At 46.0% G+C, this 142,804-nt stretch overlaps 3 protein-coding genes across 10 annotated transcripts; 1 reads left to right on the top strand and 2 right to left on the bottom strand.

Annotated features, from left to right (window-relative positions):
* Window positions 1-7,876: 7,876 nt before the first annotated feature.
* Window positions 7,877-16,430, bottom strand: Anapc13 (anaphase promoting complex subunit 13). Of its 3 annotated transcripts, none has more exons than XM_038322398.1 (3): window positions 16,288-16,430; window positions 12,104-12,229; window positions 7,877-8,109 (listed from the first exon to the last, which is right to left on the bottom strand). In XM_038322398.1, exons 2-3 carry the CDS (start codon window positions 12,200-12,202, stop codon window positions 7,984-7,986), a joined length of 225 nt encoding a protein of 74 aa, XP_038178326.1. In that variant the 5' UTR covers window positions 12,203-12,229; window positions 16,288-16,430; the 3' UTR covers window positions 7,877-7,983. The 3 variants fall into 3 exon arrangements, with proteins under 3 accessions (XP_038178326.1, XP_038178323.1, XP_038178327.1); XM_038322395.1 differs by having other exon boundaries at window positions 16,195-16,330; XM_038322399.1 differs by having other exon boundaries at window positions 16,191-16,302.
* Cep63 (centrosomal protein 63) lies at window positions 16,087-62,670 on the top strand. Of its 4 annotated transcripts, XM_038322394.2 has the most exons (15): window positions 16,494-16,701; window positions 25,477-25,545; window positions 26,242-26,419; window positions 34,218-34,313; window positions 35,835-35,957; window positions 41,977-42,090; window positions 47,481-47,714; window positions 48,060-48,199; window positions 49,097-49,234; window positions 51,086-51,200; window positions 53,199-53,396; window positions 55,047-55,133; window positions 59,462-59,667; window positions 60,372-60,651; window positions 62,352-62,670. In XM_038322394.2, the coding sequence occupies exons 1-15, from the start codon at window positions 16,571-16,573 to the stop codon at window positions 62,508-62,510; spliced, it is 2,268 nt and encodes a 755-aa protein (XP_038178322.1). In that variant the 5' UTR covers window positions 16,494-16,570; the 3' UTR covers window positions 62,511-62,670. The 4 variants fall into 4 exon arrangements, with proteins under 4 accessions (XP_038178320.1, XP_038178321.1, XP_038178322.1 ...); XM_038322392.2 differs by lacking the exons at window positions 16,494-16,701; window positions 59,462-59,667; window positions 60,372-60,651 and adding exons at window positions 16,087-16,371; window positions 18,985-19,022; XM_038322391.2 differs by lacking the exons at window positions 59,462-59,667; window positions 60,372-60,651 and adding an exon at window positions 18,985-19,022 and having other exon boundaries at window positions 16,575-16,701.
* Window positions 62,671-101,590: 38,920 nt separating this feature from the next.
* On the bottom strand, window positions 101,591-136,405 carry Ky (kyphoscoliosis peptidase). Of its 3 annotated transcripts, XM_038323973.1 has the most exons (11): window positions 136,270-136,405; window positions 133,397-133,459; window positions 129,833-129,895; window positions 121,195-121,269; window positions 119,249-119,311; window positions 117,063-117,145; window positions 115,744-115,852; window positions 114,589-114,706; window positions 106,094-106,282; window positions 104,896-105,086; window positions 101,591-102,486 (listed from the first exon to the last, which is right to left on the bottom strand). In XM_038323973.1, exons 1-11 carry the CDS (start codon window positions 136,403-136,405, stop codon window positions 101,591-101,593), a joined length of 1,986 nt encoding a protein of 661 aa, XP_038179901.1. The 3 variants fall into 3 exon arrangements, with proteins under 3 accessions (XP_038179901.1, XP_038179903.1, XP_038179902.1); XM_038323975.1 differs by lacking the exon at window positions 129,833-129,895 and having other exon boundaries at window positions 121,180-121,269; XM_038323974.1 differs by lacking the exon at window positions 129,833-129,895.
* Window positions 136,406-142,804: the final 6,399 nt, after the last annotated feature.

Below are 142,804 nucleotides of genomic sequence, written 5' to 3'. Positions count from 1 at the left end.
AGGCAGAGCCCCAGCTTCAGATCTATACTTGCATTGCCCAGAATTCTTCGTGTATCTGCTGCTTGCTGCTAACTATTTAGCGGGATGGAAGTTCCTGAATACAGATAAGAGTTTTGACCCATGTCCCAGATCCTCATTCAAAAGCAGTGAGAAGAGTTTTTTTTTTTTTTTAAGAATAAACAACACTTTTCTAAGTTTTGTGGTATTTATATGATTGTCTGAAAAAATTATCCAAAGAGCTGCTACTTTTTCAGAAAGCTAACTGCGGAATTTCCTCCCTTGGCCTGTCAAACCTTGCTCCTAGATATGACCCTCGCCAGTAGTTTCCTTTCAAGACTGTATGTATAAAACACATTTATGTAGATTCATAGACAGCTATGCCCACGTAAGCATCTATCAAATTAGCATGCACACACACACTAAGAGCTGTTAAAACATGAATTTGAGAAAACCCTATGAATGCATGCAGGGAATAAAATCTGGATGAGTAACTTCAATGTTTATCATTCTTTAGGGTTACAAAGGAGTCCTGAATGCATTTTTACTCTTGGATCGTGGAAGGCTCAGAGAACTTAGCAGACAGACTCCTCTGGGTCCTTGGGTCAGTAAGGAGTCAACTAGAGCTTAAATGGAGGTCAGCCTTGGGATGGAGCTCAGTGGTATCGTGCTTGTCGAGTACAATGGAAGGTCAACACTATTTTCCTTAAAAGAGAACTCAAACCCAGGCTTTCTGCCTTCTGACTCATTGTTGTTTGAACCTTGCTGTCTCTGAAGGTCAGGAAATTATTTTTCGATTCTAGAGCTAAATATAGGATGCCTTTGAAATGCTTACCGCATTAGATTGATAAGAAGCGACGGCGCAGGTTTACAGGTGTTTGCCATGGGTCTCAAACTGTTCTTAGCACATCACCTCCACTGGCTCCCTGGACCTTCTGAGAGGCACATGATACAGGCAGTCCTGTTAACCTCGGCTCCAAGGAGACTTGAGCTCAGAAAGGTAATAACCCCCTAGGGGATACACAGCTGGAGTATTGCTTGGCTTCGGGTTTTGAACTCGTGTCCTTCTGTTTCAAGGTCTGTGCACTTAGTGTACAAAATGCATTTTATGCATACATAGTTAGATAAACAACTATTATGTGAGAAAAATAAGCTGTGAATTTGACACGAAGTCCACGTCAGAAATTTTGCAATATGAAGCCGGGCAGTGGTGGCGCACGCCTTTCATCCCAGCACTCGGGAGGCAGAGGCAGGCGGATCTCTGTGAGTTCGAGACCAGCCTGGTCTACAAGAGCTAGTTCCAGAACAGGCTCCAAAGCCACAGAGAAACTCTGTCTCGAAAAACCAAAAAAAAAAAAAATTTTGCAATATGAAAGCAGAGTGGGGAGAAGTGTAACTGCTTCTAGATAAGAGGATAATAAGAGTAAAAGTGGCAGAGAAAACGGGACCATGGGGAGATGGGCTGGCTGACTGAGAGAAAGCTACAGGGTGAAAAGTCCATGGGAAAAGAGGACTTTTCCTCTCCACTTCTACCAGGAGTCCTCTGAAGCCAGCCCAGGGCTCTGATACCTTGGTGCCTGTAGTCTTAAGACTCCCGAGTCCCTTGCCTCCTCAGCAGCCTGGGTAAGAGCAGGATGAGTGGAGAGGCATCTTCTAACATCGTCACAGCCATGAGAAGAGGGACTGGGAGGAGAGAGGCTGGGAAGGCAAGAGCCGTGCAGATGAACCCAGGGGTCTCAGTCAAGAGCACAGGTGTTAATGTACTGGTGAAGAGGTGGGGACACAGCTCCCTCTCTTTCCCCGCAGGAAGTCCTCTAGTACCAGCATGGGTGCCAGCTCCAGTGTGCAGCACCCGGTGGGAAGGACAGTGAGGGAAGGGCCACTGCTGAGAAGGCAGGTGGGGGTGGAAGCTGGGGGCAGAAGTGCCAAAAGGGCGAAGCAAGACCAGAGCAAGGGTGGAGGAAAGTCTTTTTAGCCCTTGGGTGGTGGCATCTCCACAAAGGGGATCTGAGTCACCAGGGAAGACATGGATAACAGGGATGGGTATTTACATCACCCTCCCTCACTTCCTCTCCAGTCATTTGGTATTTTTGAATTCTCCACCCTTTGTCCCCTTCCCCTGCCCCCAGCAAATCTGGTTTGTGTGTGTGTGTGTGTGTGTGTGTGTGTGTGTGTGTGTGTGTGTGTGTGTGCGTGCATATTTTTCTATATATGTACAATCAAGTCTCAGAATTATACCAGCTGAAAACAAAGGAAGCTCCTATGATTTGGCCAATCTTGAACTACAAAAATAGTTTTTGTATATGGTCAACCAACTGGGTAAACAACTAAAACAAAAAAAAGCACAGGCAAAACCTCTTTATACCACTGAGTAATGGACCAAGGAGTTGAACACTGTCCCCAGCTGTTGTGTGTTTCCTACCTTGTTTGGGTTAAAGGGTCTATTCTGAAACAGGGCTAGGAAGGTTACATAGTCAGTGGCTCTGAGCCAGGGCAAACCGCAGTAAGGACATGCCCTGGAGTGGGGCAATAGATAACCTGGCCTCAAGTATTCCTACCTATCCACACACCTGTCTTGCTGGGCTTACAGAATCTCTATTCTGCCGAGGGGCAGAATCACTTAGGCAAGGCTTCCCCAAGAGACCCTGATCAAGGGAGTTTAATGGCAACTCCCTCGGGAGATCTTGAGAGAAGCAAGAAGTCTCACAGGGCAGCAAGGATGCTCATCCCTGCCCTCTGCTCTGCTTCTCCTGGTCCTGCCTGGTTTTTTGGCACTTTAAAGTCTGCTCGTACAGGACCTTAAATGTTCACTCTTTCAATGTAGTGCCATTTGAGTTAATCTCTATCCAGCATGGAACGCCGACAGATGGCCGCCGTGGATTAACTACATAATGTTTGGAATCCTTTGCAAGATGAATACATGGGCCCTTAGTCAAAGGCTATTGAGAAATTCAAGACAAGAAGGATCAAGTATTAACTCAAATGCATGCTTCTGGGGATGCACATCTGTGGAGCCAGTCCTGGTTGGCTTAGGGTCAGAGGCTAGGGGCGTCTATCCTCTGGCTTCCAGCTGCCCTTCTGGGAGAGCCCCTCAGGCCTTGATGCTTTCCACTGGATTTATGGAAGGACTTCGGTACAGGAAGGAACTAAGACCTGGACACACTTTTTAAAAGGCGTTGGGCGACCCCTGCTGGGTACAAAGGGGTACTGACACTAGGCTATGAAAATAGACTGATTTTTTTTGTGACAATGACATTATTTTAGTAATTAAATAGGAATATCTAATGTTTCATGTATCTAAGATCCCTAATAAAAATTATCTTAATTCTGCTTCCATTCTAGAAATAAGACAAATGAGAAAATTCTAAAAAATCTGATGGGATTTTCTAGGGCACTGATGTGGCCTTTGGAAGGACATAGTTTAGGAATGTGATGGTCTGGGTTGGAAGTCACTTGTTATTTGCGTGACTTGCATAAGGTTTTTAACCTGCAACAAGCTGATTTTCACTTGAAATGACATCAAATTTTAAGCTGCCATTTTCTGTTCAAAGGGCAGTGACATCCAGCTAAAAAGAGAAGTCAAGGCTGAAGATCCTTGAGCCATGGAAGTGTTCCATCTATCCCAGCTGCCACTATTACTATACGGTGAAGGGGTGGGTCTAAGCTGGGCTTCAGATGATGGACAGCTCCTGCCACTGTTACTATACCATGAAGGGGTGGGTCTAAACTGAGTTTTGGATGACGGACAGCTCCAGGACTCTGTTGTTTTCTCAGGGACAGAGGTTGTAGCTGCAGGCTTGTGTTTTGCTTGGAGAATTCAGTCCTGGATTATAAAACAGGGCTCACACTGTGTGTAAGTCTCTTTAGAGCCATACAGCCACAAGACAGAGTTGTCACTGTAGGAAATACTGTGCAGTGGGCAAGCCTGGACAAGGTCTACCTGGAAGAGCTATCCCAAGCTTCTCTACTTCTACCTCCACCTTGCTGGTCCAAGGCACCAGAATCTCTTTCAGTGTAAAGCTCTTTTGTTTTTGCACTTCCTGTCTATGAAATCCACACATCAGGATGACTTATATTAAAAAGCAAACAAACAAAAACCAAAACTGGGTGATGATGTCCCACATCTTTAATCCCAGCATTTGGTGAGTTCAAGACCAGCCTGGTCTGCAGAGCTAGTTCCAGGATAACAAGGGTTGTACAGAGAAACCCTGTCTCGAAAAAACAAAGCAAAACAAAACAAAAAGACCAAGTAGTCCCCTAGCTCTGATCAAACCTTTCAGTGACTCAGGAAAATGTTGAGAAGCCTCTTGCCCACCCAGGCCCCTTGCTTGTACACTAGTTCCACTTCGGGGCTTTGGACAGTTTTCTCTCTATAGTCAGTAGTCACATCTCACGTGTGCCCTGTCCACTCGGCTCGTGCGTCACGTGTTCGTGCACAAACTTAAGGTGGGTATAAGAAATGTCACATTTTCTTTAAAGCAAATGAAATCTAGTTGAGTCTACTTTGCCTCAGCAATACCCTTTCCCTACTTTCCTTCACCCACTCTCTAGCCACTCGAGTGTAGGCTGTCGAAGGCACCCAGCTCATGTTCTCTGGAGTGCTGTGTTTGTACTGTCTCCGGGGATGGCTGGATGCTAACAACTGACAATTCACTGAACATTCATAGCAGTACATATGCCCCCAAAGTGAGACTCTGAGCGAAAGCATTTCTCTCTCTCTCTCTCTCTCTCTCTCTCTCTCTCTCTCTCTCTCTCTCTCTCTCTCTCTCTCTCTCTCTCTCCCCCTCTCTCTCTTTTTTGGATTTTCAAGACAGGGATTTTCTGTAGCTTTGGAACCTGCCCTTGAACTAGTTCTTGTAGACCAGGCTGACCTTGAACTCAGAGATCCACCTGCCTCCGCCTCCTGAGTGCTGGGATTAAAGGTGTGCACCACCATCGCCGGGTTACGGAAGCATTTCTTGCTTGGTTCTCTCTGGTCTGCCCCACTTCTTTGAGGCTTCTGGAAGCCTCTTGATTCATCACACTTGCACAGGAAACCTCACCCCAGGCTCTGCTTCTAGGGACCCAAACTCAGGCACACCCTTTATCCTTTCTAGGTAAGTCCGATTTGAATCTATAGTTTTTACAGCTATTAGTTTAATATTTATTTATCCCAAGTATCCCATGGAAACAACGGACCTCTTTTCATTCGTTGCACTGTGTAGCCCTGGGACTTGCTAGGTAGACCTGATTTGCTTCACACTCACACAGATCCACCGGCTTCTGCCTCCTGAGTGCTGGGATTAAAGATGCTTGGCTCCCTGCCTTTTTTTTTTTATTGCAATATTTCTAGCACTAAGTATAGAGAATAGGCCACTTCTTTCTCTTAGAGAGACTGAGGAGAGCCAGAGAGCTAGCATTGTGGTGTGCAGTATATACCAGGGAACTTAATGTCGGAATTGTGCTTCTTGGTGGCAGCAAGCCCAGGTGGATCCTGAAATTTGGGCGAGAAGATATGGTGGGGGCATATTCAGGCTTAGGATAAAACCACTTAGGATGAAAGCCAGGGCAGGAGTGTACATAGTTTTCTTAAGATGATATGCAAGGGTCAGGTCCATCCTGGGAGTCACGGTCTAGGTATAAAGCTCCAGATAACTAATGGTTTTTATCTAGTTATGGTTTGCTAGAAAGCCTTGCAGGAAAAACCAGCGAGGGTGCAGCCATGGTGGCTATGACTCAAGATGACTCCAGCAGTGTCAATCTGAACCCAGGAATACATTGGAGAAGGTGGCAGACACCGGGGGTCACAGAGCCTCTTAACCTCTCTAGCAATAGACACTTTCTCCTCTGGGTGTCTGGGAAAGAAAGCCGCCTACAGCCCCAGCTTGCCTTCTCTTGTTTATTCCCCTCAAATTCCAAAGTCAGAGTTAACAGTCTCTGGTCCTGTTCCACAATTCACTTAATTGGACACAATGAGTCAGAATTCTGTTTTTATCAGGTCAAGCTGGCCAGTCAGGACATTCCTGGGCATGGAGTCCCTACTTAGATGAGAGCCAGAAGCCAATCAGACAAATCAAAAGGGGTCTTATCGAGATTATATCCCATTTCAGTCAAAATCAAGGCAATACTCCAATTTTACTGATGCTCCAATATTCCCAAGAAAGGCTAGATGCCAGGTCCGAAAGGAACTCAGACAAATAGCTATCTAGAGTCCTATTAGCATCCCAAAGCATAAAGCATATGTGGACTTCCAGGCTCCTTTGTATCACAAGTGCCTGTGGCTCTTCCCACCCTGCCCCTACCCTAAACTTCAGCTCACAGGCTTCTTGTTCTTTAGAACCCTAGTATTTGGCCTATGCTTCTCTTTTGTCTCTCTCTCTCTGTCTCTCTCTCTCTCTCTCTCTCTCTCTCTCTCTCTCTCTCTCTCTCTTCCTCTCTCTCTCTGTTGTCTACTTCTCTTCCTCTTGCTTTCCCCTCTCTCCTCTTACAATCAATTACAGCTTCCAGACCATGATCAGGTTAATATTTTCTCTCTCTACCCTGGACTCTTCCAGGTGCCTCCAGCTCTTCTCTCCCTCACATCTACAGTAAAAATCTTCCCTTCAACCATATCTTGGAGCGGTCATGTCCTCAGTTTATATGCCTGATGTTGAAACCCTCAGTTTATACACTGGATTCTATTTATTTATTTTTTTCAAGATGACTCTCTTCTACTAGGTTGTCTCTAGTTATAAAAGGGGTATATGGTGCTGTGGGGTCTCACTTCTGATGATGACTCGCAGGCAGGGCAGGTGAGTCTGCATGCCTGTGGGGCACAGGAGAGTTCCTGCAACCAACCTTCCGGGTGACGTCGTACTGTTTCCTCTGAAACCACAAAGCCACAGGCTGGCGAGGGGTGAACAGAGATAAGTCTAGTGGCAAAATATGCACGAGTGTTTTGGCAAGTCACAGATTCTTTTTTTAGAATAAGATTTATTTTTATGTGTATGATTATCTTGTCTACGTGTGCATATGCACCTCACATGTGCAGCCCTCAGAGGCCAGAAGAGGGGAAGGGAACCCCAGGAACTGCGGTCACAGACAGGTGTGAGCTAATATGTGTACACCAGGAACTGAACCCAGGTCCTCTGCAAGAACATCAAGTGCTCTTAACTATTTGAGCTTCTCCAGCCTCTCTCCAGCCTCAAGTTCTTAGTAGGCAACAAGATAGTATTGGCTTCAGGATCCACAGCATTTTCTATTTGCAGGGTCTCTGAGATATGAGATACTATTCTGAATAAAAGGAGTACTCCATTCAAATAGAGACCCTTCCGGTGGCCCAATGGTAACAACCACAGACAGGGAGCAGAGGGAACTAACGGCTAACTGGAATTACAAGCACACACCACTGGGCAACCAAACCCAGTGTTCACTGGAGTTCTAGGGATCAAACTTAGGTGCTGACTAAACCATCCCCTAGCTCCTCAGAGGTAACTTTTTAGTCTGTACATTTAGGGAATGTCTGAAAATAGCCTGGGAACCTTAGGAAAGCCAGTCATCAGTGAGTGGGTATCTGCTTGAGGCGCACACACTTACAGGTTACCTCCACTCAGAACGCTGCTCAGGCATGGACATACAGTTCTGAGATTCCCTTCACGTCTGGCTTCCTCTTGGCCTTTCCCACTCGTATTGTTAACTTCCTGTGCTGGAGGACACATGGCAGTAGCTGGGAAGTGTTAAACGTTGACAGCAGCCACACTGGAGCTAAAGGCAGATGTTTAATGGAACGTGTTCAAGCCCTAGTGAGCGCATGACTAACTGCAGGACTCGAGGACCACAGTCTGCATTCCTGAGAAGTCTCCGCTTCTCATTCAGAACATTTTCACACTGTGTTTTGTTCCTAAAACATCAAGTGGGCGTATGTTTTTGAGAGTTGATTTATTACTCAAATATCTGAATTTGGAGACAGAAGAAACATGTTTTACCTACATATTTTTGAAAACTCTACTAAGAGAAAGAAACCCAGTGTCAGTTTCCAGCAGGTGGGACATTCTCGTGGAGACATTGCAAGGCCAGGTCTGTCCACTTCATCTCCTGTTCCTTCACAGACTCAGTGGTGCCACCGTTGTCCTGCTCAGGCTCTGGAAGCTCACTCTGAAAGGGAAAGACACCCACGGCAACCATCAGGAAATTTTCTTTCTGTTTAGTTTAGAGATGGGCCTCAAGCAGCCCAGGCTGACCTCAGACTCACTACGTCATCTTCTGTGTGGCTTCCACGCTAGTAGGGAGTGTGCTCAGGGGCCTCGCGCATGCTTCACAAGCATCTCACCACCACGCCACACTCTCAGCCAATCACCCTCAACTCCATCCTATCTCCCTTTGCCTCCCAGGAGCTGGAGTTACGGTGTGGACCTGGGGTCGAATACTTATTTCTGAAAATGCAAGAGCACTAGGAACAAAAGCCCGTGAGGGCTGACCTAAGAACAGCCTGCATAACCGATATGCACAGTCTAAAGAGAGTCAGAATAAACAGATGCATGGGAAATACCAGAGGTTCTGCTCAGCATGCCTCGCTTCCCCTTTCGGCATGGAATATGTGACTCTGGTTTTCTTACAAAAGGCAGTGTGGCTGAAGGGCTGAGGGCAGGGACTGGAAGAGTCCCAGACTGCCATTCATTCATTTGTTGGCTTATTTGGATGAGATAATTCAAACTCATGGGCCCTTTGTTCTCCATCTCACAAATGGAAGAAAAAATTAGCTTTTTTTCACGTCTCAGGCTTTGGTAGATAGAATGAGGACATTTAGATTCAGTGGTTGGCACTGCGTTGGGTGTCTGGTGTTCCACGACTCTCACTAGGATGAGTGGCTGAGAACACTGACAACAGCCAATGCTGAACCTTTTTGGAAATGCATTAAAGGCAAATCAGATTTGCTGGAATGTGTTTTTAAATACAGCAAATGTATCAACAGCAACAAAAATGCTGCACTCAAAATGCTTATGTGACAATTAACATGGGCTGGATGAGGGACACTGGCAATGTAACAGATCAGACTTCCCCCTAGTGGAAAAACACAGTAAAGACAAACTCACATCCCAATAGCTATTTTCTAAGTGATAAGCCATGGGACCACACTAGACAAAATTTGGTATCATTCCCTGATATATGTGAACCTATTACTGCTGAATCTTTGCTTGGCCCCAGGGTTCACCGACACCGTGTATTTCTGTGCAATCACCTCAAGTTACACTTTGTGTTGACAAACTGCTGCTTAATATTCAGTTAGGCTTTCCCACTGAATTCTTATTTATACTATACGGAGGTATTTTTCTCCTTAAAATTATGTTCAACATATAGTAAATGATATTTATCTACAATACATACAAATGTATTTGAATCGGGACCAGTAAGATGGCTCAGTGGTTCAGGGCATTTGCTGCTAAGGCTGATGACCTGAGTTCTACATGTGTGCCATAGCACACAGGTGCACACACATGCAAGAAAAACCCAAATGTGTTGGCATCACTTGCATCTATCTTACAAATGTAAACTGAGATTTAACATTCCATATACAGATCCAGAGAACTGTTACTCTCTAGTCAATTTAGAAATCTGACCTTAATAATTATCTACAGGTCACAAAGAAGAAACAGGCCCTTGGTCAAGAGGTAGGACACTGCTTTAATTTCATTTCCTCCAAGAGCGTGGCAGGCTTCCTAAAATGATGGATCCTTCACTTGGTGACTATTACTTCTTGTAATGAACGCACCATGTGAAACAGCACAATGCTGTGAACCTACTTCCTGCAAGACCAATCTGAACATGGCAGCCTCACACCGCAGACCTTTCTTTCATCCCTAGATCCCTAGAGAAGGCCTAAGGGGGGGGGGGCACAAACATCCTCTCAAAAGCTGTGCCCAACTTCCTGCCTCCTAACTACAAACGTAATTGCCGCCCACTGCTTCACCATCTTCCATCATGTTCAAAACCCTATGCCTGTCACACGCCTCTCCTCTCTGCGGTAGTATCCTATCTAGCACTAAACTTCTGGGTTCCAAAGCTACACAGAGAAAGCCTGTCTTGAAAAACCAAAAATATAAGCCGAATCAAACCAAACCAAACTTCTGGTTCTTTCTTAAGCATTACATCTTCTCTGAAGCATTTCTGCATGCCCAGGCCCCCAGCCATTCTCCACTTGGCCATTCATTCCCCCTGGTTGGTACTGTAGTTACTCAGCATCTTGCCTCTCTTGATCCCTGACCCCAAACAGGAACTTTACATTACGCTCAGATAATCTTAGGGCACACAGTACACTTTAGAGAAGTGATTGTTGGATGGATGGAAGGACAGACAGACTTGCAGACTGACGCATGAAGTCTGGCTTACTAGGTACTAGTCTTGGGTCAAGTGTGCCTCTCTGATCCTACTTTTTTCTTGCCAAATGGAGACACCACCACCTCCTCTGTGCGGACCGTCTTAAGGATTACGGATAATGGAAGCTTTAACTTCAGTCTATGGCTTAAAACAGACAATAAATAACAGCTACCATCCTTTTTTCTTATTTTATTGCCCTGAACTTGAATTAAGCTGTGACTTGAATATTCACTGAACATGTCACCACCTTTTATTCTTGAAGGAGAGTGCAGGTGAGCTGAGTATTTTCTTTGTAAAACAGCAGCGGCAGGCAGTGTCCCTGGAAGTCATTCTGTGATAGCTGCTCTTCTAGTGCATCTAGTATTCTGTGCAGAGAAAGTTCTCAGGCTCTGTTTTTCCTTGTTAAGCATCTGTGACATCAGTAAGAGTTTTTTTTTTAAAACATCTACATAGGGCGTTGGTGGTACACACCTTTAATCCCAACACTTGGGAGGCAGAGGCAGGCAGATCTCTGAGTTTAAGTCCATCCTGGTCTACAAAGTAAGTTCCAGGACAACCAGAGCTACAGACACAGACACAGACACACACACACACACACACACACACACACACACACACACACACAAACCCTGTCTCAGAAAACAAAAACATACATAAATAAAGTGAGGGGTCTCTTATCACATAAGGTTCAACAATCACTTTTCAAGGGAGTTTTCCAGAGACCAGCAAAGAAAAGGTATTTTGAGAGCTTGGATGTGTAAAGGCCAAAGAGGAAATGCTTGGTAGCTTCTAAGCACTTCTTGGAAGCTGGCACACTAGTTTCAGAATTGCCAACAGAGGGCCCAAGAGACAGCTCAGTGGTTAAGAGTTCATACTGGTCTTGCAGAGGAAAGAGTTTGGAAAGAGGAAAGAGTGTGAACTACCCTACTTTGGGTGGTTCACAACCGGCTCTAACTACAGCTCCATGGGGTCCAACATCTTCTTCTGGCCTCTGAGGGTATCTGTACATACATGTCTCTTCTTCCCCTCTCCCCAGATATCCAAACATACACCAATAGAAATAGGCGGGGGTGGGGGTGGGGGTGGGGAATGGCTCATCACCTACTGCTATACTGTCCTTCCAGAGGATCCAGGTTTGGTTCCCTGCACCTATGTCAGGTGACTTTTAACCTCCAGCTCAAGGGATTTGATGCCCTCTTCTGTCTTCCTTCCCACCTGCACATAGGGGCAGACATTCTCTCTCTCTCTCTCTCTCTCTCTCTCTCTCTCTCTCTCTCTCTCTCCCTCTCTCTCTCCTCCCTCTCTCTCTCTCTCACACACACACACACACACACACACACACACACATTCATAAATAAGAACAAAATAAATCTTAAAACCAAACCAAAGACCAACAAACCAGAAGGGAAGCAGGGACACACATGCTCCTCACTCCTCTGTGCGTGATTCACTGAACTCAGGAAGCGGGGACACACATGCTCCTTGCTCTTCTGTGTATGATGCACTGAACTCATGCTTGGCTCACCTTGGCTTCTGGAGACACAACATCGCTCTGAGAATATGGGCGTCAGCTCTGGAATGACCTCTAACTAAGGTGGTTACACCAGCCAGTTCTCTGAGCCATGAAGAGATGAACTGTTTTCCAGCGGCTTCTAGATTTAGAGGCTGCCACAGCACGGATTTCTGGGCCCTGGTACTTCACCTTCCAGTAGCGTCCACAAGGCCTCACCACATCACACCTGGCTCACTGTCCCGAGCGTGGATCACAACCTACCAGTGGGATCGCGACATCCTCGTATGGCAGCTTGTCTTCCCGCCAAGCGTCATCGATCAAATCCAGGATCCTTCCGTCTCGCTGCACCTCGCTGTCCATTTTCCTGCAGCTTCGGTCTCGTCAGTTCTGTAAGCCAAAGAGGTCACAATGAGGGCACAGTATAATCCAGGACCGGGGTCCCCCACACTTTAAAGCTTGAAATTGGTTTTGTTGTGGTTTGTTTTGTTTCTTAATACCATCCCAGGAACGGCCCATCTTATATGGGTCATGTGACAACACATGACCACAGCTCTTTCCTCACTTCACTGACAGATTCTTTTTTTTTTTAAACACCTGCACACAGGTTGTTAATACCAAAATCCATAGTAGCTAAAAGGTAAAAGTAGCCCAAATCAACGTTAACAGTAGAGAAGAGATGCTATCCAGTAAATCGCCACACAAAGTGTTGCTAGCTCAAGCACTCCTGGGTGGTGTTTCATCGTAGCTAGTCCGTTTTGTGGTGCTGGGAAAGGGTAACCCTAGTGTGAAGAGCACATCGGACTGTTAGGATGAACATGGCATATACTGCCGCTGCCATAAACTACTCTTTCATATTCAGGCAACCCTGTAGGCAGAGAGATCAGTTAGAACAATGAATGCGTTCTCAAGCCCTACCTCCAGATCCCAGCACTGACAGATTCTTGATTGTGCATAGAGACAGACTAGTTGACAGACAAGCTCCTAGTGTAACGGAGAGCAACACATTTCTGAAAACAGGCCTGAAAGGCACTGCATCTAAATGTAGCCTTCTTTACAACCGTACAATCTCTCCCTGTTTGTTATGTCTTTGTTGAGTCTCATCTCCTGCTCCTTAAGCCCTCTCCCATTATTTGGCACAAATCTCCACCTGCCTTGGCTCAAACCTTGGCATTCTTAAAGCACAGAAGCTATGGGAACATGCAGGGTGACACCGAGCTGGAACGTGTGAAGTGACCAGCCATAGACCAACTGCTGACCCTTAACGCAGGAACAAGATGGGCGTGCCAAGGAAACACTTCCTTTCTTAAACAGCGTCCAGACTGAGCTCTGAAAGTAGTATGTCATGATCAACGGTGTTGTGTGTCCCTCTGGGCTTCCACTTCATACAGGGCTTCTCTGTATAGCCCTAACTGTCCTGGAACTCACTCTGTAGACCAGGCTGGCCTCGAACTCACAGAGATCCACCTGCCTCTGCCTCCTGAGTCCTGGGATTAAATGTGTGCACCACCTGGCCCTTCTCCTCTTTTTTTTGAGACAGAGTTTCAAACTCTCTCCATAGCCAAAATCAGCCTTAAGCTCCTAATTCCCCCACCTCTACCAATGGGATGACAGGCATGTGCCACCGAGAATTGAACCCAGGGTTCTGTATATACTAGGTAAGGCCCCTACCAACTGACCTACATCCCCAGCTGAGGGGGGTCCTGCAGGTGTCCAGGCAGGGAAGCAAACTGTAAGGAAGTGAGAATGAAAACGGTTCAGATTGACTTTGTCAGCTTGGATCACACTTGGGGAGTCTGATGTCAGATGGTTTATTCCAAACAAATTTAAACTCAGTATAATTTGGAAAAAGTTACCTGGTGTAATACAATCCCCAGTGCATAAGGAAGCATAATTACAACAAAACTTGACTCAGAATACATGCCATTTCTTCCAAGAAGATGGGTTCTAGAGATAGGCTACCTGTACTTGCTTAAGGGCCTAAGGAAGGGTCTGGTCAGGTCTCTGTCTCAGTCAAACAGATAGCACAGAGGCCATTTGGACTATTAGCCACCTCTGGTCTTGGCTGTGGGAGTTTGGGGGTGTCTCTGGTTATATAATATAGTAAGGGTTATTTAGACTATTTCTCCAGTCCTGGTTGTATGAGCTTGATATGGCTTGGCCCAACAGATTATCACAGATCACCAGGCTATTAGTCACTTCCAATTCCCAGCTTTCTGGATGGAAGAACAGGTTTTCCATCTTTCCCATTGGAAAGACAATCCTGTATGCTGAACATTTCCTAGTCTCCCTGGAGACCTGTGGGTGCAAGGACCTTCATGTTGCGCTCCCAACACCCAACCCTCTTCGTCTGGGAAAAAAAATTACATTTCTTCGTGTAGGTACATGTGGAAGTAAAAGGACATCTTGGAGTAAATGGTTCTCTTCCTCCACCAGGTGGGTCCCAGAGGTAGAACTCAGCTGCCAGGCTTCATTGGCCTTTACGCCACTGAGTCACATTGCTCGCCCTCCTCAGGGCCTGGCCCCAGTGCTCCCTGACCACAGACCACTCCTAATTTTTCTCCTGAAACAGTGGCAATCTAATTCATAAGACTGGTCATCATGGAGTACTTCTGGGTTTCCAGCTTCCAAGTTTGTTCCTTTCCACAAATATGCCCCACTGTACTCCCTGCTACAAAGTGGCAACGCACAGAAGGCCAGAAACTACCACCACCAGTGTAAGAAGCAACCTTTGGCATTGCAGTTTAACTCTGCCTTACAGGTATGCACTTGGCTCCAATAGTATTTGAGGCAAGCGAACACTATCTGGTTTAGGGGTGGGGAATGGTTTTTACTTTCAAAACTGACACAGAAGGGGCCTGGGAGACAATTCAGTGGGTGAAGTGCTTGCTCTGCAAGAATTCCCAAATTCAGATCCCTGGCACCCACATAATAAGCCTGGCACAGTGGCACATGCTTGTCATCCCAGAGCTGGGAGGCAGAGACAGGAGGATCTCTGGGAGATGGCCAGGCCAGGCAGTCTAGCTGAATTGGAAAGCTCCAGATTTAGTGAAAGATTCAAGGAGGGAGTGACAAGGACGACGACACTGCTGTTGACCTCTGGCCTCTACACTCACCCCCCACTCCACCTCCAGGCACAAACCTCCACCACCATCAGCTCCTCCTGCCACCTAGGAACCAGCTGACGGCTTAGTGGTTTATTTATTTATTTTTTTTAACCTAGATTTCACCGCATCTAGCCAGTGGCTAATTGAAGCTAGCTGAAGGATTCCCACCTGCAGTAGTGTATAACTAATCCTTCCTGTCAGTTCTAGTTACACTTCCAGAATCCCCCAAGTTTTCCTACTTTCCTATCATTCCTTTGTTCTCGGGGCTGCGCCGTGGGCTACACTTCACACTTGCTCTGTTGATCTTACCAGGTCTATACAGATTGCACCCTTTTCTTAAGCGGTCTGACTCCTCTAGCTTTAGGAGGCTTTCTGTCCTCGAAGGCTTGCTGCTGTCCTTAACTAATCTATGAAACAAATCAGGTCAGCTTTGGACTGATGGGTAGGGTACTTCTGTTTCAGTGGTAACGTGTAAACGCTGTACCAATCTCTCCGTCTTTCCACAAGTTGGCCTCAATATTTTGTAACATGTCCCTCTTCTATACGCCTGCAATTGGGCATGCTTTTTCATCCACCTCCCGCGCTTCTTCATCAGTAATGCTTGGCCGTCCTTCCAAGCACAACACGGATGACTGATTTTTTTGTGTGAGGCAGTCGGGTACTCACTCCCCCTTTACATGAACAAAGAAGCAAGCACAGACAATGCCCAGGCAACCGCCACTGCGCCGAGCTCTTACCACACATCCTAACTTCTCCGGGTTTCTTAAACATATTTTTACATATGTACCCTTCTCTTTCTAGCGCCCACCCCCACACCCGATAATACAAAACTCTCATCTCTGAGGTTGTCTCCTTTAGACCCAGGCTGAACGGAAGTTTCAAGAGCCCATCTCTTCACCAGTTCCCTAGATCTTTGGGCACAAAACGTGGTAACAGGGGAGCTTGTCACACTGTCAAGATATCTCTTTTCAAATACTAGGCGCGTAATATGGATTTTCGAAATCTACAGCTTTGTAGATGTATTTCTAAGCTAAAAGCACGGCGCCAGCACTAAAACTGGCCCTCGCAGGCCACCATCCTGGGTCACCAGACGCAAAGCCGCCCGCCGCCGCCGCTTCCGGCCCGAAGGCTGGAGATACCATATGCGGAAGTGCATAGGGGAGGTGGAGCGTCGCCATGCCGGGTCCCTTGCACTCCGCGCGGAGTGCAATAAGGAAGTGGCTCTGAAGGTCGGTCGAGAGCACCTGCCTGCGTGTCTGGAAGCACTGGACGCCCGAAGCCTAGGGCACACGCTTGGTCACTCTCCAAAGCCCGGGCCGCTGTCGCGAAAAGCACCCTTACCCACAGCGCGCGAAACGGCTCTCTCCCGGCCCCGCCCCTCCGCCCGGTCACGTGACGCGCGGTGCGCTTGTACGCCGTCTGCGGGTGAGTCCATTCGCCGCCGTGGGGCGGGGGCGGGACGAGCGGCCATTTGTTGTGACGCGCGCGTCCCCGAGGAACGGCGAGCCGCCCCGGCGGGGGCGCGCTCTGTAACCGCCTGCGCGCCCCAAAGCCGGGCGAGCCGCGGCTGGTTGTGGTGCGGACGCGGCCCTGGCCACCGTGGTGCCGCTAACCTCCAGGCCGCATGGCCCGCGGCCGCTGCCCGTCGCCGGCCGCCTGCAGCCAGGCCCGCTGCCGCCCACCCGCGGCCGCCCGGACGCAGGACCCCCGGGTCGCTCCGACTCCTCAATATGCAGCTCCGTGCTGGCCGGCCAGGTGCTGCGGCCTCGGCGGCGGAGGAGTGCGGGAGTGCGGGCTGCGGGCGGCTGTCGCCTCCGACGTAGGACCAGCCCGGGAGGCGGGGGTGGGGGAACTGGTAGCAGCGCAGCGGGAAGCCGGCAGGGTTCCCTGGTAATGTTAGTGGTAGGAGAAGTAGGGAAGCTTGGCGGGACCCCTGATGCAGGGGAATTGCAGGTGACCTCCTGCCTTCAAATCAAGCATCGGAAACAAGATTGGGGGCAATTCCATAAAGACTGTAATCTGACAGTGGTCTGGGTTGCAAATAGGGCTTTTGTCCTTTACAAAACCGTGGAGTCAGAGCGTTCGTTGTCTCCAATGTAGACTGTATACTTACTTGTCCAAAGTATGCCTTCACCTCCAGTGCCTGCTCCCTCTAAGACAGGGTTTTATTATGAAGCCTGGACTGTACACATCTTTAATCCCAGCACTCGCTACAGAGGCAGGTAGATCTCTGTGAGTTCGAGGCGCAACCTTATTTATAAAGCGCGTTCCAGGACAGCCAGAGCTGTTATATGTTACACAGAGAAACCCTGTCGGGGAAAAACAGCAACAACAAAAAAAGCTGGCTGGTAGGAACTCAATTCGTTTAAGGCAGGCTGGCCTCTGCCTCCTGGGTTAAGGATCTGCATCACCTCGCTTGACTTTCTAAGTTCTCTTGAGGCCAGTTTAGATTTTTAAGATTTATTTAGTAAAACAGGGTAGGTGCTCAATTTCTCAAATACCTCCATTTAGTTTTAATTTTGTATTTATATTTTGTATGTAAGTCAAGGGTCAATGAATGTAAATTACCTTTAGCTATTTATACTTACTCATTTTTTTTTTTTTTAAACTTAGTTTTTTGAGACAAAGTTTCTCTGTATAACAGCCCTAGCTGTCCTGGAACCCGCTTTGTAGACCAGAACCTTGAACTCACAGAGATCTGCTGCTGCTGCTTCCCAGTGTTTGGGATTAAAGGCATGCGCTAACACGCCCGGCTACACTTACTCTTAAAGTCTGTAGTTTAATGTATGATAAAACAAAATTTCTTATATGTAATGTAACACTATCTTTAGGTTAATTTTTGTCCCATGTACCTTGTCTTTTAGTGATCGGTATTGTAAAGGAGACTGAAACTAAAATGGGTTAGAGATTTACAAACTCAGACACAGTCATTTAAAATGCGTGTACACTGAAGTTTTAACAACATAGATATTGTTAATTATGCCAATGCTGCTTCCTCTAGTGGAGACGTGGAGGACCATTACTTAGCCTTTCTGCCTTCAAGTACTGTGTAGGAAGGAGCTGATGGTGACAGCATTAATCCACAATGTCATAGCGAAGATGCTCCCCACCCCCTGGCTGTCATAGCGAAGGTGCTTCCCATGCCAAGGGCTAGATTTACTTTTACAAAACCACAGTACTATTTTTATATCAGTGTAAATTTGTGCGAAATATACAATGTCAGTATCCAGAGGGATCAGGTTTCTCCTGCTACTCCATATGTGCTTGCAATACCTTGTTTGAACCAAAATTCTGCAGAGAACTGTCTGCTGCACCTGGTTGCTAGGCGTTTATCTCCTCTAACCAACAGCAGTTTCTTATCTCCCTTTTCTCTATATTTAAAATTTAGCTGTTTGAATGTGCCTCTACTTCCTCTGTGACCTCTCCTCCACTGGTTAAGTCTTGAATTACACTGTCCAGTGTGGTAGTCATCAGATAGCCATGCTATTTTAAATGAAATAAAAATGGTTCCCCAGTTGCATTAGCTGCATTAGTCCAGCAGTCAGAGGTTGCCTAGTGGCTACTGTTTGAGTAATATAGACACAATAATTACAGAAAGTTCTGTTGAAATACAGTGATCAGAAAAAAAATCTTGTTTTTTTGATGAGAGATGCAAGAAAAATGCCATAGGTGTAGGTTTTATATTATGAAAATTATCTGTTGCATTCATTACCAGAAGACATGTAATATCTGAGTCCTCCCATTTGGGATGTTACAATTGAGCTGTGCACTGGTTCCTGTGCTGTCAGCTCAGTTGACCCACCATGAAATTGCTCAAGAGTCTTCCAATGAACAGGGAGATCTTTCATGGCTAGCTGTGCCTGGGTCTGTTACTGCACACAGCCACAGAGTGGCGCTTTCTAGTTGTGTCATGTCTTAGTGCTTGCTTAGCTGGCACTCTGATGAAGAACCTGCCTTCCACAACTATCAGACTACCCCGAAATATAATTGGGATAGGAACGGCAAGAGAAATGCTTAACTTTGTTCCTTTCTTTTCAGACTACAACAATGAATTGGTGGCCTAGCAACCTTCAAAGGTAACCTGAAGGCTTTACCTTTAAAACTAACAGATAGATTTTAATATGTTTAAATCTGTGCCTAGCAATCTCCTGTGGTAACCTGAGGGCTTTACCTTTAAAAACAAACCAATAGACTTTAATGTGTTTAAATTGTTTGAACATATTGCAAATTTTTTGATACCCCAAATTATTTTGTTTTTGGCCAGTGGGAACCCTTCAAGACCCATAGTTTTGTTTTCTTTTTTTTTTCTACATAATTTTTTAAACATTTATTTGTTTTTTTATTATGTATACAATATTCTGTCGGTGTGTATGCCTGCATGCCAGAAGAAGGCACCAGACCTCATTACAGATGGTTGTGAGCCATCATATGGTTGCTGGGAATTGAACTCAGGACCTTTGGAAGAGCAGGCAATGTTCTTAACCTCTGAGCCATCTCTCCAGCCTAAGACCCATATTTTGATAACTTCCTTCTAGTTTTGCTTTACCTGGGTTTTATGTAGTCCAGGCTGACCTTGAACTTGCTCTGTTGCCAAGGATGATCTTGAATTTATGATCTTCCTGCCTCCACTTCCCAAGTGCTAGGATTACAGGGGTGAGCCATGTCCAGCTCAGTACTGCTTCTTTTCCTTTTATGTGCTAGTTATAAAACACCATCATAGTCCCTATAAAACAACGTAAATCCAGACTTACCTGTAGCAGGTTAGCTTTAGCTCCATCTCCTCCACCGTGATTCTCTCCTTACAGGTACAGTGTTTCACAGTTTGTTCTCAGTAAATAAGCGCCCAAGGGCAAACACGCTTGTTGTTTTTACTCTTTACTCTTTTGGGGCCTGCCACCCAGCTCCCAAATAAACACACATAGACTTATTATTACTTATGAATGCCTGGCCTTAACTTGGCTTATTTCTAGCCAGCTTTTCTTAAACTATTCTGTCTTCCTTTTACCACTGGGCTTTTTCCTTTTCTTCTGTAATCTAACTTCCACTCTTACTTCATGGCTGGCTGTGTGACTGAATATCAGGCCCCTAACAGTCTCCTCTCCTTTTTCTCTTGCTCCTTTTTCTTGCTCTTTTTCTCGTATTTATTCTGCCTGCAAGCCCTACCTATCCTTTCTCCTGCCTCGCTATTAGCCATTCAGCTCTATATGAGACCAGTCAGGTGTTTTAGACAGGCAAAGTAGCACAGCTTCACAGAATTAAACAAATGCAACATAAAGAATGTAATACTTGGGCAGGAGAGATGGCTCAGCCGTTAGGAGCACTGCCTGCTCTTCCGAAGGTCCTGAATTCAATTCCCAGCAACCACATGGTGGCTCACAACCATCTGAAGTGAGATCTGGGGCCCTCTTCTGGCCTGGAGGCGTACATGCAGTCAGAATACTGAGAATATTGTACACATAATAAATCTTTATTAAAAAAAAAAGAATGTAATACTTAAGCCAGGCGATGGTGATTCACGCCTTTAATCCCAGCACTTGGGAGGCAGAGGGCAGGCAGATCCATGTGAGTTGGAGGACAGTCTGTTCTATTGAGAGCATGCCAGGACAGGCTCCAGAGCTACACAGAGAAACCCTGTCTTGAAAAAAACAAAAATGCAACACATCTTTGCATCATTAAACAAACGTTCCACAGCATAAACAAATGTAACACATCTTAAAATAATATTCTACAATACACATTTCTTTTACTGTTCTGTGTCTTACTCTTTTTACCTTGAAACAGATCCTCTTTAGAAGTATTGTGATTGTGAGGGCCAGCCATGATAATCTCACCTGGGACATTATCATCTGGCCATCGATGAATTTCAATGGAGGCTGGAGGCTGGAGTTACCTCTTTTTATAGCTTCTTAGTATTCCCTCAGTGAATGAATATTAAGTGAGTTTCTACTTTATGAATAATGCTGCCGGGAATGCCCTTTATACATCTCAGTTTATATTTTTCCAGTGAGAAAGATTGAGCTTGTGGCAGGTCTTGCCTTCTTTCTCATTCTCTCTGCCTTGCTAAAAACCCTTAGATTACATTTCTAAAGACATCAAGTTCCATTCCCTTATTGCTCACTTTATTCTCCTGAGACTGACTGCCAAAATCCAGCTATCAGTATTGAAGTCCAGCAATCAAAAGCCCCCTGTGGCTCACCTAATTAACATGCCCAGTTAAAAGAAAACACCTCATCTTTCCCTTTTACTTGATAGACCACCGTTTGCCTTTGCTTCACTGTCTGCCTCCTCTCTATCCAGAGGCAGTCCTTTGTCCTCTGGAACAAATACCCATCCCTTCCTGTCTCCCTCGTTCCTTCCCCTTCTCCCTCATCCTTTGTCTCCTGTCTTTGTCTCTCATTCCCTACCCTCTGTTCCTCTCCTTCTGGGGCAAATCCTTGGGTCCTGAGTTGATATTTTTCCCTTCAGGCTTCAGCCCAAAGGCTGTGTGAATACTGAGTTCTGCCTGTTGGCTGGCTGTGGAGGCCGTGTTAGCATTCGATGTCCGTGTAAGGAGTGGCAGAACATCAAACAGTTTTTACTTAAATCTGTATTGATTAGGGACACAGAATAGTCTGCTACACAGTCTTGTGTCACATGGCGCCATCAAAGAGGAAACAAGTGACTTGTCTGAAGTGAACGAAGGCTATGTTGGTTAGGGACAGAATCAGTGTTGTGGCTGTGAGAAACGGAAGACAACCAAATGTCCGCAGGAAGTCCAAGTCCTCGCAGTTTATCTGATCCCAGAGAATGGACACTGGTGCAGATGGTGTTGCCAAAGAAGCACACCTCACATTGGCAGGCGTTTTTCCTGGGCGCATTGCCGGTTGTGCCTGTTTTAAACAAGAATGCCTTTGTCTCAGGATTTCCTTTTGAGCGGGTGGCTCTCCTGACAACCTCAAAAGCTTTATCACAGTGCTGCTGCCACCTAGTGGCCACAATTCCATATGCTTCAATTTTATTCTGTTTCCCACCGAGAAGATCTTGCTAAGCATAAGAAGGCAGAGTGAAATAAAAGATGGCACATGACTTGGACCGGAGGGTCACACTGCCTGGGTTTGAGCTTCAATATAATTTGTAGCTTTCTATAGTCAAGTCATCGCGCCCTGTTTCCTCAAAGTGATAGCACCTGTGTAAACACACACACACACACACACGTACATACATTATATTATACATATGTGTATATATATATATAACATGCATTATACACACACATATTTTTATGTGCATTGGTGTTTTGTCATGGGTGTCGGGTCCCCTGGAACTGGAATTAGAGACAGTTGTGAGCTGCCATGTGGGTGCTGGGAATTGAACCTGGGTCCTCTGGAAGTGCTCTTAATCACTGAACCATATTTTATGTCATTTATAGGTGTACAGAAGATAGAAAGTCTAAGAGGCAGGCAGATAAGATAAACAGTCACTAAAGTTTAGCATCTATAATACACATTATTATTAAATAGTGTCATACATAAATGCCAACAAATTATGTATTATTAAGTAGATCACTAAGAATAACATGACCTAAAGAGGTATAATTTTAGTAGGAGTAATTTTGGGAAATAATTATAAAGATGAAATAAAGACTTTGGCAGTTACTGTTCATACCTTCATTTTACAGATGGAACAACTGAAGTCCGACAACACATAGCTGGTTAGTTGCAGAGCAGAACTGCTTTATGGGCCTCTATTTAGTGTTGAGTGGACTCTTCTGCCTCCCAGTTCTGGAGCAGAGGAAAGGCAGGGCCTGAGTGTAATTTGTAATTTGACTGTGGTTTGGAAGAAAGTGGAGTCCTCTCCTTTAGGGTTTTATTTTGGGTCATGGTGAAATCTGTCAGAACACTAGCTGGAGGAAAGAGCGCACATCCTGCAAGAAGAGTGCACAGTTCTTCTCAGCCATGTAGAAATAGGTGCAGATCCAGCACACTTGTGCTTTTCCCCCTTTTTCTCATCCTCGTCTGTCTCTGGAGTCTTCTGCGTGTCCATATTCCTTGGGAAGGAGCATGCTTTTTATTGCTATCTAGAGAGCAGTTTGTATAACACTGAATTTGGAGACTGAAGCAATCTGCTTCTCAGAGAAATACAGTTTTTTGAAAAGCATTAGGATAGAAGGATCAAATCTCTACACCCTAACCTTTAGCTAATTCATGGTTGAAACTTTGAAAGCTTAAGGAAGGACAGTTAAATTTTATGTGTACGAGTGTTTTGCTCTCATGTTTATCTGTGCACCATACACGTGCCTAGCCATCCTCTGCAAATAAAGTTATGAATAGTTATGAGTTGCCATGTGGGTGCTGGGGATGGTACGCGAGCCGGGAAGTAGCTGGAGATTTAAAATCACACAGACAGAGACACGGGGGACATGGGTCATTCTTGAAACTAGAATGCAAACTTTATTGTGCTCCAGGGAAGCTTATATAGGGATCCTTAACTGATAGCCACGTCCCAGCTCTTGGGATTTTCAGCTGTAAAATCCACCAGAATTCACTCCCCTGCCATCAGGAACTCACGAGGGTCTCATGCTCAGAGCAGCTGCAGGCACAGGTAAACAAGTTGATTCACTCCAGCAGGCAAAGAAAGTCAAGGGGCCAGGAGTCTGCAGCCCCCAACAGGGAGTCAAACCTGGGTCCTCTGCAATAACAAGTGTTCTTAACTGTTAAGCTTTCTCTCTGCCCAATAGGGCACTTTCTAAGGCATGAAAGGTGGTTGGCCAAGGAATGTTTTGAGGATTTATGAAGAGAAACTTACCACACAACTCACGATACTTCTGAATTTAAGGGTCTTTTTTATGACTTTCTCTTTCCTATCCCCCCTCTTTGTCCTTCAGTTGTAGCAGTTTGCATAATGAGGAAGGGGAGATGAGGTCACCCAAGGCATGCAATGGTGCCATGTTGGGACAGCTCAGCTCTCCACTGCAGAAATGAGTCTCCTTGGTTTTCTGTACTTGAGAGACCAGTGTTCTAGAAAGAAGGAGGAGCATGCAAATTCTGTGTAATTTGGGATGAATAGTGGGGGAGTGTGTCAAAGACAAGGCACCTTGCAGTGCTGTTGACATTGTCCATAGGTTCCAGGGGACAGAGTATGATGCAGGAAGTTTTCTCTTAGAGTCAGTAGGGTCTGTGGCTGACCTGGGAGCTTAATTTTTTTTTTTTTTTCGGGGGGATGTTGAGACAGGGTTTCTCTGTATAACAGCCCTGACTGTCCTGGAACTAGGTCTTGTAGACCATGCTGACCTCAAACTCACAGAGTTCCATATTTTGTTTTACTAATATGGGTGTTTTGCCTGCATGTTTGTTTATCACATGCATACCTGGTGCATGCGGAGGCCAGAAGAGGGTGTTGGAACCCCTGGAACTGGAGCTACAATTGTGAGTAGCCATGTAGGTTCTGAGAACTGAGCAGGAGTGACTACTGAGTCCTCTCTCCAACCCTTGACCAGTGAGTTTAGCCTCTGTATATTGGAGGGAATTTAGCCTCTGTATAATGGCTCTAGTTTTAAAAATCAAGAAACCTATGCTTGAAAAGCAAACAAAACCTCCTGTGTTATGTGAATGAAAAACTATTTTCCCCCTCATTTTGTAAAGAGGTTTTTAAATGTTCCCTGAGAGAAAATGCTTTCCGCCCATATGTTCTTTAAGGATTGGGCCTAGAGGGGCTAGAGGGATGGCTCAGCAGTTAAGGCATGTACTGACTGTTCTCGAGGATGACCAGAGTTTGGTTCCCAGCACCCAGATCTGGTGGCTCCAGTGCTTCTGGCCTCTGTGGGACCTGAACATATGTGTACACACCCATGCATAAGCACACAGTTAAAAAAATCAATCTGACAACAAAAACAGCAAAAGAAAGCAAGCCAAGCATGGTGTTACTACTCAGGAGGCAGAGGCAGGTGGGCTTCTCTGAGTTCCAGGCCATTCTCTTCTACATAACAAAATGGGTTCCAGGCCAGCCAGGGATATGTAGTGAGACCGTGTCTCAAAAATTAAGTTAAATTCAACAATAAAGTAGGTGTTTCATTGATTTGCAGGATAATGTCAGAAGCAATTAGTATTTTTTTTCTTTTAGAATGTGTTTGTTCCTAGCATTTCTTTTTCTTTTTTTTTCTTTCTTTTCTTTTTTTTTTCTTTTTTCTTTTTGTTTTTTTTTTTGAGACAGGGTTTCTCTGCAGCTTTGGTACCTGTCTGGAACTAGCTCTTGTAGACCAGGCTGGCCTCGAACTCACAGAGATCCGCCTGCCTCTGCCTCCCAAATGCTGGGATTAAAGGCGTGCGCCACCATCACCCGGCTGTGCTAGCATTTCTTGAGTGGGATCCCTTGCTTCTACAGCCATCTTACCCTGCTCTGTGACTGCTTTCATTCACATTAGGTCAAATGTTGGGATTCAGAACAGTGACTTTTCTCACTCTCTTCACCTTTCATTCACATTAGGTCAAATGTTGGGGTTCAGAACAGTGACTTTTCTCACTCTCTTCACCTTTCCTTTTCTTTTTTCCCCAGTTGTCAGAACAAAGGGGAATTAGCGATGGAAGCCTTGTTGGAAGGAATACAAAATCGAGGGCATAGCGGGTAAGTTTGCCTTTGACTGGGAGCGTCTTGGTGCAGTTTGAAAGCTTATCTGGTTCTGGTAAGCAGATGCTAAGCTGAGCCACTGCACATTTGTGGATGGCGTCCCTCCCTACATCTCAGCCTAACAGTACCAGGTGCATGGACTCTTGCTTCTGTCCTGCAGTTCAGAGGGCATCGGTAGGTGGAGAGCAGCGAGGTGGCCGCAGTGTGTTCCCAGAAACACTTGGAAGAAATAATTGCAATAGATGTTGCTCAAGGATGACTTTTTTGAAACAGCTTTTTGTTTGTTGGTTGGTTTTTTAAGTATCTTTTCCCCCCGCACAGTAGCCCTTTTGCTGCTGTGGCCATTCATTTGGCTGAAAGCTTGCCTGGATTCTCCCAAGAGCGTCTCTAAAATATTCCAGCAATGTGGTTAGTAGTAGTGAAAATCTGACTTGGAAAGCCAGATGTAAAACATCCATCTGTGTTTTAAGTGGCTTCAGCTTTAGGTTACTCACTAGAGGAGAGCAAAATAATCTATAGAGTAAGCAGCCGACTGAGTGTAGGATATGACAGCACAAAAGCAAGGGCACAGACATCCTGGGCTTTGCTTCTGCAATGTTTTACTTCTTCAGCTGGGCTTCAGTTGTGATAGTTTTATCTGTGAAGATGAGAACCTGCGCGGCATAAGTGGTGGTGCTCTGTTGGTGTCTGTAGGGGATTTTTGACATCCTGTGAAGCAGAACTGCAGGAGCTCATGAAACAGATCGATATAATGGTGGCACATAAGAAATCTGAATGGGAAGGGCAGACGCACGCGCTGGAGACTTGTTTGGACATCCGCGATCGGGAGCTGAAGACGCTGCGCAGTCAGCTGGACATGAAGCACAAGGAGGTAGCCCGGCTGCGCCACTCTTCTTGCTTTCACCTCTGGTTTTCAGTCATCCAGGGTTTCGTGTTCAGGCCCGAATATAACACAGTTGGAGCAACCCACACCTCAGTACCCTTGGCTCATTCTGTTGGTAGTTTCACATTTTGTACTAAACATGTTTTTTAAGTATTTGTTAAAAGAAAGCATTTGTTTATCAAATTAGTTTCTTCTTTACTTTTTCTTTTTTGGTGTTTATTCTAATATTTATGGTTTCTTTTAGGAGAAAATTTATTGTGAAAGTGTAATAATATTAATATTTACTTTAAGGACATTTTACTTTGCACACATATAATACATTCTTTATGTAAGAAAGTGTCAGAGGAGCAGGGACTATGACTGTGTTCGTGCACACTGTGCAAGCCTAAGGGCCCACTTGATAAAGATGAGCATGGTGCTGTGCCTCTGTAACCCTAGCACATGAAGAAAATGGAAGAAGGGGCCACGTAACCTCTGCATAACTTTTATCATATTACTCTCTGTATTAATGTCACCAAGTTTAATAGGAGCTGGTTTTGTCTTGTAAATTTAGATAAAAAACAAAATTAAGTTCTGGGGACATGGGTTAACCACAGAGTGCTTACTTAGTATGCTTGAAGTCCTAGGTTCGTTCCCAGTATTATCTTCCAACCCCCCAAAAATACAAAACAAAAACAAGAATTGAGTCCTTGCATTTAATAGTTTGCCTCTTTTGTTAAGTTAACAAATCAAAGCTGGAGAAGCAGCTCAGTGATGAAATGTGCTTAGCATGTGCACAGTCCTGGCTAGGATCCCCAGCACTGTAAGCTAAGTGAAGGAAATCTGTTTCAGAAGGACCTTTGTTTAAAACTAAGGAAGAACTACCAGATGGTGGTGGCACACACATTTAATTCTAGCACTCGGAGGCAGAGGCAGACAGACCTCTGTGTTCAGGGCCAGCCTGGTCTACAAAGTGAGTTCCCAGCCAGGGCTACATGGAGAAACTTGTCTTGAAAAACCAGACAAAAGTAAAAAAACTAAGGGAGAAGAAGGAAAATAAAATAAATTTGCAGTCCCATTACTCACTAATATTGGTAGTGTTGGGGAAGTTTAAGAATATTCCCTGATTTGTTTCTCCTAATTCAGCTGGTACACTAGAAGAACACTGAATACTGGAAGGGAAGCAGGAAGTATTGCAGGCGGAAGCATTGTCTCTAAGTTTCTGTACAAATGAGTCTGGGAAGGACAAGAGCTGTAGGTAGATGCTAACCCCAAACCTCATTCTCATTCTGCCAGCTTTGCCTACATGGAATTTGCCCTCATCAGGTTGACTGCTATGTCTAGTATACTGCCAGGACTGGCAACACAACACTGTGATTTGGTTGATGATACTGTGTACATGTATGAAATTTTCAAATAATTAAAAAACTATATCCTAGTGGTTGGCCTTTTGCACTTAGAGTCAAATAGCGCTTTAGTAATATCAGCTGTATCAAATTTAGATTTTTGTAAATGGTATTTGCTAGTCTAGAGTTTATTCTAAAGTTTAGTTAGATCTTTTAAGAATATAATTTACGCAAAGATTGGGAAGGTGATGAAAAAGCACACCAAATGACATTGGATTAAAAGAAAAGTACCAACAACCTCCCTCCACCAACAACTTGTTGGGGCTGGAGACATAGGTCAGTGGTTAAGAGGACCAGCTGTCTTTCAGAGGACCCAGGTTCAGTTCCTAGCACTCATAGGATAGCTAACAGCTGTCTGTCATTCCAGTCCCAGGAGATCTGACACCACCTTCTGGCCTCCATGGTCACTAGGCATGCATGTGGTGCACAGATTCATGAAGGCAAAACACTTACACATATAAGAATAAACAAATCAATTTGAGTAGACCCATGCTGCTTTTCTGGGAACTACTGTGGCTTCTTCACTTCTCCTGGGGTAAGACAGAAACAGTTATGCTTGGTAACTGAAGCGACAGCAGTTTCCTGGTTCAGAAAACGACTGTATGTATTGATGTCTAGGTTGTGTAGTTTGTTAAAACCTACAAAAGAAACTCACTTTTGTAATTGTGAGACTACTATTCCACTCTGAGGGCTGAATTTGAACTTACTTTTCTGGCTTAGTTTCCATACCATGGGCTTTATTACTATTACATAATTGCTTCAACAAGAAAGAGGATTGAGGGCTGGAGAGATGGCTCGGAGGTTAAGAGCACTGGCTGTTCTTCCAGAGGCCCTGAGTTCAATTCCCAGCAACCACATGGTGACTCACAACCATCTGTAGTGAGGTAGATGCCCCCTTTTGGTGTGGAGGCATACATGCAGATAGAGGACTCTTGTACATAAAATAAATAAATACTACTACTACTACTACTACTACTACTACTACTACTACTACTTCTAATAATAATAATAATAGAGGATTGAATGAAAGGTTCCCAGGAAAGGATTTTAAGATTTCAAGTTTGGCATGGGATATTTAGGAAATTTAGATTGCAGATGTCTAGTTGACTTGCTGCTTCCTTGATTGAGTTCTTGGGAATTGATTAAGTTTCTAGATGTTATGTACTTCTGTCAAACACCAGAATGGGCCTCTATTCCATAGAGTCTGCGAATCTTATTTCATTAACATACTTTTTTTCTAGGGCTAGGGTGATGGTTTAGTGGATAAAGTGCTTGCTGTCCAAGCATGAGATCCAGAGTGTAGATCCCTGAACTCACTTAAATCCCAGGTGGGCATCTCTTGAAAGGCAGAGATGGGGGTCTGGCTAGCTAGACTAAGCTGTATGGCAAACTCTGGGTTCAGCTGAGAGACCCTGCTTCAGTGGTAAAGTAGAGGGCAGTAGAGGAAGACTCTGATGTCAGCCTTGGGGCTTCACAGGGTATGCTCGAGCCGGTTTTGTGTGTGCACTCATACATATGAGAACAGACATACGCACATACACACACAAACACACAGAGATACTCACATACACACAAAAAGCCCCACTTACTTCTAATGTGTTCATAATCTCACATGATATAACAACTAGAAACAGGGCTTTAAGTTTTTGTATTCTGTCCGAGGTACAGGCCAAGAAGCGGTTAGTCTCATGGCGGAAGTTGTCCCAGGGCAGGTGCCTGGTGAGATGGGAAGCCTGTGGCCAGATGTGCATCTGTGCCCAGCATCTTCGGTGGGAGTGTTTTACTGTGCGTGAATGTCATTTACACTAAGCTTGAGTTTCATGGGTGACTGATTTCACCTGTTGCAGGCCCTTATCTCCTGGTGGGCTGCGGTTTTTGGCCAGCACCAGCAGCTTGCAGACCATGCACCAGTGTAAGGCTTTGCTAGCTGATTTGTTTCTCTACAGAGAGTTGAGATCAGGTTGATTTTGATGGAGTCTGCCACTGTTGTCCTTAACTCCAAGTTGACCTAGTGAAACAGTGAGAGTTTGGAGCCCTCTTTCAATGTTTTTCAGCTGAATGTTTTGGACAAGTAGCTCCAGCCTGATCCATCATGTGCAAAGTGGGGACCCCTATGCCAGTATTGCTGTGAAGACTGAGACCACCTTGAAAGAAATAAGTGATACTTAAAGTGACCCCTGAGGGTTGAGGATATAGTTCAGTGGTAAGGTGCTTGCTGACTTCTGTAAGCTGTCCACTGACCTCCGCACATGCACATGCATGCATGAGACATGCACACAATGGATGAAACAAACAATTAGAAAAGAACATCCTTCGGATGGATGACCAGAGCTCCAGGAAGAAAATCTAAGCAAATAGTGGTCAGATGCAGCAGCTTATCATACATTCAGTATTGTGCATAGTTGTGGTGTGGAGCTGCGGGCAGGACTGCTTTTCATCCCGCCCAGCTCCCGGCCGCCTGGCTCCCGGCCACCAGCTAGCTTATGCCCCGAAATAATTACACAGAAACTGTATTCTTTTAACCACTGCCTGGCCCATTAGTTTCAGCCTCTTACTCACATCTTGATTAACCCATATCTAATAATCTGTGTAGCACCACGAAGTGGTGCCTTACTGGAAAGATTCTAACGTTCGTCCATCTTGGGCCGGAGCTTCATCGTGTCTGGCCTGGTGGCTGGCTTCATGGCATCTGTCTCAGAGAGGCGAGGAATGGTGATTGCCTGAGGCATCTGCCTGAGCCATCTACCTCACTTCCTTCTTCCTGTTCTGTCTACTCTGCCCACCTAAGGGCTGGCCAATCAAATGGGCCAGGCAGTTTCTTTATTAGCCAATGAGAGTCCTCCATCACATAGTGAAGTCAAATTGGTGATGAATGGGATCAAATTACATTTTTAATCTCAGGATTACCAGGGAATTGGAAATGTAACCATCTGACATTAGACTTGTTATGTCAGTGATTCCTGTGTCAGGCTGAGGGAACCTTAAAGTTTATACTAGTTGAGAATATCATCCAGGTTAATAGAAGGAGATCATAGAATGATGAGAACAGAGTCAGTCCAAAGAGGGCAACAGTAAAGAAAAAAGGTGCAGGGCTTATTAAGTATACATAGCACATAAGACAATAATTTAAATCCAAGTAAGTCCGTTAGTTGTAAATGCAGCCACTGACTCAACTTAAAGACAAAAATTAGCTAACGAAGTGAAAATAATGAACCATGGTTATTTAATAATTGTAAAAGCACATGAAGGTTAAAAGTAAATGGCAAAATAAAAATACCTTCCACCCAGACACTTGAAGAGAAAGATGATGTAACTAGGTTCATGCTAGAAGAAGTGGAATCGCAGAGCTAGACTAAAGGGGACAGCAGTGCTCCACCTGGAGGGCGCCAGTCTCAGGATGCGCAGTTGTCACTGACACCGTTCCAGTCTGCGCCACGTTCCTTCTCCCTGATTTCATTCTCAGCCCTGAAATACGGCTTTCTGTGTCACCAACACTCTACTGCGCTTGCTCCTCTCAGGACCTCAGAAAGCTGCTCACCCTAAACCTACAACTGTGGGGTAGTTAACTTTCCCAGGGCAAACCTCAGCAGGGTGATGGTGAGTAAGGTCAGCAGGCTCCCATTGCTCACAGAGACAGTTCTGAAGCACATCTGTTTGTTTCCTTAGTAGGTTCCCAGGAACACAGCTCCAGCTGCTTACTGTGGCCTTCTGCCCAGGAATAGACCCAGTATGGCCCTTCCTTCCTGTCACCTCACTGTGCTTTCCAAGGTCACTCCAGTTACCTGCTCAGAAGTCCACATCTCAGATTGCACTTTTAGGAAAGCTCAAAATAGGACAAAATAATACAGTAAGATAGTGTTAACCTTTCTTAGATGTATGCAAAAAGTACCAAGACTGTCAGTAGGAATAATGAAGCCACAGTCATGCTTGGGAGTTTTAACACATTTTTCTTAATAACTGATGGAGGACATTCATAAAGATACAGAATTGAACAGCGTGATCAGCAAACCTGACCTAGTTTATAACTATAGACCATGACATAAGGGAACTGCAGAGTGTGCATTTCTTTTCCAGCACTGAATGATTACCAAAGTCGACTCTATCCTGGGCTGTGGAGTGAATTTTGCCATAAACAAAGGCTTGAAATCATAGATAAACTCTCTTAACATAGCAGAAATAAGTTAGAAAAAGATAACTCTGAAAAAAATCTGTGCATTTGGAAATTAAGAAGTAAGGTTCCTAGTGACTCAGAGAAGTCATAATAGAAATGAAAAGTAGTAGATAGGACTATACTCAGAGTTGCAGGGTGCAGTAGTGTCGAAGAGGGCGTAAGAGTATGTCAGAAGAAGATAGGCTGAAAATCTATCGGTAGTGATTTATTTCAGAGGTCAGGAAGAAAGCTTGTTAAATCCAAAGAATTTAGAGGAAGGAAAATTTAAAAATATACACCAACATTTGAAAGTAAGAATTTGGAAATATTGTACCATGAGAAGACGTTCAAAAGAAAATGGAGGTAACTTGGGCTAGCAGGATGGCTCAGCAGGTAAGGATGCTTGCTGCTAAGCTTGTAAGATCTGAGTTCAATCCCTGGTACCCACAGAGTAGAGGGAGAGGACTAATTCCCACAGGTTGTCCTCTGACTTCTACTCGGTAACTCTAATAATCCAACTGTAAGTAGTTAATAACAGTCTTAAAATGTACAAAGCAAAAACAGGATTTAGGGAGAAATTTTATTCATGGAAACTGTAGAAGCCTTAACACAGCTCTCTTGCTATTGATAGAACAAGCACATGGAAAGGCTTTTAAGGTAGAGGGTTGATCAAAATCAACTTGACCTAATTCATTTTAAACATGTTCTTTTAATGTGATTGAAGCATTTTATTGCTGTCAGGCAGCTACAGCAGATTAAATTGTGTGTTTTTGTAACAAAGTAGTTTTAAGCTAAAACTCAACACAATAAAAGACAACTTTTCAAGTACTTAGAAATTAAGCAATATACTTCTAAAAAGGCCTTTCAAGTACTTGGAAAAGCAATATAGTTCTAAATGACCCTATTTTTAGATTTGTTTATTTTATTTATAATATATCCATGTTCACCACATGCATGTGTGGTACCCATGGAGGTCAGAAGAGAGCGTTGGATCCACTGGGACTGGGATTACAGATGATTATGAGCGACCATTTGGATGATGGGAACTCCTCTCTAGGAGCAGTCAGTGCTCTTAATTGCTGAGGCAGTTCTTCAGCCTCCCAAATACTGTTAAGTCATGAAGAAATCACAGTAAAAATTAGAATATGGGGCTGGAGAGATGGCTCAAGAGGTTAAGAGCACTGACTGTTCTTCCAAAGGTCCTGAGTTCAATTCCCAGCAACCACATGGTGGCTCACAACCATCTGTAATGAGATTTGGTGCCCTCTTCTGGCATGCAGTGATACATGCAGGCAGAACACTGTATACATAATAAATAAATTTAAAAAATTAGAATATACTTTGATAATGATAATGACCTTCCTATGGGTCACATTTGTAGGGTTGGATGAATGGGCAGTGGCACAGTGTGTACTTACACATACAAAGGCCTGGGTTCAGTCCCCTGTGGGTCAGTATTTGTAGGAATAGATGAATGGAGAGTGGCAGAGCGTGTACTTGTCTATGCAGAGGCCCTAAGATCAGTCCTCAGCATAGAACCAAAATAAACTGAAAAACAACACAGCATGCTTCTCACATGGTCCCTAAAGAGAATTTTACCTATCTATATCTCCAGATATGTTACAGTAGGAAGGCTGAAAATCAGTTATTTAAATAACCACTTTAAGAAATCAGAAAAAGCTGGGCCTGTGGCTCAATCAATGGGTAAATTGCTTGCCACACAAGCATGAGAACCTGAGTTCAGTCCCAGCACCATGTCAACTGCAGGTATGACTGCACACATCATACAGATGAGCTATGAAATTGTTGTCACTCGTACCCAGTCATTGCAGAATGGGTTAGGATTCCTTCCTTACTCTGATAGTCAGGAAAATTCTGAAGTAAGTAGTAGCTACTCATTGTTTTTCAGTCTGTCTCTGATGTTACTGAACTGTGCTTTACTTGTAGAAAGTTTTACAGGTTTCTAAAAATGAAATATTTTTGGTTATCAAAAAATTTAAACATATGCTATTTTTATGAGAATTTATTATTTATTTTAACAAAGAGTTGGGGAAAATAAATCAGACAAGGAGTGTGCGTCTTGAACTAACTTTAAATTTGTAAAAGAATTATTCGTATTTTAAGGCTAAGCATGTAGATACATTGAGAACGTTAGTTTGCAAGGAAGTGCAAGGATTAGTTTCTGTTTTTGTGTTGCAGGGATATTATTTCAATGCTAATACTGAATTGTGCTACCCCTTTCTGCTTTTAGATTGGAATGTTGCATCAGCAGATAGAAGAACATGAAAAAAACAAGCAAGAAATGGCCATGGAGTATAAGCAGGAGTTAAAGAAACTGCAGGAGGAAGTGAGGCTTTAGTTCTGTGACGTGCTGTGTAGTCGTTCTTAGAACTGGTTACTACTTTCTATGGTAGGAAATACATATCATACATGATACCCTGTGGGAAGTATGTGGTAGAAATATATTTTTCTGACCTTGGATCTTGACAAAGAATCTTGTCTAATATACTTGATATTACCTAAACCAGCAATTGACTGAGTACCTAAAGGAAAAATAGCTATATTTGTATACTAGTAAAATCCTGATACCAGAAAACTTAATATTTTAATTTGTAAGTTAATTCAGTAGCTGATTTTTAAATATTGAAAAAAACAAAAGGCTTAGAAATGTTTTGGGATTAAGAAGAGCAAGGGCTGCGCGATAACTAGTTGGTAGAGGCCTGCAAGCTGACCTTTAACCCTCCCTGCAAGCTGACCTTTGACTCCCCTGGTGGGCTGTGGTGTTCACACTCTTCCCTCCCCAACACCCACCTTCCACAAATAAATAGATATTTTTTTTTCTTTTTTTTCTTTTTTTGATTTTTCGAGACAGGGTTTCTCTGCAGCTTTTTTTTAGAGCCTGTCCTGGAACTAGCTCTTGTAGACCAGGCTGGCCTCGAACTCACAGAGATCCGCCTGCCTCTGCCTCCTGAGTGCTGGGATTAAAGGCATGCGCCACCACTGCCCAGCTTAAATAGATATTTTTTAAAAGCACATTAGGAAGCTCACAACCATCCATCACTCCAGCTTGAAGGATCTGACTCCCTCTTCTGGCCTCCGTGGGCATCTGTACTTGCATGTACATACCTGCATTGAGACATAATTAGAACACACATAGTTAGAAATTAAAAATAAAATCTTTAAAGTGAAGAAAACATTATTTCAGTATTTAATTTACTTTTTAACTTTGGGGAAAATTGTTTTTGTTTTGGTTGAAGTCAAAGTCTGTTTACTGGGCATTAATGCCCTTAAGAGTATGTCTTGAAGCCCACTGACCTAAAGGGGAACAGTTACTGCTTCCTCTCTTATGTGGAGTGAGTCATGGGGGGGGTCTGTGAATGCATTGCGATTGTAGTAAAACCAGACTTTTTTTCTTTTCTTTTTTTGGCCTGGAAATTTCATTGCTAGCATTTATTTCTCATACATACACATGCAAGCAGGCATGTACTTTGAGGTAAGGTATCTCAGGCTGACCTCAGATTCTTCATGACCTTGATCTTCTGATTTTTTTTCCTGCCTCCACTTAACTGTGTGATCACCGCATTTGCTACCACACCCAGTTTTTGTGGTCCTGGGGATCCAGCCCAGACCCAGTGCTGACTAGGTCAGCACTCATCAGCAGAGCTATATGCCAGCCCTATAGCCTATAATTTTTAGGTTTTCTTTCTTTCTTTCTTTCTTTTTTTTTTTTTTTGCTTTGCAACTCTAGCATGCTGCCAATCTGTTTTCAATAGGATAATTTGGTACTGCTTTTACTTTATGATCCCAATTTGTCTGACCACCACAATTTACTAGCTGTTAAAATTTAAGTAAATAAATGTTTTTACAGTTAGGCAGACTGAAGAGAAGCTATGAAAAGCTACAGAAAAAGCAACTAAGAGAATTTAGAGGAAATACCAAAAGTCTGCGGGAGGATCGGTCTGAGATTGAGAGGCTGACTGGAAAAATAGAGGTATGTTCACAGCAGTACCCTCAGTCGCGACCGTCAGCCGCTGTGTAGAAAAACACTATTTCCCATGAACCCGTTTCCTGAAGCGAGTTCCTGCCATCTCCGGGCTGCCTCTGAGCTACTCAGTAGTGGGTGGGTGATCCACAGTACAGCCAGCCCATCATCACTTGCTCCCCTGTGGCTGATGGGGTTCTAGGCCATCAGTAATTCTCAAGAGGGTAGTTCTACCCTACAGGGCTTTTGGAAATATGTGGAAGTTTTGCTTGCTTTTTGTTATTGTTGTTAAGATGATGGAGCATAAAATTGGCATTTAGGGTACAGGGAGCAGGGGTAGCCAACATGCTTGGGAAGATCCTAGTATTCAGTCCCTCCCATTCTGAGAACAGTGACCATCAGTTAGTAGCAGCATCCTGTTATCACTGTGTCCCACACCTAACTGAGTTGGTATTAGCAAATGTAGGGAATTCTTGGCTTTTTCTTGCAGAGAGTACTCTTCACATTAGGTGGTTTAGTTTTAGTTCCCATTTAGATGGAGCCGGAGTTACAAAGGGTTCGCCTCCCTCTGCTGATTTTGTATTTGCTCTGTAGCTCCATGATTACAGACAGGAGGCAGTGAGTTCCTTCTCCTCTGTATGAGCTCTGCAGTGCATTATAACAGTCACCAGGGTGCTTTGCAACTTCAGAGAGTCTGATTCAGAGTAGGCATGGGATCTAGGAATCTATACTTTACCCTATTTGAGAAACACCGGTCAGCACCTCTGTGTGCCTACTTAAACATTTTCTGTTCTGGGTTATCTGTCACACACAAATGCCAGTATACTTAACCGTCTGGAACTGTAATTCTTATGTTTAGTGTTCTTTTATACTTTAATGTTTTTATAGATTTAGAACTTGGAATCAGAGTACCACACAAATACTGCTTCCCCTCCAGCCGTCTTCACTGCTATTTTTTCTCCCAGTACTTCACATCCTTATTATCAGCCTACACTACCAACCATGAGCACAGAACCTCAGGAGTTATCCTCTGGCCCAGGTTACTGCACTGACTCTGGGAGGCCATTTCCAGCTCATTGTTATCCTCTTCAACATTGCTCTCATCTCATGAAACGTTTCAGGGTTTTGTCCACAGACATAGTATATATCACATTCTGCCTTTGGAGTTTCTTAGCGTCCTTTCTTCTGTATCCCGTTTTCGTCTTATCTGCTTAGTTCCATTGGCATTCTTCAGTTCTCTTTATGAGATGTTTTCAATATATAGCCATTCATATTTCTGCCAGTCTATGAGTATGGCAGACCTTTCCATTCTCCAGTGTTTTCTTCTACTTCCTTCTTTGATGTTTTAAAGATTTCATTGAAGAGATTGATTATTTTCTTGGTTGTGTTATCCCATGGTATATGTATGTGTGTGCATATGTGTATTTATTTAATTCTGCAATATTTTAAAGCTGTTGTGAATGAAATTACTTTTTTGAGTTCTTTGTCAGGGTGTCTGGTATTGGTTATTGAAAAGCTACTGAGTTTTGTGTGTGGACTTTATATTTTGCTCCTTTTCTGAAGGTGTTCATCAGTTCTGGAAGCTGTCTGGTGGTGGGAGTAGAGTTTCATGTACGGGATCATTATGTCCAAAGAAAGGATTGTGTGACTTCTTCCTTTATTTGTATCTCTTTTCTTCCTTTAGCTTTTTGCTTTAAAACTCCAAAGACTATTGAATAACAATGGAGAAAATGTATGTCTTTGCCTCTCATGCTTCATTTTAGTGGCAGTATTTGGGCTTCTCCTTATTTAGTATGTTGACTATAGGCTTGCTATATATGTCCTTTATTATGTTGAGACATAGTTCTTTACTGTTAGTTTTTTCAAGGCTTTTATAAGGAAGAGTTATTGGATTATGTCAAAAGTCTTTTCTGGGGGCTGGAGAGATGGCTCAGCGGTTAAGCACTGACTGCTCTTCCAGAGGTCCTGAGTTCAATTCCCAGCAACCACATGGTGGCTCACAACCATCTGCAATGAGATCTGGTGCCCTCTTTGGGCCTGTAGGCATACACGGAGGCAGAACAGTGTATACATAAAAAAATAAATAAAATCTTAAAAAAAGTCTTTTCTGCATCAATTAAGAGGGTCATGTGATTTCTGTCCTTGTGTTTGTTAATATGATGCATATGTTTGTATATGTTGAGTCATCCTTGTATCCTTGTAATGGTGCATACTTGGTCATAGTGAATGATCTATCCTTTCCCTCTAAGGCAGTGTTTATGTTTTCCAGTAGGTGTGTTTCTTGCAGCCAACAAATAGATGGATCCTATTTTTTAATCCAATTAACTAGTCTATGGAGGGAGAGAGATAGAGATAGTTGTATAGAGTTGTATGTACACATGTCTTTGTGTGCCCATATGAGCACATGTGGAGGCCAGAGGGAGAAATTGTGTGCCTTCCTCTGCCAATTTCAAGTTTATGTTTTGAGACAGGGTTTCTTAGTAAACCTGAACCTTGCCATTTTGACTAGGGCGGCTGGCTAAGCAAGCTCCTGGGATCCTATTGTCTCCCCCTCCAAACACTGGAATTACAGGCACATACAGCCATGGTCAAGTTTTTTTTTTTTTTTTTTTTTTAAAATATTTATTTATTATGTATACAATATTCTGTCTACATGTATGCCTGCAGGCCAGAAGAGGGCACCAGACCTTATTACAAATGGTTGTGAGCCACCATGTGGTTGCTGGGAATTGAACTCAGGACCTTTGGAAGAGCAGGCAATGCTCTTAACCGCTGAGCCATCTCTCCAGCCCCCCCATGGTCAAGTTTTTATGTGGGTTCTGGGGATTTGCACTTGGGGACTGTCACTTTCTCGGTAAGCACTCTTACCCACTGAACCAACTCCCTAGCTCTAGTCTGTGTCTTTTGATTAGAGAATTGAAACCATTGCTATTCAGAGATACTAGTGAAAGTTATGGTTCATTTCTGCCATCTTGTTTTGTGGTGTCTGGTATCCTCCTAATCCTCATTTGTCCACTGAAGTTTGTTCTCTCCTATTGTATCATGGATGTTGATCTTTCTCATCAGTATGTAGATTACTCCAGTATTACTACAATGAGCTCAAAAATTCCTTTAGTTTGTGTTTATCAAGGAAAAAATTTTTTTCCCCTTCAGTTCTGAAGAATAGTGTGCTAGTAATATTTTGTTGCCATGCTGAAATACTATGACCAAAACCAACTTGGGGAGACAAGAATTAGTTCAGTTTACAGCTTGTAGTCTGTCACCAAGGGAAGCCAGGACAGGAGTTCAAACAAAGCAGAAACCGCAGGCATGAACTGAAGCAGAGACAGTGGAGGAATGCTGTCTTCTGGTTTGCTTCCTCTACTTATTCAAGTGCTTTTCTTACACAGCCCAGACCCATCTGCCCAAGGATGGCAGCTCCTTCCACAGTCACTAATTAAGAAAGTGCCCCACAGACATGTCAATCTGATGGAGGCACTCCTCAGTTGAGATTTCTTCTTCCCATATGTCTAGTTTGTGTCAAATTAATAAAAGCCAACTAGCACAGATAGTTGCAGTGGTTACAATAATCTAGGTTGGCAATATTGTCTTTCAGAACTTGAATTACATTGTTCTTTGCCTTGACTTTTAGAGTTTTTGTTGAGAAATCTTTTATTCTGATGGCTTTACCTTTGTGTCTGTATTTGTACCTTTTTCTTGCAGCTTTGGTCCTCTCTGTTTTGCAGGTTTAGTGTTTAACTGTAATATGATGTGGAAAGGTTCTTTTCTGGTCTTGACATTCTAGGTGTTTTTTGTGTCTTGATTGCTCTGCTCCTGTATTTGGGTTTTAACCCATGGCGGTGAGTGTATTTTCTGTGACTTTATCTTGATCTTCTCACTCTTTTTTTTTTTTTTAAGATTTATTTATTATGTATACATTCCTTCCATGTATGCTTGCATGCCAGAAGAGGGCACCAGATCTCATTATAGATGGCTGTGAACCACCATGTGGTTGCTGGGAATTAAACTCAGGAACTCTAGAAGAGCAGTCAGTGCTCTTAGCCTCTGATCCATCTCTCCAGCCCGATCTTCTCACTCTTCTATGCTAATGAATCATAGATTGATCTTTATGTATGTATATGCACATGTGTATGAACATGCATGCGTGTATGTGTGTGTGGTGGCTAGAAGTCAGTGTCCGTTACGCTCTACCTTACTTTTAGAGACAGAGTCTCTGAGTGAACCTGACACTCACTGATCCAGCTAGACTGGCTAGCCTGTAAGCCTAGGGATCCCTCTGTTAATACCTCCTTAGCACTGGAATTTCAAATGTGTGCTGCCATGTCCAGCATTTTCTAGTGAGTGCTGGCATATATGCTTGCATGGCAAGCATTGTTTATATACTAAGCCATCTTACCAGCCCCTACATTTGGTCTTGTAATGGTATCCTGTGGATCTTGTACATTGTATTCATACTGTCTTATTATCTTTTTAAAAAAAATATTTAATTTAGTTTTATGTGCACTGGTGTTTTGTCTGCATTCGTGTCTGTGTAAGGGTGTTCGATCCTTGGAACTGTAGTTACAGCAGTTGTGAGCTGCCATGTAGGTGCTGGGAATTGAACCCAGGTCCTCTGGAAGGGCAGTCAGTGTTCTCAACCACTGAGCCATCTCTTCAGATCTCTTCAGCCCTGACTTTATTTATTTATTTTTTTATTTTTTGGTTTTTCGAGACAGGGTTTCTCTGTAGCTTTGGAGCCTGTCCTGGAACTAGCTCTTGTAGACCAGGCTGGTCTCGAACTCACAGAGATCTGCCTGTCTCTGCCTCCCAAGTGCTGGGATTAAAGGCATGTGCCACCACCGCCCGGCTCTGACTTTCTTATTATGTTTGCCATTGTCAGGATGTTCTAATTCATCTACTTTGTCTTCAGACTCTAAAACTCTATCTTTGATTTGATTTATTGGAAAGACTTTACATTAAGTTTTTATTTGATTCAATAAGATTTTTATTTATAAAATTTGTTTGATCTTTTTTTTTCGGTATTTCTAGCTCTATTGAGTTTCTCTTTCATATCCTGTATTGACTTTCTTATTTCATTTAGATGGTTGTTTGTGTCCTCTTTGAATTCCTTCAAAAGTTTATGTCCTGTTTGATTTCATTAAATATTCTTATTTATTCATTCATTTAGTGTGCACGCCATGTCTATGTCACCCTCCAGTTGTGTGGCTGGGCTTTTTTTTTTTTTAATACTTTCTAAATCAGTGCTGGCACATATGGTGCAGTGCCATACAGACAGGCAGACAGACTGACTGAGTGGAATATCAGAAAGCCGACATAACAATCTAAGGAACAATCTAAAGCTGAGGATTCCTGGAGGACAAAGATGGGAAGATTGAGGGTCTTTTCCCTTTGATTTGCCTTATTTTCAGAAATGTCAAGTTCATTTTCATGGCGTACAATTTGAAATTCTGTTCATCAACTATAAGTTTTAACTATTTGGCTCTGGGTTATTAATAAATACCTGTTAAAATGTGGTACATATTTTCCATATTATTCAAGCTTTTGCAATTCTTCTGTGAAATAATAAAATTTTGACTATCAAAAATACTGGTTTAGCAGAATATGAAGTTAGAATTGGGCTATTGAGTTAATGATTTGGAAATCTGTTTGAATCTCATCAGTTCTGGGTTTGGATGTCAGGAATTTAGATGGCAAGGAAAATACTGTTATTTCAGATCTCTTTTCTGTAAAATTATACAAAATGGTAACAGCCCTTAGGTGGCAGCATGAAGATGCCCATGAGCCCACTGTCAGGTCTGTTTCTTCCTCTTCACCATTAGGGTGTTAAGTTTAGAAAGACAGACACCCAGAGGCACAGTGTGAGTAGAATTCATTATTCCTCTCCTGCCCAGTCAGCTAAGCGAGTAATGGAGCTCCTGTTGAGGAGAAGGGTACAGCTGGACCCAGGAGTGGGAGGCTGGTAAGCAAAGTGAGGAGTGTCACAGTCCAGGAAGCACTTAGGTGTTAAGTACCGTGACTGTCTCCTCAGGAATTCCGACAGAAGTCTCTGGACTGGGAGAAGCAGCGTTTGATTTATCAGCAACAGGTATCTTCTCTGGAAGCACAGAGGAAGGCTTTAGCTGAACAGTCGGAGATCATTCAGGTAAGATTAAGCTGTCCAGCAGACGGGTTTTGACTGATTTGACTGACTGCCATGCACCTTCTGATGGTTGTCGTTGTGTTTCTGGATTCTCTCTCCCAACCTTTGCATGGCAAACCCATCTTCCTCTACTATGGCTCAGCCTCATCAGTGTCTAGAGCTCAGATCCTCCTCTCCCTGCCTCACCCTTCATCCACGCTGTCTTCACTCTCCTAAATTTGGTTTCTACCTATCCCACCATGCCTCTCGCCTCTCTCTGTCTCCCTGTTTCTTTCTGCTCTGTCATTGTTTTTTTGGCTCTACTTCCGACTGCTTTGTTTGTTTCCATGAGAGCTTGAGCACTTTGGCTAAGGTGCCTCAGCCAGAGATCTCAGTTAGTTTGTTTGAAAAGAATCTCACTGCACTGGCATGGACCTGAATTAAAATAATGTCTTGTGGCTACAGAAACTAATGACTTCAGCAAAAACTAAATAGACACTGAATTTTTTCAGGATATATTTTCTTGGGTCATAGCCAGTTCCTTTGCCTTTTTCCTTTAAAATCAAGAAAACAGAAAGAAACAGAGAGAGGGTGGTGAGTTTGTATAGCCACTCCCTGTTACCTGTTGGATGCTTGTCTGGTAGGTGTTTTATTTGTAGTATGACAATCCATCCACACTGTTAGTTTTTAGTGTCTAGAATACCAGTAAGTTCAGAGAGCTAGAGGGAGATGTTCTTGTTTGTTTTTTTTTTTCTTTTAAACCTTCATCTTCTTTGGCCCCCTGAAATACCAGTTGTCTGGCACACCAGTTGTCTGTGAATGGTTTTGTTGTGAGGAACTCCGCTGAGACTTGCAGGACAACCCTACACCCCATAGAACAAAGACTGTATTGTCAAATTCAAGAAGCTACCAGCCAAAGTGGGACAGTGGAACCTTCATTGAGGGAGGGCATGGGATGGGGTGAGATTTTAACCTAATTGAGAAAGCCCTGTGTTCTTAAAGGCTATAAACTGCTGTATTCTAATTATAGCCATTAGACTGGGAAAGAACAAATTGAGTTTTTATTTTTTTCAGTCCTCATTTTATTCATGTTGTTTATTGATTACATAGCCATTAAGCCACTGCTATCAAATTACTATAGTGATTAATTCTATGTAATTCAAACTTCCTTGTTAGTAAAAATAGAGTTTTTATTTATCATTCACTTGACTAGAGCTAGAATAAGATACCTTTAAAGAGCTGACATCTGTTGTATCCACTAAGGATGTTTGAATAATTCTTATAATAGTTTTGATAATTCTTATCATAGTTTTGTTTAAAATAAAGTTATCTGATAAATGTACTTCTCTTTCTCCTTTGGCAAACTAAACAAGAATTAAAGCTTCTTGTGACTCAGTTTGTGTCAATCAGTGCTATATGATTATCATTCCTAAACATTTAATTAAACTCTGTGTGCCCATTACCTAGTGTTAATAGTTGTCATCATCTTGTCAATCTTGTGTATGAGTGGGTGTTAGAAATGTATTACAGAAATGTACCTAATTTTCTTTCTTTCTTTTTCTTTTTTTTTGAACATGGTATTACTGTGTAGTCCTGGTTGTCCTGGAACTCACTATGTAGACCAGACTGACCTCAAACTTACAGAGATCCACCTGTCCGTGCGTGCCCACCTGTAACATGATGGGGCCAGGCCGGCTTGTTTGGGTTTCTGTCCTGCCCGGTACCCCACAACTGTTTAGTCCCAAAGAAAATCACACATAGGTCTCTAAAGTTATAAAGCTGATTGGCCCATTAGCTCTAGCCTCTCACTGGCTAACTCTCCCATCTTGATTAACCCATTTTTTTGATCTATGTTAGCCATGTGGCTCAGTACCTTTTCTCAGTGGGGCAGATCACATCCTGCTGCTTCGGTGGTCTGGGCAGGAGTGGGAGGAATCAACTTCCTCCTTCCCAGAATTCTCCTGTTCTCATTGTATCATTTCTATTTCCTGTCTGGTATTCCCACCTTTACCTCCTGCCTGGCCAATCAGCGTTTATTTAAAACATGATTGACAGAATATAGACAATTCTCCTGCATCACCCACCACCACCTGGCTGTACCTAATTTTCTCTTCAGTGGGGTATTGAACTCATGGCCTCACTTATGCTAGACAAGCACTGTACCAGTGAGCTAAACCCCATGTCATCTAAACTGGCTTTCTGTGTGCTGTTCTTTAGTGTTAATAACATATCTACATTTTTGGACAGCTGTTCTTTGGAACTTTTTTCTTTGTTTTATATGGTATTAAAAAATCAATATGTTTTCTTTTATCTATGTGTATGGGTGTTTGGCCTGCATGTATGCATGTGTACCATTGTGTGCAGTGCCACAGAGTCAGAGCAGGGCGTTGCCTTCTTTGGAACTGGAGTTACAGATCTTTGTGTGCTACAGTGTGAGTTTTGGGAACTAAACCTAGGTCCTCCAGAAGAGCAGCCTATGCTCTTATCTAACGAGCCACCTATCCAGCCTGATTCTTTCCATCTTGGAAACTAAAACTGGGTACACTTTCACTCTTTATTTTTGGCTATTAAAGTGTCACCAAGCAGGCCAGGCATGGTGGCACACTTTAGTCCCAACATTGGGAGGCAGAGGCAGGTGGATGTATGTGAGTTTTACTAAACCAGTCTGGTATGCAGATGTGAGTTCCAGGATAGCCAGGAATTACACAGAAAAACCCTGTCTCAACCCTCCCCCCTAAAGTTACAATGCAAATGAGATCATCTCATTTCAGAGTAGGTAAGGACTTAAAATTTCTATATGACAGAATGACATTAATAGATAAATCATAACAATATAAGTTAATATTCACTCTGCAGTTTTCTCCAAGTTTCTAAAAACCACCCTTCTGCAGTTGGCTATTTGAAGCAGGATCCAGTTGAGGTTGACTCATTACATTTAGTTGATATGTAGGAAAGCAGAAAATCTGGGAGACTGGGGTAAATCTTATGAGAAAAAATTCTTAAGTATTTTTATATCTAAAAATGAGATTCAAAAATAACTTCATGCTCTGAGTCATGTATTTACTTCAATTCTTCTACTCAGCTATTAAAATTATATACTCCATGCTCATTTTAGAAAAATGAGGAGGACATCCTTTCTATGACTTTTTTTTTTTTTTTTTTTTTTTAGTGTAGTTCTGGAACTTTAAGGAAGCCATTGTTACAGATAGGGAAATTGCTTAAGAACAACAGGGTTGGAAGGAGCCAGGGCTTTGATCTTTTCAGGGAATCCTAGTATAGAGGCCTAGTCATTGCAGCACCAGCCCTGACCTATCTCCCTATCAGTGTCACCTCCAGATGTGTCCAGGCATGCCATCACATCCCAGTGGGAAGCCTAACAAGCCTGCAAAGCTCTGAGCTCAGTGCGCACCTCTGACCCGGCTGTGCCTACCGTCCAGTGCGGGTGACTTGAAGAGCTTTCTGCGTCCTGATGTAGTCGCCCTCTCGGGGCTTTCCTCCTTCCTGTGTCTTTTGTGGAGCTCAGTAGCTCTCCTCTCCATTCAGTGAAGCAATGCTAAATGCGTAGCGAGTAAGGAAAATTTCTGCTTCCTTGAAGTAATTTGTACATGAAAAGATTTCTAATGTATTTACCTTTAAATGCTTCTAAAGTCAGCTGTTTAGGAGAAGTGATGATAATTTTAGTTGTTTCTGTGATTTTCTTACTTGCTTAGTATTGAAAGAGGTGTTCTTGATGCTAGTGCCACTGCAAGAATATAATGTGAGTTGCACAATTTACCGTTTTTATTTAACCCAGTATGTCAAATATTATCAGTTAAGAATTTGCATTATTTTTTAAAACCAGGCCATTGGCACGCCCCTATGTGTTTTACAGTTAGAGCATTTCTAAAATCAGAATAGCCACAGCACAGTGATCAGTCTCCACATATGTCTCTTACTGCTGTAGTGCACAGTACAGCCTGGGGTATCATTTCTAGTCAGTGCGAACACTGTCTTTTTACATGAGTGAAATAGTGGATGATTAAAAGAAGACTTGATTTTCAAAACTGAGAAGCTAATTTAAAATAGCAAATCTGGTTACACTGTTGTTTAACACAGCTAAAGCTTCAGATCTGAATTTGCTTTTAGTGTTACATAGTCATCTTAGTTTTACATAGCAATCGCCGTGTTACATAGCAATCTCCATGATACATAGCAATCACAGTGTTGCATAGCGATCCCAGTGTTACATAGTGATCCCAGTGTTACATAACAATCACAGTGTTACATAGTGGTCACAGTGTTACATAACAATCCTAGTGTTACATAGCAATCCCAGTGTTACATAGTGATCCCAGTGTTACATAGAGGTCACAGTGTTGAGTTTTCTGTGTTGTCTGTCCCCCAGAGTTCTCATTTGGGCAGAGGTTTCCAACTGTGTCCTGTGAGCTCCAGGCTGGTGGATAGGTTAGGGTTGGAGTGAACTGAAGCTCAGCAGAGAGCCACAGACTTTTTCTCCTTCCTACCCTCAACCAGTCTCTGTATTTACTTCTGCAGAGGGTTCTGTGGAAGATTTCCTCTTAGTAAGAAGGAGATTAGATTGTTTTTGAAAGTGTGGAGACAATTGCATACATAGCAGTTAGCAGTCAAGCTGGGTTGACTGTCACACACACCATTCTAGGGATCTGGTCAAAAGACAGAACAGTTGCCTCTACCCTAAAGCCTTGAGCTCATTTACACAAACATTGTTTGTCTGTGTTTGCCTGTTGTCCCTCCCTCCCTCCCTCCCTCCCTCCCTCCCTCCCTCCCTCCCTCCCTCCCTCCCTCCCTCCCTCCCTCCATCTCTTTCTCTTTCTCCCAGCAGCATCTTCGTGTCACCATAATATAAAGTACAAGAGTTTGATCCTGTATTATATACAGTAAAATCTTTAAATCTGTAGCAGATGAATTCCACAGAGATATTTCTGTTTGAATTTCTAAAATAAAATTGTGTGTCTTTTTCTTAAAAGATGTTTAAAATAAAGGAAGTTTACCTTTACAAATGATTTATGTTCATTTTAAATGTATAGATGAAAAGCCAGTTTGGATACTGAATTAAACTTGAGAAAACCAGAACGTGGAAAGCCAAAATACTCAGCTGGCGTGCAGAACTGTAAGGCCAGGCACTGTACACCACAGGCCCATGACACAGTTGCTTGAAGTCCTTTTATTTGAGTAGACTTTGATAGTGATGCCACTATCAGCTGTGTATATTTGGTTATATCTGTCAGCTCAGAAGTCTCCAAAAACCGCTGATTGAACCAGTCCTTCCTATGAGTACTTTTTCCTCAGTGAATACAGTTATTGATTATTTTGTTGATTATTCTTTTATCACTTCTCTTTTCCTATTAATAATCCCTAATAATAATTTTAATAATAAAAAATTAATATTTTTCTAGGCTCAGCTTGCTAACCGGAAACAGAAATTAGAGTCTGTGGAGCTGTCCAGCCAGTCAGAAATCCAGCACCTGAGCAGTAAGCTTGAGCGGGCCAAGGACACTATTTGTGCCAACGAGCTGGAAATAGAGCGCCTTAATATGAGGGTTAATGACCTGATGGGGACCAATATGACTATCCTTCAGGAGCAGCGACAGAAGGAGGAGAAACTGAGGGAGTCTGAGAAGTTATTAGAGGTGTGTGTTAGAATGCTTAGGTTAGGGAAACGCGTATGAGTGTTTAAGACTGGTTGACCTAGAACTATGTTCCAGAATTCTCAGCTTTCTCCTTGAGCTGAGGCTGATGGCTCAGCTGCTGATAGCTGTATTAATACTGTCCTTGTCATAAAACTTACAGTCAGCCTCTCTGGTTGCTTTTCTCATGAAATAGAAATGCTGTAATGTTACCTGACCTTTTTTTTTTTTTTTTTTTTTTTTTTTTTTTTTTTTTTTTTTGGGGGGGGGAGTATTTTGCAGGCTCTGCAGGAAAAAGAAAGAGCTGAGGAAAAGTTGTAATAATATCTGACTTTTTTCTTTTTGCAGGCTCTGCAGGAAGAACAGAAAGGATTGAAGGCAAGTCTTCAATCTCAAGAAAACTTCATCCTTGAGGCAAAAATGAAGAAAGAAAAACTGCAAACAAAATTAAAGACAGTTGACACTCAGCACTCCATAGAAAGCATGAGGTCTGTTCGAATCTTAAGTATTATTCTGCTAGTCCATTTGAAGGTTTGGCATTGGATGCCAATTTTAATATTGAACATTTACATTTCTGTGTTTGATCATCTTGTCTGACTTGGTTTTAATTTATGAGTTAGATTCTCATTATCATAACATTTTCATGGATAGTTTTGTCTCCTTTTCATTTGAGTTTCTATGATTCTGAGGATCATAAAATTGAGAACTTATTTTTTCCTCATTGGCTAATGAACCTCCATGCTGTAGGAGACTAGGGCATAGCTGCTTGTCGTCAGTAACAACCTGTCACTGAGCTAGCCCTTCTGAAAACTGATTTTATTGTATTATTATTGCTAAGTTTTGAAATAGGATCTTATGTGTCCCAGTCTACCTTTAAAATTAATACTTTGAGGATGACGTTGAACTCCTGATCCTCCTGTGTTTATTTCTCAAGTGCTGGGGTTACCAGTGCATGTGACCACACCTAGTCTCAGGGCTTCATGCATGCCATGGGAGTACTCTACCAGCTAAGCTATACATCCCCAGCCCTGGGTTTGTTTTTGTATATCTGTTATTGCTAGGTTTATAGTAAAAAATAATTAAGTGAATTTGTTTAAGTCGTACATCTCGCCTGACCATCTTGTAATTATCAGTTAGCAATCAAGTTTCAACAAAGTGATTTTGCTATTTTATGTGGCTTTTCCCTTTGAAAATATGCCAAATCCTAGTAACGATTAAATTGCTACTGACCCTGGATTGTTCTTCTGGTATATATTTCTTTTTATCCACAAAGCAGACGGCAGACTGAGCTTAATTACAAGAGCAGTTGCGACAGCAGGCTGGCTCTGCACTGTTCTTGTTGCCAGAATAAGAGAACTGTTCCCTTCTTTTCCTGTCCTCCTCAGGCCGCTGGAGAACTGTCAGGTGGAAAGGAAGTTCCCTTCTCCAGGCCCAGGAGTCCTAGATAATGTGCTGTCACAGCTGGACTTCAGCCACACCAGCGAGGAGCTCCTGCAGGCAGAGGTGACTCGTCTTGAAGGCAGGTAGATAATTAGCTGCATGTTTGAAACTTCAAGTTGTTAGGATGAACTTTGATCTTTGTGTTGACTCAGCAAAATAACAATAATAGTGGAAAATAAAGTTGATTTTCCCCTCTAGCATTCATAATGGTCTTGCTTCCTAATTCATTGAACACATAGAAAAGAATGTCCTGTGTTTCTGCCAGTCTGCCTGCATCGGGGCCCGTGGTCTGCTGAGATGTCTGAGACTGACTTGCTCCTGCCCTGATTTCTTCTCTGGGCTCTTTCTTCAGAATGATTTAGATAGACAGAAAGTATACTGTGCTCTCTTCCGTTTTGAAAACAGTTAAACCCCCTTTGAACCTTTTACCTGCATCAAAAAAAAAAAAATCTCCTCTTTCTTTGTTCTTCAAAATCAAATTCTTCAAGATTTGTATATTCTGACTGTCCTCACGTCACCCTTTGCCTTTTTAGGCCCCCTGTAGGGGCCTGAATTACTTTCCTCTCTACTACTTCACTGAAACTGTTCTTGGAGAGGACATAGTGGGCACGTGTTATTTCTTCTTTCTCACCTATACGGTATGATTTAGATTTTCTTGTCTATGAATTGAATTCTGGCTAATGGCATAGTATACTATAGTAGTTGTTGTATATAACAGTGTAGCACAGCATGGCATAGTGTAGCAGGTGATGCTTATTTTTGCCAGAGTTACAAACTTAGTTTGTTATATTTGTAAGCATTTTTTACTGGGAAGATCTTGATAAATTGTTTTAAACTCATTTATCATAATTGCTTGTGTGCTAATTTTTTGTGTGTGCAAAAGGTAGGTGAAATATTTACACAAATTATTTGCCATGCCGGGTGGTGGTGGTACATGCCTTTAATCCCAACACTTGGGAGGCAGAGGCAGGCGGATCTTTGCGAGTTTGAGGCCAGCCTAATCTACAGAGAGAGTTCTAGGACAACCTGGTCTACAAGAGCTAGTTCCAGGACAGACTCCAAAGCTACAGAGAAACCCTGTCTTGAAAAACAAACAAACAAAAAAATTAGCCATTAGGCAAACAGAGAACAAGAAGAAACGCCACTTTGCACTTTCTAGATTGTCTATATATTACATCCTTTCATTTCCACTTTGCTGTTTCTGGAAGGCACTAGTATTGGGCGTGCTTTGTTTGCTCACACCCTTGACTTTACCCCTTTTGGAGTATGTGAGACATTCATGATCACCATTGAGGTGGATGTGTTTACTTTAGATGCAGTCAAATAATGCTTACTATTATAACTAATTATTATTGTTATTATTATTATTTGATTTTTTTGAGACAGGTTTCTCTGTGTAGCTCTGGCTATCCTGAAACTCTAGACCAGGCTGGCCTAGAACTCAGAGATCTACCTGTCTCTGCCTCTGGAGTGCTGGGATTAAAGGCATGTGCCACCACCGCCCTGTGAGTTAGTATTCTTTAAAGGTTGTTCTTGAGGTTTTTGTATAGTCTGGCATATGTGTCAGTAAGGTGATGAAGTTTGCACTTGTGACAGTTCTTGGTGGCTTTCCTTCTCTCATACAGTTAGAGAAAAATCATATGGCTGTAGTAAAACTGTTAGTAAAGTTGCTGGTACCTTTATAATTCTGTAACTAGTTCAGTTTAAATCAAGAGGAAGGAGTGGAGGTAAACATTGAAGTCAAAGCTACCTCAAAGGTTTGGGATGGACTTGCTGCATCTGGTTATGGGCAACTGGAAGGGACTTTTAATATGGGGTATGAAGTTTAAGGTATAAGGAGGATATGTCTTGGGCATCAAGAGGGTACATTTAAATAATCCATTTTATGGATTTCAAGAATTTTATTTATATGTGGTTGTATTTCTGCAATACAGTTTGGAATCTGTGAGTGCAACATGTAAACAGCTGAGCCAAGAATTAATGGAAAAATACGAAGAACTGAAGAGAATGGAAGGGCATAACAATGAGTACAGGACCGAGATTAAAAAGGTGAAGCCCTGTGTGCCTGGGTCACAAAGGTGGATGTATTTATGGACCAAGGGTGAGTGGGGAGACAATTAGTGAGGGAAAGCTGTTTAGGAAGGCTGATGTTCAGGAGTATGTTTGGTGGAAGTCTGGCTAGAAAGAAGAGGTTCAGTGGGGACGGAAGGGATAAGAGGATGATGGGGAGATGATCAAAGTACATTGTGTATATGAATGAAATCGTGAAAGAATCAGCAAATTAAAAATATAATTGAAATCTGTTCACTTCAAACTCTAAAACTTTCTTCTAAACATCATAATGATTTCCAAATAATTGTATTGTTTCTTCTAAAAACATATTATGTGACCTGTCATTTAACATTTTCTCATTGGCTAAATATGTATTTCCTCTTTGCTGTGATGCAGTTAGTGTCCTCCTTGACTGTTGAGTTATTCAGAGCCTTTCTATTAGAGGGTCCTGGCCCAGGTATGCTGGTACACTATAGTCGTAGCACTTGAGAAGTGAAGACACAGGAAATCAAGGCCAGCTAGGCTATACAAGACTGTCTCAAAATACCAACAATAAATTAATAAAGGGCTCTGGCTCTCCTCTTTGTTGGCATTTATTTACTTGTTTGTATAGAGGCAAACCTCTTGTTATGTAGCTGAGGTTGGCCTCAAACTCACGATCCTCTGGCCTTTGAATTCCGACGTGTGTGACACCATCCATGCGTGGTTTAATTACATTTTCATTACTTCTTGAGATTATTCCTAGTTTGAGTGTATCAGTGTGTGCATGCATGTGCATGTACACGCATGTGTTCATATGTGTGCATAGGGCCCAGAAGTATATGTTGGGTGTCTGTCTATTGCTGTCTCTTCCTGGACATTCACCCCCACCTCTTTGAGACAGGATTTCTCAGGGGCTCTTGCTGAACTCAGTACTCATTGGTTGACTAGCCTAGCTGGTCTTTGATTCCAGGATGACATATGTCCTCTCTCCCTATGCTAGGGTTACAGACACATACAAACTGCCAGGACATGTTTTACTGGGTGCTAGGAATGCAGGCAAGGTCCTCATGCTTCTCCTGTAGGTGCGTTGTAGCTTGAGCCATCTCCCCAAAAGCTCTTGCTCCATTCTTCCTATTATCTTTTATGTCTGTTCTATGAACCAGAAAACCAGATAAACAAAAAACAAAATTTTAATTTGTAGCCGTGAGAAGAATGAAAGTCTTAGGGCCCTCTACATAAATTGGGCATAGACCTTGAAGGACATTGACCCTCAATGTTTAACTCATGCTCTTCTGATACTTAATACACGATTTTAAGTTTAACCACCAGACTTTCAGAATAATTATACAAGTTGGTAAATTGCTCATTTTCTGTCTATTTAATCTAGGAATAATTTTATGTCTTGAGTTAAGTGTTGCCTTATTAATGTTTCATATATTTTCTTAGTTAAATTATGTCCATTTTAAACATTGATTTGTCAGTTTCATAATAATACTATGTGCTGCTATCATATTCACCACCGTTGCCTTCTTCTGTCCCCTCTACTGCTGAGCTCACCTTTCCCATCTAGCCTCTCTGCTGCTTTCACTTTGTTTGTTTGTTTGTTTTTTAGGACTACTGAGTTTAGTTAGGGTTGCTTACAGGAACATTGTTAGGGGTTATTTACTGGAGCAATCTGTCAGTGACTACACCACCAAAGAAGGTGACACCCTTCCCTGGTAACCATTAACCAAGTGTCTTTCTCTCTAAGTAGTTTTTTTTTCTGGGGCCTTATGCATGCTAGGCAAGTGCTATACATTGAGCTGCATCCCCAGACCTCGTTTTTTGAGACAGGATCTTACAATGACGTTCAATCTGGCCTCAAAATCACTGACTAGAGCAGGCTGGTCTCAGTCTTTGGGTCTTCCTGCCTCTGACTGCGCCTCCTGAGTGCTAAAATTAACCCTGTATACTACCATATTCCCAAATTCTAAATACCGTCTCTGCACTTTTGATGTTTTTGTGCTTCTCTAGTTGAAAGAACAGATCCTTCAGGCTGATCAGACCTATAGCTCTGCGCTGGAAGGAATGAAGATGGAGATCTCCCAGCTGACTCGGGAGTTACACCAGCGAGATATCACTATTGCTTCTGCCAAGTGTTCCTCCTCAGACATGGAAAAGCAGCTGAAGGCCGAGATGCAGAAAGCAGAAGAAAAGGCAGTAGAGCATAAGGTAAAGTCCACCCAGAGCTTTCTAATTGATATTTGCTTGTTTGTTTTCAAAGAATGAATTTGCTTAAGGTATAACTTCCATATTTACCTCAGTGAGCTTTTAGTAGACACCTATTTTGGATGGTCAGCAAACAGTGTAGTGAGGGTTGGTGGGGAGGTTTTATGGATCCAGACAAGGAAAATAGACACCTCAGTACTGTGTGGGCAAGGTTCTGGGCATAGCCAGGGAATTCCCAGTCTAGAGTAAAGGTCTCTACTGCTGCAAGTGGAGAATGAGTAAGGGTGGAAGAGACCCTGCGTGTGTGCCTGAGCAGTGTGCGAAGGCTGTAGGGGGAAATGCTGGCTTCTCAGGTTTCTTAGCTAGGCGTTGTGTTTGATTAGACTGGGATGGCAGAGTAGACAGTGAAAGAAGCTGTTACTGAGGAAGTTAAGTTTGTGCAGCCGAGTAATGCTCTGTAATGGGACAGAAAATAGCTGAAGGGTTGGGGAGGACGATACAAGTCTTAGAGGTACACGATAGGGAAGCTAGTGAAGGGGGATGTTGGTGTGGCTCATTTGGTTTCAGATAAAGCCTGGACTTTTATATGGGAAAACTGGTTAGTCAGCTCCATGGAAAGACTGGAATCCGAGGTTTAGCCCTTTAGTTTTGGAAGTCTTTGCATGAAGTTGGCATTTGAAATTCCCCTTCCCCAGACATAGTGGCTTCAATACTTCAATAGAGTATTGCACAAGAGTGACTTAAATCAGACTTAAGATATTTCTCAATTTGGGTTAAAAAAGATAGTGGGAAGCCAGGTGGTGGTGGTTAATCCCAGCACTGGAAGGCAGAGGCAGGTGGATTTCTGTGAGTTCAAGGCCAGCCTGGTCTACTGAAGCTAGTTCCAGGACAGCCAGGGGCCAAGGCTGTTCAGGGAAACCCTGTCTCGAAAAATAAAAACAAACAAACAAAAAAAGAGATAGTGAGCTGGAGCTTTAAAAAAAGTAATGGTGATGAGTTCTGCAGGCAGTTTCTGCTGAGGAAGAAGGTGTGAAAGAAGGCAGGAGTCTTTTCATAGAGATAGTCAAGTAGAAAAGCTCAGCAGGGCAGGGACTGAAATTAATTGAAAGTGGAAAGATCAGGGGTGGAGGCAGGTTGTGACTACGGGTTTACCTGTGACCCAGAACTTTCCAGCTTCCATCCATCACTGGGAGTGACATTTAATCGCATGCATGCTAGTTTACCTGCTAACACCTTTGACATATTCTTTTATAAAGGGTGTGTGGGGCCTGGGAGATGGCTCAGTGGGTAAGAGCACTTGCTCTGTACGAATGAGGACCTGAGTTCAGACTCCCAGAACCTACATAAAAGATCAGGCAAGGCTGCTTGTTGTATTCTGTTACCCCAGCATTGTGGGGGTGGGGTGGGGTGGGGTGGGCAGAGACAGGTGGATTCTGAGAACTCTCTGGCTCTGGTTTCTGCATACATGCATGGTAGGCACACCTGTGCCCGTATGTACATGCAACACACACTGTATGTGCACACTTTTTAAAATGTTTATATGAATGGAGGATGTAGATGAGAACAACTAGACTAGTGAAAATTATCCATGGAAAAGCTTTGTAAGATAATTTGATTTATGTGAGTTTTTTCACCCTGATTTTCCTTCCTCAGGAGATTCTGAGTCAGCTAGAATCACTCAAGTTAGAAAATCGCCGTCTTTCTGAAACAGTGATGAAGCTGGAGCTGGGCTTGCACGAGGTACCCACATAGACACTTAAGCTGCTGTACTTTTGAAGCCTTTGAAAGTAACTTTGTAAATATTGACGGTAGTTGGAGTTAGAATTAAACTAGCGGAACAGTCCCTTGGTAGGTGTAGTCGCAGATGAAACGCAAGTGTCCTACTGCCAGAGGAGTTTTTGCTGCAGCAGTAGAATAGTTTCCTGTTCCCTGTGAGATACGATGCTTGTATAGTCTGTGTTCTCAGCAAGTAGAATGTCCGCAAAGGGTTCAGCATGGTGCTGCAGTAAGCGTGAAATGGATCCGGGTGCTGCTCTTAGTCCTGTGTTCTGGTGCTCACAGTGTCTTTTTATTATAAAGTATGCCATCTTTGAAATAATTCAGGTTTTATTGCATTTCGTTGAGGTATAGTTTATTTTGTCAAATATTCTAGAATATTAAGTGCTAGATTGAACACTGGATGAGTGATCAAATTCTTGATTCTAAAGACATTCCACTAATTTAATAGAGACTGTGAGAAATACATATAAGCTACTGTGAAATCAGAGAGAACAAGAATGACTTATAGGCAGTGTGATGTTCTTTAAACATTTTATTTCAAAATTATTATGATTTATAAAATGATACATCTATTCTGACCCATCTTTTTTTGGTATAGGTCAAATGTCTGAAGACTGAATTCTTTTTTTCTGAACTTCTAGGGAGTGTTCTGCCTCCAAAAAGATGTATAGTCACACAAGGCTCTCTATTTGCTCCCAACTAGTTCCAATTTCACAATCATGGAGGCAGAGATGGAAGAAAATGCAAAAGGCTAGAAGAACACTTACTTTCAACTAGAAAAATAGGAGACTATTTCTGTAATCTTTCAGATGGGTAAGATTCTCTGAGCATCATGAAGCCATAAAGGAGTTTACAACATAAAAATGTAAAATTTCTGGATGGCAAAAGACTCTATTAAAAAGACTAATAATAGAAGCCAGGTATGGCAGCTCATGTTTATAAACTCAGCTACTCTGGAGGCTGAGGCAGGAGGACTAAGAGTTCAAGGCCAAACTGGGCAAGACCCTGTCTCAGAATAAAAGTAACAGCAAAAGAACTGGGAGTGTATCTTAGATGGAGAGCAATCACCTAGCATGAGGCTCTGGATTTAATATCCCTTGCACTGCAAAAGGAGTAAATAAATAAATAAATAAAAATAAAACAAATGGCAGACAAGAAGAAGTAATCTATAAGCAGACACAGGCTATCAACAAATAAGAATGTCCTGAAGAGTAATAGGAAAGGCATGCAGAAGGAAAATGGCAAAGAACAGAGTAGATATTTCATAGAAATTTAAATTCAAGTGAGCGAGGGAAGCTGTTCAACTTTCCTAATAACCAATATTTTTAAAAATAAAATTTCTCTTGCTAATGGACTTGATAATGCTTTAAAAAGCTAATGTATTAGCCGGGCGGTGGTGGCGCACGCCTTTAATCCCAGCACTCGGGAGGCAGAGGCAGGCGGATCTCTGTGAGTTCGAGGCCAGCCTGGTCTACAAGAGCTAGTTCCAGGACAGGCTCTAAAAAAAGCTGCAGAGAAACCCTGTGTCGAAAAACCAAAAAAAAAAAAAAAAAAAAAAGAAGAAGAAAAGAAAAAAAAAGAAAAAAGCTAATGTATGGCTTCTGTTGGCAAATATTAAAAGGACAGGTTCTGCTGTGCACATTGATATGACCTTAGGAAAGTTTGGGTGTGGACATCAAGCTGTAAATACATACAGCCCTAAGTACACCAGAGTATTTACAACTGTGATATTAATAGTCATGTTCTTCAGTGTCTTCAGCAGTTTGCATTCCCAAAGAACCCATCTTGTAGGAGTAAATGTCTAGAAGTGGGCACAGCAGTATTGTGAAATAAACCAGTTACTAAAATGGTTGGTCTGTGACTGTACTGTGAAATATGCTGTCTTTAATTCAGCAGATGGAAATATTCATTCAGTTTTGCCCCCACTCCACATCCCTTTGATATAATGAAAGTTGTTTTTTTTTTTTTTTTTTTTTTTTTTTTTTTTAAAAGCACAAACTCATATGGATGGGGAAAAATAGGAGAGGAGGCAATAGCCAAACATTTACAAAATGTTTGCTTTTATATTTTTGTGTGTGGTAGATACTTGTCTTCATGTGTGGAGGCACATGTGTGTATGTGTGTGCATGAATGGAATCTAGAGATTGGCACTTGGCATCTTCCTGTAACATCCTCCACCTTAATACTGAGGCAGGGTCTCTCACTTGAACCCTGAGCTTGCTGACTTGGCTGATCTAGTTAGCTACCTTGCTCCAGAGATCCTGTTTCCTCTTTCCCAGTTTTACAGGCAGTCTACCACTCCACTCGGCCAGCATTTACATGAGTGTTATAAATCTGAGCACTGGTCCTCTTGCATGGCAAGTTCTTTGCCAACTGAACCGTCTTCTCAGTCCTATAACTAGACATTTTATAAAGGAAGTGGAAGATGGATGGAGGGCAGGGGTTGGGAAGCCAGTTAGCTAACGAGCTGTCTGGCTTAGTGACTGGATGGATGGACGATAAATGGGTGGATTAGTGGGTGAGTGGGTAAGTAACTGAGTGGGAGTATGGATAACAAATGACCTTGTATGCCCCAATAAAACCAACACTGAGTGAATAATTAACTAATCTGATTTATACTACAGAATCCTTTAAGAATATGTGATTTGGCAGTGTTAAAGATTTAGGGGCCCTTATGTGATACAGTGATTCCCTGTTCACATTCAGAACTGAGAGCTTTCAGGAATGTCACAGTCGGACTCTGCCCAGAGTTCTGTGCAGCTGAGCTTTTCCTGAATCCTACTGGGAACACTGACCCTTCTTTACCCACTAAGTAGGCCTGCTACCCAGTGGTTGTGCTATCTTCACCGTTCATGTTCCTGGAGTAGTTGTTAATAAACCACTAAATTGTGGAGATTCCAGAAAGATGCATGGAAATACAAGTATTATATCTTTTTAATGTATGTGCAGTGGTTCTCAACCTTCCTAATGCGTTGACTCTTTAATACAGTTCTTCACGTTGTGGTGGCCTCCAACCATAAATTTTTTTGTTGCTACTTTATAAATGTAATTTTGCTACAGTTATGAATTGTAATATAAATATTTTTGGAGATAGAGGTTTGCCAAAGGGGGCTGTAGCTCACTGGTTGAGAAACGCTAGTTTAATGATTTTTAGACATCAAAGTGGTAAAAAATCCTGTCAGTCTTAGCTTTCTGTGGACCCAGAGTTACATGCAGTGTTGATACCTTGTACAAATTATCAAAACATAATTATTAGGAAGTACTTGCATGCTACCACCTGGGAAGGTGAGATTACTTTTCTAAATTAATCTAATTATGGTAATGAAAGCAGCAGCTCTGATGAATATTGATCACGTTAAAGATGGGTAGAGGTTGACAGTGTAGCCATGTGTCCTGCAAACACAAGGATGGGTAGTAGTTGGCAGTGTAATCCCGTGTCCTGCAAATATGTTTCTCTGGGATGTCGTCAGACATGGGCAGCTACTGAAAGATCTTGTAATTCCTAGTTTACAGGTTTATGTACACGTGTGTGACTTGACAGGTAAATTATGTTTATCAGAACACTGTTTACCAGCTTGCTTTCACAATTTTTTCTTTACAGACAATGAAATGCTAAACTGTAAAGATCACCATTATTTTTTAGAATTCTAATTGAAGTCTCTCATTAGAAAACAAAACTAGACCTGTATTATCAAGAAATAAGATGCGTGGTCCTAGAACTAAGACCATGGTCACAGTAGTAATTCCTGCCATATACCTGATTCCTGCTTTTATGTCGCCTAACTTTATGTAAAACTAGGTGCCATAAAGTGCTTAAGGGGAGAGGGTATTTATTTAAAAACTACCCCAATTGGCCAGAATTTTTTAGAACCTTGTGTTTAAATTACTTTCTTTGAATTAGTTCTTTTTATTTTCTTTCACAGGTATTCTCTGTGTGAGCGGGGGTAGGGTGGGAAGGGAGCCCCTCATTCTTAAGAGCCATGGCTGTTATATTCTTGATTTCTCCTGTCTCTTATTTTTGAAGCTTTCCTCTGTCCTCTTTCTGTCCCTTGTATGCCCATGTATAGGAGGAAGCCATCCTGCCCCCAATATTCTCCCCCCTTTCCTCTAGGAAGACTGATGCTTTCTCTGTGTTCATCTTAACATGGCTAAAGACAAATTTTCACTTCCTTTAAGTAAAGCCATGGATTAGTAAAGCTAAAAACGAAACTATTTCAGCCAGCACCGTTCTAGATTGATCGTATGTACCCTTCAACACATGAGTGATTCTAGTATTCTTTTTCTATTAGGCAAAAGAGATTTCACTAGCAGACCTTCAGGAGAATTATATTGAGGCATTAAATAAATTAGTGTCTGAAAATCAACAACTCCAGAAAGATCTGATGAACACCAAGTCTCAGCTGCAGCATGCTACTCTCGTGTGTAAAAAAAACGATGGCAGGATCTCTAAACCAGCACATAGCAGAGCAGCCGAGTTCAAGAACACAGAGTTTAAGTAAAGTTTCTTAAAAGTCTCTTTGAAATGTGTGTGCTGCAATGTGATTTTCTCTGCTTTGAGAAGTAGCCATCACAGGCTCGGGATTTAATTCTGACGACAGTGTGCACACGCGGCTCAGGTGGTTCGGCCCTTACTTCGTTACAGCCTTTGTTCTGTGTACCCTGGATGTAGTGTGAGCACCATCTTGTTCCCCAGAGCCTTTCCATGCTGCCTCCCACCACCTCTATCCCACCTGTTCTATAAGAAGTAAAACGTGGCTTTTTATAAAAAGAGGCCATTGTATTTTTGGTTAATTAATTTTAGGCTATTACCATTAGAAAGATTCATTCAATGAGAAGTCAAGTGGCTTCAGTTCATCATATGTAGCTTGTGTGTTTTCTAATCAGAAGCCTTTGGTGGCTCCCCACCCCCACTCTCACCCACAGTAGCATTATGTCTCTTCCCTGGGCATAGGGCTGCCCTGCCTGCTCACTCTGAATCACAGAGGCAGCTTGTTTGGCCTCTGTATGGTGGAAACATGAGAGTAGAGCTTGAATGAGTGAAGAACACTTGTCCCCAAGTGGGCTGCTCCTTTGTAAGTGACAGTGCCTCGTACCTAGCCTCTTATTTAACATTCAAATGAGCATACTTCTTTCAGCAGTTATCAGAAAGAAAAGTTGCTACAATATTTCATTCATTTTGTTTTCTAATCTGCTATCCAGGCCAACCCATGGCCAGCACAGACATGATGGAATAAAGACTGAGCAGTATAAAACAGGTCACCACTCGCCTCAAGAACAAGTGTTGGGTAGCAAAGACCCCATGGCCAGGGGCCCCAGTCCCCGGAGTTCTCACATCAGCCCTGACAGCTCCACCGTGTCTCTGCCTTCCAACTTTCTGTGCCATGCTCACTCTTTGCCTTCAATGCTAGATATAAATGATGCCAACTTTTCTGACATCCTGTCTGACTGTATGAATGACCAAGAAGAGTTTGTGTCTTCGGTATGGAAACGTTCTGATCTTAACATTTATTTTATTTTTTATTTTAAGTTGGAGAGGGTATTTTGTTTTTGATTTTTTTCTTACCGGGTCCCAGTCAGTGCCCTTTATTATTTTCACACATTGCCACCATGCAGTTTTACTTGTGAAAGCACATTCAGCCACCATGACTTCAAACTCACATTCTGAAATATGAGTATAGGTATCCACTGCCGTTAGCCTGCACCTTCCTGCCTGCCTTTTCCAGAGAGTGCTGACTGTGCTGCAGCCATTGCATCGAGGACTGTTTTCTGGATGCCAGTGGAGTCCCAAAGCATGGATAGAGAGAAAGGAAAAGAGGGGCTGGTGTTAGGTGGCAGAGGGCGGTACATCTGAGGTGTGCAGAGTGTGCTTTAGGTACCTGTAGTGGTCCCAGTCGTCCCCACCACTGGACTTTATTGTTCTTTGTCCTCAGTAGGGAAGTTCTTGTGTTGGACCAGTCATTGTCTCTTGTCAGCTGTGGTCGTATCCTTGTAAAAGTTCAGTAACCTTGATTTTTGTAAAACATGTCAACAATTTCATGGAAAGGTTCCCCTTTAGTTGTCAAATACATGTCTGTTTTACTTACATGTAGTTAAAAACAAAACAAACAAAAAACTCACCACCCAGAAAAGTGACTTTCTTCCTAAGTTTGGCAACATACCTTCTCTGACCTGCGATGATGTGAATTTTATTGATGTTGCTTTTTCTGATTAGTGTGAGCATCCATGTATTTTCCTTCAGAACTACTCGATATTTGGTGCTAGCACTCTGCAGGGCCAGCATAATTGCCCTGATTATTCAGCAGTTGCCTGCTTGCCTGCCCGTTAGACTTTACTGTAGTCCTGCTGTGCCCGTGTGTGGACATACACAGAAAAGGAGAGCTGGTTTACACGTTCCTAACGGAGGTAGCACAGGGCAGCCTCGTCCTGCATTTCTGTCTGTGTTCGTGTGGTGTTGCTACACCGTGCAGTGTGAGAGTTTTAGTTCCAGCCCCAGTTAGTGTGCTGTCAGCCCCAGGAAAGTCATTTCTCACTCTGGAAACCCACTTCTGTTTCGTCAGATGGAGACAAGGGACTCTTCCATGGTGTATGTATGTCTATACTGTGTGTTTATTTACTCTGGAGGCAGCCGCTTGTGCTAACTCAGCATTCAGGGTAATGTTCAAATAGAACTGTAAATGAGGGGTAGATTTCCTGTATTACCTTCAAAAACCTGAGATCTGAAACATCACCAGATCCAAGAATTGCAGATCAAAGACCATGGAATGGAATTTTGAGAAAGGGAGAAAGTATTGATTCTTACCCAGCATCCAGTTTGCTTCCTGTGGATTTTCAGTGCTGTGAAGAGAGAGTGGTGTTCAGCATCTGAAGTAGCAGGCGTTGGCTGTGCTCTTGTCTCAGTGGCAGGCAGGCACTCAAGTCTGAGCTGAGCTCCTCTCCAACTAGTGACGAGCTTTTCTATACCAATTTTACACTTCACGTGGACACTGCTTGGGTCAGAAAGAAATAGACCTGTGGTGCAATGTTTTCAGAACTCTCCTTTCCTTTTTCTTGACATTAAGATAAAAATATCTCTTCAGAGGAAAATTTCCCCTTTGCATTGCTAGGCAGAAAATATCACAAATAGTGTCAGAACATCCATCCCTGCTTCCTAACACATGTCACGGTTTGTCCCTCTCCCAGTGCTCGCTGCCCATCTCTCCTCTGGGATCGATAGCTACCAGGTTCCTGGAGGAAGAGGAGCTACGGTCTCACCATATTCTAGAGCGCCTGGATGCACACATTGAAGAGCTGAGAAGAGAAAGTGAGAGGACGGTGAGGCAGTTCACGGCCCTCGTGTAGCCATGGACAGCCACAGACAGAGGACTCGGTTATAAAGTCATAATACAGAGGGTGCCTGCGAGAGCAGCCGTGAAGAATCTGCGCTAATTATTTTCACTGACTTGTTTGAAGGACTTCTCCCAACAGTAACTTGTGAGAATAAACCAATTTGCAGACTTTTCTCACATGAATATTTATTACCACAAAGCAATACTTTTTCTTTCTGACTGAAATGTGAATAGCTGTGTACTAATTACAATAAAGATTTTTCTAATGCAGTTTGAAAATAAGAAACTACAGCGCTTCCCTTAAGGAAGTATGTAGTGGAAGCCTGGCTCTAGAGTTGCTCAGCTGGCTTCTTACCCTTTCTCACCATGTTACATGCAAGGTCTGGCTAGCAGTGTGTGAAGGGCATGGTGAAATCCTTTGCCCCACCCCGAAGTCAAAGAGTGTGTGGGGCTCCTGGGACAGCCAGCGTGAATGCCCAGCATTTGCATGCTGAGGAGAGAGTCAGATGGGAGACAGGGTTTGAAGCCACACCATTGACAACCAAGGAGGTGTGGAGAGAGGAGAAGAGCAGGGTTCTGGGCAGCGGAGGATCACAGGAGCCGGACCAGTACAGGAAGTGGAGTGTGCAGTTAAGACAAGGAGAAGGAACAAGCTGTCCTTCCCAGCTCAAGGACCCAGAACCTTCCATTCCCCCTGCTAGTGGGTCCTACCCATCAGCGCACAAACATCCTAGTGTTTCTTCTTCCTTTAAAGAGAAACAGGAAAACTGGTCATCTCCTCCATACGATTTGCTCCTTTTCAGCAAACATCTCCATCAACAGCTGTTGGCAGTGACAGTTCTGGTCGGTCTCCTCTCTCCTGAGCCCTCTTCGCTCTAACGTTGCTCTCCTGCCACAGGGGACACTATCCACCTAAGCTCTGCACATCATTCTCGTCCTCCGTTGCCCCTGCAGGCTCCCCCTGTCTGCTTGGCCTCTCCACATCATTGGCCATCACTGGAGGGCTCTAGATGGCTTTCCTCACTTAGTACACTCTTCTCTAGAACATTCCATTCTGTTCCCAAGCTCTTACGGCCATGTAAAGCCAGTGTACTCTACAGTCAAGGAATGAGAGCTGCCTCCGGTTGGCGAGATGTCTTGGTGGTCCTGGACGGGTCCGACACTCCGCATTTCCAGCAGAGGACTCTGGGCTTGCCCTCTGGCTAAGATTCACCTCAGGCCAGGGCTCGTGCTTGCTGGCTCCTCCGTGTTACTCTTAACTCCCTGCCATGTGCTCTGCCCAGTTTATGGGGAGGCCCTGCTGCCTCTGCTTCTCTCAGCTCCCCCACCGCTCTCTCCTACAGCACAAGCCTGCTCCAGACTACACAGACTCTCAGCTAAAGTCTGGGCGTGGCCTCCCACCTGGTACCACTCCAGTACCCGACACCAGTAATTCACCTTCACAGAGTGTCCAGAGCTGCGCTTTCAACCATGGATGAAATGTCACTGCTTCCCGCTTTGCAACCTAAGGAGGCTTCTTACTGCACTCTGAACAAAACCCAAATGTGTCATGCCTACAGAGCCTCCGTGACCTGGGCCTGCACACGGTCCTCACTGTGCCTCCCTCAGTGAGCTACTCATACTAGGTTTCCTAGAGGTTTTCTCTGTGGGCTCTTCATCCTCCGAGAAGACTTTGTTACTTGAATTATACCTCTTGGGGCAGGGCCTTTGCTGCCTCATTCCTCGTGGGGTCCTCACACACTGCGCAAGCCCATCTTCTCGGAGGCGCTCAAATGCCTTGAGCTAGTGATACATGTTGGTTGTGCATTAGATGCCCACACGCCGCTCTCCTCCTGCTGTGGATGCTTTCCTTCTCGTCTCTCCTGCCCACGGCCTGTCACCGCTGTTTTACCCCACAGCACCCAGATGCTTGGCTGCCTTAACCTGAGTGATGGGACTGGCCAGGGGCAGGGACCTGCATGCCCCTCCAACAGCACCGGCCTCACTCTGCTGCCTTCCCTGACCTCTGTTCCTGAGGGCTGAAGAGCTCGCTGCTCTACAGGTAGTACCCAGTAATCGTAGTGGGTGAGTTAAAATGATGACCGGCGGCCTTCATTGTGCTTCTGTGTAGAATGAGAAATCTACAGTGACGGTCCTGGGGTTAGGAGGGGTTACTGAAGATTATTTCTAGAAGCTCTGTTCAGGCTCGGGAAGTGCTGTTCTGTGTATTAGTCTGAAGGGGTTTCTGCATTTCCGAGTCTCCCAAGCTTCAGATGAAAGGTTTCTGTGTTGTGTCCTAACAGGGAGGAGAGGACAGCCCAGTCCCTGGGAGCACTCAAGGAATCACGAGGTGCTATGAATTTCCTTAGAATTACACTGCACTTTTGCAAGAGCTGAAGTAGTCTGTTGTCTAAATTTGTAGAACATTGGATTGTAGTCACTCCCTGGACTTTGGTTTTTCAGATTTCCTACCACCCAAATTTGTTCAAAGTAAGTAAATTTGTTTCTTAGCAGCTTTTTTAAAACTGTGACTGCTCAGGGCAAATGAGATGATGAGGGATGGGAAGTTTACTGTGTTGTTGTTGAGTCAGGGTCTCTTGTTGCCCAGCATCCTACGTAGCCAAGGGCAGTCTTCTGCCTTTACCTATGCTAGGTGCTGGATCATATCACCAGCGTGTCTGAGGACGAAGTCTTCCTTCGCTGTTTACAGACACTGCTGTGTCAAATGACTTTGGTCATTCCTCTTGCCCTGGATTCCTGACGAATTTGTGTCTAGATTCTAGGAAGCTGTGGCAGTAATTTCCCCACTTTATAGGGAAGTTAAAATGGCCTGTGGAGGGTCCTGGAGCCCTCCCTCTAGCAGAGCCAAGAGGAAGTGTGGACTCCGGGCAGTGAATGACCTTCCTCCTAATTCCAGCACAGCCCATTTTAGCTAGGTGAACCCGAGCCACTGCACTAACCTCTCTACACTCAGTTTTATCATCAGTAAGATAGAACAGTAAAAAGAGTGCCTACCTCGGGGTTTTTGTGTAAATGAACTCAGTATGTTTGTAAAGTACGTAGCAGCTCGCTTGGCACAGCACACTCTGGAAGTCTTAGTGGGAAATGACCTGCGCCTTCTGCTCTGTGATGTCTCCCCGACTCCAGCTCCTACCTCCCCTCTCCTAGGAACAAGGAAGATGTGGTAGGAGCTGTGCACAGTGTTTTCTGTGTGCAGAACACCCTTGAGTCCAGAACTTAAAAGTTATAGGTGAGAAAAATGCTGCACAACAAGATGTGCGTAACCGAGGACATGGGTGACAGACAGTTGTCGTGAAGAGCATGACGCACAGAACAGACGAGAAGGGGTTGTCAGGAAAGGGAGAGGAGGAAACACTTACTCCAAAGGCTTCGAGGTTGAAGCAGACAGCCGCCTTAAGAGAAGCTGAGCTTGGCCAGGTCTGGTGAGCACCTGTTTAGGCGACAGGTGTTGGGGAGACTGTAATAGTCTCCTAACTGAGAAAGAATCTGTTTTGCTCCCCTACAGTTGCAGGTCGAAGGCTTAGGGTGAAGTGTGATCAGAACTGGTTCTGAGAGGATCCCGGGCATGAGGGCATGAAGCTGGACTGGAGAAAATCTGCTGTGCGTGTTCAGACTTTAGAGCTGCCCACTGTAAACACTGTTCTAAGAGAAATTTTGATAGTTCCAGCACACTGCTCATACTTTCCTCCGTGGGAACCTAGAATCTGGGCATTTTATGCTGTCCCCTTTGGCAGTTAGTCAAAAGTGGGTTTACAGTCCTCCTGGAAAAAGAAAGCATCTAGTTCAGGTGATGGCTGAACAGTGGAAGGCCTGGAAACTCCTAGGTACTAGATGAAAAAAAAGATGTGTGCACATGTGTTTGTATGGCAGTGAATTTTCGTTAAGATTCTTACAGATATTTGTGAGCTGAAAAGCGATTTAAGAGCCATAGCTTTCAGGACTCAAGTGCCTGGAGATAATCTTGTGTTTCCTGGTGAGGGACATAAAGTTGGAGTCAAATCCTCCCTACTGTGTTAAGTTTTAAAGTATAGTAGGAAATGAAAACTATTCAATAATAAAAAATGACCACAGTATTTTTCTTATTAAATTGTTTTTATTGAGCTATATATATTTTTTCTGCTCCTCTCCCTTCTCCCCTTCCCCTTCTATCCTGTCCCATGATCAGCATGCTCTCCCAATTTACTCAGGAGATCATGTCTTTTTCTCTTTCCTATTTAGATCCATGTATGTCTCTCTTAGGGTCCTCTTTGTTGCCTAGGTTCTCTGGGATTGTGAATTATAGGCTGGTTTTTCTTTGCTTTATGTCTAAAAGCCACATTTATATTTGTCTTTCTGTGTCTGGGTTTCCTCTCTCAATATGATGTTTTCTAGATCCACCCATTTATCTGCAAATTTCAAGATGTCATTTTTTTTTGCGTGTAGTACTCCATTATGTAAATGTACCACATTGTCTTTATTCATTCTTTAATTGAGGGGCATTTAGGTTGTTTCCAGGTTCTGGCTATTACAAATAATGCTACTATGAACATTGTTGAGCACACGTCCTTGTTGTATGGTTGAGCATCCTTTGGGTATATACCCAAAAGTGACACCCAAATTATTAAAGATGAGCACAGGAACTAGGTAGTGGTGTGTGCACATAATCTCTGTACTCAGCCAAGAGGGTCATGACTGGGAGGCTCAGCACAACCATACACATACAAAACTTAAATCAGTGAAGGATCTTTTTCTAAAGATATGCACATATGTGATAAAACAAATAAAAGATACTCAGTATCACTGGTTACCAGGAAATGAGATCAAAACCCACACTGAGATACCACTGTACAGCCACTGTAAAAGAAGGGCCCTGATGAGTGCTGGTGATGGGGAAAGTGGGTTCTCTTGTTGCTGATGGGAGTGGAGGATGGTGCAGACCCTGGGAACAGATGATGGCTCTTCAGGGAGTTAGTGACGAGTCACCTGTCCCTCACAGCAGCAGTCCCAGGCATGCTCAAGGGAATGGAGCATGTCAAGCAAGAAGCTGGCCATACGTGGCCACAGTGGCGATTTTCACAAGAGCTCCACAGTGGAAGCAACCCAGACATCTACAGCTGAAGAGTGTGTGTGCAGTGTGCAGCTGGCCAGGTACTGGACTGGTACTGGGGATGAGGGAAGGAAGTGTGGCAAGCTTCTTTATTGAACTTTCTGGGATCGCCAGCCTGCAAATAATGACATGGAACTTATTATTAATTATGAAACCTTGGTCTTTAGCTTAGGCTGTTTCCAAACTAGCTCTTAAAACTCAAATTAACTTGCTTCTAGTAATCTGCGTCCCACCACATGTCTGACTTGCTCTGCCTCTAGCTGGCATCTCTGCCTGTCTTTCTCCCAGAGTCCTCTCTCTCCCCAGAAGTCCTACCTATTCCTTCTTGCCTAGCTACTGGTCATTTAGTTCTTTATTAAACCAGTCAGAAGGCGCCTTAGGCAGAGGCACATTTTTACAGTGTAAATAAATATTCTTCAACAAGGAAGTACCTGGAAAACACAGTGCTGAGGGAGGGAGCCAGCTACAGAATATCACAAAAAGTATGGTTCTTTTAAATGAAGTGCCCAGATCAGACACACCTGTACAGGTAGGAAGTAGACCGCTGGTTGCTGAGTTCTTGGTGGACACTGCGGGAAGGAGAACTAACTGAAGACTCATTAAAGAGTCAAAATAAAACTAAAGGATTATGAGATTAGTGACAATAAAATAGTCCCTTAATTTTGGTTTTTATTTTGTTCCATATCAGGTGACTCTTCTGACATGAAACTGAGATTTTGGATTTTACTTTAACAAACATGCTTGGGTTTAGAGAAGGAAAGAGCCACACTCCAACCACCAGCTTTAATTTTTAGTTGGTCTGGGACTACAAAAAACTTTTGCATTATATGTTTGTAGAGAACAGCAGAAACATTTGGAAAGATTTATGAAATTTTATCCTGTTGGAAATGTGATATACCAATAGGCCAATTTACTCTTTTCTTGGAACATCTTTTTCTGGATGATTTGTCCTTTTTCTTCAGATGTCTCATTTGTTCAGTGGTCTTCAGATTCCTTCGCTGGATTCCTATTCTCCTGAAAAGACAAAAGAAAACCCTGCCCCTAACCCTAAATTTGGAGAGATTCCCTTTTGGCAAGTTGTATCTGATTAAATGAGAAGCATTTGTTAGTCTTATAAGTTAGTTTAGATTGAATGGTCATACTGGTTGATGAACTATCACCTCTTCTAATCAAGAGGTCTCTCTTGTTCAAATCAAACCTTCATTAATTTTGATGGTATTCATAGCTTTTCTTCTCCTTTGGAAACAAAAGCAAAACACCTTTCCCAATGTAACACCTATCTTGGTTTCCATTTTGAAGTCAACACATCTTTAAAGTATACAGGCTGATTTAATTCTGTATTTTTTTTTTCTGTTATCCAATGTCTTCAGGCAGCTGTGGTTCCTTTCTCATTAGCATTTAGAAAATTCAAGGTAGAAAAAGACAATGCAGTGTAAAGTGCTTGCCTAGCACATGCCTCTAGCACTTACACACACACACATCTGTGCGCACACACACACACACATGAACACACACATGTGTATACACAAAGAATGTGCCAAACCAGGACAGGAAACATTACGAGGCAGTCCAGGTGCAGGCTAATCCCTCTCACTGGCCAGGATCCCCTCCCCCACCTTTATTGCTTCCCAAATGGATTAAGGGCTGGTAGCCTTGGTGTTGAGGATTCCTCCTGCATTGTGGTGGAGCCTTGGAACTTCTCTGAATCACGACTAAGTGCATGAAATAAAATGCATAGCATTAAAGGGAACTATTGCTGTTATGTTGACACTGAGCTATCAATTCAAGAAAAGCAAATTTGTGATACAGTCTTCTGTGTGCTTCTTATTAACTCATTAAATAACAAGGCCTAGTGGTAAGGCTCTTACCCACTGGGCCTTGAAGCAGCCATGTGTGCAGAAGGTATTCTGGGATGTTTGCAGCAATTCTAATGAGCTGTGGGAACACCAGTGATTTCTGTTGGAATTAAAGCCACAGGTACCGCGGCACCACTGTGGGTTATGGCCTCTAGTTACAAAGGAAGACACCACATTTCAGTTAGAGGGCCCAAGTTCATGGGGCTCTAGACTGTGTTCTGGCTCTAGGCTCCTGGGGATGCAGTCTGTGCCTCCAGATTAAGATTTCAGAGACTTACCCATATCTCATTCGCTCTGGTTCCCTGGAGACAGTTCACTTGTTTAGCGGGTAGGGGGTTGTAGTTGTACTTAATGTAAACCTTTTTTTTTTAAATGCAATTTATGTATATGAGTGTTTTGCCTGAATGTATGTGTGTGCACCATTTATGTAACTGGTGCCCTGAAACTATAGTTACAGATGATTAATTGTAAGCCACCGAGTAGGTTGTAGGTGCTAGGAATGTGCGTTGTAGGTGCTAGTAGTTGACCTGGGTCCTCTAGAAGAGCAACCAGTACTCTTGACCTCTGAGCCATGTTCTAGTTAGGTTTTCTATGGCTGGGAAGAGACACCATGACCATGGCAACTCTTATAAAAGAAAACATTTAATTGAGGTGGTGGCTTACAGTTTCAGAAGTTTAGTTCATTAGCATCATGGTGGGGAGTATGGCAGCATGCAGGCAGACTTGGTGTTGGTGAATTCTATATCTTGATCCAAAGGCAACAGGAAGTGAACTGTCTCACTGAATGTGGCTTGAGTATACATGAGACCTCAAAGCCCTCCTCCAAGTGACACACTTCCTCCAAGACCACACTTATTCAAAGGCCACATCTCCTAATTGTGTCACTCCCTTTGGGGTCCATTTTCTTTTAAACCACCACAGCCTTAACTCTTAAGAACAAGTTCTCAAATGGGCTGAGATAACAAAGCAACTTAACAAAAAGATGGTAATTTTTAAAAGCCCGAGGTAGCACATTTGAGCTGAGAGAACTATTTATTGCCTTGCATCTGGTAGGTCAGAGCGCCCTGCCTGGGTCGCAGGGGATTCCAAGGCATCACAAGACCTAAAGGTATCAACAGCCAGGGAGACTCCTCTCTAGGGTCTTTTAAGAAGAAATTTAGGTGTGGTCAAACCACTCAAGTACCTGTGGGCTGCGTGCCCAGCGAGGGACATCTTGTGCAGACTGAGGTCTTGGGCATCTCTTTTGACAGAAAGGCAGAGAGTTCTACTGTCTACTGTGGGCAAGAAGCACATCATATGATTAAAAAGCCTGGTGCTTGCTCTGTGGTCCCAGGAGAACTGTGTAATACCTGGATGCATTCCCCTGGGCACTGAGGCAGGGGAGACAAGGGAATGGTTGGTGTGGCGAGACAAGGCAAAGCCTGGGGCGGGGGGTGTAGGCAGTGGTCCCAAATCTGCCTTTACAAACAAGTTTCTGAATCTTTATGCAACCTCTACAAACAAGGCTGAGAGTATTGTTTAACATGCAGCCAATAATTCTTTCTGTCTGCTGCTGGTGTCCTCAGCTACCCCAAGCCAGGGTGTCTGTTCCCTCACAAGAAACACGTTCTTCAAGTTAGTCTTTGTCACTAATGTTTAAGGTTAGCTTACAAGGTAATGGGTTTCCTTATGGCATCTTCTTTCTTTTAAGCATCAGATCTAAAAATGTTTGATTGGATTAACCATCTATGCATAATGTTATTAAAAGTTTAGAAATAATCTTGGTAAAGAAGAGGAGGAATCTCATTGCATTTTTGTGCAGTCTATACTGTTAAGATTTCTGAATGAATATTGCAAAGAAATTAGCCCTTTTTGTCTCATCAGTGTGGGCTACAAAGAATTAAAGATGCTGTCACCAAAAATATCTAGACAGGGATTGTGTATTGTCTCAAACATAAATCCTAATATAAAAAGTTAAGGTAATTCAAGAAAGGTCAGAGTTTTTATTAAAAAACTTTCAAAGATTCCATTGAAAGTTTTATATAAGCTACATACCATTCCTCTTGTGTGGATTTTTCATTGTAATTACACATCTCAGAGAAAATGTAATGAAATTCGTCTCATATTGTCTTTGTCCGTTTTCTGACAACGGATTAGAATTCCTGGAGCAAATGCATTAGTCACTTCCTTGTTGCTGTGATGAAATACCATGGCCAAAAGCAACTTAAGTGTGGTGCCTGCACAACCTGGAACCGCAATTGGGCAAGGGTCTGGGGATTAAAAACAGCACAGAGACACAGGTCACTCTTGAAACAAGAATGCCAATTTTGTTGTGTTCCAGGGCAGCTTATATAGGGCTCTCCTTGTCACACCCTAGCTCTCGGGATTTTCCAGCTGCAAGCCCACCAGAAACCATTCCCCTGCCATCAGGAACTCATGAGGGTCTCATGACAGAGCAGCTGCAAGCACAGGAAAACAAGTTGTTTACTCCTGCAGGCAAAGGGTCATAGAAAATTCAGGGTCTGACAGTCTGCAGTCTCCAACACTTAAGAGTTTATCCTGGCTGATGGTTCCAGAAGGATAGAGTTCCTCATAACAGGAAAGGCATGGCATCGTGGCAGGCAGGAGCAGGAAGCTGGCTGGCCATGTTTTTGTCCACACACAGGGAGCATGAGATAACAAAGTATGGTAAGGCTATAAAGTCCCAAAGCCTCCAGAGACATACAAGTCTTCCCTTCTTGTCTCAGGGTTTCCTTTGCTGTGACACCATGATCAAGAGAACTTAATAAAAGAAAGTTTAGTTTGGGGCTCATGGTCGGAGAGGATTAGAGCCCGTGCTCATTATGGTGGGGAGCATGACAGCAGGCAGGCAGACATATTGCTGGAGCAGTAGCTTAGAGCTCTCATGTCTCCTCAATCTACAAGCACAAGGTAAAAGGGGAGGACTGGGGATGGTGTGGGCTTTTGAAACTTGAAAGTCTACCCCCAGTGACACACCTAACAAGGTCACACCTCCTAATCCTTCCCAAACACTTGTACTAATTGGGAATTAATATTCAAATCCATGAGCCTATGGGGGCCATGCTCATGCAAACCAGCACTGGGGTTGTTTCATCCTGCAACTCTCAGGTCACACTCCATCACTGAGAGACGTCAGGACGTCAGGACGTCAGGGCAGCAACTCAAAACCGGAGCCTGCAGGCGGGAACTGCAGCAGAAGCCACTACTGACTTGCTTCTCGTGATTTGCTCTGTCTACTTTCTTATACAGCCCAGGGCCATTTGCCCAGAGGTGGCACTGCCCTACTGTGGCACATCAATCATTAATCAAGAAAATGCCCTACAGACAATTGAGGTTCCTCTTCCCAAATAATTCTAGCTTGTGTCAAGTTGGCAAAACAAACACAAACAAACCAAACAACTAACTAGCACACTTTCCAAACAGCACCACTAACTACATGAGCCTGTGAGGGATGTCTCTTGCTCGGACTACTACCCATGGTAATTTACAAAGGAACAGGCTCCATTTAGCTTGTGGTTCTGGAGGCTGACTATCCAAGACTGGATAAGCACAACCCACAAGAACCTCCTGCTACTGTCAGAGCACAGCAGGGCCATGGAGGAAGTGAGAGACTGAAGGAGATAAGCTTGGGGGACAGCCTTGCTTTAGAATTACTTCACCCAACTGATGCAGCCTCCTGAGAGTTTAGAGCTTGCTCAGTCTCTCCAGAATTTAGGATTAATCCAATCTGAGAGGGGCGTTATGTTCAGTGACCTAATCACGTGTTAAAGGTTTTGCCTTCCAATACCACTAATGATAAAATTCAACATGACCATTTCTGTGTGTGTGTGTGTGTGTGTGTGCATTGTGTGTTAGTATGTGTGTACATGGTAGGTGTGTGGAGGTTAGAGAGTGACACAACGTTTTCCTTTATCATTTTCCACATTATCGTTTGAGACAGGGTCTCTCACTGAGCCAGGAGCCTACCACTTTGGCTGGGCTAGCTGGCCAGTGAGTGCTGAGTATCCTCCTGTCTCAGTCTACGCAGGGTTGGAGCTACAGATATGCATTGCAGCACCTGTCTTTGTACAGGAAAGCCAGGGACCTGAACTCAGGTACTCATGCTTGAATGGGGATCACTTTGAACACTGAGCTATCCCTATGATCCTCAATTGGGTTTCAAGGGGACAAACCATGTTCACACTGTAGCTCATATGGATTTTGTATTAGGTCCTTTTCATTGCTGTGATAAAATACCATGATCAGAAGTGACGTATGGGTTAGTTTACCTCGGCTTACAGTTTCAGGAGAGCACATAGTGGTGGCGGAGGCATGGCAGCATGTTGGTCACATCTCCAGCCACATATAGGAAGTGGAAAGAATGGACTAGAAGTAGGACGGGGCTCTAAACTCTCAAAGCCTGCACCCGGTGACACACTCCTCCCAGCAATCTCCTGTCCTCCAGGTTCCATAACCTCCCCGAACGGTGCCACGATCCTAGCTTGGTTCTCTGTTGCTCTAATGAAACATTAACTGAAAACAATTGGTAGAGGAAAAGGGTTTATTTCTGGTTACAGGTTACAGTCCATCACAGAGAAAAATCAAGGCAGGAACTCAAACCAGGATCCTGGAAGAAAGAAATGAAGGAGAGGCAAGGGAGGAGGGCTGCTTCCTGGCTCGCGCCTCATGCCTTGCTCAACTATTTTATACAACTGTGGACCACCTGCCTAAGGGTGGTACTGCCCACAGTGGGCTGGACTCTCCCCCAATAACCATTAATCAAGAAAGTACCCCACAAGAATGCCCACGGGCCAGTTTGCTAGAGCTGATTTCTTAGTTGAGAGGCTCTCTTCTCAGTTGACTTGAGTTTGTGTCAAGTTGATAGAAACTGACCAGCACAGCAGCCGGCTGGGGACCAAGTTTTCAAATAGTCACGCTGGGAACACTCCTCATTCAGAGCACCACAGGAATCCTCCAGTTAGCTACAGAAGACTGACCTCTAAGAGCTGTTCCAACATTATTATTTAGGCTTTTGACAGAAAGCTCTCCCTTCACTGTGCAGCCATTAGAAGACAGGACTGTGGTGGCTCTGGTTTGGTTGGGTAGCCCTCTTCTTCCTTTATACCTCAACTAAAACATTTCTATGGTTAAATCTGTCTTGATTAATGATTCTCCATATGAGAGCCGCCCGGGTGACTGTCCACCCATTTATTAATTGTTCCTCCAAGCATTAATGAAACAGAACCCTCATCTTGGAAGCTGCGTACCTCTGAGGATGCACAGGTGTGCATAGCGGGACTCATGGTACACCTGCACCCTTAGCAGCTTACCGCACCAGTGCTTGAGGATAGCTCCCAGGCTCAGGGCTCGGGTCCAGTGAATGTGAGAGCAGAGAGACGGCCTCAAAGCCAGCTCACCACTTAGCGGCTGATTCTGCCGCTTGGGCAGAATCTGCCCTTGGGCAGAATCTTTATATTCAGAATGCCTACTGTGACCTAAATCATCAAACCTGTCCCAGGCCACGTGAGATGCTGAAGAGGGACAGGAACTGGAGAGCTGAGGACGAGATCCTGCAGGGAACAGCAGTTGGAGAGATAGCAGCTGTAGAAATCACCAGTTCTGACAGCTGACCAGCTGCATGGTTTAGAAGACCTTCAGAGGGACAGGTATGGAGTGGCCTGCAGAGCCAGCTCAGCCAAATGGTGACAGTACAATTGGGTTCCCCACAGAGATGTTCACAAGCTTCTCAGGAAGAGATGGCCAGTTAGATTTTAAGCCACATTCCTTATTTTTAAATGTTGATACCTGTTAACGTGAACACTAAGAAATAGGGTCTCTCTGCCTGTATGGTCCTAATACAGCAATAACGGTGGTTTAGGATCATAATACACCACAGACAAGGACCCCAGAAAAGGGAGAATAGAGACAGTAGAGGAGGCCATTTCTTTTGCTCAGAGTGCTTTGGGGTGAGGATAGGGGGAGGGGTGGGAGGAGGGAGACACTGAAGCCACAGGATCTAGCCATTTGCCACATGCTCACTCATCATGGAAGAATGGGACATATTTCACAGTGCAACGATCTCCTTTAAGAGCTAAGGCAACCAGGCATGGTGGCATATGCTTGCAATCCCACACCTTGGGAGATTGAGGCAGGAGTTGAAGGTCAAACTGAGCTACATAGTAAGGCCCTTTCTCAAAAACAAAATAACCCCGAAAATCTGGGGGTTAAGGCAATGTGCTTGCTGTGCAGGCATGAGAACCCGAGTGTGGGCTCCCAGCACCCACATAAAAAGCCAGGTGTTTATCATGCTGCATGCCTGTAATCCCTGCACTGGGGAGGTGGATGCATGAGGACTCAGGCTCCAGGCGCAGGAAGACTCTCTCAAAAATGAAGTGGAGAGAGATTGAGGAAGACACTAAACATTGATGTCTGCCATCCACCCACATGTGCACATACACACAAACTCATACACATACACCCCCGCAAACTGCAGTTATAAAACTTCTAGAAAAAAAAAGAAAAACTTTGTTCTTTTGAGTTAGGCAGAGATTCTTTAAGATAGAGGCACAGATGCGTCCTCCCCCTGGACTTAAGAAATGTCACCACTTCATCCTATATGCTCAAAATGCAGAAGAAAAATTAACATAAACTTGTTTGTGGCCTTTCTAAGTCCTCTTCTGTCTTCGGAAGCACCTGCTGTGGTGACGAAGGTGCCCACGTGTCCCAGCCACAAGCTGTGTAGCTCTGTGTGTCATCAGAGGTAGTGACAGCCACACCATGTGTGAAACCTGCAGTCAGCAAGTGGGTGGCTGCCAAGGTCACTCCTGGGCCCTGGGGTTGGGTTGGGTTCAAACAGATTTCTTGTCTGTGCTTTCCCTAGAGTGACATGTTGAATTCCCGGGTTTATGTTTAGCCTTTTCAAATACCAAGCTGTTTTCAAAAATGGCTAAGCCATTTTACTTGCCCACCACTAACATTTGAGGGTTCCAGTTTAACCCCATCCCCATCAGCTCTTGACAACCATCAGTCTTTCTGATTACAGTCATCGTAGTGTGTGTGGGTAGCATGGTAACGCATTGCCAGCCTCTGGATCAGAGATGTTTATGAGGGCCCAGGTGTTAAAAGCTACATTTCCCAGCCTGCACTGCTGCTAGGGATGGTGGAAGCTTCATGAGGTGTGGTCTAGTCGCAGGGAGTTGGGTCATGCCACTGACCTCTTGAAGGGTATATTAAGACCTTAGCCCCTTCTTTCTTTGCTTCTTGGCTACCATGAAGGGAGAAGTTTTGATCAACAACCAGCTCCCCACCAGATCCGCCTCAGAATCGTCTCAAAGCCGCAGAGCTGATCGACTACATGTTGGAACTTCTGAGGCTATGAGCACAAATGAATTCCTCCCCCTTATAGCTGTTCTTCTTAGGTATTTTGTTACAGTAGCGGAAAGCTAACACACGTTGTCTTAATTTACATTTTGTTAATGACTAAAGATGTTGAGCTCGGTTTTACAGGCTTATTAGCCATTTTCATGCTCTATTTTCTTTGATGCAATGTCTATTTAAAACTTCTGCGCATTTTTTTAATTGGGCTGCTTGTCTTTCTTATTAAGAAGGTGTAAGGGCTGTTTACGTATTCAACACAGCAATTCTACTTCTAGGAGCCTGCAAATTAACATGGAAACATGTATGTCTGTATGCATGTTGGTATAAAGACTTTGAATGTCTATAGCTGTATCCGTAATAGCCCAAACTCAGAGACAATCTAAGCATACATCAACTGGGGGATTAAATGCATATTATAGCCAACCAGGACAGTACTATAGGACATGCAGAGTAGCAAGCTGTTGGCTCATTTTACAGCATGGATAACCCTGAGAAAATCCATACTAAATAAGCAACAGAAGCTGGAAGTCATGAATAACATGGGCCTATGTTTAAAATATCTAGAAAGTAAATCTGTAAATTAGTAGTTGTCTGGGATAAGAGATGGTTCTGAGGAAGTTTTACAGGGTAAGTGGCATGTGCTATAAGTGACTATTCAACACCAAGAAATTTATAAAAATGGCAAAGGGTATGTATATATAAAGTAAATATTATGGTCTATCATTTATATCTCAGAAAATCATTCTAAGACACACAAATATTATCAACTATAATACAGTACTTTCAGAAAACAAGAAAGAGTCCTTTTTGATTTTTTTTTAAGAATAGTCTAGACTAACAGAGACATTATACGGAATTTACTGACAAGTATTCTTTAAGACTCTCCAGCCCTGGGGGATCCAACATCCTCACACAGATACACATGCAGACAAAACACCAATGCACATAAAAATAAAAATAAATAAACAAATAAGAAATAAGAATGTGAATGCAAAAGCCATTAATGAAATATTAATAACAAGTCTATCAGTAAATTTAAATCTACCCATATAGTTTCAGTGATGATATTGCTGCCAACCCTTTGACTGAGATTCAAAAAAGGATACTTCTGCCATCCTAGACATGAAATGCCACAGCCCAGGTGCCGGCCGTGATTTTATAGGCTTGGCAAATGCCAGTGGGTCTGTAAGGCTGCTCTGCTGGGCAGAATGCAAGGGGAAGTGACAGCCTTCTGAGAGACTGGACAGAAAGATGCTCGGCATGTATATTTCCACTAGTGCACGGTAGCTGGCCCCGGGCTCAGAGCCTGGGCTCAGCCCCTCCATGAGAGCCTGAGGACCTCCTGTTGCCTACAGACATTCCCTGGATGTATGCAGCATCCAGAGCAGCCCCATGGGAGCATATTCTAGCTATGGGAGCTGTGATGAGTGTGTTCTGCTGTGGGTGTGTAAAATGTGAAGCTGTCAGCAGACACACCAGCACAGGAAGTTGTGTGGAGAGGCTCAAGGGGCACTCACCACCTGGTGGCCTGTGTGCATGTGGCTGAGATCCTCAGCTGCCAGAAGGCCATTGAGGAGAAGCAGCATGTGGCCAACTTAACGACCCCTCAATGTCTAGCTCATTAGTACATAGGATAGGTCGGTCCTGTTTACTACTGGAGCTCGAGTCCTTCCCGCATTTTGATCAAAAATGACAAAGGAACCCAAAACAGCTGATGAATACAGCCTGGAGGTGGCAGAAGAACCCCCAGGAGCTTCCCTTGAACGAAGAGTGGACCACAGCTGGACTGAAGGCTTCCATCCAGCTGTGAACAGAGGACGTGGGGAGCAGCAGCCTACTGTACTCCTCAGCCGAGATCGGCCATCTCAGAAGAGCACCGGGAGTAGCCATTCACTTCTTTTATGCTCATGCTCTTCACTGGAAGTAGGAGATGACGCGAGCTTGAGTTTACGTTCTCTTCCCAGCTACACTGGATACAACTTGGGGAGCGCTGGCCCCTCCTGCTGGCCACTGGGCATTAACTTCTTGAGTCTGTCTGGAAATGAGTGGGGATTTCCAGCTTCATGACTAAGCATTTGGGTGATTTCTTACTTTCAGTCCTTAATGTGTTGTTATGCAACTGTTAGTATTGATTTAATAGTCCCCCTCATTTTGAAAAAGAGCTTCTTCACATCACATTATAGTTAAATTATCAAGAACAGAGGGGAGAAACCCTGAAGATGCAAGAGAGATGCTGAAGGCTCCTCAGCATACACTCTAAAGGCCTGGAGGGATTGTACGCAATAGTGTCTTTTAGGCCTTAGAAAAGACAACTGCCAACTTAGATCTCTATGTCCAGGAAACTTGTCCATAAAAGACTGTCAGAGGTCAGTGTACACAAAAGAATTCATGACCAGTAGGCCAATATGTGATTCTTAAATTAGTTAATTAAATATAAAACACTTAATCCTACACATAGATAGAAGAAGAAGTAAGAAAGGAGATCTCAGTAAAGAATTCTCACTAGAAGAGCAGATAAACAGATCAGAATCAGGGAGAAATGAAAGATGATTGATGTAGTAAACAATCAGGAATCTAAGGTAATAGGGCAAAAGAAGAATGCATTAGAATATTCCCGACAGGAAGAAGAAGAAGAGGAGGAGGGGGGGAAGAAGAGGAGGAGGGGGGCAGGAGGAGGAGGAGAAGGAGAAAAGAAGAAGAAGAAGAAGAAGAAGAAGAAGAAGAAGAAGAAGAAGAAGAAGAAGAAGAAGAAGAAGAAGAAGAAGAAGAAGATTACATGAAATGAATTAGGGCATACCTTTCAATAATAACTGTAAATGTGTGTGGTCTTTATTCTCCAGTGGAAAGACATAGACTAGCTGACTTAATTTAAAAAGCTCCAGGTAGTTGCTGCCTGTAAGACACTTACTTTACAGCGATAACATAGACACTGACTGAACGTAGCGGGGGATGTGACACTCCAAGCAAAGGGAACCAGGAAGCAAGCAGGAGTGGCTGTAGTCATAGCTAACAAAGTATAATTCAAGCCAGAATTAATAAGGAGAGACATATATTGAATGTTGGTATACTCAGTTTTATAAACACTGCTGGGCATTATGTTTATTAATAATAGGTATCTCCAATATCCCCCAAATCAGCAAGGAAACATCAGGGTTAAAGTACATGGTAGATCAAGTGGGCAGACGGCTAGAAACCATCCCACACAGCAACTGATAGACACAGTCTTCTCAGCTGCTCACACAGCTTACTCCCCAACAGGTACTCTATGCTTTAAAGCAAAACTTAGCAAATATAAAAACAACCCTAAACACTTGAAATATTTTTTAAAAATGTCACAATTTCATAGAAGTATTTTGTACTTTGATTAAAATCCTCACATAATCCTGTTTTATCTACTCCTGCTCTCTGAAGCCCGTCTTCTCAACAAGTCTGCCTTCTGTTTTCGTATGCCTTTTAGTGCATTCAATTGGGGTTGCCTGTGTAAACACAGTGGTGGGGTGGTGGTGGTTGTTTACCCAATCTCAGAAAATAAAGTTGAAGGCTCCTGAGAAAAGATAATTGAGAGGATATGGTGGCGCACACCTTTGATCCCAGCACTCCTGAGGCAAAGACAAGGATTTCTGCGAGTTCAAAGCCAGCCTAGTCTACACAGTAGTTCCAAGACAGCCTAAACAGAAAGATGCTATCTAGAGAAATATGAAAAGGAAAAAAGAAAGAAAATAAAGAAAAGCACACCCTTCATATGCATGTGAAAACAAAATATCAATCAATCAAACTAACCAATCAATTAATAGCTTTTCTAGAACTCAATATTGAACTGTTGGAGAAAGAAATCAAGAAGACATTCCCATTAGGCATAGCCTAAAACAAACAAGAACAGAGCCAAGAATGAGCCTAAGCATGTGGAAATGAGCAACCTCGATGAAACCTTAAAAAAACCCTGAGAGCGGAACTGGGGAGGCGGCTATAGAAGATGGAGCAATGGATGACCCATGCAAATGGGCCCAGCAGAATTCATAGTGTTAAGATGGCCATATTCCTAAGAGGAGTCTCCAGATTCAATATAATTCCCATTCAAAGTACCAACGCCACTCTTTACAGGACAGAAAGTATTCCTTGGAGCCTCAGGGAAGCATAGAAGGCCACAAACTGCCACGTTCTGGGCGACAAGAGCAACGCTGGGGTGTCACTGGGGTGTCGCAGTACCGCAGACTCTTCCGTGTAGAGCCACAGCAACTAAAGCAGCATGGTACCAGTGCAGAAACCAGCGCGCAGACCACCCACATAGAACAGAGGGTCCAGAAATAAACCCAATACCTGCAGCCATATGATCTGTAAGACAAAGGGACTAGAAACTGACATGGGGGGGGGGAGACAGCCTATTCAACAAGGGTGCTATGAAAACTGGGTATCTGCACTTGGATAATTGAAACTAGACCCCATCTCTCGCCTGCCGCAAAACCAACTAAAAACATCCAAGTGTGAGACCAAAATACCTTGCAAGTTAATGGAAGGCTAAAATAGGAACAATATACCTTGCAGGTTAAGGGTTCTCTTTTGTAGTTATGACAGTTAAGTTTCTCTTTGTTCAGTGCAGGTTAATATTTCTGTTTGTAGTTAAAGAATAAGTTCCTGTTTGTCCTGTGTCAAATTCTTAGAGGTAAGGTTTCTATTTGTAATGAAGAATAAGTTCCTGTTTCTTAGTCATTTGCTTGCCACCCCATCCATACGATGCATACCCTCACCCTTGTTCCTTCCCTTCGTTCTATTCTAATACTGTGTGACAGCCAACTCTCTCGCCTCTGTGAACTTTATCCCTCTTACAAAAAGGCTGGCAGGGGATGGTCTTTCAAATCCAGACTTAGGGTGAAATAACTGTCTCGTCAGTCCGAGGTGCACCTCAAAATATCGCTTGCTTTAATTGGGCAATTGTGGGTTTGTTTTTTCTCCTCGTGATTCTCAGGTTTAACACAAGACCTTAATGGGAGATGGAAAACATTGAAACTACTAGAAGAAAACTCTTGGAGGTGTAATTACAGGCACCAACAAAACCCCTGCACCCTGAGAGCTCAGGAAGTAATAAAAAGAACTGATAAGTGAGATCTCATCAGAGTAAAAAGCTCAGCTCAGCAAAGCAAGCAACAGTGGAAAGAGCTTGGAAGATGGTATGAATTCTGTCGGATATTCATCTGCAGAAGATTAACATGTAGAACTTACCATGAACTCAAAAATTCTGACAAGAAAAGGACGATCTAATTATGCCCAAGAAAAGAACTAAACAGGTAACTTCCTAAAAGGCTCAAAAAGCCCAGTCCATAAAGTATGTATATGTGTTTTTGTTTATGTATATAAGAGTACTTATAGATATGGAAAAATGTTTAATATCCCCAGTCGTTAGGGAAGTGCTAAACCTCACTGACATTCGAACTGACTCCAGTCAGAAGCTGTCATCAAGGACAATAAATCCCAGTGAGAATTCAGGCGGGAACGACCCTACGCACAGCTGGTGGGAAAATAAGATAGCATAGCCACCATGGAAGTAGCATGGAGTTTCCTCGGAAAGCTAACGTATAGCCTGCATGCGGCACATCGCAGAGGAGTGCTAAAAATCCCGTCACTTGGGAGGCCGAAGGTGGAGGACTGTGAGGTTGAGATCAACCTAGGTAATTAGCCAGACCCTGTCTCACAACAGTAAGAGGGGCTGAGGAGGCGGCTCATTGGTAAAGAGCTTGACAGGATAGCAGAAGTTTGGATCCCCAGAACCCATGAAAAGCCAGGAATGAATGGTAGGGTGTGTCTATTATCCTGGCATTCCTACTGGGTAGGGTGGGGCATAGACAGAGAATCTTCAGGAACTCACAGACCAGCCAGCCTGGAGCACGAAGCAACAAACATCGAAGAGACCCTGCCTCAAACACGGTGGATGCAATGACTGACACTTGAGGTGGGCCTCTGATCTTAACACGGGTGCTGTGGTACCCGCCCACCCCAATCCGCACATGCACACATTAACACATACAGAAACCCCAGACGAAAGTCAAAAGCAAACAAAACACTAAAAGGGAGCTGTCATATGATCCAGCTAGTGCTCTCTTGGGTGTACCCCAGAAGGAATGAAAGCTGGCATTCAGTAGTGGTATCTGCACCCCGAGTTTAGTTGTGGAGCTATTGGCTAAACTTTGGTTGGACCAGTGAAGAGCAAATAGGAGGAAAAAAAGCTCAAATCTGCAATAGCTGGAATAGTAATAATAAACAATCAGGTTGGGTTTGATTCTACGGATACTAACAAAAAGGTATAAGGAACGAGTGCAATTAACGAGACACTTTAAGCCCAATGGATGATCCTTCAAAACCACAGCATATCAAAGCAGACATGCAGAGAGACAGAACGCTAAAAGTCTTCTGTAATTTAAAGACATTGATTTTTAATTGAAAATCTTCCCACAAAGAAAACCACAGGTTCCAGTGGCTTCACCAACAAATGCTTCCAAACATTTAAGGAGGAAAAAAAGCCCGCATTGGCTCTCCAGCAATTCTCTAGTCGCTTTCAAGGTTATTGTAACCTCCACAGAGTCCAACAGGGGCCTTGCAAATGGACAGCTGCAAGTCAATCTTTCCTGTGAGTATTGATTAAAAATTCTAATTGAATCATCAACAGATCAGCTCCCATGATAGAAGACAGGCATGGTGGCCCATGACTATACTCCTAGTACTTAAGAGGCAGAGGCAGGAGGATTGCTGCAAGCTCAAGGCCAGCCTTGTTGACATTGTGTTTTTCAGGCCAGCCAAGGCTACAGTGAGACCCTGTCTCAAAACCAAACCAGCTGTGTGATGCAAAGAATGATGATATATTGTGACCTGGTTGAATTTATTCCTGACATACAAGTTTTGCATGGCCCCGCCCTGACCAGATGAAGTATTGAACACAAGTCGAGATAGGAAGCATGGAACAGACACCTACTGTCTTCATCATGTCTACCTGGAGCAATCAGACAAGGGGAAGAAACAAAAGACAGAATGAGAGAAGAGGGAAAATGAAGACCTTCTCAGGCAATGTGATACTATGTGCAGAAAGCCCCACAAAGCCTCCTTATTGAACTGTGAACAGTTGAGATGGCAATTTAGGAAGCTCACTGGATATAAAATCCACGCATAAGAATAAATACATTTTACAGACTAGAAACAAACAACGAGAAAAGAAACATAAAGGTTGAGATCATTTGCCAGAGCATCTAAACTATAGCAATACACACCCAGAAACAGCTAGTAACACACACACCCGACTGCTGTAACCTACTGTTTCCATGGGGAAGTAGAGATCTGTGCCCTCCAGAGATGGGGAAGGAAGAATGGGGCCGGGAGGGTTACCAGACATCCAAACTGTCTAACACATCAGCATACAGCATTTACATTCCTATAATGTAAATATCACATTTGCATTACTATAATGCAAATAGTGAAGTGTCATACAATGTGATGACATTCAGTCTCTGGCACATACTTTTCTGGCTGGGTTGGCATTGGTTTAGTGTTCTGCAGACCTTTCTCAGAACCGTCCTCCAAATTCAACAGCACTCCATATGCTCTCTTGTCCACTGTATTAGGAAGGCTCTTCAAGGGCCCCTTTCTCTGTTGTGATGACATATCTCTCAGACTACCCCGTGAGTCACTCCCTCTCCCCTTCAGACTCTTCATTGCCAGTGTCTCAGGAATTCCTGGCACCCCTCCTTCCAGGGGTAGCATCTCTTGGTTCATGCCCCTCACTGGATGTAGTCCTCTGTCAGAGAAACGGCTCGGGTGAGGTCAGTTTTCTTAGAGACTGCATGTCTCCAAGTGTTTTTATCCTGCTCCCACCTTTGATTGGATTCAGCTGGATGTCCAGGTTGGGCATCATTTTCCAGCAGCATTGGAGGCGGGGACCCACTGTCCTCTTCTGGTGAGCCGTGACGCATGAAGCCATTCCGATTCCTGGTCCTATTGCTTCTTTGGAGGCCTGGTTTGTCTTTGGCGTCAACTCTCATCCTTTGGGATTCTGAATGGGTCTGTGTTCACTGCTGCTCTCTGGGCCACAGGGATATTTGTCATTGTTCTTTTGAGACACTGTCTCACTATGTAGCCCAGGCTAGCTTTGAACGTATCTTTGCTTCTGCCTCCCAGCACTGGGATTACAGGTATACACAGCCACAGTCAGATAGCACAGGGAATTTAAACTCCTGTTAAGTCAGATCTCTTTTCCATGTCTGGGGTCTTGAGAGGGTCTTTCACTTCATAACCATAACTGCACTGGTTATCTATGGCTGTGTAACAAATCCTCCCCAAACTTAACGGTGTCCAAACAATGAACTTTGTCACCATATGAGTTTTTAAAGGTTTAATTTTTGCTTTTTGAACACGAGTGTTTTGCCTACATGTATGTGAGCCTTGTGTGTGCAGTGCCCACGGGAGTCATAAGAGGGCATCAGATCCGCTGGAACTAGGAGTTACAGATGGTTGTGAGCCACCATGTAGGTGTTGAACTGAGGCCTTCTGGAAGAGCAGCCAGTGCTTTTAACCACTAACTGATCTCCCAAGTCCCACCTTGTGGTTTTTATGGGCCAGGAATTGAGCAACTGGATGAAGTCTGTTGCTCTGGCTTAGCATCCTTCATGAGGTTCCATTAAGAAGCTCTAGAGCAGAGGACTCTGAGAAGAAAGTTGCTACCAAGATGTGTGAGGTGGCGCTGGCAGGAGGGTCCAGTTCCTGACACAAGGCTTCTTGAGGGGCTTTCTACTATAGTGTCCATTTGCCTAGGGAAAGATACAGGAGAATGAGGAGGAAGCTATCGTGAGTCTCAATCTTGAGTGTCCCACGCTAGCTTTCTGCCATATTTTTTATTGGAAGAGAATCCTTATATATATATAGTGCACACTTAAGAACATGGGGATTGGGCTTTAATCTGTGTGTGTGTGTGTATGTGTGTGCATGCGTGTGTGTGTTTGGGGGTTGGGCATATGCACATACGTGTACATGCATGTGAAAGTCAGAGGTCAACCTTGGCTGTCATTCCTTAGACACTGACCACCTTGCTTTTGTAGTGTTAGTCTCTTCTTGGCCCGGACCTCTCTGATTAGTTTAGGCTGGATGGTCAGTGAGCGCCCAGGGGTCTGCCTGTCTCCACTTCTCCAGCACTTCCATGACAAGCATGCACAACTACTCTCCTTCTCCTCCCACTTCTTTCCCCACAAGGTAGGTATTGTGGGATTGAACTCAGGTCTTCATGCTTTCAGCAAAAGCATTTTATAAACCATCTGAGCTATTGCTCCAGCCCCCAGACTCAGAAACTGTATTAATTAAATCATTGCTTGGCCTATTAACTCTTAACTTCTTATTGGCTAGTTTTTACATCTTAATTTAACCCATTTCCATTATTTTATATTTTACCATGAGGCTTGTGGCCTACTGGCAAGGTTCCAACATGTCTGTCTCCTGCGGTGGCTCCATGGCTTCTCCCTGACCCTGCCTCCTTTCTCCCAGCATTCAGTTTAGTTTTCCCAGCCTACCTCTATTCTGCTCTGCACAGGCCCAGTTTCTTTATTAACCAATGGTATTCACAGCATACAGAGGGGAATCCCTCATCACTGCAGTTGCTTCCACCAGGCTTCAGGACTCTGGGACTATGGCCACATTTGAAGAGGCGACTTGGGGGCATCTGGGATGTGGTGGCACTGCAATGTGACAGATGAGCTCCTAGAACTCATGGGTTCACTACTGTGCTTTGAGGAAGGGATGTTTAGTGTGCCCACACGTGTGGAAGTTAAATTGATGTCTCTCAATCGCTCTTCACCTTATTTTTTGAGGCAGGGTCTCTCTCTGGCTAGACTGGTTAGCCAGTGAGTGCTGGGGAACCTTCTGTCTCTACTTCTCCAGCACTGGGATTGTAGATGGCTGTCACACCCAGCTTTTTATGTGGGTGCTGGGGATCTAGACTCAGGCCCTCTGGTGTGCACTGCAAGCTTCTTACCAACTGAGCCTTCTCCCTGACCTCTGAGTGCTATGATTCTTTTGAGGGACTACAGACCTTGTTTTTTTTTCAAAATTAAATTATTTAGAGCATTTATTGCATATATTCATTTAGTGTGTGCATACATGTGCATACGTGCATGTGTGTGAGAGCACATGCATGACATAGAAGACATGCGGAGGACAACTTGGTTCCAGACATGGATAGGAGAGGATGGTTCTCTCCTATCATGCAGGTCCGGGGATAGTAGAATCTGCAAAGCCATCTTGTTAACTCTCACATGACAACTGTGATGTCATCAGAGTTGTCTGACATACTTGGTGTGCTGACTTACTGTGTGTGCTGAATGGATAGTTTTATGTCAACTTGACACAAGCTAAAGTCACCTGAGAGAGCTTCAATTAAGAAAAAGTCCCTATAAGATTGGAGTATAGGTACCCGCTCGGCACTTTCTCTGCCTGAGAGGCAGAGGACCCAGATGGCTCCCCACCATACATCATAGTCTGGGGGGACCGCAACTACCCAGGATCCCGTCCATTTACTATCATACCAATCCTGTGATTTCTGGGCCCAGGCACAGGAGAGATGAAAAGCAGCATCTCTGCACCACCTCTTGTGGCTGGGGCAGGCAGGACTCAACCAAGTGCTACCTCTGACTCCACCAAGAGCCTATCAAGTTTCAGGAGACCATTATGGTAAATGAGCACAGAGTGGGGAAATGGGACGGGGGGGGGGGACTGGGGAGAGAGGCCTATCCAAAGAGATGAGGGTGCTGAGGAACAGGCTTATGTGAATGACCTGCCTGCCACCCCAATCCTCGGTGATGTCTGGCCTGGGCTATTGCCAAGGGCCAAGTCTTAGTTCAGGCTCTGAAGCAGTGAGGGGCCTATGTTAATGTCTTTGGCTACTGTCACCACTGAGGGCTGTGTAGAAACCTGTACCTGGGGTCAAAATGGTGTCTGAGGGCCACACTGCCATAGGAACCATGTCAATCTGGGGGGCCTGTGCTGCCAGCTGGGGCCATGGTAACAAGTGGGCACAGGCTGCTGTGAGGATCATGTCTGGGTCTGTGGTCCTGCCACAGCCAGGGTCTGTGTTGATGTCCAGTCGCCCATATTGCCATGGAAGGACACACGGATGCCTGGAGTCTAAGCTGCAGCCTGTGACCATGATGTCCAGGGGCTGTGCTGCCACCTGGGCCATGCCGAGTTGAGTTTCCAGCACTGTTACCTGGGGTCATGGTGTCATTAGGGCCAGGGCTGCTGCCGAGAGCCATGTCTGGGTCCATGGCCCTACTTCAGCCAGAGTCTGTATTGATGTCTGTGGCCCATAAGGCCACCAGAGACCACACGAATGCCTGGGGTCTGAGGGCTGTGCTGCTGCTGGGGCCATGTTGTTCAGAGTGACCTGCACTCTTACTTGGGGCCACAGTGTCATGTGGGCCAGGGCTGCTGCCTAGGGCCATGTCTGGATCCATGGCCTTACAGAAGCCAGGGTCTGAGCTGATGTCTGTGGCTCCTGTTACCCCTGAAAGAGGGTCTGGTCAACCACCTGAGACCACCCCAGAGTTCGCGGGCTGTGACAATGCAGGGGCCATACTGATCTGAGTGAACTCCATTGCTACCTAGGGCCATGGAGACGTCTGGGCTGCTGCCTGTAGTGGTTGGGGTCTGGGGTGATGTCCATGGCTCCTATTACTACCAAGGGTTCTGTAGATGCCCAGGGTCTGGTCAGTCACCTGGGACCATGTTGGTGTCTGAGGGCCATACTGATCTGGGTGACTTGTGTTGCCACCAGGGCCATGGTGGCATCTGGGCCCAAGGTACTGCCAAGAGCCATGTCTGGATCCATGGTCCTGCTGCAGCTAGGGTCTGTGATGATGGTCATGGCTGCTTTTAGCACAGGGGGACACAGGAACCACACAATCTGAGGGCTGCAGTGAGCCAGTCCCACCCTTCGCTGGTCCTGGGATGGATAGTCTGGCCCCTACTGGATATTGTGGCAGGAGAGGCTCCCCCCACCCCCAACCACACACACACTTGGGAAAGATGGCCCCACCTCTCACCACAGACATGCAGCTTACCAGGGCAGCACACTAGAGCTGGACTTATTGTCTGCATGCAGGTGAGCTGACTTTGAGGCTAGGAGAGCAGGAGAGCTGACCCCACCTCCCTAGTCTGCCATGTGGTGGCATGGATGAGGGAAAGATGCCCTCTCTGCCCTGCTGCTTGCTACCTGTGGCAGGCGAGAGAGCTGGCCCAGGGTCACGAGAGCAGCAGGGCTAGCCTTGCCCCTCACCGGCTGCAGCACTCAAGGGAGTGGGCACAGTACCTGGATAACACTAGAACTGACCCTGTTGTGGGAGGGGTGGGGGGTCACAGGTGAATGAACTGAAGGATAAACTGGGTGATTGAATGGGTCACACTGCAGCTTCCATGACGAGATTCTTCTTTTTGTCCCTTTTAAATTTTGTTTTGAGGGGGAGGTTGCACGGGTAGAGGGTGGAAGTGAGGGGATGGGGAGATAAGTGGGATCAGGATGCATGATGGGAAATCCACAGAGAATCAATAAAAGTTGAGGGGGAAAAAAAGCTAGGCTGTAGGCAGCCTGTAGGACATTTTCTTAACCAGTGATTGATGGGGAAGGAATCAGCCCATTGTAGGTGGGGCCATCCCTGGACTGGTGGTCCTGGGATCTATAAGAAAGCAGGCTGAGCAAGCCAGGGGAAGCAACCCAGTAAGCAGCACCCCTCCATGGCTTCTGCGTCAGCTCCTGCCTGCAGGTTCCTGCCCTGATTGAGTTCCTGTCCTGACTTCCTTTGATGATGAACTGGGGAAGCATAGGCAGAACAGCCCTTCCCATCCTAACTTCCCATCCTAACTTCCCATCCTACCTTCCCATCCTAACTTGCTCTCGGTCACAGTGTTTCATCACCGCAATAGAAACCCTGACTATGATAAGCTGGTACCAGCACAGTGCGGTATTGCTGTGCCAGGCCTGGCCATGTGATTGGGAGAATTGTGAAAGGACTTTGGTACTTTTGTCTAGAAAAGCCATTTATGTTGACAGCTCGGTGGGGTGTTCTGTAGGAGATTGAAGATAAAGATGTCGAGAGCTGTAAAAATGATGGAGGCCTGGCTTGTGAAGTTTCAGAGGGAAGCAAAGACTCTCCTGGGCCATTTGAGTGAAAAAAAAATGTGGTTCTGTCTAGTTGGGGCTGAAGACACCAGCCACGTTTAAGAAGAGACCATTATCATTGAGGTGAAGTCTGGGAAGTCTCTCCTCAGTGGTGTGGAAGAATTGTCTGTATTCTGTCAATCATGCTTTAAATAAACACTGATTGGCTAGGCAGGAAGTATAGTTGGGTCAACCAGACAGGAAGTAGAGGCAGGCAGGGCGATGAGAACAGGAGAATTCTGGGAAGAAGGAAGCCCGTTCCTCCCATTCCTGCCCAGACCACCGAAAGGCAAGATGTAACCTGCCTGGCTGAGAAAGGTACCGAGAGCCATGTGGCTAACATAGATAAGAACAATGGGTTAATATAAGCTACAAGAGCTAATAAGTAGCCTGAGCTAGTGAGCCAATCAGTTTATAACCTAATGCAGACTCTCTTTGTGATTTTCTTTGGGGGCTTGCCGGGGGCGGGACAGAAACTCCAACAAGCAGGCCCTCCATGTTACATCTTCAAGGTTCGAGGCTGTGTTCTAGAGGCGGCCACGGTGGTACTTTATACTGGAAGCCGAATTTGGTAGCGTAAGAGTCACCCAGGTAGTGCTGGTTCTGAAGGCATGAAGGGGTCATAGAGAGCAGCTGCCTGAGGCTGGGCACTGTGTGGTGGGGCTGGAGTCCCTGAAGAGAGCCTAGGAGAGGTGAAAGCACAGTCCAGTTGCAGCAAGAGACCCCAGCATTTTGGAGAGAGCGGTACCATGGGGTGGTCACCAAGGACAGCAGCAGGTGTGGGGTGGGCCAGCCTAATCTAGAAGACAAGCTGTGTGTGCTGCAGAGGGTGGAGTCAGGAAGTGACCTGAGCACTTGAGTGGAGCCCAGAAGATGGCGAGTGGATCCCAGATACTGAACATTGTGTTATTTATACTGTTGGAGTTCGGTTTGTTCAGATTGTGACCATGCCCTGGCTCTTCCCTCTTGAAACAAGAAAGTATTTAACTTAATTTTGATTTTTACAGGAGCCCATGATTGAGAGATTTCAGACTTTGGAAAGAGATTTTGGAGTTTTAAAGACACTGGACATTAAAACTTTTAATGTGTTTGAATTTGGAAAGAATGTGGGACTCTGAAAGTTATTTGTGTTTCAAATGTGAGATCTTGGGGAAGAATGGGGAAGGAAAAGTTGTGGTTTCACGGTGAGGCAGTCTTGTAGCCAGATGACAAGGGTCGGTTGTGCTGGACGGTTTTATGTCAACTCGATACGAGCTGAAGTCATCAGAGCAGGGAACCTCAATTCAGAAATGCCTCATTGAGACTGGGGTATAGGCAAGCATGTAGGGCATTTTTTACTTAGTGATTGATGGGAGAGGGCCCAGCCCATTGTGGATGGTGCCATCCCTGGGCTAGTGGTCCTGGATTCTATCAGAAAGTAATCCGAGCATGCCGTGATGTGTAAGCCAGTTAAGCAGCACCCCTCCATGGCTTCTGCATCAGCTCCTGCCTGCAGGCTCCTGCCCTGATTGAGTTCCTGTCCTGACTTCCTTTGATGATGAACTGTGATGGGGAAGCATAGGCTGAACAGCCCTTCTTCTCCCAGCTTGCTCTTGGTCGTGGGGTTTCATCACAGCCATAGAAACCCTAGCTAATACACTAAGTTAGGGACCTGCATACTCACTAGGCTAGGAATTTGCACCTCTCTGATGAGAAAACCAGGGAGGGACTGGATCTTGCCAGGTCAGGTGGGGGTTGACTGAGCCCGTGGCAGGGGCAGAATAACCCACTTTTGGGTATACACCCTTCACCTTCATGAATTCCAGCTTGTTGGCAAACAGAATCTGAGCCACAGCCCAGGCCAGCCAGTGCTGGATATGGAGGAACCAAAAATTCTTCACTGAGTTAAATCAATGTTTATAGAGGGACACCCAAGGCTTCAATCATCGGTTAATGGCTCCTGATGGCACAAGGAGGCTTTCAGTCAGGCGAGACCGATAGCTAAGAGGCCATCTTCCCAGAAAGACGATCATTGGCGTCTTTTCAAAATGGACTTTTACATTCTTGCTGAGCTTTAAAAAACGACAAGTGGAGCTTTTATCACCTGAGGGGATTACCTCTCAGAACAGGTTAACACCACTTCGCTCCTGGTGCTCATCCCGGGAGGTATGGCGTGCCATCTCAGTCTTATGACACTGTGGACAAAGGGTGCATGCCACCTACACAGGCCCCCTCCAGGATGGGGCTACGGAGGTCATGGAGGAAGATAAGTGGCCTCCAAGTGCTTCCAGGGGGAATGGCTTCATTCCGTTTAAGGTTTCTATTTATTGATTACTGGTACCACTTGTGTGTCTATGAAGCGTGTGAGTTCAGGTGTACATGCCACGGCATGTATGTGGAGGTTAGAAGATAACCATCAGGAGCTGGTTCTCATATTCTATCACGTGGGTTCTCGGGATTGAACTCAGGTCCACTTTTACCCACTGAGCCATCTTGCTGGCTCTTCAGTTTATTATTTTTTTTATAAGGTAACAAAATGGTCAACATTAGTTTCCAGGTTTCTTTGGTGTTCACATACATACAAATATATCGGCAGAATGTTCAGTGGGCCATTTGCTCTCCTGCAGCCACCTTTCCCCTCTCCTCATCCCTTTCCCTCCTCCTCTTTCCTTAAGAGACAGGATCTAGCTGTCTGTCCCTGTAGTCCAGGTTGGCCTTCAGCTCCTGCTGTCTCTACCTCTATAATGCTGGGATTGCAGTACGTGCTACCACACCCTGCTCATAATCTAAACAAAGCCTCCTCACCGTCTGTCACCACCTTCCTCAGTCACAGCAAGGCTACGCAGGCACCCTCCCCTGTTGCTGGTCACAGAGCACAGCCGTTCTTGGCCATTCCTGGCTGTGGCTGTCCTCTTTGTCCCTCTCTCCTAAGCCACTATGCAATTCCACTACCCCGCAGGGGTTGTCCATGCTCGGGTCCCCTGCGTAGCCAGGATAACATGATGGCTAATTCCTTGTGTCATGGAGGCAGTCACCTGGCAATGTCCGCAAAGCTCCAGGCGGGTGAGTTCCCCGAGAAGAAGGGCTCCCTGGGATCCATCGATCGGTTGCCCAAGCCCCCGATTTGTTTCTTGGAAATAACCACCATGAGCCAGGTGGCAAGCTCTCGCTTCCCGTGAAGATCTGCTCCCATAGGAGCAGCCCAGAGTAAGGCTGTGCATCTGCCCCCTGACTTAGGTGGGAACAAGGAGGAAATGACTACTTAGGATGTTGTAACAGCCACGTAAACCACACAGTAATCTACTATTTCATTTTGAAATGACAAGTCAGTACTCACCTCAGATCTCCACTCACTCTGAACACAGGGCGGTGCTTAATCCAAGATGCAGTAGCCAGTGAGTTTGGCTTGAGCATCCCAATTTCTCTCCGGTGTTTTGTACCCTAAGTGGTGATGCCACATGGACCCTGCCCAGAGCCCAGGGGTGTGAAGAGCCCGCCAGAGCTTCCAGGGACCTATTGTTTGGTTTCTAGCTGGTTCTCAGGCAGTGGGCTGACTTAGCAGGAGCCAGCATCCCCACTGAGGCTGAATAATTTCCTTCATTCTTTTGGTCTTGGCTCCTGTTTGGCTATTAGTCAAGGTGGGTGGGTATGTGCAGAGTGCCCTGCCCATCCAGCATCTGTGCTCTTTCCTACTTGCTCAGAGGGGACCTTAGAGTCCTCATAAACCTAGTCCAGGCAGTGATGTTCAGCTGTGTTTATATAGTCTTCTCAAGAGAGGAAACATTTGCGCATGCGCGCATGCGTGTGTGCGTGTGTACGCTACCTATGTGAGTGTGTGTACATGTGTGTTCGTGCACATACCAGGAAGTCAACCTCAGGTGCCATCTACCTTTGTGTTAAGACAAAGTGTCTCACTGGGACCTGAGGCTTGCCAACTAGGCTAGGCTCGCTGGCTGGTAAGCTCCAGAGATCTGCCCATCTCTGTCTACCTCCTTGGTGCCCCTTCACCAGGCATTTTCCACGAATGTTGGGGATCAAACTCGGCACCTCATAGCAAACACCTTACTGAAACATCTCCGAGTTGCAGACAGCTAGAATATCTTTGTGGACCTGTTCAGGTCGCCCTTTCCTACCCAGACCCTCACTGCCACCCTCTGCCATCAAATCAATCATGCTTTCTGTTCATTTTCTACGCAACCCCAAGAGCAAACTTGTTAAAAACAAAAACAAAAGACATGAGCAGGGATGAGGAGATGGCCAAGTGGATAAAGTACAAGCTTGAAGATCAGAGTTTGAATACCCAGGACCCCTGTAAAAGCTGAGCAGGTACCTGTAATCCCAGAAGTAGAGAGACAGGAATCCCCAGGGCAAGTTGGCAATCTACAATAGCTGATCCGTGAGCTTTGGGTTCAGTTGAGAGAGCCTGCCTCAATAAAGTGAAGAGTGAGTGAGGAAGACATTTAATGTTCACTTGGGGTCTCCACATGCGTGTGAATACGTGTGCACCCCCAAGCATGTCCCCACTTGTGAACACGCATACACGAATGCGTACCACATACACACGCACAGAGGAATATGCGGTGGGGACAGAGAGAGGGATAATGAGTTCTTCCGTGACAGTCCAGCACTCTCCTGCTTTGCCAGTAGAAAGTACTGTGCCTTTTAGTCCCAATTAGTAAAACTGGCCATTTTGCAGCTTTTTTTTTTTCCCCCATAAGATAATAGGTTCTCCTGGGGCCTGAGAGACTCTCCCGCAGCTAGGGCTGTTGGTGGAGCTCTATTTGGGTAGGTGAGGATGCAATTAATGGGGGCCTTAGTGTGTTTGTGCTTGGGGTCAAACAGGAGTATCAAGCTCGTGTTACAGATCTCCCTTACGCAGACTGAGCCACAGTTAGATATGGGAACAGCAGCTTGGAGAGTCAGTCCCAGCTAGGAGTCCCTGAGCCTGCCTTCTCCGGGATGGTGATCATTCAAGTGACTTTTCCACAGACTAAGTGTATGCCTCTTTTTTCTTTTCTTTCTTTCTTTTTTCCCTCTGAGACAGGGCTTTTTTGTGTAACCTTGGCTGTTGCTCTGTAGACCAGGCTTGCTGTATGCCTCTATAGCGCCTCAAGGGTAAATTGAGGTAGCTGGTCTTAGTAAAAGGGTCACTCATGTCTGTGAAGGTCACCACCGGCCAAGTCAGCTCTTCCCCTTCCCTGGGTTGGGATCCTTCCCTGAGAAGCTTGCCCCCCCCCCCTCTCTCTCTCTCTCGCCATTCAGGGTGTTGCAGGCAGAGCTGAGTGAAGCCACGAGGGCCAGTCTGTCATGGTGCGGCTTATGACACCGGTCCTGGGAAAATGAAAATACTCTCTGCAAATGCTCTGGGAATGGCGGCAGCTTGGTGGCCACTCACCTCCATTCAGAGGAATGGAAACACTGACTGCGCATTTATCAGACACATGATGGGTGCCAGAAAGCCGAACCAAAGTGTGTGTTCCAAGAATTCCCCGTACTGAGAAGGGGAAATGGACTAGGGCTCTGAGACCTAAGCAAGAAGCCAACTGCAATTGCTACCCACTTGCAAAAGAAAAGCTAGTTTTCTTCAACGGAATCCTACTGGGTACACCAACCACACTTAAGGGCAGGCCCCGTGCCCAGCAGTAGATGGACAACACCGAGCAAACTCCATGGTATTTTTGTAGACTTTTTTTTTTTTTTTTGGTTTTTCGAGACAGGGTTTCTCTGCAGCTTTAGAGCCTGTCCTGGAGCTAGCTCTTGTAGACCAGGCTGGTCTTGAACTCACAGAGATCCGCCTGCCTCTGCCTCCCGAGTGCTGGGATTAAAGGCGTGCGCCACCACCGCCCGGCTTTTTGTAGACTTTTTGTCCCAGCATGCTTTGGGTATTTTTTTTTTTTTTTTTTTTTGTCTTACTGGTCTTCTTGTATGTCATGGTTTTCAATTTTGTATTTTTATTTTTTATTTTTTTGTGTGTATGTTTCTTTTTTTTAATTCTTTTTTTCCCATCTTGTTTGCTTTCCAAAAAGCAAGAAAAAAAAAAAAAAAAGATGTGGAAGTGGGTGGGTGGGGAGGTTGGAAGGATCTGGGAGGAGGGGAAACCGTAACCAGAATATATTGTATTAAAAATACTTTTTCAATAAAAATGAATGAAAAAAGTATTCGCAGCCCCCGGAACCTCCAAGGCGCTCTCATGGCCATGCCATGCAGAGTCCTGAGTCACAGATGTGGTATGAACACAGAGGACGGCTGAGGGACCGGGCAAGGCTTTTCCAGGAGAGAGGGAGGGAAGAGGTCAGCACAACAGGGAGCAGCATGCACAAAAGCAGGGTGCGTGAGAACTTGTGGACTGTTCACTCTAAGCACTGTCTGGAGACTCCCTGGGAGACCTTTGCTCTGGAGCTTCCTGCTGCACCCCCTCAGTCTGAGGTGCTGCCCATCTGGTCCTGATTGCTGGCCTTTTACGTCGCAGGGCATCGCCTCCAGGACACTGCTTTTCTAATGGTCAGTACTGGCTCTCACTGGTGCGCCTAAATATACGATCAGCCTTGTTGCTGGGCCAGGAGGACCACAGGGTGGCGTCTGTGAGCCCCTGCTGTGCGGCCTGATCTACAGGTGCTGCTCACTGCTCACTGGGGTCCTCGTCAGCCTCTCTGGCTATGGAGAGGGGAGCTGTCTTTACTGTGTCCCAGAAGTGAAGCACGTGGCACCCTGTCTACAGCTGGGAAGGAGGGGACCGGGCACTCTCTTGATTCTCCCGAAAAGTTGGCCTTTGTTTTCCATCCATGTATTAACCAGGCCTGGCCCAGCTTGGCTTCTGAGATCAAGTGTGATCAAGTGTTCAAGGTGGTAGGCTTTGCAGACTTCAATTTTTGTTTGAAAACTTCCCTTGCCCACCAGGGCCTTCTCTAGAGACAGTGAGGTTCTCATGGCACCCACTCTGTCTTAACACAACTCAGTGGGATCAGCAATCAGATTTGAGGTCAGTGTGGATGGTGATGGAATAGGCAGGGCTCGTCCTGGCACACAGGACCGAACAGTTGTGCCAAGGGAGTGTGGGGGCCTGAACACTCACAGTGGATACAAAGGCTGATGGAATAAGACCCGAGAAGCCTCCAGATGGACCAGATCTCACCCTGGAGGATGAAGGGGTCATGGGACACCCCTATTCCTTGGGAATTTGGGTGGTTTTGGAATACTTTTTTCTGAACTGAGGTCTGGGAATAAGGTGGAAGAGACCCCTAAGGGACATGTCCGAGGGAGGACTGTCCAGGGGGGCTCTTAGTCTTCTTTAGTTTTTGTTTGCAAATCATAGAGAACCAGCATCTGTTGGGGCTGCTGTTTCCCTGTGGTCCATCTGCCGGGTCCTGCACATCCCCTTGTCCTCAGCAAATAAAAGCCTGCAGAGCAGTGTGCCAAGGGCTTAGGGGGCAGGCTCTTAACACAGCAGGGCCCTTCAGATACTGCTTCACTGACAATCTCAGGCTGGTGCCTGCCATCATCGGCTCCCAGGAACACAACCTCAGAAAGTCTCTGGGCTGGAAGGGACACTGGAGGTCACCCTCTTCCCGCCCCTGGGTGGGAACTTCCAGCCTGTTCCAATAATTCAAGAGTTACTCCGACTGATTGGAAGACCCAAAGACGATTTGTTCTGACTTCTTAGAATGCCATTAAAGAGTTGGTTCAACCACAGACCACTGTGGACCCCCACCCCAAGGATGAAGTGTAACACATCTCGTTTTGTGTCTAGCAATGAGGGATGCGATAAGCCCAGATTTGGGAACACAAATCTTTTTTGCCCTTCACACTACAGCTATGAGAATGGTTTCCATGGTTACAGCAGTTTCTCAGAGGTGTCGGGATTTTCATTTTTTTCTCCTTTAGTCCCCTAAATGTCTAATTTATGAGTAATCAGTTTAGGCAACCTGGAAAGTTTCTTGTATGTATATGAATATCAAGAAACATATTATATATTCAAAGCCCCAAAAGTAGGTTGACAGGCAAAATTTTGGCACATTTTTCTTCTCCCACCATAAAAAGAAATTTGGACTGACTTGAAAATGTTCAAGTTAAACAAGATTCAATGAAAGAAACTCCGTCTTCAGATTCTTCAAAGGCACGTGAGCCTCGGAGGGCTGGGGCTGACCTAATTATGTTTTCTTTAATGTGCAGTAGCTATTTGCCCAGCATCCCATTTGCATCTCACCATCGCATTCAAATGGCAGGGACATTGATTTCTTTTTTAAAAGCATCCTTTGAACATGAAAGTGTTTTTTCTTGTTTTTTTTCCCTTCCCTCCTTGTGAAAGCTGCGATAAGGATGGATCGATAATTACATTGTTGGATAAAAATGAATATAAATTTTATTGAAAAACAACCCCAGCAACAATGTGAGGAGAGCGTCAACAGGCAGCGACCCACACAATCCAGCGCGTGTGTTAGAAGGATTAGTCACCTCTGCAGCTTTAGGTACTTACTCCAAACGACAAGAAATGACAGACCGCAGATAAAGAACCTTAGAAATCTGACAGTCGTGAGCGATGTGGTCACACCATTAACCCGTGTTTACTGTAGGTCAACCAGTGTAGTTCAAGAATTAGCAGAGAGAGAACTCAACCATTGGCAAAGAAAACTCCAGAACACTGGGGAAGCTTTTCTCCTTTTCAAGTCCTTTGAGAATCTCGCAGACTTTACTGGCAACGTGGCCCCCCGTTTCACGACAGGAAACGGCTCTTTACGTCTAGCTCAAACCCTTCATGCTTCACTTAATCTATTTACGTCTCCTCAATCTCAGCGGGCTGTGAGAAGTCCATCCTGGTGGGACAATGAGACATATGGAGAACTCAGAATATTCACAATCAGCCGGAGAGCAGTCCCGCTGAGCTGGTGGCACTTCTGAAGCAAACTGAAAAGAGGTTAATTGCACCCTTTTGCCCCACCACGCCCCATCCTTCTGCACCCTGGCACCCATCCTGGGGCTTGCCTGGCACAATGATGAGTTTGATCAGTTTCAGCCTGTCATTGGCATAGCAATGAGTGTGGTGATCAAAGCGACCTCGGCCAGGCAGGCTTGTGTCCAGGGTTTCTGTCTCAGGAAAAGATTTCTGGACGAAACACTCTTAATTCTCATCACATTCTGTGTTTTCTCACCACGCCAGCCAGGAAGTCTCCCCAGGCTCTTCTCACAGTTTGCATGGCAACGCTGACCTCGGCGTATCCACGAGGGATGAGAAAGCACCTAGTGATTTTTAGGGTTTGCAGCGGTATCAACTTCGCATATTGACCACCAGGGGGCGCTCGTGCCATTCGCTCGGCCACTGGGACTCGTGGACCCGGAGACAAAGAGGGGGATTTGAATAAAAAGCCTTCAAAAAGGCAACCTCCAAATTTCCAGCCTGGGCAGCATGCGTGTAAAAATTCATGAAGATTGGATTTAGTTTCATGTATCTTTACTTCAGTGGAAAGAAATGCAGGCGTTTTTCTGAGTGCTCCTACAGTTGCCTTGACAAAGGGGCTGCCTGGTTAAATGAGGAGGGAGGGGCGTGTGGATGACCCACGCGCTCTGGGAGAGGCTGGCCTGGGTCTCTGGTCCTAAGGACAGCTTCTGCTTATTTGGGGGTAGCATCCTCTACGAGCTCCCGAGTGGATTAATTATACTGTTTTGAAGAACATAGGTATCATCTTCTGCGGGGCTAGCAGCGGCAGTCAGGGCTGTCTAGTGTGTGGCTGGAATCGCAGAAGCACTTATTATTTTGTTAAAATATAGCGCACTTCTTTCTGCTCATAAAATACGAGGGGTGAGGAAAGGCTGTTTCCAGGCTGTGCAAACGCCACCGTTTCCGCTCCACTTTGTAGTGGTGCCTAGTGGTGCAGAGTGCCCGACACCTCCCCGGCTTTTGTGCGTTTTCCAGCAGTGAGTGACGAGATGCTGACAGGTGAAAACGGCCTGAGGACCCAGGACAGAAGCCCAAGGCAGATCAGCCCCCAGCAGCCATGCTAATCACAAGTGAGGCTACCCAGCTTAGTACCAGGTGGGTGGCAGTGGGGGACCTGTGGGGAAGGGGCTGAAGGACTGAAGTTTTGGGGTTCTGGAACTTCAGATAGGCCCCACCCAGAAGACACCCACCCAAAGGTCTGGACGGCTACCGCTGAGTCCTTCGGGTTAACCTCTACAGTCCCAGAATCCAATGCGGGGCCATGTAAAGGGGGTTATGAGCATCCCAGGCTGGCTCTGGCTGCAGGGGAGCCTAAGGACACGTGGAGTGGCTCTCAGAAGTGAGGGATGGGGGTCCTGAGATAGGCAGAGAGAGCAGACGCCTAGAACCCCGAAGTTTGGTGGGGACCATGCTGGAGTGCATCCCTGCACCGGGATGGGGTTATAGTGGCCTCTTGGGGCCTTTCTCAGGCCTTCCGTGCCTGCTGCCTGCTGCAGCCTGCCTTTCCCCCAGCCGTTGCCATGGAAACACCAGCCTCAGGTGCTGCTGAGGGCCAGCTAGGCAGCTGAGGATTTTTAGGACAGGCCTGAGCAAGCAAGAGGCCCTCAACTGTTCCCAACAGAAGGTTGAAGTCAGGGCAGGAGTTGTCAGCTCAGAGAAAGACAGGAGGGAAAATGGCTATGATAGGGCTTTCTCAGAGACAGGCACAAATGTTCTCTCCAGGGGCACGTGGTGGTCCCTTCAGCCTAGTTTTGCTTGTAAGGGTCCTGGACGCAGCAGAATTCTATTATCATATACTGTCCCTGGTTCTGCTGAAGTTTCTCTGGGCCTCGTCTGCCTGCCCAGGATTCAGGTCTCTGTTCAAGGTCATCAGCCAGGCTCCTGCCTGGTCACGTGGGCATGTGGGGCTCCTGTAGGAAACCGCTGCTGGGCCTGGGCTCAGGCTGCAGGGCATCCCTAGGCTCTGGGCTGAACTCTGGTAGGCACACGAATCGGGGATCTCTCACCCTTACCTGTGGGCTGCTGGACTCCCAAAGACACCACTCCGTCTCTGGTCCCCACCCAGGACATCCCCGTGTACACGAGGCTGTTTTCTGCCCTTCTCACCTCCCAGAGTCTCACAGGGATTGGGGGAGAACAGTCTTGAGTTGGCTGATGGTTAGCGAGCTCCTTTTCCACATCTCCCTTCTCGCAAGCTCTTGAAGAGCATAAAGTGGCTAATGAAGAGGCACTAGGAACATGGAAGACGGGTCTGACATTCCCTGGGGTCCAGAAGCAGTGGGAAACACAGTATCTCTTGGGTGACTGATCTCTCTGGTAGACTCAAACTCAAGCATCATTCTCTAGGCACTGTGTGAAAAGCTTCCAGGGCGGGCAACATCTCTGCTTTCCCACCCAACTCTACAGCAAGGTACTAACACAAGAGCAGGCATGGGCGCGGGCATACACTTCACAATACCTTGGATTTACATAGCACCTTTTTCTTCTAAAGGGCCTTTGCCTCCGTCCCCTCATCCACAATCGCACTGAGTGGAAAGCCTTCAGCAGCACAAATTTCTCAATGCTTGTGGCAGAGCAGGGAGACTGAGGCAGAGGCCTAGAAGTGTTTTCATGCAGATTAGTGGTGTCCCAGGCTCTCTGCACTCCCGCTTGGGCCCTCCCTGGGCAGGGTGGCCCTGGCCCTGGGAGGGTGCGGGTTTATAGCCTTTCACTGGTCATTCACTTTGTATTTCAGGATGTAGGAGTAGAAGTTGTGGTTAGCGTTCTCTAGCACCATGACGTAGACTTCTTGGCAGCCAGCTGTGCTGCAGCTGCCCTCCCAGTATCCCTCGGGGTTAAGGGTCAGGGGCCACGTGTCCTGCCCTTTCACCAGCGCTTTGGCGATACCATGCAGCTTTAGTTTGAAGGGCACGTTGCGGTTGGCGGGAAGGACGCCCGAGAGGGGCTCCAATAGCTCATTGCCCTGCCCCCAGTTGCCGAAGCTCTCCGGGAACATAGGCCAGTTCACCTTGGTGTTGGCGCAGCACAGAAGGTAGTTGAAGACAAAGACGAAGTTGCCTTGTTCTTGCCTCTTCTTCACAAAGATTTTGAGGGCGAACTTGCCCGCGTGGGGAAGCTGGACTTTCAGCTCTGTCCTCTTCTCTCGGTTCAGCTGGAAGATGTAGCGCAGTTGCGTCTCCTCGGTGACCAGGCCGTCGTCTCCATGGAGGGATGCCAGGACGCTGATGCCTTCCTCCACGCCAAAGCTAACGGAACAGCGACCATCACTGGTGTGGATGATGGGGTCGGGGTGGGAGGGCTTCGTGATGCCCATCTGCTCTGAGAACCAGCTGGGGCCCACGGGCTGGTGAAGCTCCGCGGGCAGCTGGACGGAAAGGTCCACGAAGTTGCACTTGAGCGTGTACTCCAGCACTGAGCTGTAGATTTCAGAGTTGCCTTTGGCGAAGATCTGTAGCTTGTGGGTGCCCATGGTTGGAGGGTACACCTCCAGCTTCATCCCGTTCTTCCTTAGGCTCAGAAGCCCATGTTCCTGCTTGCCATTGAGCATGAACATGAACAGGGTTGGGGCACAGCTCTCAATGGTGACCGTGGCTTTCCCATTCACTGTGGGGAGGAAGTCTGTGTCAGGTGACATGGGCCCAGCGGGTGCTGGAGATCGCTTAACAGCTAGATCTCGGGAGGGGGAGGGATGGCGTGGGGGAGGGGAGATGTGACCTACAGAGTGTGTCCCTGTCTGCGGTGTAAATGCTTCTAACAGGCTCAGTTTTACCAACGTGATGTCGCTGAATGCGGCATTCCTCTGCTTCGTTTAGGTGAATAGTTTTGAAAAAGCTGATAACTGGGGGGAAGGGACCCATGAAAAACCTTGTGTTTCTTTCCTTTCCTATCCCATTTGGTCCACATTAGGTGAAGCCAATATTTTACCCTATTCCTGAACAGGGAAGGGGCTAGATCAATGGACAGGACGGGTGCCATCTCCTCCAACTCCTCTCTCTCTCTCTCTCTCTCTCTCTCTCTCTCTCTCTCTAAGATTTTTCTGTTCATGTGTGTATGGCTGCGTGGATGCTGTGTGTGTGGCGGCCTGTGGAGGCCAGAAGAGGGCGCTGGATCCTTGGAGCTGGCGCTGGAGTCACAAGTGACTGTGAGCTGGATAAAGGTGCTGGGAACAGCACTCAGGTCCTCTGGAAGAGCAGCACCAAGCTCTCTTAAACACTGAGCTGTCTCTCTAGCCCCACAACTCTTGAGCAGTACTTTCATATGGCTCCCCGCCCGTGATTCTTTACCGCGTCAACAGCCGTCACATGAGCGCGTCACTTTACTCTGGGGATTTGTGCCCAGGAGTGCTAACGGGGTATTTTCCTGTTCTCCCCTCCTCACGCTTGCTTCTCCCGTAGGAGTGCCACAGCTGTGTTTCTGGACTAGGCTTTCACAAGTTAGCACGCACATCCCCTCCCACTGGCAGCTCCGCCTCGGCCTGCACTTTCGTATTTCATTATCTCGGTCATTGTTTTTCTTCTGACTTTCGCAGCTCATGAGGTCTTTTTCTTTCTGGGCTTCCCTGGCTCTTCAGGACGGTGCCTGCTCCGAGAGCCTGGCCTTCTGTTGGTAGCTGGCCACCCCATCCCTTACCCCAGCAACTTCTCCAGGCCTCCATGGAGGGAGGCTGGCAAAGGAGAAGGCTGTCTGGTCCATAGTCACTATCAGTCCTCTGCTCCATACTCGGCAAGGACTTGCCCTGAAGACTTGGCTGTGGAGAGCCTGCGCCAGCCCTCAGGTGAGCTGGATATGCTGGAGGGATGCTGGAGGGCTCTTTCAGAGAACCCACCATGTTCAGAATGAATCCTGGGAGCACTTTTCCATGCTCTGCCTTTGCCTAGGCCTGGGTGCTTTGGGAAGAGCTTGGTGTCTGTCCTAGAGAAGCCTTGGCAGAAGTGTGCTGATCATCTAAGAGGAGGGGAAGTGCCAGGGACTCTAAAGGCCTTCTGGAGGAGCCATGCCTGGAACCTCTCTATTCTCCCGGCTTCTTCCTTCCCTCTTGCACCCACTGACCCTCCCCCGTCCTGCGGTCTCTTCCTTCCCTTCCTTTTTGCTCTCCAGCTTCACTTTCTTGCTTCTCTCCCATCTCTATTCTTAAGGCAGCTCACAACCACCAAGAAATATTCTTTCAATATGTAGCATGAATATGGAATTGAGTTTTAGATTAGTATAAATTAAGAAATCTGGTGTTTACATTTTTATGCCTCCCAAAAAGGCAAACTCAGCCCAGCGACATGACGACTACGCTGTCGGGGTCTGCTCGAGTCTTTCTTATGGTTTAATGTCTCACAACAGAGACGCAGACCTCTCGCAGCCTCAGGTGCAGGGAAGGAGATCCAAAGTGAGCAGCCAGCGGCTGTTGCTTCAGCCGCCAGAGCTGCCACGTGTCTGTTACTTGCCAGAGACCACAGGAGCTCTGTATCCAGGTCAAGAAACTCAAGAAACTCATGGGGAAGTTCAAGGGCCAAGAAGTACCTGCTCCCTGCTGCCCTCTGGCGGCACCCCTTGCAGTGTAGGATGGGGTCTGCGCCATTATCCCTCAGGCCACCCTAGCAGGTTGCCTCTAGGAGCTCAGGCCTCTGTCTGGGATGCAAGGAGGCCCCCTGGTGGTAGAGCTGATGCTGACAAGTGGGTGGGGCTCTGATGAGGAAGGGGGAAGTGGGCTGAGCATCCTTCCTGAGTTCCCTTGTGTGTATAGAGCAGGACCAGGCTCTGGATTCTCAGGGAGTCATGGGAAACATGAGAGCCCTTTGAGACCCACGGCTGCGATTCTAGGATCAGGTCTTGACCTTCATTGACCTTCAGAGTATGCAAACACCCCCCTGCCATGATCCCCATGGTGTGTCAGGGAATGCCAAGAGTCAATTCAGGCCAGCCGCAGGAGACAGCTAAGCTTGGTGGTCTGCTTTCCTTGGGCCACTCTAGGGGGAGGACTTCAGTCATTAATGCCCCGCCTGTGCACCTGCCTCTCCTTACCTGTCCGGATCATGGGCGTCTCTGGGTGGGCACTCAGCATACCCTTGTTGTAGAATTCACTCTTGTGGTACATGTTGTTCTCAAACTGCCTCAGGGACTGAGGTGGCTTCAGCAGTTGCCAGTTTTTGTTGTCTGGGAAATGGTCCTCGATGAACAGGGCGGGGTGGGTGAGGAAGTAGAATTCGTTGTAGCTGGAGTGGAGGAAGACCTGGTTAGGAGCCATGTGTAGGGGTCAGCCTGACCACCTCCACCCATGCCTGGACATCTCACAGGAGACCCTTGGGACACCTTTATTTGGTTGACCCAACCACTGGAGGGGGATTGCTGACAATAGAAGGGAACGGGTACTGTCTGTGGTCCGAATGTGGGACACCAGAGACTCTTCTTCAGTGGGTGTGGGCAGTGAAGGCATAGGGAGGCGGGGAGGCAAGGTGCCAGCCCTCTAGTTCCCCACCGAACCCTTCTTGTCTCTGTGTCTGGGGAGCTGTGCAATAGGGGAATGAGAAGGGAAGAGAGACTCGGCTTGAGCTCGGGGATGCTCTGCTCTGCCTGAGGGGTCACTGTTGAGGGTAACAGAGGTATGTAGCGTAAGTGTGGGAGAGCCAGGGTTTCACTTGCGCACATCAGAGAGAACAGCCAGTTTCCCAAATAAAGGTGATCAAGGCGACCTAGGGACAACAACCCATAGGAATGTCATGCTTGGCTCTAGGTTAAGTTCAGGGTTGGCCAGGCCCTGAAGGATGATTATGGTCCAGCCTGCATCATGGGGGCCCAGGGTGGCTAAGCTCCACCTACAGTTCTTTCTGCCAACCACATCCTCCTTCTCCCTTCCTCTTCGGAGAACAGGAAAGTGGGGAGAAGATGGAGCATCTGAGCACTTGGCTGCAGGCGATGAGTGAGGTTCTTTAGCCCCGCCTCTCCTCACATACCGCCTGGGGCCAACCCGATGGGCTTCTGTGTTTAGGTGAAAGGAGCCATGGGGAGTCTGAGGAGAGATCTAGCTGTGGATGGGTGAGGTGACAAGAACCTCCACTTCCTCACAAGTGATCCAGGGCCAGATTTGGGGGAAGGAGATTGTAGCCACACAAAGCTGCCTAGCCCATTCTCCCCTTTCCTCTTGTGTCCCCCCTTCAACCTGTGCCCCCCTCCCACACCACACACAGACCAGGTGCTTGGCCAAGCTGAGCCTCATACTTACAGAAAGGTAAATTTGGAGGTGGTAGTGTCTACCAGGCCGCTGCCCCAGGTACTGTCCAGCAGGTGCCAACGGCCCTCAAGGTACACAGCATTCCAGGCATGGTCGAACTCTCCAGAGAAGCTTTGTCCAGTCTGGTAGCCAAAGCCCTTGGAGTAGCCAGGCACGGTGACACACTGCACACCGGCGATCCTGGGGTGGGGACATGGGTCTGAGAAAGGGCTTGACTGCTGGGGGTGGGGACGGGAAACCAGCGTGCTGGCAGGTCCTGCCTGCACAGACTGGCTGCAACCCTGCTGACTGCTATTCCCCTGAGATGGTTCAGCTCACTTCTGAAGTGTCTCCCCAGGGCCTGCTTGACATGATCTGATGCACAGTTCCTCAGGAGGAAAAATGAGGACAATGGTGAGGGTGGTCTCAAGAACACAGGGAGCAGGGAAACTGAGATGTTCTCGGAAGAAAACCAGCATGAAAGAGCTGTACAGAGGCTGGGAAAGTCAAGACACCTCGGGCGGGTGTTGGTGGTGGGGGTATGAGGCAGCTGAGACCCAGCTCCTGCCTATGCTCTCCCAAGCAGATCTGCATGGGGATGGGAGGGGCAGACAAACTGGTGTATCCAGAACTGACCTAGGGAGACTGGATTGGTTGCCAGGATACCTGGCCATCAGTTTTGGTCTTCATGAGCAGGGAACAGAAGGCACCATGCTGCATTAATGTCTTTTACTGATTGACTACTTGGGCCACTGTGCTGGCTAGATATATGTCAGCTTGACACAAGCTAGAGTCATCAGAGGAGGGAGCCTTAACTGAGAAAATACCTCCATAAGATTGGGCTGCAGACAAGCCTGTAGGGCATTTTCTTAATTAGTGATTGATGGGGGCATTGATTGTGGGAACAGCCCTGGCCTGGTGGTCCTGGGTTCTATCAGAAAGCAGGCTGAGCAAGTCACGGAGAGCAAGCCAGTAAGCAGCACCCCTCCATGGCCTCTGCTTCAGCATCAGCCTCCAGATACCTGCTCTGTGTGAGTTCCTGTCCTGACTTCCTTGGATGCTGAACTGTGATGTGGAAGTGTGAGCTGAACAAACCCTCTCTTCCCCAAGTTGCTCGGGTCATGGTGTTTCATCACAGCAATAGTGACCTGACCAAGACAATCACCATTGAGGTCTCTCTCTGTTCTGTGACAGTGGATACACTGGCTGGCCTGGCTTTGGGTCTTTTTAAACAACGTATCCCTCTTGCAAAGCAGGCACCACTTTTGGGGAACTTGGACTATGGGAGATAGGTGCCAGTCACTTTTGGAGACAAAACCAGGTCTGGGCTGTGGCCAGCACTCCATGACTGAACCAGCAAGGCCCCTGAAGGCCCTGCCTTCCCAACACCCATTGATCCTCCTCTTCATCAGCTCCTCCCCCAACGTGGCTATGGAAGAATGGGCAGTGCCAGTCTGGCCCACTTGAAGTTGCTGGTCCCAATGCTGCCAGCGCCCCGGTGTTGGCTCTGTGAATCAGGAAAACTTGGGCTGCTTCGCTGCCCCAGCACTTTCCTTGCGTTCCAAAAAAGCCAGCATGATAAACACACAAGCCTATGGAGTGCTGGATGTCCAAAGTGCCTCTGCAGTGGGGCCCCTTTGCCCCAGCAACTGCCCTGCCCTCCACACAGTGCTGACCCTGAGCCTCTCTCTGATGCCTGCTTCAGGTAACAGGGCCTACTCAGCAGGGCAGCCTCTGGACGCACGGGATCCGAATTCCCCAATCACTGTAAACATCAGGGCCTTAGAGGAATGGCACAAGATGATCACACATTCACTGTGAGGATAGGGAGAGGCTTCCCCATGGAGATGAACATTTAGCAGAGTGCCACATTGAATACTGAATATTAATACATCATTTGTTGAGCCACTGGGGCAAATGTGGCATCACAAAGATGAAGAGACCCTCATGGCTCACACTGCTTCCCATGCGGATAAACACACTTGCTACCACACCAGCCTTAGCCTTCCTCTACCTGCAGAGCCACGCCGAGACCACTCGCACTGAGACTCCTTGCAGGGGATGACATTTGGTGGGTCCTGTCCTTTTGCCCACAGTGCCAGAGAGGGTTCAGGCTCCCACTTCCCAGGTCATCTCGTGAGATTATAGCAGCCGGGCCCTGTAGAAAATACTTCAGGGGCACTTGGGGACAACCTGTTGACAGACACCAAGAGCAGCTAGACCCGGATGGCAGGATTTTCTGCTGGTGATGGTCCAAAATGAGCCCCGGAGCAGAAGGTTCCCAGGGTGGGAAGCCTCCGCAGACAGACTCTCTGGGTGAAGTGTATGTGTGTGTGTGTGGGGAGTGAGGACGGGCGTGGGAGAGATCCTTGATCTCTTTGTAACCGAATTATGGGTGGTTTTATTTCTTTAAATTCCTCTGCATGTTAATTTTTTTTCTTGGAGTGGCAGGGGGTGCTGCAGCTCAGGGAGAGAATGAATGTCTTGCATGCATGAGGCCCAAGAGTCAATCTCCAGTACTGTATGAAAAGCAGGGGAGGGGAGCTTACCAACATTTTAAAATAATGATTATGTTACTTTTAGAATTGGGAAAATCTATACACACAACTTAAGTTATATCCTTCAGTGAATTATTTCCCATGGATGTTCAGAATGTTGTGTATATAAATTTCAGTCTGCTGCGGAGGACAAAGGGAAGCCCATTGTGTTTGAAATGGCTCCTTTCACAGTGAGGGCAAATGGTGAGTGGAATTGCTGGGCTTGGTTTGGCGGTGCTGGCCCTCTCTGCTCAGAGTGCTGGGATGAAGGAAAGAAGGAAGGAAGGAAGGAAGAAGGAAGGAAGGAAGGAAGGAAGGAAGGAAGGAAGGAAGGAAGAAAGGAGGACCATTTAGCGTCCACGCCATCTCTGGGTGCTGGAGCAAACTGGGCACCCATGTAAGCAGTCTGGACCTCCTCCTGGGAGAAGCCTGTTTTAAACAGTGTGCTGGGGGGTATTCTTCCACCAGAAGAAGAAGGGGAGGGAAGATCTGAAGAAGCGAGTGTGGAGTAGCAGGAAAGGCCTTGCCTAGCCCAGGAGGAAGAAAGGACAGCAGTGACACAAACCTGTATCGCTCCAAGCTGGCATGGGCGGCCACAGGGTGTAGCCAGGAAATCAGGACTCTTATTCCTACCTGGAGCAGTTACCTGCAGTGACCTTGCTAGGCTCATTATGGGCAAAAGGGATGGTTGGCATGAAGTGATCCCCAGGGGGCGATTCTCCTCTGACAGGCAGAGGAGAGGGAGGAAGGACCGTGGGGAATGCCTGTGGCAGAACTAAGATGAAAAATGAACTCAGCTGTAAGTTTATGCATTGCTGGAGTATGGCATGGGGATATTTTATTATCTGGCAGCCATGTGCAAGATGAATTGGACAGAAGTCACAATGTAGGGTGCTGTCAATAATCCATAGCCCTTACAGGAAGTAAAATAACTCATATGCATAAAACAATGATTGTGGAACTAGTAGCTTTGCATCCAGCCTCTCTGTTCGCTGGTAAGAGCATGATCCATGACCCGTTCATGTCATTGAAAGACCACTGACTGTATAAAGGGTGTTCCAAACACAGGAGTGGGTACCGGGGTACAGCACAACACGCCACGCCACAGACCCAATAAGAGATTGTTTCGAGATGAGGCTCAGCGGCTGCCTTGGAAGTGCTCATGTTTGTAAAGCAGGGGGTTCTGGGAACTGTCACTTAGACCCCCAGACTGAAAGAAAAGTGCTGAGAACTCTGGAATAGGAGCTGGGAGAACTGTTGAAGAAGCCATCGAGGCTGAGAAATGTTTCCACCCTTGAATAGCTTGACTAGCCAGCACCAAATGTAGCTCCAACCCACCTCAGGCTGTAGAACCTTTCCCTTTTGACAGTCCCGACAGTACCAGTGCCAGGGCATCGGCACTGGGAGGATGTACATCTGAAGTTGCAAAGCCAACTTGTGTGTAAGACTCATGAGCAAGTCTTCTGAGATACCCAGAACATCAGGAGAAAAGCTGTAGCCCAGCCCCAATCGGGGCCAGGGCCCAGGGACCCAACCAATGCCAGAAGATTTCAGAAGCACAGTTGGTCATCCACTGGGGCCTGCTGAATATGCACTGAGCAGAGATGCAGGCAAAGAGAAGGCAGCTTTACCCAGTGACCCTGGCTGGCGTCTCTAACTGCCTTAGCTTCCACGAAGGCATTTCCTTGTCACCAAAGATTTGAGCATGCCAGCTTGCTGGGGTGTGTCCCTGGGTACTGACTGAAGAGGTGAGATGGGTCAACACCCTGATGGTCGTTTGATACAGACATAGTCCAGGCCCTGCCACAGGCACTGTGTGATGCAGCTATAGCCTGTGAGTGGCCAGGCCCTACTGGCAGTGTGGGGGAAGGGCTGGGCAGGCAGAGACAATCTGCACACAGCAGCTTCTGACCACGGTGAATGAAACTTGCTTTTCTTCCCTTGTTCTGTTGAGAAAGTGTGCTTTCTATACTGCAGAAGCAATGGCATCCTCTCACAACGCGTATACTTGATTTCTTACAAACTTAGGCATGTCTCTACCCTTGCTATGCATCTGTTCATTTCATGATCACGGACGTTTCCTGTCTAGCAGCAGTTCGGAGAAAGAGGGTCCCTGACTTGGTGGGAGACACAGCAAGCCAATGGCCAGAGTAAAACCGGGGCATAGCAATCCTGAAGCCAATCTGAGAGCTTTTAGATTGCACCAGGACTTTTGCGGACCAAGATTCCATTTTAATTTGTAAGGCTTTCAGTGGTACATGGCAAAATTAAAAGATGATTTGCTATAGTAACAGGATTCAAGTTCTCATCCTCCGTCACTGTATCTATAAGGAAGGGGAGTTTTCAATGTCCCTTTCAGAGGTCTTATGTGACAAAGTCAGAGCTGGCAATAATTAAATCATTCAAGCCAGGCCTGGGCGTGCAGGCTTTTAGTCTTAGCTATTCGGGAAACAGAGGCAGGAAAACTGCCCGAGTGAGAGAGTGAGTTGAAGGCCAGCCTGGGTAACTCAGAGAGACGCAGTCTCCAAATAAAAACTGGAGACACAGTTCAGAGATAGAGTTCTCTAGTTAGCATGCCCAAGACTCTGGGGCCAGGCTCCGACACTGATGAAAAGGAATAAAAAAAGACAACTCAGCTCCTGGGGAACCCATATTTCCGAGAGGTTTGGATGACCACGGCGGTCATTTTGGCCAGCAGCAGCCGTCTAAGCAGGCATGCCGCTGTCCTTGCTCTCTGCGACACTAGAAGATGGATGGATGGATGGAAATGCTGCTGACATATGACTGGTGACAACCAGTCTGCTCAGTGTCAAAGCCTCAGACCGGTAATAAACTCCTGGTTATCTCAAATCTCTGGAAAATCTGCCAGCTGGTGGTGCTCGGGCTGTGATTGCGGAGAGAGAATTTACTGCAGGCTGACTCGGTGGCAGGGGCCCGGGGAATTAACCTTGGCCCCTGCAAGGAGATTAGGCAGAATCAATTAAGGCTGTGGGCAATGAAGGCTAAAGAGAGACTTAATGTCCAATGATAGAAAGTCAGAAGGAAACTGGACCAATATTTACACAGGCGAGGACCGGGACCGACAAAACATGTCACATTGGAAACTCAGGAAAGACAAGGGGGGAAACGGATAATGCCTGAAAATATCCCAGTCCTTACCAAAGCACTTTATTAAATCAGTCTTTAATGAGGCCTTGCAAGGAGGCAGAGGATTGGGCAGGAAACAGCGCTGGCCTCTGAGTACAACCGTCTCTAAGAGGCCACCCTGACAGTCCAGCAGACTAAATCAGCTAGTGTGGATTGCGTGTCTGCAGTTATTAAGGAATCCGCTAATAAATTTGCTAAATGTCTGGCAGTTATTTCAGGGGTGAAGGGACTTACGGAAGCCATGCATGAATGGATTACTGATCTTTAAAGCAACATTGAAGAGAATTCACAGAACTGGGAGCTATTATTCAGCATCCCCACAGTGCAAGGGATTTTGGGCATGGTCACTGCTCGGTTGAGTCTATAACTGATGTAAAATGTTGGGGGTGTATTTTAATGATCAGCTGCAGGGCAGGATGTGGCCATTGTTAAGCATCTGAACCAGGTCAGAGAGCTGACAGTTTCAATCAAGACAAGCGTCAGTTTCCTGAATCTATGTGGGTGGGCTGGCAGATTCTGTAGGAAAGTTTGCAAAAGTGTTCCTATACTTATGAAAGACGGGGAAAGTTTAAAAAAAAAAAAAGGCGGTTCCAAAGTCCACGGGGCAGGGGAACACCTCCAAATGGCAATTGCCCCCTTCCCAACAGTCCTGCTGTTGTCATGAAAGCAGCAGTCCCTGATACACAGATGAGGGAACTGAGGACTGCAAACCCGGAAGTGGTTAGTTAGGGATTGGAGCCCAGGCCTTTCTGGCCACCGTAGCAGTGGCACACGGAGCCAGGAGGCTTAGGTGAGATACAGAAGTGCTAGTCAGGACACTCAGCAGCAGGATGCTCAGTGGCTATGGGCAGGGATCCTGTGCGGGAAGGAGCCCACAACAGTCCACCAAGGGCGGGGACGGGGCTCACGAGGCTCCACCCTTTTCTGGGAAGCTACTGGTAGTTAATGGTTGCTGGGGGAGGGAGAGCCATATTTCTCTGTGGTAAATTGCCCTTGTTTAACTAATAACCCCCACTCAGGCAGACAATCCTAATTAAACACTGGCCCCCAAAATGTGAAAGCAGGGTGAAGTAGGGGTTCAGTTTGAGGAAGGGGAAGGAGGATAAGAGAGGACCATGGGAGATCCGATCAAAGTGCATCATGTATGTATGAAATTGTGAAAAAAATGAATAAATTAAACACAAAAAACCCAACTGTTTTCAAATCTACAAATTCCTATGAAAATAACCATATTCTGAAACATGCCAGGCAGGCGCTGAAAACGTATTGGTGGTGTTCTGTTATCTAAAAGAAAACACACAAGTCTGCCGGGCACATCCTGCCGCTTCTCGTCACTCTGTAAATGCCTACCAAAGGCCTACTGTGTGGACAGTTCGATGTCCAGAGAAAGGCAGAAAGGGAGGGAGGAAGACGGGAAGAAAGGAGGACAGAGAATACCTCTGCTGAGAACCAGGAAGGACAAGGACATCTCTGTTGCAATTGCCATGTGGAGGATTCAGGGCCACTTAGTTTTCTTTTCCTTGTTTTGTACAATTTTGCTGATTATGAACAATTTTATGAGTGAGCAATTTTTCTCTAATTCAAAAAAAGTTATTAATGGGCTGAAAAGATGGCTCGGTGGGTAAAAGCGCTTGCCACCAAGCCCGACGACCTGAGTTCAATACCCCATGATACAAAGAGAGAATTAACTCCTGGAAGTTGACCTTTGACCGTCACATGGATGCTATGGCATGTATGTGCACTCCTACCCTGAGATAGAGATATAAACATATTAGACCTCTGACCTTCACATGGATGCTATGGCATGCATGTGCACTCCTACCCTGAGATAGAGATATAAACATATTAGAGTTGTTGCCAGAACAGTTGCTGTATGCCTATAATCCCAGCACATAGGCCAGCCTGGGCCACACGGCTGGCTAGTTCAAAGCCAGCCTGAGTTACATAGCTAGACTCTGCCTCAAGCATCACAGGAAGGATGTAGCTTGGTGGTGGATTATTTGCTTTCCCCAGGGAAGGCTGTGGGTTGGATTCTTCAGTATGGCCCAGAATAAGAAACTATGAGACAGGAGCCTAATATAACACACACGAGTCTGTAGACACAGGCACTCACTCACCTTCTGGGGAGGGGACTTTCTGGTGACCCCAGTACTTCCTGCTTGTTCCCGAGGAGAACCCAGGAAACTTTGAAAGGGGAGCATAGGGAGCTATAGGGATCAGTACGGCTCCTCCAGACTTGAGACTGTCTAGAAGTTACTGGAAAGTCACGTGGCTCGTTCTCTCACTTAGGCCTGCTGCTGTGCCAGACGCTCAGCCCATAGCCCTTAGAACGGGGCCCAAAGACGCCAGAACCACCACCTGGCTCCCAGGCTTTCCTACCAAAGGCTCTCTCCAGGTAGACTTCCGTAGACTCGTCTAGAGGTCCCCCCTCCCTCTCCCCAAAGGGCAGTCTTTCACAGGCTCCTTGGCATCGGTAGCCACTGTCCTCTGGCTTCCAGGCCTGCCATTCTTTTAACCTTCAGCTGCAGAGAGAAGGGAGAAGGCAGAAAAGGGGCCTTTTATAACCAAATTATCTTTGCACATTCATCTGCCATTATGTTAATGCATGCCGAAGCCCGGCAGATGGTCCAAAGTCAATTACGCTGGTGTTAAAAAGGGAGAAATTGACCTTTTCAGGACTCACTTGGATTCCCAAGAAGAGTTTGCAAACTCAACCTCGGGGCCTGGCATGGGGGCAGAGGCACAGAGGGCTTTAAGAGAAAGAGAAGGACACAGTCAGAGACAGCCCCGGGACTCCAGCCTATTGCAGGCTGCCTTTCATACCTGCACATTCTTTCAAAGAGGCCAGAGTAGCCATCACAGTTGGTCTTCTGGGTCCTCAGGATATCAGTGGGTTTGAAGGCTTGGCGGTCCTTCTCTTGGGCGGCCTCAACATCGTACTCTGGAGGACAGAGGAAGGGGATGTGAGCATGCAGGGCTCCCAGTGGACTGAGGCCGGCTCAGAGAGGAAGGGAAAGCCACAGAGCCCGCACGCAGCGTGGCCTCCATCTCCAGCTGTGCTCAGGGGGAAACAGTGGCATGAATGGAAACAGAACCCCAGCCTAGCCAGATATGGGACATGCCACCTTTTGTGTGGCAAAAGGGAGGTAGAGGCTGAAGCAGAAAGGGCCAGCTGGCCCTCATGGTGAATACCTTTAATTCCAACACTCAGAAGGCAGAGGTGGGCAGAACTCTGTGAGTTCAAGGCCAGCCTGGTCTAGAGAGTTCCAGGCTAGTCAGGGATGCATGGTATAGGGGAGGAGGCAGCCTCCCTCTGGTTCAGACCTTGGGGAGGTGAGTGCATTTTCTAAGCTATACCTGGAGGACAAAAGAGCTTCAGGGAGGCAGGGTGGTTCACTGCCTGTTCTTCATGTCAAAGGACCAAGGGTCCACCCCACTACTTGGTGGGTCACTATATCCCCATTTGCAGACATCAGCTTGATAGTCCCCTCTGTGACTTGTCAGGACCTGGTGAGATTCCCAAGTCTGTCCTACGGGGAGCAGTAGGCGGCTGCTCAGGCCTAGGTCCCTGAGATGGCCCTGAAAACCCTGGGAGCAGGTGGAAGCCAGCGGCCAAGGACAAGGATGGGACAGCAGGAGGCAGGAGGTGAGCACCTGCCCTTCCTGGGATTGTTTTAAGACCTTCTGGTGTTGTTACTGTGTTCAAACCACTGTGCTCTCCTCAGCCTGTGGCCACTCTTCTTGGAGATGGCCTGTCCCAGGTTCTCATCGCTGTAGAGCAGGCTCACTAGGAATCCAGGCAGCTTCTGGGTGAAGGCCCAGGTCTGGAGGATGGCTCTTACCTTCTTTGGTTACTTTGGGCACTAGGGAACCTTTCTCCCTGACCTAACTCACTCCTCACACTGAGGAGGCAACAAAAGCAGGAGTCTGAGGGAAAGGGGCATCCAGGGCTCCCAGTGCTGCCCCCTGGTGGTATACCTATGTGGTGGCAGATCCAGATCCAGATGGCTCGGACCTTTTCCAGATCGCTGTGGGCTTCCTGGAGCAAGTCACTCACCAGTTCATCCAGGCCACTCTTGACTGTTACCTGTGAGCAGAAAGAGCAGCCTGCATTGGCACCTGGGGAGTATGGGAGTCTAACACTGCCTCCTATGGCCTGCCACTCTTCCTGCAGGCAGGAAGCTGGAGTGGGGCCCAGGAGGGCAGAGGCTGTCTGGGGGTAAGCATAGAGGTCAGGGAGTTGGACAGGGTATGTGCCCTGGCCAGCTGAATCTCAGGCCCTAGAGCCACCTCAGCTTTTCTCTTTCCATCTGGGGCAGTCATGTGGGCATCTGGGTAGCTTTAGCAGCCTGTGGTCATGGTTAATATTTACTAAGACATATCTATGCTTGGCTAGTTTTATGTCAAGTTGACACAAGCTAGAGTCATTTGGGAAGAGGAAACCTCGCTTGAGAAAATGTCCCCACCAGATTAGCCTATGGGCAAGCTTATGGTGCATTTTCTTAATTGATGATTGATGTGGGAGGACCCAACTTTCTGTGGTCAATGCCACCTCTGTGCTGGTGATCCTGGGTGCTACAAGAAAGCAAGTTGAGTGAGCCAGGGGGAGCAAGCCGGTAAACCCTCTGCATCAGTTCCTGCTTCTAGGCTTCCTGCTTTGAGCTCCTGCTCCGACGTTCTGGGATGATGGACTACAGGTTTTAAGATGAAATAAACCATTTTCACCCCAAGGTGCATTTGGTCACAGTATATTATCATAGCAATGGAAAAGCAGCTAAGACACCACCTATGTATTTAACACAATCCTTGGGCCTTCTGTTCCTCACTCATCCTGTTGTGGTTGAAATGTGAAGTGTCCTCCATAGGCTCACGTATCTAAACACTTGGTCCCCAGATGGTGGTATCATTTCAGAAGGTTATGGAACATTTTGGAGGCATAGCCTTGCTGGAGGGGCCTTGAGGTTTTATAGCCAGCTGCGTTTCCTGTCTGTTCTCTTCCTGCCTGGGGTTGCAGTGTGTCTAGTCTCCCCTCCCCCCATGCTAGAACTGCCAATTCCCTCCCTGTCACAACAGACTGTAGCTCTTCAAACCGTGAGCCCAAGCGAACCTTCCTCTGCTAACTTGCCTCTTGTCATTATGTGACCACAGCCATAGGAAAGTGACGAACGTGTGCCTAAACCATCTGTTTGGTTTATTCAAGGCATGTCCAAGAGGGGCCTGGAGGTGGGTTTGCCATTCTGACTTCGGGAATTCTAAGTCACCACTGGGGCCCTTAACGAGGGGGCCAGTTCTCCTACCTGTGAGGCAGAGGCATCAAGTTTCTCAAAGTGCCGCAGATCCAGGGGCATAGATTTCAAGCTGGACCTGTCCCAGGGGTAGGCTGGAAACACAGGGAAACCAGGTCATCAGGGGATCCATGGAGGACGGCTGTGAGACCAAGCCTTATGATCACTCAGAGGGTATGTGCCTCTTTAACTTTCCTTACAGTGAAATGCTCATCCCAAGAGCTGCTCCTCCTTAGCAGGGTTCCTTTGGGCAAAGTGGTTTGGGAACTGTGGCAATCTCTGTCCTGAAGATCCACAGGGACCTGAGACTATTTTGAAGATCCTGAAGATTCAGTGCTAAAGACCTTGGTTAATACAACTGTGCTTAGACAATTACGGATGCCCCCCCCTCCTCTCTCTCTCTCCCTCTCTCTGATACTTAGGTTGTTTTTGTTTTTTAAGCCTTCTGTTAGACGTATTCAAGCAGTGTTGTTGGACCCTGGCATTGTCAATCAGGAAGAGTCCTATGACCATGACTTGGTGTAAGGTATCTCAACACATGCTGGGTATAAGAAAGCCTGGCAAGGCTGGTCACCTGGGTCTCGTAGGAGGCTCCCTGTGGGGGATCAAACTTTGAATCAGGCCACAGGGGTAGCAAGGAAGAGAGAAACTGGACACTGATGTTGGTTTGTGGACACAGTGGGAGAGCCCTAGTCCGTGCTAGGAGGCAGATATAGGACCCAGGAGCTGACATGATCGGGCTCATGATTACCCATGGAGTTGGAGCTGGAATATCTCAATGAATGCAGATAACCATGAGCCCGGCTACTGTGGTCCAAAGGCAACCGTACTGCAGCCACCCCCACAAAGGGGGACAACTGACCAACTCCTGCTGAGTGCCCCACTTCTCAGAGTTCTCATCAGAATAGTTCCCGTCACTGCCCGGCAACAGAACCAGAGCGACAAGTGGGTACCAAGTGGACTTTCACGTCACACTCAGTTTAGCCCTTCCTTGCCCCTGTGTAGGGTAGCATTTCTAAAATAGGGTTAAAAATTCTATTGTATTAGTTCCTCCTTTCCTGGCTCCATTTTTTATAATATTTGATATTTTATATTCAAAATACCCACAATGATTCATGCCTCATTAAATCTACCTCCTGAGCAGATTATGTAAGATTCAAATAGAAAACCAGGATTTTGTAGGACGACGTTTAAAACACCAGTAGCATTAATTAACCTACTCTCATTTTAAAGCAAAATAGGCAGGAGTACATGGAGCCATAGACAGTATCTGGCCTACCAAGTGGGGGAAACTGAGGCCGAGGAAGACAGATTAGAGGGAAAAGCAGGATTCCAATCCAGACCACATATCACCTCATACCACCCCGTTCAGTGTTTCTTTCTCTGCCTTAACCTGCTGCTCACATGCTCCTCATCTCATGGATATTTGACACTCCATTATATTTACTTATGTGCATTTTTTTTTGTGACAGTGGGGATTGAACCCAGAACCTTGTGCATTGGAGGTAAAGCTTTCTACCACGGCTATATTCCAAGTCCTCCATCTAAGGCTATCGTTTTTTTTCTTCTTTTTCTTCCTTCTTTCCTTCCTTCTTTCCTTCCTTCCTTCCTTCCTTCCTTCCTTCCTTCCTTCCTTCCTTCCTTCTCTTTCTTCCTTCCTTCCTTCTCTCTCTCTCTCTCTCTCTCTCTCTCTCTCTCTCTCTCTCTCTCTCTTTGTTTTTGAGACAGGGTCTCTAGTTCAGGCTTGTTTTTTCTGTGTAGCAGAGGGTGACCTTGAACTTCTGGTCCTCTGAGTGCTAGGCTTACAGAATTACAGGAGTATGTCAGCATGCCTGGTTGATCTGATGCCTGAACCCAAGTTTCACGTGTGCTAGGTGGGCACTCTACCAACTGAGCTGCATTTCCAGCTCCAAATTATCATCACTCTGAGCTCTGATGTTAGTGTCTCCTGCAGAGGACTGCTGTGTCATCGGAAGGGACTGATTTTCAGCACTAGGATATCTGACATTATAGCTTTTCTTTCTACACTTGGGTCCATGTCAGACATTTCTAGTCAATCATGACACTCTTTCTCCCAAATCCACAGATCGTTTCAGATGCTTGATGTTGCAGTAAGCCAGTACCAATTGGCTGGAGACTAGACCAAGAGGCCAACTCACGGCTTTCTCAAGAGGCCCCAGAGAAGGCCTGGGACTCACCATGGGCATCTTTCCCTCCAGGCTGCCGGGGTCTCATGTTTCCATTTTTGTCACCTTGTAAACCTGCAATATCCCAAAGGTCAGAGACACTTCAGAAGGGACAGAAAAGCAATCACTGAGAATTCGCTAGGCGGCCGTCCTGGCTGCCCAACCTCTTCTCGCTTCCCTCGTACTCCCATCCCCGCACACCCCTGCACCATGGCCAGACCTTCTGTGAGGTCCACAGGGGCAGAGGAGAGGCAGGACACAGGAACTGAACGGCAGGAACTGGATCTATGAGCCAGAATGTCTTGGATCTCAATGCTTCATCAGGCCCACACGGTCTCATCAGGACCACTGTGGTCCAGTGGTCCCTGCCTCCTCTACGTCTGCCATCTTGGAACATAGCTGCAGACACTAAGAGTACAAACTAGCTCCTTCCAGATCACCCCAAGACAAGAGCTGACTATGGGTAAGAATGATAACAGAGGCACAGAAGGTAATGGGGCCTCAGGGTCCAGAAGGTCATGTATCCCTTGGAGGAAGTGACGTGATGTGGTGAATTCTGGGAGGTTAAGATGGGATGGCAGCCATCAGGAGAGTCACTGGGAAAGAAGCAAAGGAGCTTTGCTACTGGTTCCAAGCCAGGTCAGGAAGATGCGGTCTCTCTAATGAAAGCATGTGAAGTTGGGGGCGGCCTCACCAAGGCAGGTGGCTTATGCCCCTAGAGGCCACTTAGGGCTGTAAATATAAGAGCTGAAAGCTGAGAAGGTGCTTGCCATTCCCAGAAATAGGTTCTTTTTTTTTCTTCTTTCTTGGAAACCTCCCCCTATCTTCGGAAGGAAGGACAGGGTTCAAAATAGTTAGCACTTACTAGGAACTCAGAATAATCCTGCAAGGGAGAGTTATTTTTTTCCTTATGAAGAAAAAGTAATCCAAAAGAAGGGTAAGTGAAGCCATACAGTGGACCCCAGAGCCATGCTAGGCTGCCTTCCTGGGGTCCTGACTGTTGAGGATGGCAAGGATGGTCTCGGAGGGTTTGGGTTCATTGAGTGGGCATGGGAGGGACTTGAGCCTGGCTGCTCTTGCAGCCTTCCCTCCTCTGCTTGCTTTCCTCATGAGGTCCCCATCAGCTCAAGAGGCAGGGATGGAGTGTCACTGTGTTCCTGCCTGCCTACACAGATTGACAACTGCCACACACGATAGGTAAAGAGAGGTTTCAGGTTTGTGTCTGGGTTTTCCTCTCTTGGTTAAGTAACTTTCTCGGATGGTCACATCTCCTGGCTGAGTCTCACTTTGCTGGCTTGAAACTCTTGGGAAGAACACTAGTTTATGCACAAAGTCACAAAGCTGGAAAGCATTGTGTATGCCACGATTTGGGCAGTCCACAGATGGCATCTTAAAACACTGATGGCAACAGTCTGGGGAGGGAGGCACCATTGGTTGCATACCACAGTGCCTAGACCTTATTACAGAGACACAGAACAGCAGGCTCTGGCTGTTAGGCTTTGACTGTAAAATGCCCCCATAGGCTTATGTGTTTGAATACCTGGTCCCCAGATATCGGTTTTGGAAGGATGTAGATGCCTCTCTGGAGGAAGTGGGTAACTGGTGGGCAGGTCTGGGGTCTCTATAGCCTATTTCTACTTCCTGTCTGCTTTCACCATGCAAGGCAGTGAGGAGTCCAGGTGCACACCCTTGCCATCAAGGAGCTTCCCACTGCCAAACCTTCTCTATCACGATGGGCTGTGTATCCTCAAGTCAGGAGCCCAAACCAAGCCTTCCTCCCTCGGGCTGATTCTCATCAGGTGGTCACAGCAACAAGAAGAGGACAAAGCAACGGGCCTTCTACCAGGCTGTAGGCTCAGGCCCCTTTTTGATTTTTCTCAGAAGATGCACAGGCTGGAGTCTGACTCACCCACTCTCCCTGACAACCCTCTATCGAGTGGCACTGTACGGATACATACGCTTCGCCAAAGAGAACTTCTTGAGTAGCTGGGGCGTGGCGTCTTGGGGGTGGATCTCCACCGTCAGCTGAGTACCTGCAAAGGGGGAGGTGACATCTTCAACCAAATGCTGCCAGGAGGGGCACACCACCCGTGACAGATGTTCAAACAACTGAACACGCCTCATTGTAGATCTTTCTGTTGACTAGGTAGATAATCTGGGTTTTACAGAATAACTCAAACAAGGAAAGCAAGCACTCTCTACCCCTTCAAATCAGCCATCACCCTAAGTAGAATCCATGGGAAGAAACGCCTGCAGACCCTGGGAAGCCAGTGATGTAAGAGCTATTAATAGGGGTGGGGTGGGCTGGCAATGACCAGGGTGTGTGCTGGTTTGAAAGAAAATGGCCTCCAAAGGGAGCAGCACTATTAGGAGGTGTGGCGTTGTTGGAGTTAGTGTGGTCCTGTTGGAGGAAGTGTGCCACTGTGGAGGTGAGTTCTGAGGTCTCATATATGCTCACACCCAGTGAGACAGACCACTTCCTGTTGCCTGAAAGATGTAGAACTCAGCTTCTCCTTCTTCTCCGCCATGTCTACCTGTGTGTATGTCTTACTTCCCGCCATGACGATAATGGAATAAACCCCTGAACTATAAGCCAGCCACCCCAATTAAATGTTTTCCTTTATAAGAGTTGCTGGGGTCAAGGTGTCTCTTCACAGCAATAGAAACCCTAACTAAGCCATGGTATGAGACATCGGTATTGAGTTTAGCCTTCTCTTTCCCCCTCTGTCATCACCTATACTTGGTCAAAGGCATCCCTAACCCAGAAGTCCACAATGGATGTAAAAGAGCACTCAAGAAAAAAAATTCAACTTCTACTCAGAGAGTGAGAATGGGGACCCCTAATTGTCACAGGGGGTTGCAACACCCTCTGCCATGTTTTCCCTTTATCCTATATTTTCCTGATTCAGCCCATGGGCAGGTATGTGAGCAGCTGTGAGGTTAATGGCCAGGCATACATGGTATGCATAGTCTTCCCCTTTCTCTGTCTCTCTGTCTTTCTTTCCCTCCCTCTCTCCTTCCCTTCCTCTCCATCTCTCCAGCTGATTGTCCCTAGACACAGTTCTTAAGAGTATATGATAGAGTGGAAAGACCAAAGCTCCAGCTTTCTGGCTAGAGGAAGCAGAAGTGGCGGTGAAGGCAGACTTCAGGGTGTAACTCCCTAAAGCTCCCGTGGCCACCTCTGACCTGTCCTTCACAGGTCTCATGTACTGTACCATAGTCTGAAAACTGAACTCTGTGGAAGACCAATATCCTCAGTCTAAACTGGCCACGGCATGGTGCACGCATGCATGCATGCAGGCAGGCCCTGCAAAGGCCACCACTTAAAGCTACTCTGCAGAACACCCAGGAAGATCTCAATTTGAGAAAGAAAAGATACTAGCCAATGTCAGTCCCATGACAACCCACATTTAACTCAAAGACGTTAAAACGACACAACAGCCATGCTCTGGAAAGTAAGGGCATTTTGAAATAAATGGAAAGACACAACACTCAGCAAAAGAAATGGAAGATGTCAAGAGCCAAGTGAAGATTTTCACACTGAAATAGAAGACAGGTTACAATGTTCTCCAGGACAAAGGAAAGAGCCAGAGAGCTCAGGGTCCAATCTGAACACTGGGAAAGCCAACAGCACTTCAGGGACCGTAGGACCATAGTTAGAAGTCCATTGTTCATGCCACTGACATCTCAATCACAGACAATAAAGTATCTGAAGAATAACAAACCATTCAAATTTGACAAAAGACATACACGTATGGACTCAAGTTTAATGCATCCCAAACAGGATAAATAAAAGAAGATTCAAGTCCAGACATGATATAATCACACCAGTAAAAGAAACCCTCCTGAAAGTGCTGAGGGTAAGTGATACACTATATCTCGGATTGCTACAGATTTTTTTTTAATCAGAAATAAAGTCAAAAGGATGTGAAATCTTTAATAAACTCTGAAAGGAATTAACCGTCTCTGTTCAATAAAAACACCACGTGAGAATGACATAAAGACATTTTCAGATACAGTGAATCCAAGACACTGCTCAATGACAGGCCTACTCAGAGCAAGGAGCGAATCAGAGATAGAGAAGTATTATAAAAGAAAGAGACAGCTTATCAAGATGTGACAATGTCAAATATATATTCACCTGAATACAAAGCTTTAAAATACGTGGACGAACACTCACAGAATTATAAAGAAGAACGGACAAGTGTACATTCTAGCCAGAGGTTTCAGCACTCCTTTCTCAGTGATGGAAGCAACCAATAAAATGACAATCACTGAGGAGAAGTATTAAGCAGCACCGTCAGGTGGCGTGGCCTGTAGTGATGTGGAGAATGTCACACGCTGGTAGTGGAATACACATCATGTCATGTGTTCATGGGGTATTCGCTAAGATTCCCAGTGTGTGGAGGACACCCTGCACTTCCAAAATGCTTTGCGATGATAAACAATGTTGTGGTGAACATCAGGACACAGACATCTTTGTTTCAAGGCAGGGTTTCTCTGTGTAACAGCTCTGACTGTCCTGGAACTCCCTCTGTAGACCAGGCTGGCCTTGAACTCACTGAAATCCACCTGCCTCTGCCTCCTGAGTGTTGAGATTAAAGGCGTGTGCCACTGCCCAGTGTGGATACAGGCATCTTTAACACTTCTCACATCAGTTTCTGTGGGTAAGTTCTCCAGATTATTGAAGGGAATGGGGATTTCATAAGGCTTTTATTTGACACTGGCCAGCTTTTCCATGAGTGGTTCCATTGATCTATGATTGGTGTAGAAGGGTCTTCTTTCTATGTGTTGCTTTCATTGGTTGAATAAAGAGACCGCTTTGGCCTTTTGATAGGGCAGCAGCTTAGATAGGTGGAGTAGACAGAACAGAATGCTGGGAGAAAGAAGGCAGGCAGAGAGCCGCCTGCCATGAAGCTGCCAGGTCAGACATGCTGAATCTTTCCCCGTAAGCCACGACCTCATGGTAAACACAGATTATTAGAAATGGGTTGAATCAAGATGTGAGAGTTAGCCAATAAGAGGCTAGAACTAATGGGCCAGGCAATGTTTAAATGCATACAATTTGTGTGTTGTCATTTTGGGGTATAAGCAAGCTGGGTGGCTGGGAGCCAGGAGGGATGCAGCCCACCACACTCCTCATACAACATATGATTCCACCAATGGAGTAGCGGATGATGCCCCCCCCATTCTTGTTGTAGTTGATGGCAAAATTGCTCCCACTTTGTCTTTTTCCCAATGAGAAGTGTTTTGTTTTACTCCTTTATTGTGGGCAGCCCTTAGTATGTTAGTATGGCCAGTTAGCAAGCGGTGGAAGCCGGGTTACTATTCAAGGGTTTGAGTTCAGCTGCGGAGAGGCTTGGCAATGCTTGCTTGCACCCTTGGCATCCCCGCCACAGTGCCCTATGTACACCAGACTGTGGGTGAGAGACCACAGGGAGCAGAGCAGGGCTGCTCAGGTGAGGCCATCTGAAACCAGCTGGTCTCCAGCCAGCCCACCAGCTGACAGCCAGCACATGCTCCAGCCCAGCCAAGAGCCCGGATCAGCTGGGGATGGTGTGGACAGTGATCGTTCAGCAGACCTGTAGGCTTGGAAGGTACCAGAGCCGCTAGCAGCTGAGCCCTGGTGGTGGTGGATAACACAAACATGCCTGCTAAGCTCACTGGCACCTACTTTCATAAATCTTTTAAATTTTCATTAATGAAGGGTACCTTATTGTTTTATGTATTTCTTTAATTTTTTAGTGTAGTGGGTTTTTTTTAAAAGATTTTATTTGCTATTTAAATTTGTGTTTTGTGCGCTGACTATAAATATACATACATATATGTGTATATATATATTTATTTATTATGTTCCCTCAATGATTTTGTAAGGAAGAATTTCTTTTATTAATCCTTTGTAAATATATTGCAATTATTTTCTTTTGTGGAGAAACAATATTGATTTTCTTATGTACTCTTAAAGCCTGCTTTGCATTCCAAAGAGACCAAAAATAGGATGTGTTCTCCCCAGACCAAAAGGCTTAACATTCATTTAAAATATTAATTATTTATTAACTAATCAGTTAGTTAATGTGTGTATCTGTGTGTGTATGCATGTGTGTGCATGTGTGTATGTTTGTGTGTGTAAAGGCTGAGAGAGAACACCAGGTATCCTATTTCTCTCTCTACCTATTTCTTTGAGGCAGGGTCTCTCTCTAAATCTGGGGCTTGTGTTTTGTCTAGGTTGGAAGACAGCAAGACCCAGAGAGCCTCTGGCCTCTGCCAGTCTCGGAGCTGGGTTACAAGCCTTTGAGAGGGTGCCTGGCTTGTCACATGGGTGCTGTGGTCTGAACTCCAGTCCTCATGACTGTGGAGCAAGTGCTCTTAACCTCTCAGCCATCTCTCTAGCCCCACATCCAGCTTCAAAGTATAGCACCTAGCGCATTCAGTGCCAGTGAACACGGGCCTTGTGATTGTGTGGTGAAGATGCCGGGTATTTCAGGGTTTGGGGCACGAGTCCATTCTGGCCAGAGGATAAATGCCACCATCACCACAGCGTATTCCCTTGTGGGCCAGGTCAATGTGGCCTCATCACTTTCTCATGCAATTCTTTCTGAAGTGTTTTCCAAGGTCATGTGTGGCCACAGATGTCTTAGGGAAGATGAAGTGTGAAATGCTCCCCCACGCGCTCTCTCTTTTGTGGGCAGTCACCCAAAGTGCTTTCAGCCCCGCAGTAAATGGGCCTGTCTGATCCAGGGTTGTTTGGAGATTGCTGGGCAGAAACGACCTCCATACCCTTGAAGGAACTGTGAAGGGGAGCAGCTCCTTGGCCTGGGGTGTGACAATGAGGTTGACATTTCTCCTAACTTAGGTATGCTCAGCCACTCCCTGTCCAGCCATGTTTCTTTGTTAAGAAAACAAATCAGTGCTGAGGCCCCCTGGGGCCGATGGGGAGGGGCCTCATGTTTATGGGGTGGAGCTGTGGTCCAGCAGCTCTGTCACCATCTGGGCCCCCTCTCTTCTCTCTGCAAATCTTCACTCTGTCTCTTGCCCAGAACCTGGCTGTCCCTAGGCTGTGCTACTGTGCTATCCCAAATACAGTCAAACTCTCACCCCGAGTCTGGAGTCATGTGGTCCCCCAGAGATTGAGGAGAGCATCTGAGAGACGTTCCTTGATACCCCAGAAATGTCCTGGGGTCCTCACTCTGTGTCAAGATGGACAGCATTCACTAGAGAGGGAGACAGTGCACCAACCTCACTTTTAGATCAAATGAAACTCAGGTTTTAATAAAAAAAAATCCTTTCCCAGCTCTCATTAGAGAGAGGCATGGTCTAGAGCCAAATTCAAGTCAGCTAGATCACAAGCAGATGCCAATCACACTGACCTTCACCACCAAACAACCAACCTTAACCACTGACAAGGTTAAGCGACTGACAAGGAGGCCTAAGTGGCCTCCCTCAATGCACCCTTCCCCAGCAATTCATTTGCCATCCAAATAACCTTCTGACACTGTAGCCTTGGGCATTTAGTAAAAGCATTTTAGGGATTATTTCTTGCTAGTCCTATGAAGTGGCTTCCAGGCTGCCTTCTTTCTTAACAGTGCTGGCTCTCCTTTTCTCTTTTAAAAACAGAGATGCATACAGGGTACCAAGTCTATGTGGGCACTGTCCTGGGCCTGCCATTCACCTGGTCAAGTGGTATCTCCTACACGACACCTCTCCTAATGGCTCTAGGTTTTAATCGGTATTTGTCTAAAGGCTTAATTTACTCAGAATACCTAATGTGGGCCTGGTAAGTGGGTTTTGTGTTGTTCATTAACTCTGACTGATTGGAAGTGGTTGCCTGGAGCATCGATCAATTAACAAATACTGCCAGGCAAGCATGTGTGCATGGGTGTGTGCATGCATGCATGTGGGGGTAGGCAGGTGTGCGGAGGAGTCCCAGGACTTACGTTGGGCGCTCGGCACCATTGAATCTTTTTATACGTGCTGATACACTCACAGCCTGAACATACTGTCTTGGACATACTTTTATGTCACACCGACAGTCAGGAAAATCTTAGTTAAAGCATCTGTCATCTTAAGGGTACTCTCAAACGAACCATGCACAGCCACATCTTCCAAGACGCATGCTCTCTGCATCCAGGATATAGTAGTTGGCAATCAGTCAGCTGTGTAAGCTGGGAACAAGCATGATGGGTGTGATTTCAAAACTGACTCCTCAGCCACAACCCCGAGGGACTGATGTCACAGCGTCTCCAAGCAATCTCGTTCCTGTCATCCAACTCACATGCTCACTATGGAGCCCGTTTGTACTAAGATCCATGTTTTCAAGGTGCTTTTCATCACCCGCTGTATAAAATCTACCACTGAACAAGCTGCTGAGCAGGGGCAAAGCTGAATCTTTCTGAACCAGGCAGGGCCTTGCATTTCTCGCTGGGGTTGGGCAGGGATGTTGTATTCAGCCTACTAGTGAGGTCCCTGTCTTGCAGGGGTAGGACAGTGTGGTACAAAAGTTATGCCCACTTGGCTTTGAGAGGTACACAGGCACGCTCAGCTCCTGAGTCTGACTCGTTCTACCGAGTTGCATAACTTCAGGCAAGATGTTTGGATGCCTCTGTGCCTGAGTTTCTCCATTTTTCCATCCATAAAGTGGATCTCATTTTTGAGAGGCGGTAACTTCCCATAGATTGTGGCTGAGGGGAAGAAACGAGGAACCATGAAAGGGGCCTAGCTTCATATCTGGCACACCCCTGGTGTCCTACCTCTGGTCTATGCTGTGATTATACCTGCCAAGAAAGCTGTTGTGGGACTGACAGGGTCTTTCCCTTCACGGGGTTTTTCCTCTTTCCCTTGGCCACAGCCACCCACTCTCCGCACCAACCAGACACATGCCCGCCTGTGGTGTCTTCACGCCAAGGCTTCTAGCTAAAAGGCTCTCCCCAATGCCCTTGTGTTTTCCCCGCCGCCTCTTTTTTCATTCAGATGATGTCTCAGTTATTGCTCACCTGTTCTTTTTTCTCAGGGGTGGGGATGCTGGAGATCAGACCAAAAATCCTCATGCATGCTAGTCGAACGCTAAGCCACACCCCAGACCCATCTATTCTGTTGACAATTGTTCCTTATTGTGAATTTTTAGGTTATCCACGCAGGCTCTCTGACTGCAAGGGAGATTTTGCAGACGCGCCTTAACTATAGAACTCAGAGTGATTATTCTAGGCTATTTGGTTGGGCCTTACATGTGACCACATAAAACTTTATAAGAGGAAGAACTGCCTGCTTATAAGGAGAGGAGGCGTTGTGATAATGGAAGTGGAGACCGGAATGACGGTCATAAAGCCAAGGAATGCTGGCAGCCTGTAGGAGCAGGAGGCAAGGAGTGGACTCCCTTCCAGGGCTTCAAAGGCCCCAGCCTGCCGACACCTGCCTTTTACCCAGAGGAGCTGACTTCGGACTTCAGACTCCCAGAAACTTAAGACAAAAATCTTGCCGTTCTTAGCCAATGAGCTACAGGAGATTTATCTATAGCCCGTCCCCACCATCCCTCCTGCTTTAATTTCTCCTTCAGCTGTGGTTTTGTTCCCCACATGAGATAATGGCCACCCATTCATGAGCTTTCTAGCAAGGAATCTCTGCCATGAGTGCTGGGCAGCCAAGTCAGTATCAGAGATGTATTATGTCCTGCATTGGTGCTTGGGCTTCAGGTACTTGGGCACGCTTGTGTCCCTTGGGTGCTATGGCATAGTTTCCTTTTATATTATGGCATCAGCAATGGCAGCCAATGCTTTGGGCTGAGCCTGAGGACACCCCACCCCCAGGAGTCTTCTAATCAGGTTCTCTTCCAGCAGAAGTTTTGGAACCCGCACTTCGATCTCATGTTCTTAACTGCAGACTCAGCCTGGCCAGCCGTGCCCCTGCCTGCCATTTCCAAGCACCCAGAGCAGTACTGGGAAAGCGAGGACACTCAAGGAAGAAGCAGGTGGCTTCGCCTTGCTGCCGCAGACTCAGCACTAAGTGGCATGTTTCAGCAGGCTCAGCTTCAGCAGAGGTCAAGGAACCTTTGTGACTCAGGATAAAGGAGGACTTGAATGCTGCGAGCCAGCGGGAGATCGGTTTCCAGGGAGCTGCTTAGCTGTGTGAAGGTTAACAGCTGAGACCTTGCTGGGGCTGGAGGGGAGGGTACCAGTGAGCTGGCCTTGACTCTCGCTGGATAACCATCCTAAGCCTTGATCTCATCTGTAAAGCATCGAGACTGTCACCAGGTAGGATTGCTTTGATAATTCACTGTGTATACCGATTGGGTCCCAGACACATGCCTGGCACTCAGTGAGTGTTAGCTGTAGCTGTAACAATGGCAGTGATGAGGATGGGGTTCCATGACCCAGGGGCCTCATTTCTTGACTGAGGGGGAGGGGAGAAGGGAAGACTTGGACCACACCGCTTCTCAGTTCTTCCTCTCTGATGCTGGGAGACGAAAGGATGCTCTAACTTACATGGATCAGAGAGGAGTTCCTTCCTATAGCCTGATCTCCATATCCTGTGTTCTCTGACTGGGGCTCCAGAGCCAGGCACACAGCCACAGCAGATAGGACAGCTAGCGATGACTCTCCTTACCTTGGTTGTCATAGGAAGTGATGACCTGAGGCTGCTGAAGGCATTGCTTCTCTGACAAGTTTCCTATTTAAGAAAGACAAAGAAGGTATCAGTGACCACTGTGACCATGGTCTAATGTTCCCTGGTTGGGGGACAGAGGGACCTGGGTGCACCTGACACAACTGTATGCTGGTGGGGGCCGAGCCTATCTACAGGCCTGGTCCAATGGTGCACAATGCCACAGTGTGCACATCTCTGGGCTAGCACAGCCATACTCCTGGGAATCCACAAGTGCACACCCCTGCAGCAGAAGCCTGCCCAAGCAGGACTTTGCTCCAGTGGTCTGTGAAACCACCACTTCAGACTTTTGACCACAATTTCCAAAGCACTTTCTCACACAGAGATGCCTGACTGATCGCCGCACCTTTCTGTGGAGTGGGCTGGGAGGTCCCAACACGGTACTTGAACTCTTAAGTTTCCCAACTCCTAGTTCATCTTCCTCCTTCCTTCTGAGGAGCAAAGGCAGAAACTTGCCTCTAGCCTTGAAGACGGGAGGACACTCAGTTTGGTTTTGTTTCACCAATATTACAGGACGCCCGACATGTTTGAGTTCTCTCTACCCACTGGGGACATTTACAAGTCCTTATATCCCATAGGATCAGTAGAGATGTCTACTTCTTACTACAGGTCATCATGGGGACCCATGGTCTTTTCTACCTCTCCTAGACATGAATTCATTTCTGCTTCATGGCTGCTCTGTGACTGTTGACTGTCTCTACCGAGGCAACCCCTGAACTCTTCTTCATGGACATAGGAAGAGTCTGGGGAAGGGCCAGGATTAGGGAAGAAGGGAGTTCCCGCACCACTATTCCCTTTACCCTTCACTACCTCCGTCTTGCTCACTGTGAGCCTCACTTAAGCGGAACCAGTGGTCCAGCCTGGGAACTAGCATATCTCTAGGGTTGCTGTCCTCAACAGTGCAGCCAATCATCTAGGCCACTCAGGGCTTCTCATGTCTACTCATAGCAGAAGTTGGTCAAGGTAGGTAGGTGAGGCACCGAGCTGGACTAGACTTGAGATCCACACAGTAGGGGCTTGCCTCGGAGAACCTGCATGTGCCAGCCTTCTCCCACGAACAGGTTGATGCCAGGTCCCCAATGCTTCCAGAACATGGTTGACTAACTAAGGCCAGATCCACTGTCATTGTGTGCCAACGTGGGGTGATGTGGCATTGCTGGGCTGGAGCTCTAGGGCACTTAGGCGAGGACAGGGAGGCTGCCTTTCTGCGGGCACGGCTGGCTGTACCTCCATGAGGAAACAGGAGCTGGGAAGGGAATCCTCAAGGAGGGTGATTGGCTGGCACAGCTCCGGTGGGGTATTTATAGTCAGGGCTGCACAAGTGGTTTCTCTCTAGCTGTAGGGCTGTAGGGCACTGGACACTGTGCTGCTAGGCAGACTTCAGCCAGGACCAAGGAGAGCAGCCAATCACAGCAGGGGAAGCCCGTTGCTGGGCAAGCTATGAAGAGGGGTGGCTCAGCCCAAACACCTGCTGCTCCCAAAAGTTTGGAGTGTTCCAGGCTCCCCACCCTTCCTCTCACCAACACCCAAGCCCAAGGAGTATACAGGGTGGCAACAAGAGGATAGATGTGTTCCCTTTGGGTCAACACCATGTGCAGTCATATTTGTGCACACTGTCAGCACACGCCATGGGGCAACTTCCTTCTGTGATGAAACTCCTCCAACTGCCAGGGCTGGGTAGCCTGTTGGTTACCAGCACTGGGTGACTGGGGTACCGACAAGGCACTTATGAGACAAGGTCAGTTTCAATGCTAGTGTCCTGAATCCCGGCGTCAGAAAACATGGAAAGAAGCAGTTCTCGTTCCCCTATGCAGGTACACCATTTAAAATGTAAACGAAGTCTTCCATCAAAACTACACATATTGGTAGGATGGCTGAACCATCGTGTTTCCTGGATTTAGGACTTCCAGAGACACTCTCAGGAGCCTTGTATTTATACCACATCTTCAATCCTGAGATTTTTTTTTTTTTGCAAGGACTATTTAAGTCACCCTCTGTGGACTGATACCGAGAACCCCAGAGTCTTTTAGAACTGTCTTGAGAGTTGCTTACTATTCCGTTACGACTTTTCCCCAACCTTCCCGCTAACTGTGAAGATACTCAAAGCAGAAGACATCAGTATTTCCTGAAAGGCTCTAAAACGGTTGCCAGGCGACTCATCCAAGGCAAGAGAGTGCTGCAACCCACAGGATTTTCTCTTTGCATCCACCAGTGGCCCGTGTTGCTCACTCAATACTCACACATGGATCAAGCAAGCACACGCACATGCTCTGGGTGGTCATTCCAAAGGCTTCTCGATGGCCCACAGCACAACTTTACTGGCTATGATGTCAACCGTCAGTACCCCAAGTGGAGTCTTTCCCTACAGCTCAGCTCCAGTTAAGGAAGCCTTTGCGTGGATCTGTTAGCCAGGCCACGAAAGCATGATTTCCCTAGTGGGTGTGTATGCATCTCGAAGATGACTCCTCCCTTTGAACAAGGTAAGGGACACAGGGAAAGCGCAATCATTTGAAGATACCCCACAAGGACAGGGTTCTGGACCTGCTTGTCATCTGTTTAATCTCCAACACTTCCACTTGCACCTGGCACAAAGTAAATGCTAGAGACAGCGGTTGAAGGAATAAGCGTGGATGAGTTTACATTTGTATTTTGCTTTTTCCTTTTCGACATTGCCTGAAGGCTGACAAAGCCGAGTCATTCCCTCAGTTGTACTCTTGTCTCCCCCTTTGTGGAGGGTCAGCCGTTTGATTCCATGGCCCACATGGCTGGGGTCTGATGGAGCTCCTGAACCATGTTCTGGGAGGAGAGGTCTGATTCCTAGCAGAATTCTGTGTTCCCATCATGCATATTATCATCGATGGGTTTTCCCCCCAAAGCCAGGGTAATCAGCCTCTGAGGGACACAAGGTCTGCTATATTGGCTCATCTTTCATGTTCCAGAGAGTTCCGGGCCATCATGAAAGAGCACTGCCTGGACCCAGACAGAAGAGGCCTTGGAAATGAACTTTTAATTGGAGCCCAGAGAAGTAGGGCACCCTTGATTGGCTCTTTCCAGGCCTCAAGTAATACACTTCCAAGGCAGGCCACTATCCTAGTCTGTTCAGAAATAAACAAAAGCCATTTTAAACCTGTGTGGTTTTTTTGTGGCATGAACAGCCCTGCCTCTGGTGGGAACACGCAGACTCAGCCCTGCCTCTGGTAGGAACACACTCACTACTCCAAGCAAGGCCAAATCCTCTCTGATAGCCTGTCCAGCAAATAAATGGGGGCTTGTTCACAACAGTTTTTTTTTTCCAGCTGCAACCTCCAGAAAAGCAGGACCCCTGATGCCAGGAGAGCTTTCCAGACTCACAGTGGCATAAAGGCCTGGCTGAGCTGCAAGCAGCCGTCTTTGCTCATTGATTAGATGTTAGGGCCAGTTTTCCAATGAACACAATCCAAACCTTCCAGTTATTTTGCAGGATATTGAATTAAAGAAACTGAATAGAAAATAGAAAAAGAGATTTACCTTGAAAGCCGTTTCTTTCCAATTCTTGCCATTTCCGGATTCCATTTCTGACACCTTGGAATCCTGTGAGATAAGGACTGGCATGAGGCTTTTTGTGGAGGGAGCCCTAGGGCGAGTGCCACGCACCGCTGTATCATCTACAGACCCATCTGTCTTAAACAAGGCTGGTGGGAACCAATTCTCTCAGGATCTGAGATAGGCTGCCCTCGAATGTGACACATTTGAGGAAATGAATGTGACTCCTAAATTCAAAACATCTTAAAAATGTTACAATGGTAGTTTTTGGTGATGGTGGGATTGGCTATTAGGATTTTCCAGAAGGAATTTTTGCTATACAAATGCCCAATGCTCATTCCCATGCCTTCAGCACATAAATACAAAAGCATTGCTTTCTCTCTGCTTTACCTGCCAATTTCTGTGTGTGTGTGTGGGGGGGGACATCTTGAAGTGGGGTGAGAGAGCATAGAACAGACTGCTGTTCCTGTGGGAGTGGAAAGTGACAGTTGTCTACTTTCCCAGACTCCCTTGCAGCTAGAGTATGGGCCTGTGTGGTTGAGGCATGGCCCATTCGATGCACCTGTGTTCGGTTCTGGTCATGACGCAACGCAAAAGGGAAGGGAGGCTCTCTCCCTGGCCGTGGCTGGAAGTGGCTGTTGAGAGGTCAAGTTCCTGGCACAGAACTGACGCATGTCCAGGCAGTGGGAGCCACTGCAATAAAAACAAATTTCTGGTGCGGGAAGAGTGTCTGATGGACCTTGGTGGCTGCAGAAGGGCCATCACAAGATCAGCTCTCTGGCACACTTGGTGGCAGTGTTCCCGGGAGCTCAGTCTTCAGGCTGGCTCTCTAAGCTTTCACCCACTCAGAAGCCCCCAAGTCTTCCTCAGCCTCCCCCCACTCCCCTGATCTTTTCTGCAAAAGTCTTCCCACAGTCTGCTTTGTGGGAAGTGCTAGTTCAAGGAAATAGCTGGGAGAATGCTGGACTCCCAGAGAAAAGAAGAGACACCCTGCCAGCCTTGCAACCTAAACCCCTGGTGACTCTCCTTGCCTTTGTGCCTCTCTGACTCCTTTCTGCTGCAAGCCCGCTGTGGCTGCCTTGTGACAATAATGAAGCTTTATTCTCCTCTGACACAGGATTCAGGCCTTCCTCTAGCTGCGCCTCAGAGGGGAACTAGCTTGCAGGGGACAGGAAGAGACACCCGAAAGTCTTTTGGGTTCTTGCACATTGTGTGAGGCCTCCGGACAAGGAGTGTGACTCGGTGCTTTTCTCTCTCAGGCTGTGTCCCAAAGCATGGACCCACACTGGTCAGTACAGCCTAGGGCTTCCGGGGTCAGCAGACCTTGGGGACTATACTTTGGTGTGGAATAGCGGACCTGGTTCTCTCCATTGTGCGGCATCTTTAAGAAACCTTCATTGGGAAAAATCTTTGTTGAAAAATACCAGTGCCTTTCAAGTAGGGGTGCTTTACCCTTGACTTAGGGCCAAAATATGTATATTGATCTGGGGTCATGGGCATTTTTGGTAGGCTTCGGGTACCTGGAAGGCAGTTTTGATATCCAACACTTCAGGGCTTCTCTCTTTACCCTCTCTGGTGACTTTAGGGCAGATATGATGCAAAGGGACTCTACTGGGCAGTGAGGACTACCCTGACTTGGAACTGGGCCTCACTTGCTATACACGGGGAGCACGGTCTTTCGTATTGTGTTACATGCGACAACAACCATCTCATTTCCATCAGGAAGCGGAGGACATTTTCTTTCTCCTCCAAAGACCCAGGAGCAGAGCAAAGAACCAGAGACTTGTTTAAGCTAAGCAGCTCCTGTGTCCACAGTCCCTACTACACTCTAACTGCTGTGAACACTCTCGGCCTCGAGCCTTTCTTTCCCTAACTGCCAGATCCTGCAGCCTGACCGCTGGTGGGCCAAGGCCGTCTATAGAACCACTGTCCTAGCAGGGCGACTGGATGGACAGTGGGTGTCCCATGTACACAGAGGCTTTGGAGCCAGAAAAGCCAAGACAAGGGGTCCCCAGGAACTTAGAGCTGAAGGGAGAGGGGGAGTCAGCAGCCATCTTTCTCAGCGTAGTTGCTAAAGAAGCGGCGCAGGGTTAGCCTCGGAGACCCGAAAGTTAGCCGCAGAAATTTCCTTTAAGAGCAGTGCCATGAGGCCCACCACGCTTCTCAGGGATTTGTCACCATTTATACTCTATTCAGCTTGTGTATACGGAGAATAGAGGGGGCTCCCGCCTTCTGCAATCACCCCATAAGCTTTCACTTGTCAGTTTTCATTTTCCCATCAAGTCTGCAGAACAGTAAAATTGAAGCTAAATTCAAGTGCGACCAGGAGACGTCAAACTCACTGCACCGCACTCCAGCCCTTATTCTCTTTACCCATTCATGCCTTAAATTTGTTGGAGGTTGGAAGGGTTGGATGGGGAAACTGAGGCTCTGAGTTATCTCAAACTCTGACTCAATACCAAGATCCTTTGGGGCCCCTGGTGCTCTATGGAGTGCAGCATTCTGCGTGGGGACTAGGCCTCTGCAACATGTGATCGGTCTAAGGCCCTGGCTTTTTTCCTGCAGAGCGTTTTCCAACGTGGTTTGCATACTTCAGGGAATAACGGCAGGAAACGGGCTTCCGATACGACAGAGCACCCATAGGCCTGCATGGGGAGTCAACCTGGGACAACCACAGCGCGGCTGCCGCTGCTGCGCGTTGCCAAGGGACACCGGTGCTGTAGCGTCCGGGCACAAGCAGCGGTGGGGGAGAGGCTTGGGCTGGCCTCGTTCGGGGCGCCCCCCGGCGGGCAGACCCCGGGGCCTGGTGGTTGAGGTGCCCCGGGATCTCAAGAGGACCTGGGCCAGGCGCGCGTTACCTCCTCGGTTTTGCAGCAGCGCGCTCGGGTCCTCTTGAGAGTCCAATTGCGTGGCTTGGGCCGCGCGCCGCTTCTCAGAGTGCACGATGAGCAGCATGTCGATGGCCACGGCGTTGCTGTCTTTCTTCAGCTCCATGGTGCCGCCTCCCTCCCGGCTCGGCGCCGTGGCTGCTCGCGACGCTGCCTGCGCTGCAAATGGCCCCGTGCTCGCCGCTGCCTGGCGCGGGAGAGGGCGAGGGCGCGGGAGAGGGCGCTGCCCGGCCGCCAGGTCCGCCCGGCGCCGTGTTTCGCTGACTCTGCCAAATTTACCATTAGGACCCGCCCGGGAGGGCGCTACCCTCCTGAAGTGCTTCTAAGTCACCTTTGAAAGAAAATCCCCAGGCCGGGCCCTGAACTGCACTCAGTCCACACTTTGCAGGCTTTCTGACCCTTCCTCCCGTGCAAAGGAAGTTCAGGTCCTGGGCTCCAGCAAAGTTCTCCCTTCAGCTGACTTCATCTCCACCATCAAAGAGAAGTCACTGGCCAACCCCGAAACTTCAGATCAGAGCTGGATTAGTTTTGGAAAAGAAAGACAAAGAGCTGAAAATTGAATTGCAGGGTGTGCAAATGTTGGCCACGCTTTTAGCCTTGATCCCTTTGTTCCCTTGGGTGGGTTAAGGACGTTGATAGCTCTTTTCGTAGGTTGAGGTGTTATGGTGAGGCTCCCATCTCCCATTGACAGCTGGTTCATGGGTCGTGTCCACTGGACATCAAACTAACAATCATATTTTGCCTGAGATGGAGGTCTTAAAAAAAAATCTCCATTCTTTTGGGAAGACTAGCTCTTGCCTGAGGGGAAGAGAGGAGGGGGAGAGAGAGAGAGAGACAGAGAGAGAGAGAGAGAGAGAGAGAGAGAGAGAGAGAGAGAGAGAGAGAGAGAGAGAGAGAGAGAGGAGGCCAGGGAACTGGGAGCTGCCTGCGGCTGTTAGGGAACTGGACCTGAGAACCCCTTCTATTTTTAGCCAGGCCTGCCCTGCCCAGCCAACAGCGACAGGGCATTTGGCTGGAGGTCTAAGGAGTGTTTACATGGGTTTCTGCCTGGGAGCCTTTGGCACCATACTTCCACCAGGTGGGCGACAATTCTCCAATCTGTGTTTACACAGGTGATAGACGCCACCTCTGCAAGGAGGACTTGCCCTGTAACCCTGTCATGGTATACAACTCCTGAGAGCTCTGGACCTTGTCATTGCAACAGCCACTATCATATAAGCCGTGTTCCAGCTCCAGTGCCACCACTTGCTGGCCCTGTGACCTTGGGCCAGCCATTTCCCTTCATTTCTCACCATCAGGGCATCGCTGGGGTAATAAAAATCCTCCCAGGGCTCCCGTGAGAATGGCGTTCCTGTACGGTTCCTGGCGCACAAGTGGTCTGCAAATAGGAGCCATCATTCTTCTCTCATTTTAAAAGGAGGAAGCATACAGGTAGAGAACCATGTCAGTGGTGGAGCTGTGGAGAGCACACCCTTAGATCCTGAAGGTCCTTCTCCAATGTCCGTGGCTCACAGTTTGGTGTGTGTGACGGCTGATGCCCCATTGGGTCACCACTGCCCCCTCTCCAACTGGGTGTCTGTCATTGGCTTCCAGTAATGTTGAACTGGTGTTGCTAGACAGCTGAGTCTTTTGATGGACAGGGGAGATAGATGACACTCGAGGCAGGTTTCATTCTACTAAAGTGAGTCCTGTTACACACACACACACACACACACACACACACCCCTGGCTCGGGAAGAAAGGACTGGATTATGCAAACCCTCTGGGTCTTGGAAGTTGTTCATGCAGACACGGGAACCTGAAGATCTGCATGCATCCCTGTCTCTTGGTATGGGCTAAGTCCTTCGAGAGCCAGTGTTGTGGTTTGGAGCGAAATGTTCCCCACCTGTTCACTGTTGAGAGACTTGGCCCTCAGGTGATGTGGGAGGAGCTTACGGAACCTTCAGGAGGCAGGGCCTAGTTGGGGGAAGTAGGTCACTTGTTGGAACCAGCTCTGCTTTCAGTCTGAGCTCTCTGTATCCTGGTTGGCCATTGAGCTGGGAACAAGCAGCCACATTCTCAACAGCAGGGGGCAAAAGCCTCTCCTGCTGCTGGGAACTCTGCTGTGGTTTCCCCACCAGAAACTGAGCAAAAAAGAATCCCTCCTCCTCTAGACTGACTCTGTCAGCTATTTGGTTCAGAGACGAAAAGAAGTAATTAATGCAGGCCTGCTATCTGAGAGCAGCTAGAAGGGGGTCAGTGTAGCGTGATTTCTCACTGGTCTTAATAAGAAAAACCCAGAGACAGATAATAGGGGGTGAAAGCTGAAAGATCAGAGAAGCAGAGCAGCCAGCCACAAGTTCTTACCTCTACAAAATCCTCAGACCGAATGGGGTATCCTGTCTCTACAGGTCCTCAGACCGAATGGGGTATCCTGTCTCTACGGGTCCTCAGACCGAATGCCCTGAGCGCCTGTCTCCTCCTGCCTTACATTCCTCTCTCTGCCTAGCCATATCCCTTCCTGTCTCCACCTCCCTAGAGTTGGGATTAAAAGCATGTGATTCCCAAGTACTAGAATTAAAGGTGTGAGCCACAACCACCTGACTCTATTTCTCTTTGAGACTGGATCAATCTGGTCTACACATCCCAGGGTGGCCTTGAACTCAGAGATTCCATTTCCTCTGCCTTCCGAGTTCTGGGATTAAAGGTGTGTGCCATCATTGCCTGGCCTCTATGGCTAACTAGTGACTCGCTCCACACTCTGCTCTTCAGGCAAGCTTTCTTTGTTATAGCACAAACAAAATACCATCACAGGTCAATGGTGTGACACACAGAGATGCTGCAGCCCCTTTGCCTAGGGTCACATTCTCACACTGCACCCTCGCTGTCATGATGCCAAATGTCACTCTGTAGGACAAATCTTAATGCCCCTTTCAGAGCCATTCCTGGGGAGAGTGGTTAGCTGAAGTATACCAGCCAGAGGTCCAGACAAATCAAATTGTGTGTGTGTGTGTGTGTGTGTGTGTGTGTGTGTGTGTGTATGTATGTAAACTAGCCTTTGGAGCAGGGCTTGCCTTTCATTCTCAGGACTAGTGATTTGGGCCAGAATCTTCCTTGTTGTAGGAAGCCATCCTGTGGATTGTAGGCTACTTTGCAGCATCCTACTAGATGCCAGTAGCACCTCCTTCCCAATCTTGATGGCCTAGAATGTATCCAGATGTCAACAGATGTTTCCAGAACTGCAGTGAGAGCAAACTCCTGAAATAGCGTCAGCTTGACTCTGGATTCCCGGTGCTGTCTGACACGTGGACCTATCCTCATGGTTCTTAGTGACAAGACCCAACTTCAGTGGCCTGCAAAGCTGCCCTCAGCATGGAGCTCGGAGGAAGGACCGAGTGGGCCTTTCCCTCTCGCTGCCTGAATCCCAACCCTTGGCCTGGGTTGACTTGGTTGTGTTCCCTTTTCCAATGACTTGCTCTTGGAAAGAGAGGGAGGATTACAGAGAAGCTGAGGTAGCTGAGACATTGGAATGGATCAGTCAGGGAAGGGGTGGGATGAGGAGAGCAGAAGGGAAAGACTGAAGCGACGGACACAGCATTTAGGCAGGAGTTCTCCATCTGCTCAAATCCCGACTCCAGTTAAATCTTCAAGACCAAAGGAGCTAGCCTGCAATTCACACCCTGGATCAGCTCATGCCATACACACCTACGCTGCAGCCCAGTTTCAAACACCCTTACCCTTTCAATTTTTAGATTTTCCTCCACAGGGTACTCCTTCATCCTGATACCAGATTGAAAAATGGGCTCCAAAGATTTTCACTCCAACCTAACTAATGAATCTCTACTCTTGGTTTAGGTCTGATAAGATAGAGACTACTTCCATTTTTTTTGGTAAATCCTTAATTATTTAAATCGCAGTGAAGTGGAAATTTCAGAATCCAGATGACACAGAGCAGTCAGAATTCAGTCTGCACCGAATAAGCAATGTTTCGGTAGAATGATGGACCACATGTACGAGGGCAGATTCACAAGATTATGATGGCGCTGAAAAACTCCTACTGCCTTAGGGACATGATCACTATTATAACAACTGTGACACAACACAGCTCACATGTGTTTCTATTGATGCTGCGGTAGGCAAACCTATTATCTGTCAGTAACCATAGCAATATATTTATGCAAAGTACATACTTGATGATAGGAAGAGATTATTTTACTTACACATGTATTTACACTATACTTACCCCTTCTCCTCCCTACACTATACTTTTCTTGTTAGGGTGTGCTCTTATTTATTAAAAAGCTTGCTATAAAAGAAATCTGACTTTGAAAATGCCATAATGCTATCTTATATATGCTAATGTAAATACTCTTTTTAAAACAAAATTTCTTGCTCCATTACTGTGCTTTTTGACTAAACCACCTGTTTTTCTTGTGTTTGGTTCAGTCTTGTGTTTATTTGTTCATCTTAACCCTAGAGACAATGGGCTACTCTATATATGCACCTGTATCTCTATCTCTCAATATCTATCATGCATTTACATATCTAGTTATTGATATCGTCTAACTGAAATAGGTAGTAGGCTACACCAAAGCCTCTTAAATGGGCAGTGAGACCACAAGGATGTGAGGTATAAAAAACTTGGCAACAATGAAATGTTTCTGTATGTACAATGACCCAAAATTAACTCAAAATCAAATGTGTAATTGGTCTGAGGTATTTCTGGCGGTGCTCACCCTTAATGCATTGTGGGACTTGACCGCAGCCTTGGTTCTGAACACACGACATGCACACGTAGCACCGTGCATGCCATCCCACCACAAGACACCAACCAGGGCTGCCCTAGATACCTTGGCTCAGATCCAAGGCTACATTGTACATTATAAATTGGAATGAACTGTTATGTTTCTATATGTGCTGAAATTTTTGTGCATACCAAATTTTGTACATATAGTTTATTTATAGAAAATAAAACTTTTAAATATTTTCCTACTATTATCCCCCCAGGATAAAAACATCAAATTAGTTTACCTTCCTACTGTATTGTGTCAGAATATTTGATTCTAAAAATTGCTGTTCAAGTTGCTGACATGAATTTGTATTTTAAAAAATGCAATGAATTTCTGTTTGGGATTAGGATATATTTTCCAACAATTTCTGAAGCAACCCTAAATATTCTTATGCTGTTTTGTCCTTCCTGTTTAAACAAAGCTATGATCTCAGCATTAATGGTTATAGAATCCAAACGTATTGAAGACCTGGATATTGATCCACACACCTACAAACACCTGATTTTTGACAAAGAGGCTAAAAATGGAAAATGGAAAAAAGAAAGCATATTCAACAAAGGGTGCTGGCATAACTGGATATCAACATGTAGGAGAATGCAAATAGATCCATAGCTATTGCCATGCATAAAACTCAAGTCCAAATGGATCAAAGACCTCAACGTAAAACCAACCACATGAACCTCATAGAAGAGAAGGTGGGAAATACACTTGAATGCATTGGCACAGGAGACCACTTCCTTAATAGAACCCCAGTAGCACAGACACTGGGAGCAACAATTAATAAATGGAATCTCCTGAAACTGAGAAGCTTCTGTAAACAAAGGACATAATCAACAAGACAAAATAGCAACCTACAGAATGGGAAAAGATCTTCACTAACCCCATATCAGACAGAGGTCTGATCTCCAAAATATACAAAAAACTCAAGAAATTGGTCATCAAAAGAACAAATAATTCAATTTAAAAATGGGGTACAGACCTAAACAGAGAACTCTCAGGAGATGAATCTCAAATGGCTGAAAGACACTTAAGGAAATGTTCAACATCCTTAGCCATCAGAGAAATGTAAATCAAAATAACTCTGAGATTCTATCTTACATTTATAAGAATGGCCAAGATCAAAAACACCGATGACAGCTTATATTGGAGAGGATGTGGGGTAATGGGAATGCTCCTCCATTGCTGGTGGGAGTGCAAACTGGCACAGCTGCTTTGGAAATCAGTATGGTGATTTCTCAGAAAATTAGGAAACAACCTTCCTCAAGACCTGCAATACCATTGTTGGGTATATACCCAAAGGATGCTCAATCATACCACAAGGACATGTACTCAACTATGTTCATAGCAGCATTGTCTGTCATAGTCAGAACCTGGAAACAATCTAGATGCCCCTCAACTGAAGACTGAATAAAGAATATGTGGTACATTTACACAATGGAGTACTACACAGTAGTAAAAAAAATGACATCTTGAAATTTGTGTGCAAATAGATGGATCTAGAAAAAACCATATTGAGTGAGGTAACCTAGACCCAGAAAGACAAATATAATATGAACTCACTCATAAGTGGCTTTTAGACATAAAGCAAAGATAAACCAACCTACAGTCCACAACCCCAGACAACGTAGACAACAAAAAGGACCCTAAAAGAGGCATACGTGGAACTTCACAGGAAGGAGAAACAGACAAGATCTCCCGAGTAAATTGGAGTGTGGGGGTCATGGAAAAGGGTAGGA

This window comes from Arvicola amphibius, chromosome 3 (assembly GCF_903992535.2).
Source record: "Arvicola amphibius chromosome 3, mArvAmp1.2, whole genome shotgun sequence".
In the NCBI taxonomy this organism is placed as follows: Eukaryota; Metazoa; Chordata; class Mammalia; order Rodentia; family Cricetidae; genus Arvicola; species Arvicola amphibius.
This window is presented reverse-complemented; position numbering and strand designations above follow the sequence as displayed.

Coding starts and splice junctions, on each gene's coding strand:
- Anapc13 (XM_038322398.1), bottom strand. CDS start 12,202: ATGGACAGCGAGGTGCAGCGAGACGGAAGGATCCTGGATTTGATCGAT. Junction 8,110..12,103: donor AGGATGTCGCGATCCCACTG/GTAGGTTGTGAT, acceptor TTTCCCTTTCAG/AGTGAGCTTCCAGAGCCTGA.
- Cep63 (XM_038322394.2), top strand. CDS start 16,571: ATGGCCCGCGGCCGCTGCCCGTCGCCGGCCGCCTGCAGCCAGGCCCGC. Junction 26,420..34,217: donor TGGACATGAAGCACAAGGAG/GTAGCCCGGCTG, acceptor TTCTGCTTTTAG/ATTGGAATGTTGCATCAGCA. Junction 35,958..41,976: donor GGCTGACTGGAAAAATAGAG/GTATGTTCACAG, acceptor CTGTCTCCTCAG/GAATTCCGACAGAAGTCTCT.
- Ky (XM_038323973.1), bottom strand. CDS start 136,405: ATGGAGCTGAAGAAAGACAGCAACGCCGTGGCCATCGACATGCTGCTC. Junction 133,460..136,269: donor GCTGCTGCAAAACCGAGGAG/GTAACGCGCGCC, acceptor CTTATCTCACAG/GATTCCAAGGTGTCAGAAAT. Junction 102,487..104,895: donor GACGCCCATGATCCGGACAG/GTAAGGAGAGGC, acceptor TCCTCCCCACAG/TGAATGGGAAAGCCACGGTC.